Raw genomic sequence first — 133963 nt, forward strand, 5'->3', positions numbered from 1 at the left:
GGTTCCATAGCCACAGGCAGAACAGTTGAAACTGGAGCAGCAGCACGGCCAGGTGGACTGGGGACAGCAAGGAGTCATCAGGCCAGGTAGTCCTGAGACATGGTCCTAGGGCTCAGGTCCTCCGAGAGAGAGAGAGTGAGAAAGAAAGAGACAAAGAGAGAATTAGAAAGAGCATACTTAAAGACACTATGCCCCCATCCGACGAAACCCCCGGACAGGGCCAAACAGGCAGGATATAACCCCACCCACTTTGCCAAAGCACAGCCACCACACCACTAGAAGGATCACTTCAACCACCAACTTACCATCCTGAGACAGGGCCGAGTATAGCCCACAAAGATCTCCGCCACGGCACAACCCAAGGGGGGGGGGGGTGCCAACCCAGACAGGAAGATCATGTCAGTGACTCAACCCACTCAAGTGACGCACCCCTCCTAGGGACGGCATGGAAGAGCACCAGTAAGCCAGTGACTCAGCCTCTGTAATAGGGTTAGAGGCAGAAAATCCCAGTGGAGAGAGGGGAACCGGCCAGGCAGAGACAGCAAGGTGCCTTTCCGTTCACCTTCACACTCCTGGGCCAGACTACACTCAATTATAGGACCTACTGAAGAGATGAGTCTTCAATAAGGACTTAAAGGTTGAGACCGAGTCTGCGTCTCACACATGGGTAGGCAGACCATTCCATAAAAAATGGAGCTCTATAGGAGAAAGCCAATCCTCCAGCTGTTTGTTTAGAAATTCAATATAGTTGTAAGAATGTTTTGAAGGTACAGCGTTTGTTTACTCCAGCATTGGAGTAAAACAATCTTGTAATTTGGGTTCGGGTAGGGTGTGACGACAGTTGAACTAAGCTCATAAGGCATTTATAAGTTATATTCTTCAAGTATTAATGTGTATATAATTTGTTAGAATGTCCACACATGCATATAGCAATCACAGATTGCCCCTTTTAAAAGCTTAAAAGTGATTAGGTTGTATTTCAAGAGGTAGTGAGTGGTATTGTCTTTTTAATGATTCATCTGTAATTTGGTTAAATACAGGCAAAATAAAATAGCCGTAGTGTGATGAAGGCAAAAAAGAAGATAAAATAACATTTTCATCTCAATACGTTTTGAATGATACAATCTGGTGTTCCCACAGGCCTTTTAAACAAAGTAAAGGTGTGTAATGTGTATAATGTGTAGCCTGTACTCAGTGGTGATTTTAGCATGTAACTCTTGATGGGGCAAAAAACAATACAAGTAGGATATATGCTAGCAAATCCACAAGACTAAACAATACATGAATTGCACTATAACAGTAACAAACGGTGCCCACAAACGGCCTACATAAAGCTGTCCCAACAAGCGGTCCCAACATCTTACCACTGCTACACCTGGCTATCAGCGGAGCCTTGTCTGGCAGCAAAACAGTTCATTCAGCCTCATTTAGCTGATGTGGCTGACTTGCTTAAACAAATGTGGTTTCTAATGACAATTGAGATGTACAAACTATGGCATAAAGGGGAAGACAAGCAGATTTTTTAATATATTTTTTTAACCTTTTTTTAACTAGGCAAGTCAGTTAAGAACAAATTCTTATTTTCAATGACGGCCTAGGAACAGTGGGTTAACTGCCTTGTTCAGGGGCAGAACGGCAGATTTGTACCTTGTCAGCTCGGGATTTGAACTTGCAACCTTTTGGTTACTAGCCCAACGCCCTATAAGAGGCAATCCGTCATTTCAATAAGACATTAATGAGCGAGTTAGGACGGGCGTAGTCAATATAACTATTTGTTTAGCACTTTTGAAATGTACAGCGACAGAATTCAGAACATCTGCCGTTCTTACAGTGTTCTCCCTGTACACCAAGTCAGAACAGTTGGCGAAATTAAAAGGGGTAAATAGACCAAATTATTAGGGTGAGGCACATGGGCTACTAACACCTTACTACACAACATTCACTTAGTATTACTGTCTTAGCTACAGTATACATATCTCCCTGGTATTTTACATAATTTATGCAGCAGTGTAACGGATGTGAAACAGCTAGCTAGTTAGCGGTGATGCACGCTAAATAGCGTTTCAATCGGTGACGTCACTTGCTCTGAGACCTTGAAGTAGTGGTTCCCCTTGCTCTGCAAGGGCCGCGGCTTTTGTGGAGCGATGGGTAACGATGCTTCGTGGGTGACTGTTGTTCACGTGTGCAGAGGGTCCCTGGTTCGCGCCCGGGTATGGGCGAGGGGACGGTCTAAAGTTATACTGTTACATTGGTGCCGTGACCCGGATCACTGGTTGCTGCGGAAAAAGGAGGAGGTCAAAAGGGGGGTGAGTGTAACAGATGTGAAACGGCTAGCTAGTTAGCGGTGATGCACGCTAAATAGTGTTTCAATCGGTGACGTCACTTGCTCTGAGACCTTGAAGTAGTGGTTCCCCTTGCTCTGCAAGGGCCGCGGCTTTTGTGGAGCGATGTGTAACGATGCTTCGTGGGTGACTGTTGTTGATGTGTGCAGAGGGTCCCTGGTTCGCGCCGGGGTATGGGCGAGGGGACGGTCTAAAGTTATACTGTTACAGCAGCATTCAGCAGGACTCACCTTGTTGTGCTGTGCTCACTTGAACATGTTGCTGCGGTCCTTTGTGGGCAAATTTTGTCATCAAAGTCTGGCATTCTTTGGATTTATGGTGCTTTCAAAACAACTGGGAACTCTGAAAAAAACAAGGTTGAATCATGATTATGTCATTGATCTTTAGGTCGTAGCTCTAGAAAGAGGCTGGATTTACAGCGCAGCGCTCCATATTTTCTGCTGGCTTGCCCCACCACCACAGAAAGCACTGAATTAGGCTGAAACACCTGTATTTTGGAGCTGCATTACTCAAGAAAACAAAGAAGAGACCATGTTTGTATACGGCTTTATTAACTAAATTATATATATATATTTTACATTGTTTGCAAACTGATATGTGACACGTATTTATGCCAAAATAACATGCAAAACAGGCAATCCCCCCCCCTTTTTTTTGTTGCAAAAATGAGCTGCCCTGAATGACGACTGGTCGCCACTCCCTATACTTGATTTTACTAATAGGTGGGTCATGTCTGTACTGCCATCATGTTTTTATCATAACGAGACTATATATAGGGGGTACCGGTACCGAGTCAGTGTGGGGGGTTCAGGTTAGTTGAGGTAATTTTTTGTAGGTAGAGGTGAAGTGACTTTGCATAGCTAATAAACAGCGAGTAGCAGCAGTGTTCAAAACATATGGAGGGGGGTAAATGTAATACTCCGGTGGCCATTTGATTAATTGTTCAGCAATTTTATGGCTTGGGGGTAGAAGCTGTTAAGGAGTATTTTGGTCCCAGACTTAGTGCTCCTGTACCGCTTGTCGTGCGGTAGCAGAGAAAACAGTCTATGACTTGGGTGACTGGAGACTCTGACACTTTTATGGGCCTTCCTCTGTCTGACAACGCCTATTATATAGGTCCTGGATGGCAGGAAGCTTGGCCCCAGTCATGTGCTGGGCCGTAAGCACCACCCTCTGTAGCGCCTTACGGTCAGATAACATTATTAGAGACATTTTATTATTTTCTCTCTGTTTATTTGTTTCAATAATGTTTCTCTAAACCATACCAATAAATATGACTTTATGAAGTGAAAATAGTTCCCACCCCCCGTCAAATTATTGGAGATATATGGTAGGGGTCAGTTAAGGAAAGGTAGATACACAGTAGCAATTCTGCGCGTTGAAACAAACGGATGGGGAATTCTCTTACGAGAGTCTCTGGATCTCTACACCGGGAGTAATTGGATTTGAGAGCACTGATCCGCTGTCACCGTATGGGCTGGGGCGCTTTCGGTAAACCCATATTCCTGCACCCCGCGCTCTGGCACTTGGCATCGGGTCCATCGTTCGCGTGACAAACCGGTTACAGAGAACAGCCGTTTTCACTCAGACGTTCTGGTAAGGCTGTGGTGGGTAGTCGTTGTCTGGTGGTCTCCGTCGCCTATAGCTTATGTTTTAGTAATATGTCTGCGACTGTATCTGAACGTTATTATGGCATTTTATAATTACAGCTCTGTATTTCTGTTATGACGTATGCAGACCGTGATACGGGCACGTAAGCTCCAGACATGTGGCGCAGCGTAATTCGTAGCGCTGTCAAATCTCAAGTCAGCAGGGACGGATACGGTGAAAATTGTCTACACCCTGGACGCAGACTGAATAAAATAGTCAGTGCTGTTTATTAGCTAGACAAATAGTGAATTTTCGATGGGGTTGGGGCTATACGGTATGGGTTGGTGTAGCCTACCATATATTTTGATTTTGGGTTTAGGCTACCAGTTATGTTACAGTGCAGTGTTCATATTATCAGCTCTCCTCAACAGTTGTTAGAATTTGCATCCCATCAAACCCTTTTCCTCATTGTGTTACATTAGAACCTGTCTGTCTTCCACCTGTTGGCTACAATGGAATGCTGTGCACTGCACACCGTTGAAGACCATTGTTACAACTCAGGTGTTATACCAGTAGAAAAACCCACGCATTAATTACCCTTTAACTAATTACCCTTTTACTAAATCTATTTTACTTTGAAAAGCTAAATTAACATAGTTTACGACCTGTCTAATGGTTATTCTCATTAGACAGGTTCTAATTGGGCAGGTGGTTAGAGCGTTGAGCCAGCAACCGGAAAGGTTGCTGGATCGAATCCCTGAGCTGACGAGGTGAAAATCGGTCTTTCTGCCCATGAACAAGGCAGTTAACCCACTGTTCCCCGGTAGGCCGTCATTAAATAAGAATTTCTTCTTAACTGACTTGCCTAGTTAAATAAAGGTTAAATAAAAATAATAACAAATTCTCTCCTTCCACTGGAATAATACCTACTCTTTGTCCTCTCACATTACACTTCTGTATATAATTCTTTATTTCTGTTGTCAGCTGAATACCAAGTTTAAGTGCAGGAGGGATGTCACTGCCCTATTGGTGGGAGATGAATCCCAGGTTTGTTAGTAGCAAAACAATCTTCAATGTCAGAGACCCAAGCAGATACTGTATGTAAGACAGAGAGTATTGTGGCCACTGTTGTCGACTTCATCCCTCGACAGTTATTCCCATGACCCCTCCTGTTGCTGTCTGTCTCAATCCCAGTCCAGATAACTGGGAGAAGTGGTGAGGCTGGAAAAGCTGGCATGTTACTGTGCAGCTACGGTACGCTACTGCAGTAATCTCCTCCTCCTCTCAGGGCTTAGTGAGGAGGCTGACAGTAGCAGATGGGTCCAGGGCACCAGGCTAATAGACTCACTGACTCAGTGGGACGGCCGGTTTTGAAGGCCTGTATACTACTAGTTGTCTGACCCCTTACCATCAACTAGACCGACAGTACAGTAGGGCAGGTCTTTGCTCCAGCCCACCTTTGTTTCCGTCTAACCATGATATGCCCGTGTTGGAGTAATGGGGGATAAAGCCATGTCAGGGCCAGTGTCCTCACTGCCTGATGGTTTTGGCCACATTTGTTAGTTGACATATTTGTTGGATATCTCTGGCACAAATGTAAATCCATGAGGTCAACTGTGATGGCACTTGTTCTCCCCCAGACATTGACATGGCAGCACGTCCAGACTTCCAACGTGAGGGGAGGGGTGAGAAGAACCTGTCTCCCCTGTCTCGCCTCCCCCATGAGCGGGTGACCCTGATGGTGGACGGGACTCACTTTGTGGTGGACCCCGCCCTGTTCACCGCGCACCCTGACACCATGCTGGGGAGGTAAGGTCCAGACCCCTAAGCATCACAATCTGTGTGTCAGATTTAGACTCTTTTATTATAGTGTAACAGACTCTCACAAGATTGTGCTAGCCCACTGACCTAAATCAGCCAAAGCCTTAACGCAAGTCTTCAAGTCTCAGGCCAGGTTAGTCATCAGGCAAGCGTGGATCACCACCGTGTCCAATACAGTAGTACAGCCTATTATTAGACCAGGGAAAGATAAAGAAGAAACACTAACAAAACCCTAATCCCCCAGGAATCATTTCAGAGTGGTTTGTTTCTAGTCTCAGAGAGTGATGTTTACTCTGACCCATTGGCCATTTGGGTTAATCTGGCTAATAATCTGAGATTAGTCAAATATTACCCAGGAATATTCCTCTCATTAACACCTTCTCTCGCATACACAATGGCGGCATTGTTATGATTCTGACAAGTTACACTTGTGACCCAGGTGTGACCCAGATGCAGACAGTGTTGAAGAAACAAACATTTATTTATAGTATAGGGGCAGGCAAATGACAGGTCAAACATAGGCAGAGGTCAGTAATCCAGAGAGGCTGCAAAAGGTCCAGAACGCCAGGCAGTCTCAGGGTCAGCGCAGGCAGGGGTCAATAATCCAGTGAAATGGGGCAAGGTATCGAACGGCAGGCATGCTCAGGTTCAGGGAAGGCAGAACGGTCAAAACCGGGAAGGACTAGAAAACAGGAGCAAGAACAGACAGGAGCAGGGGAACAAACACTGGTAGGTTTCACGAAACAAAACGAACTGACAACAGACAAACAGAGAACACAGGTATAAATACACTGGGGATAATGGGGAAGATGGGCGAAACCTGGAGGGAGGGTGGAGACAAGCACAAAGACAGGTGAAACAGATCAGGGTGTGACAACACTGTACTAAGGAAAGGAAATAAGACTTGAATGGTAACTGGACATCTACACAGACAAGGCTTTCAACATGCACTAAACTCAGAAATGCATATTGTGAGGACATTTAGTATAATTAAATAAATAAATAACACATTTGAATTCTCAGGATGTTTGGTCCTGCCCGTCACTTCACCCGGCCAAACGCCAAGGGAGAGTATGAGATCGCTGAGGGAATCGGAGCCAGCATATTCAAAGTCGTCCTGGTGTGTTTCACTTAAAATAGTTCCCCTGAATTATGAAATTGCTTATGTCTTCCCTTCCCTTACCTAAACTAACCTACTGTGTTTCTCTCTCCCCCCTCTTCCTCTCTGTCCCGTGACTCTCTCTCTCTCTCTCATTCTCTCTCCCTCTCTCGCAGGACTTTTACAAAGGGGGTATCCTGCAGTGTCCAGAGGGGGTGTCAGTGTCTGAGCTCAGAGAAGCGTGTGACTACCTCTGTATTAACTTTGACTACAGTACCGTCAGGTGCCGAGACCTCAGTGAGTAGCACAGTCACACCGGGTCTGACCAGGGGCCTGTTCAAAACCGAAACGTTGACTAATGTTTTGCAATTGTTGCATGCACAGTTTTCAGAATGAAGTTAAACCACTTTTCAAAATCTGTTCCTAATTGCTGAGTCTTCTTCATCTTGAATTTTCACTATTGAAATATACATTTTGCCATGTACAAGAGACTATGATGTCAAATCAGAGGTCATAGTTCAAATGGTGTGACCATTCGTTCCTGTCCCAGGTGCATTGCTGCATGAGCTGTCCAACGACGGTGCAAAGCGTCAGTTTGATGTCTTCCTAGAGGAGCTAGTTGTCCCGGTGATGGTGTCCAGTGCTCAGGAGGGAGAGAGGGAGTGTCACATCGTAGTTCTCACAGATGATGATATAGTGGATTGGGACCATGACAACCCTCCACCCATGGGAGAGGAGTACTCACAGAGTAAGTGACCTAGTGACCTAGACCTAGTCCTTAATTATAATGAATCAGACATTATTAATAAAATAAATCATGGACATGTATCTTTCGGACAGTGCTGTTTGTTTCATTTTCTATACTTTAGATTTTTTTTAGAATCTAGTGCCCCAACCTTTTTTGGAAAATAACTATGAATCATTTGGAGTGAGCACTTTGTTCGATATTATTTCCTGTTCTCTCTCTCTTCAATGTGCCCAGTTCTGTACAGCACCAAGCTCTACCGCTTCTTCAAGTACATAGAGAACAGAGATGTGGCCAAAGCACTGTTAAAGGAGAGAGGACTGAAGAACATTCGCATCGGCATTGAGGGTGAGTTCGTTACCATGTCCCAAATCAACCCGCTAGCCCTCAGCCTCTTCTCCCAGCCTCTTCTGCTTAGGTGTCTGAATATCTGAAAGAAACAAATAGGTATAAGAAATCTAAGGCATAGATTCAATCCGTATCGCGGAAGATCCATGCTATATATGGGTTAGCAGATGAAAATGATGCACGTGTTTTAATGGGGACGGAGTCCATGTTTTGTTGGGATTCTGGGTGGCATGATAGCTAGTAACATTGAGGGGAATCTTAAGTGGCACGTTTCATCTTGTTATTGATATCATGTCTTGTTTTGCGGTGTTTTGTCTGATTTTATGTCAATGCTAATATGGCAAAACATTTGCTAGCTAGCTAACCAACGACTGTAACGATGTATTTGAGAAGCAACAAGTGCTCATTGTGAAAATGTATTTTCAATACACATTGGAGACCAAATATAGTTTGCATGTTGTCAACAATCTAAGCAACCAACCCGTCTATAGCTAGATTGAAATTTAAAGACTATGTATTACAAGCTGCATCCCACTGGGCAAAAACTGGTTGAATCAAAGCTGTTTCCACGTTATTTCAATAAAACAATATATGTTATGTGATGATGTTGAATCAGTGTGGAAAACTGATTGGGTTTGCAAAAAGTCATCAACGTCAGGACATTTCTACTTTTTTTTCACCCAGCTTTTAACCTAAATCCAATGACATGGTGAAATTGTTTGTTGATTTCGCGTTGAATTCACGTTAGTTGACAACTCGACCGTATTTAAATCAAAACTAGACGTTGAACTGACGTCTGTGCCCAGTGGGATATGTCGTCTCAATCGAAAATGACATTTACATTTAAATTGCGCTATAACACAAATCTTCCGGAATACTTATTGAATCTAGCCCCAAGTCTTCCAATGCCATAGGCTACATTTTGCTTCTCTCAAATCCGCAAACCCTACAGAGATACTGAACATGATGTGCGTCTGGTCCTCATGTATCCCAGGGTACCCTACCTGTAAGGAGAAGGTGAAGCGCCGTCCCGGTGGGAGGTCAGAGGTCATCTATAACTATGTGCAGCGGCCCTTCATCCAGCTGTCCTGGGAGAAGGAGGAAGGGAAGAGTCGACACGTGGACTTCCAGTGTGTCCGGAGCAAGAGTGTCCCCAACCTCATCACCTCTCTGGGGGAGCCAACACGACCCGCAGCCACACCCAACCCGCAGGTCGATGAGCTGGATAGGCTGATCAGCCCTGATCCCCGCCCCCAGTCTCAGGCCCCACCCCCACCCATCAATGACAGTTGAGGAGAGGGTAGAAGTTGACCTTGGGTATAGGTTTTTTCTTTGTTCCCCTATTGGTTAAGGTCAGGGTTTGGCAAGGTTAAGGTTGCGCTGATACTAAGGCCTAGATTCAATCAGATCAAGCATTAACCAGCGATAGACGACACCCGCGTAGCTGATGTTTTGGAGTGACGGAGATGTAACTGGGTTGGAGCTGTCAAATCAGTGAGCAGCTGCTCTGGTGATCTCATGAAGCCACAACGTCCCACTTGTGTTAGAAGTTCAGACCGAGAATGTGTAGGCTATATAGAAATAATGACGCTCAAATTCATTAAACAAAATAATTAGGATTTCTATCAGCCTAATCGAAGTGTAGATTACATCTCACATTCCAGTATTCTAACTTGTAAACAGCGCTGCATGAGATTTCTGTTAATGCGACTCCATGCAGCCAATGGCAATGTCCGCTTTAGGTATAACGCCGGGAGAGCCTGTTGATTTGACAGCTCTAATGCAGTTCCTCCTCTGACCTCAATGCTGGTATCAGCAAGCGCTGATCTGAAAGAATCTAGCCCTAGATCTGTGTTTTGGGGCAACTTCTACCCGAGGCCGTCATCAGTTACCACGTCAGCCTGTCTTCCACTCAGGATGTCTGAGTTTACAGACACACTCAAACAAACCTCCATGACCATACAGTCCAACCCATGTATGCATACAGAAACAGATGCGCATGAAACACAGACATGTACACACACACATACACACATGGATTTGGACAAGGAGGATGTTTACAGTAGATAACTAGACCCTACCAGAGTATATCTAGTGTTTCCTCATTTAGAATGTGTGTGTGTGTGTGCTCTTTTTTTTATTTTATGACGGATTACATTTTATATGCTTTGTACATTTATATAAAGGTTTCAGTTCATATTATTGTTTAAAGTATTTCCATCGTTTTTGTTCAAATAATTGGTTCAAGTAATTGTTGCAGCTGCACGGGAAACCAAAATAAAATGATTGATGGCATAGCTAGCTTCAGGATGTTGTGTTCTGATAAATCAAACCTCAGGTCGACATCTCATAGAAAAGATGGCCATGCTGACAAAGGCATAAAAAAGAAACGACAGTATGCCCCAGAATTGTACAAATGTTTTATTGAAAGATGAAATAATTCTCAGCATTTAAAGCTTTTTTTTTCTCACAGTGAACATGTGTTCTCCTTTGCTGAGAAATATAGTTGAGCTGAAAACATTCAAACCTCATACAGAAGGATTCAATAAGATACACACACATGGACACACACACACACACAGATCTATACATAGTATATGTGTCACCCAGCAGAGAAAAGACTGCGGTTTATACATGTACTCATTTGCATATCAATATTTTTCCTTGTTCAAAAGGAACAGCTTGGTGTGAGCATTGATACAAAATATAGGCTATATTAAAAAACATAAGCAGACATAATGGGAATTATTGTACCGCCTATTTGGCATGTGCACCTTTTCAAACAGCATTACACTAGTAAGAATCTATCATGCTAAGCAGCTGCTCAGAGTTTACTTCTCCAGCAGGTACAAAGACCTTAAAGCACTCGAGTGAAAATCAGAACGAGAGGAGAACTAACCGTCAACGTCATTCAGTCGTCTATCTGGGAAAAAAAATGTTGCATCACTTTACACAGGTATTACTACTGGGTTACTATGTGGGATTAATCTATGTAATTACATTTAAGTGCAAGTAGTTACATAGCACATACCATTTTAGTCTCTTGAAAAATAAAAGAGCGAGAACATATGGTTAGTGTTAGGCCTACTACTACCTGACTGCAGTAGTTCATCTAGTAAAAAGTATCCTGTAGTTACTCATGTAAGGTGTAAAGTGAGGCCAAGTTTGTTTTCCTTTTTTTACATAATACGCACATACACACACTAACAGTGCTGAAAGTGCTTAAACACAGATATATATGAAAGTTCAAGCTCTATATTACATATTTGCTGAAGTTTTAAATGTACGTGAAATCCATAAATCCCCAGCATTGTGCATAAAACAGTGGTTCCTTTGTGAGTTAAATTACTATATGGGGGAAAAAAACGTAACATGAGAAGCCTTTCATTAAATACCAGCTTTAGAAAGAGCAGCTGTAAAAAAATAAAAAAAATAAAAATCAAGCACTGTCGGGTGAGCAAAGTTCTAGATCTTTCCATCCTGCATACAAACAATTTAACATGAAACAAAAAAAGGGGGATTCCAATTTCAAACTAATGTACAGCTCTTGGAATTCTTTGGGTAAGGCATATAAAATGGACAATACGTCTCAAGGTAGTGTCATTCAGACAGTTCAACATACACTCACAACCAGCATTAGTTATATCCCTGAAGACTAGTACTACTTCAATCCCACACAGCATCTGAATGAACCTTTTTGAAAACGTCTGTATTATGAAAATGATACATTACAAAATGATAAAAGAAATAACAGGGCACATTATAAGTTGAGACAACCAACAAAGGCAGTGAAGGAGAAGTGCTTCCTCAATAAACCCCTTATTGAGGAGTAGCTAGACTACCATGGAATTTTCCGTCCTTTGTTGAACATTCTCACTCACTCTGACTGATGACATCACAGGAATCACAGAAATAGAATGCTAAAAATAGCATTGTTAGAACTCCTCTCTCCAAGGCAAGCAGTGATCTAATGACATCACAGGGGTAGTGAGACAGAATGTTGTGAACCTGCCAGCTTCCTAGAGAACAGTAGAGACGTTTGCCTATTAACCATATGACAGGTTGAGGAGAGGAGTGGAGAGAAGGTTCTGGAAGGACACAAGGGGACAGCTATAAGGCTGTACATCAGAGTTCAGTGCTGGTGGGAAAGTTAGAGCCAGGCTTCAGCTCTGAGACATTGGGCCCTATTCAATCAAAACTGCTATCCTGGTATCGAAGATAAAATGGACATTCTTCCTACACAGCGAGAAAGCATATTTGAGATGAGTAATTGTTACACGCTGTAAAAATTTTACTGAGATAATTCATCCAAACATGCATTGACAGTGAAAGAATAATGGTGGTTTTCACATCCTGGAAACCCGGTTACTGGGCCCCAAGTCACATAAGGCCAAACTGTGGTTACAACCATGTATCCACAGGGTATAATGAACTGGTTAGGGTTGGTTCAACCAGATTTCTCAGAATCCTGGTTCAGAAGGCCTGCAGGAAATAGAAAACTTAACAGTTGAATTTTGTAAAAAAAACATATTTGTATAATGAAACTGAACCGTTGTGTGAAGGTATCTGGGTGCTGCGGGGGATATGGGAATCAGTGGGTCACTGCAGCACAGGTTATAGGGTCAGAGTTCATCTCTTGCTTCCCTTCATATAGGAAGGGATGGCTCCCCTGGCTGTCAGGCCCTCGAATCGCTTGTAGGTGTAGTTGATGAAGACCCAGTCCTTATTTTTATAGTCAGCCTCCGCTGCTGCTGCTGCTGCTGGAGACTTGGTGGGTGCTGCTGCAGCTGGGGGGAGAGAGAGAAAGGGGGAGTGAAAGGAGAGTGACAAAAGAGGGAGAGGAATGTGGGAGCGGAAATAGACCAGGTGAAAGGGAGATATTTAGAGTTGATAGCCACAAGGTATACTGTACAACCACACACACACACACACACACACACACACACACACACACACACGAATAGTCAAGAATAACACACAAACTTTGAAAGACACAGGAAAATAGTTTCTGCCGAAACTCGTCTTTCTCTCACCTGTGGGTGAGAGGATGTCTGACTCGGGGAACTCGTCGAAGTTTGACGTATCGTCTATGCTTTTGATCTCCACGGGAATCGCTGCAGGTCTCTCCCTGGGTTGGGCGACAAACACAGTAAGACTGTAGTAAGACCTGGACTTCTTGGACCGCAGAGGTATTAAAAAAAAAAATAATAATAATAATTGTTTTGCCTATAAACTGTTCCTGGAAAGAACTCCCTGTGTACCTGATGTGGTCGTAATCGACTCCCTCAAAGAATGGGTTTCTCTTGATCTCCTCCACCCCTGTCGCCCCGATCCGATGATCTCCCTCACAGCAGAACCTAAGTAGGAATAAGCCAAAATGTTGATCCTGAGAACAACCACATAAAGGGACATAGAAGTGTACCTGCCAGAGATACAGTATTTTGCTCGAGATGACATTCATGTTTTACAATTGAACCATTTAGTTGACGTTCATTCTTATCAAGAATAACATACTGTACAATGGCCTCTATGGACTGTTTATCCATCTCTCTCTCTCTTTTTGACCATGTTATATGTAGCGCACTCTTAGAAAAAAAGGTGCTAAGTAGAACCATATAGGGTCTTTTGGTTTGTCCCCATAGGAGACAACAACCTGCTATAGAGCATGCTAGGAAATATGTTAACGATGGGTGTGGATTTGAATGTTTTACTCTACACAGAGTACAAAATGACACAATCACACATTCGCCTTTGGTTATTAACACCAACAATTGGGTCTGTTTAAACCCCTGAGTGTTAATTTGTCTCTTTATAGAGTGAATTTAAATCCTGAATCAACCTTAGAAATGTTACACTAAAAAATCAACACTAGGTAACACTGGCCAATTTGTTGTGTACAAATATTCCCATACACACTACTGTTCAAAAGTTTGGAGTCACTTAGAAATGTCCTTGTTTTTGAAAGAAAAGCTACTATTTTGTTCATTAAAATTACATCAAATTGATCAGAAATACAGTGTAGACATTGTTCATGTTGTAAATGACTATTGAAGCCGGAAACGGCAGATGTTTTATGGAATATCTACATAGGCGTACAGAGGCCCATTATCTGCAACCATCACTCTTGTGTTTCAATGGCATGTTGTGTTAGCTAATCCAAGTTTCTCATTTTAAAAGGCTAATAGATCATTAGAAAACCCTTTTGCAATTATGTTAGTACAGCTGAAAACAGTTGTTCTGATTAAAGAAGCAATAAAACTAGCCTTCTTTAGACTAGTTGAGTATCTGGAGCATCAACATTTGTTGGTTTGATTACAGGCTCAAAATGTCCAGAAACAAAGAACTTTCTTCTGAATCTCGTCAGTCTATTCTTGTTCTGAGAAATTAAGGCTATTCAATGCGAGAAATTGCCAAGAAACTGAAGATCTCATACAACGCTGTGTACTACTCCCTTCACAGAAAAGCGCAAACTGGCCCTAACCAGAATAGAAAGAGGAGTGGGAGGCCCCCGTGCACAACTGATTAAGAGGACAAGTACATTAGAGTGTCTAGTTTGAGAAACAGACACATCACAAGTCCTCAACTGGCAGCTTCATTAAATAGTACCCGCAAAACACCAGTCTCAACATCAACAGTGAGGATTTCCTATTCAGTTTCCTATTCATTTTGCAACTCATTTCATGTATGTTTTCATCGAAAACAAGGACATTTCTAAGTGGCCCCAAACTTTTGAACGATAGTGTAGGTACAGTTTAAAACATTCTTACACCTATCCTTTTAAGCTCAAGAGGGTTCAACTTTAAACACCGAGATAAACAGGAATGCTCAGGCACTATTTAAAATACAATACAATAAAAAGCTTATTTAGATTCACAAGGGTTCTATGTAGAACCCTTCTTGTCTTTCAAAGAATCCTTATTGCCATCCAAAGAACCCTTCCTTCCAAAAACGGTTCTTAGGATGAGAAAGATTCCAGTTTGAACCCTTTGCCTTACAAAGAACCCTCATCTTCCAAAAAAGGATTCTTCAAATGAAAATGGTTATTGGTAGAACTCCCTCCCTCTGCAAAGAACCATTTTGGAACCCTTTTTTCCCAAGAGTGTACTGGTGCTCACCTGAGGATGAGTTCCTTGGCCCTCTCTGAGATGGGTACTTCCGGAGGGAACACCAGAGTCTCCTTCCAGTTCATCACCTTCTTATATGTCTCCTGGGGCGTCTCCGAACAGAACGGGGGGTAGCCTGGAGAGACACAAAGAAACTTAGACAGCAATCCTAATTCAATCCTAACTTACTTCTTGCAAGTTAGTGCCTGTGTTCCAATCAATCAAACGATCACTCCTACCAATCAGCATCTCGTACATGATGACCCCCAGGCTCCACCAATCACAGAGCTTGTTGTATCCGGTCTGCATGAACACTTCCGGGGCGATGTAGTCTGGAGTTCCCACAGTGGAGAAAGCCTGAGAGAGGGAGATAGGAAAGGAGAGAGAGAGGAAAGGAGAGAGAGAGAGGAGAGTTGACAGGGTAAGAGGTACGCCCTGCTTTAGACACAGCCCAGTCAGTAAAACAACCTCTAGCCCCCGAAATGAATAACCATTTCAAGTAATGTTCTGAATTGACCTAATTAAAATACAGTCAACCCTAGCCTTTTTCTCTTACCATGCCACACAGTACATTCGCTGTTGAAACCAAGCTGACGTAACTGTAACCGTGCTGTAAATGTCAGCCCATAAAAAGGGCCTGAAATCCAAACCATCTGCACACCAGATGTGTACTGTATCTCTGCTACTACACTGGCCTTCTTCATTTCATCTAGAGAAATCTGGTCTATACAGAACGACCGGCTCTCTCGCACAAAGAGAAGATGTGGATTTGGAGATGCTCTACTCTTTACAGGAGAGGTCACTTTTTCCTAGGAGTGAATGAACACGGATAACCAACACATTTCAAAAGCAGAGGCCATTGGTAAACCGTCTTATACCCTAATTAACTACAGTCGTCTCTGCTGCGTTTATGAGGAAGTTTGGGCTTAAGACCGATCCTCCAGTGGAGTAGTGACTAAAGGTAGCCAGAGCGCCATGACACTCACCAGCTGTCGTCTGTTCCTCTTCCAGGTCTCTGCTTTCCTCTTGGAGTTCATGTACTGAGATGCTGTGGAGAAGAAATTATTGGTCTTAGGCACAACTCAGTTACAGCTACGCACCCAGGAGGAAGATCCATGACAAATATATAGTTGTATTAGCTTTCTAATTGTATCTACTTAAATTCATTGAGTATAGCTTTATTGTTGTACTCACTGAAGTCGTTGGAAACGCTGTGGTTGAGGTTCCTGTAGAACTCTGTCCGATGGGCCTTCTTCAACCCTGTACACAAGCCGAAGTCTGATAGCTTCACATGGCCCTGAACACACACACACACACACGGTTATTTGTGTTACACCACTTCCTGGGGATGTTTCAGTAATAACGCATGACAACATCAGAGTGTTCTGAAATCACACTTCCTGTGGTGACTTTGAAACTGTGTTGTGGATTTATAATTTCAGACTCGACACTCACCACATTCTAATGCTGATGTAATCCTCCTGTGTGTGTTGATGTAATTTCAAATAGATTTCAACCTGCTTGAAATCTGGTTGATTGCTTTTTTTTATAACCGAATCAAAAAATCTAAATGTAAATTGCATGTTATAGAAGTTTTTTTTTTTTGGATTTCACTTGTTTTTGAGAAACCTACCCTAACCAGCGATTCACTTCCTCATCCTCGTTGTGCAGTACAGGGGACTCTGAAAACACATGAACAAGTGCTCCAAAAACAACCAAATACATTGTTTTAGAAACGCAAAAATAGGGTGGCACAGTTTTTCTTAGATGTTGTACACATAAAATTGTCATTCTGAACTTTATCCGCAACGTTACATTGCATTTTGTGCGACTCAAGCTGTTTCCTTTATCCAGCTGTTCCATTCTCCTTGTAGCTTGCTGATAGAATGAACGGAGCGGTATCACTCGAGTTGCAACTAATTGAAATATAACGTTCCAGATAAGGTTCTGAATGACACCATTTTGTGTACAACATCTAAAGACCTACATCACTATACTGAGAGATTTTCAGTTTCTAAAAGAGCGTATTTGTATGTTTTTGGAGAATTTGTTCATATTTTTCGGAGCCTCCCGTACAGCACAACGAGGACGAGGAAGTGAATCACTAGTTGCGGTAAATTTCTCAAAAACAAGTGAAATCGCAAAAAAAGTGTCTGGACCCTACTAAAACATGACATTTAGAGATTTGGTCGTAAAAAAGGGAAAAAAAAGGAAAGACGTTATTTTAACCAGATTTCAACCTGTTTGTAATTACGTAATTTCAACCAGATTTCAACACGTTTTAATGACGTTATTACAACCAGATTTCAACCTGTTTGTATTCATGGGTTCATATGAGAGGTTCATGGCTCTGTTAAGGGCGGTCTTCAACCATCCACCGGAGGGCAGAGAAGGAGGTGAGCGACTATTCCAAATCCGGCAGGATGCCCAGACCATTGCGGAGTACGCCCTCACCTTCCCGGACCGTGGCAGCCTCCGGCGGATGCAATGAACCGGTGCTCTGCACCCTATTCCGTAGAGGTCTGCGCGAGGCGGTTCAGACGGCGCTGGCGTGCCCGGACGACAACCTTTCTTTGGACGCACTCATCGCGATGGCCATCTGTCTGGACAACTGTAGTATCTTGGGATGCTTCTTAGATTGATGACACCGGACACATAAGTACGTTTTATTATTTAATTGTTACTTAGAATAACATTACCGGAATGCACCTGGCGTAAGCTCCCTGAGGCGTTTCCGAGCACGGTTTTATGGCAGACTAAACGGTTACGGGATAACTAAAAGCAAATCACGTATTGAGTCAATACTGCCATCTATTGGTAAACATAATACTTAACATAAATATACCAGGTTACTACAGCGACCTTCTTTGGGAGTGCCAGAACCTTCCTCACCCCTCGCCCTCCTCCTTTGGCCTTTCTGAGGCAGTGCCTGAACCCATGGAGGTAGGGGCCAAACGTCTGTCCTTGGCAGAGGGACGTTGTGTTCCTATTGCGGCCAGGAGAGGTACCAGCTTCAGTGTTGTCCGGTGCGTCCCAACCCGGGGTCCACTAGGGCAGAGGGGCAGCTGTCCCTCAGGTGTTGTCTCTACAACTCTAGTGGACTCCGGTGCCGCTGGGAATTTCATCGACCAGGCCCTCGCCTCCTCCCTTAACATCACCTCATACCCGCTCTCCTCTCCTTTTCCTGTCCAAGCCGACCATTGGGATCCGGCACTATCACGCACATCACAGCACCACTCAACCTCACCGTGGGAGCCATGCACCAAGAAAGCCTTCCTCATCATCACTACACCAGTACACAAAGTCATCCTCTGCCTGCCGTGGCTCCAACGTCATAACCTCACCTTATCCTGGTCGAAGGATGAGAATCATAGCCTCGGCACCAGGATGCCGGAGGCCCTGCTTTCCCTTACCCTGTGGTTCCACGTCCACCAGGCTCTGGAGAGGAAACCTGCACCTGTTACCTGCCCCCCTGAGCGCATCTACGTTCCCACGGGTGTAAGAGATAGGCTGTTGACCCGGGAGCACACATCCCTCGCCGCTGGACACCCAGGTATCACCTGCACCATTCAATCCATCTCCGCTAAGTACTGGTGTTCCACCTTGGCGCAGGACGTTGCCCACTCTGTCAACTCCTGCTCCGTATGTGCCCAAACTAAATCTCCCTGGCATGCTCCAGCAGGGAAACTCCTTCCCCTTCCCGTGCCTCAGCAGCCTTAGACCCATCTGTCCATAGACATTGTCACTGATCTCCCCCCGTCTGATGGTTTCACCACTATTACGGTTCTTGTGGACAGATTCTCTAAATCCTGCCATTTTATCCCTCTCTTTGGTCTCCCTGCCGCTCTCCAGGTTTCTGAGGCACTGTTCCAGTAGATGTTCTGGCCCTAAGGCCTTCCGGGTGGACATTGTGTCTCCGACCGTGGCCCCAAATTCACATCGTGAGTATGGAGAGCCTTCACTGAGAAGCTGGGGGCCACGGCCAGCCTCACATCCACGTACTGGCCTCAGTCCAACGGGCAGGTGGAAAGGACTAACCAGAAGCTGGGGAGATTTCTTAGGACCGGCAGGGGGAGTAGGCCCGGTTCCTTCCCAGGGCGGAGTACGCACAGAACTCACTTCGTCACTCCTCCACCGAGCTGACTCCCTTCCAGTGTGTCCTGGGATATCAGCCAGCCCGGGCCCCGTGGACCCCAAGCCAGATCGAGTGTCACGCCTACTCCAGCTGCCGCTCTCCGGCGTTTGACGTCGCCGGTCTACTAACCACAGGTCCTGGCACCATCATTGTGCACACCTGGACCTCATCATCACCTTGAATAATCTCCCTTAATTTAGTCCTCAGTAGTCTCAGTCATTAGGCAGTATTGGTTTTGTTCTCGTTCAGTACGCTTCTCATGTTTTGTTTATCTGCCGTCTCTTACCATTAAACGTACCTTCTGCACCTGCTTCCTGACTCCAAGCGCGTACGTTAGTACGTTACAGAGTGTGTGTGTGTTTGCTTGCATGTATGTATTATATAGCATGTTCTGTGTATATGTACCTTGGAGTCCAGCAGTACATTGTCAGGTTTGATGTCTCTGTGTATGAAGCCCATCTGGTGTATCGAGTCTATGGCCAGGACCGTCTCAGCCACATAGAACTGAGTCTCCTCCTCTGACAGAGTATCCTTCTTCATCAGCAACGTCATCATGTCACCTGCAGGGAGTGCCACAAAGAGCATCAGCGTCGCACACACAATTGCAAACATGCATGTGCACACTTCACACACAAACACACACACACCTCCAGGTAGGAACTCCATGAGTAGGTAGAGGTTCATCTTGTCCTGGAAGCTGTAGAACATCTTGACCACCCACAGACTGTCTGCCTGCACCAGGATGTCCCTTTCAGCCCGGATATGGCCCACCTAACATAGAAAAACAACACATACTGTAGATCACATAAAATGAACACACAGACATTCTCTCTACACTAACGCCAACACACCCAACACCGAAACACAACACATAGAAGGAACACACACACCCAATCTCTCAACACTAATGCTAACCCACCTAACATAGAAATATAACACATAGATCACAAAGAACGAACACACACACACATTTTCTCTACACTAATGCTAACCCACTTAACATCGAAACACAACACATAGAATGTTTACATCAATAAGCCTACAGGTCCAGTCCCATCCTCTAGCACCAAGACCTTTGATATTCACAGATTTGGAGAGGGCAGTGGAGGAGAGGGAGGAGGGGGCACATTCAGAAATAGCCATTGCTGTTGCTACATAAACAAAGTTAAATATCCATAATACGTTGGGAAAATAAGGAATATGTTTCAACACGACACAAGGCTTAAGGAGGAGGAATGTGAAGTCATCCTGTGGCCTTAGATACAGTACATGTCCTTAGATACAGTACATGTCCTTAGATACAGTACATGTCCTTAGATACAGTACATGTCTGAGCTGAGCGAATAAAAGGGACACAGGGCTCTATTATCAGCAGGCGCTAAGGAGACTCAAGTGTCGAACACACAATAGTTTGCAATTTCATCATTGTAAAAACGGACTGGCATTACACCAGGTTCCGCAATTTACATCAGCTCGCTTGCGCTGAGGTGGGAGGAGTGGCAATATTTGAGGTATGTCCTTAAAAACAAGCGCATAGTGACAATTTCATGCAGTGCTAAAGGGAAGTTAAGACCCACTAAAAGCAGGTTTTAACGGTAACACAGTTGATAACGGCATGGAATCTGAGTGTGGAAGCGCAGCCTATGCAGCAATGGCCCACAGTGCCAACGGAAAGAGACATGTGTCTTTAGGGCCTTAGAATCATGTATTTAGAAACATAAAAAAAACTATTTGTTCCCCTCCCACTTCGTTTAATTTGATTAAAAACCAAGCATAGTGTTGTTTAGCAGCTTCGTATAGGTGCATATTTTTTATCCTGGCCATGCATTAGCTAAGTAGCCTATGAACGAAGGGGTTTTAAATGGTCTACTGAGAGTGACTTGAAACATTTTGGAGTCACACTCAGTAGGCAACGAAACAATTGACAGGACCCTAGTATTTTAAATAGACGTGCAAATGTCATGTTAAGACATTAACGTGAGATGTGATTTATGATATCCCGCGTCTGACCCCATCCTATTTAGAAATATTGTTGCTGTTTTTAAAAACAGATTGCTTGTTTTTCCATTTCATTTTTAAGAAAAACCAAGCATGCCCCCCCCACCCTCCACTCCCAATGCATTGGCCAAATAGCAGCCTATCAATAAAGGGTTTGGCTCGTGAGACTGCTTTGAAATAAATCTTAAATCGCCAAAGCTTTATTAAAAGATCAAGTTTGGGAGCAGAAAAACATACTGTTTTTTTGCCTGCTCACGTTCTTATTTTGGATGTGAGTAAAAGCAACAACTTGTTTTAAACAATGTCTACCTTAATATTATACACCCAAAGAGAGCAATTATGGTGCCTGTAACAGTATTTAGACAGCCTATTTAAAACAAGTTGTTTTTTCCTTTTGATAAGAATTTGATCAGAATGATTCACTTTCTTTCATAATTTAATCTTTCTTATTGACATCATTTGGCAGGTCCATGGCTCAGACAAGGCACACATAATGCAATTTACAGTAGGCGTAGCCCCTATATCAGTGTGAATGCTATGTATTTCCATATTGAAGCCATGCAATAAGGCTTCTTACAATGTGGACTGCAAACATGTTCAACGTATTTAGCAAAGATGGGATAGGCCTACATACTTTTTTTTCTTATGCTGTTGCTGGAGGCTTTTTAACAAACTGAGCTATAATGGACTCACATTTGAATTGGAGTTGATGACAACGCAATACATAAAAGACCGTACACAACATGAAGAAATCCATATTTAGCCATGGAGCACGTTCTGATTGAGCAATGAGGGGTCAAGCCTGGACACACCTTCAACTTGTTTAGTAATCAAAACCCAGTCTTTTCGTGCCACCGCCAGCTACTGCACCCATAATTCCAGTTGTCAAGTAATTAAAATATTTCTGACGCCCCGAACCTATTGCGCTTACCATTGTGTAAAATAGAGCCCAGAGAGAGAGAGAGAGACAGAGAAAAACACACACCTGTTCCTTCTCCAGCATGTCAGCCTTGCGCAGGATCTTCATTGCATAGACATGACCTGTGTCCTTCTTCTGGACCAGACGCACCTGTTGATCAGAGGGCAAAGGTGATCCAACATGAGCTCATGAGGTCATGGCAAATGGGAAGGGATTTACATCATCGCCATCAAATTATTTTCTGAAACCAGTGGATTAGGCAGTTCAGACTGAAAAACACAGGACTGTAGGTAAGAGTGGGTTAAATTGAGCCACCCTTGTTTGTGGGATAATTATAAACTATACAAAATGTATAATTTGACCAAATATTTAGAAAGAGGTCATCATTTTATAAGCTGCAATGGGAGGTCCTAAACCGATCATGAAAGTACATCCTTGTAGCTTTGTGGGCTAATATAGTCAAAATGTTAAGTTGAGCCAATGGCCATGGGGTAAAGTTAACCAATCGTTGAGCCAATGGCCAAGGGGTAAAGTGAACCAATCATTAAGCCAATGTCAAGTTGAGCAAATGTAAGTGTTTTCTTCCCAAGGCATTATCGCTGGGATATAAAAAAAAAAAAAGAGAAGTTTTTATTTAACTAGGCAAGTCAGTTAAGAACAAATTCTTATTTGCAATGACGGCCTACCCCGGCCAAACCCAGACCAATTGTGCGCCGCCCTATGGGACTCCCAATCACAGCCGGATGTGAAACATCCTGGAATCAAACCAGGGACTGTAGTGACATCTCTTGCACTGAGCTGCAGTGCCTTAGGCCGCTGTGCCACTCGGGAGCCCAAGGATATGAAGTAACAACAGGAGCTGGACTATGTTAAAAGTGTTCGTTAGGTGTTAAGCCTGTGTTAAAATATGCTTAAAATTATTAAAAGACAAAAAGTGATCGTGATTAACCCATACCTGGGTTAAATTGTGCCAAGAGACCACTTTTTTTGGACAACCTATGTTATCAAAACTGTAACATTTACATGAATTCTTATTATTTCCAGGGATCCACAACATCCTGAAATAAATGCAGATATCAGTGATGCTGAATGTAAAATATTACTCAATTTACCCCACTCTCCTCTATTGCTGCTGAGTGATAGATAACTTACAGCAGGGAGTAGAAAAAATGGGAGGATCCACCAGAGCGTGATAACAAACATAACTCAGCTACACTTTATTCACAAACCCACTTTTTAGCTATTATATTGTGAAATGATAACTAATTACATAGTAATAACCTAATTAGGACTGCAATAGCTCTATGTAGGCTTACCTCTCCAAAAGCTCCTCGACCAATCACCTTGAGGGACTCAAAGTCTTCCAATCCCAGCCGGGTTCTCTTCAGCCTCAGGAACTCTGTCTCCTTACGTGCATGCTGGGAGCGCCGCATACACTTCTGCAACACAGGGTGTGTGTAAGTTGTGTGTGTGCGTGTGTGTGTGCATGCGTGTGTTACTACACTCACCTCCTCATCAGGCAGTCCCTCCTCATCCATCACCCTCTCCAGCTTCTGTTGCCTAGCAACAAGATAGGGGTCGGGGGTCAAGAATCAAAGGTTAGGGTCAAATATGTTGATTCAGGAAGTCACCTCCCAGCCTGCAGCTCCATACTGAGCACTACACTACCGGTTCTTGAATTTATTTGGGGCAGTTATGGAGGAATGGTGACAGAAAAGGAATGACCCATTCATATGTTCTCAAAGAGAAATAAACCATAAATGTTTTTCTTGAAAAGATGAGGGAGCTTAGCCAAACCAGCCCCTATAATTCTTGTATATTCTCCTTTTTAAGCAGGTCTGTGAAACCATGAACAATATTCTTGTGTGGACTTCCTCTTTTGGCATGGCTCGTTGGTGGGTAGGATGAGCTGTGACTGGGTGCTTGCTTTGTGCATAACGGCTTCTGAAGTCATAAATATGAGATGCAACTGCAGCCCCTGGACAAACTGTATAAACCGTATGACTTTTCAAACACTCTCTCTCGCTCTCTCGACTAAACAGAGCTCAACATAATACACAGCACTGACAAAATACTTCTGGCCACATGTACAAAGCTAAACAGTGGGTGTTCAAAATGGTTAAAACTGATGGATTACTGGCACTTCAGCAGAGCAGAGTTCCTCATTAAATTGGACCCTTTTTCAAAATTGTAGCCTAAAATTACATACCAAAATTTAACACTCAACCGTCCCGCACAGATACTGTAGAGGTTTTAAAGGTATAAAACTATTTAATTTAACCTTATCCCTGGCATTTCTGGATTCAGGTTTTGATAGAATGGGATTGTATTTTAATTCAACAACTGAATATGGATTTCCCAGGACCCTGGTAGGACTGCTGATGGTCAACAGTGGGTAAATCAAGATATTATCAAACTAAAAGTACTTCCAGATGCATTGTGAAAAGCACTAGTCACACACTGAAACATCGTTCAGACTTATTTTACTACTGCATTTATTGTATTGCCTACACGCATTGGCAGGGTGTGGTTACACCCATTTCTCCCCCAGGCAGGGTGAGGCTCTAAGCAGAGAGAGAGGTCGAGTTGAGGTCAGTGATGTGTAACACCTCTACTCTCTCTTCCTCTTGTTGGTGGCACTGTGCTGCCTTCTCAGATTCGGACATGTTTTGAGGAACACCCTTTGCTTTTCAGAACCCTGTCAATGTCACTGATCTTCCTAGTTGCAGCATGTGAGAGCATGGTGTGTGTGTGTGTCAATGCCATAGCACGCACCTCATCTCTCTCTCCTCATGCTGGGATATCAGGTTACTGTAGAAGTTCTCCAGGGTCACCTTAGCCATGGTCACTCTCTCCTTGGTGTGGTTACTCATCGAGGAGCAAGAGGAATGACCCCTCGTCGCCATGGTTACCTACCCCCCCATAACACACACACACAAATTGGAGCACACAGTGTAAAGTATCCTATGCCCTACCATCTACAGATGTCCCCTATTCTATGGGCTCTGTTGAAGACAATGAATTGCCAGGCCGAGTTGGCTGCATGCTTGTGCAAGAGTGTGTGTGTGTGTGTGTGTGTGTATACAATTGCATCAGAACAGACACATTACGAGAGATGCCTGTTGTAAACATAGCCATTGACTCTCACTTCAAACACAGCTTTGAATCGGCATGAGTCACACATGCCCTCTCCACTCTGGTGTCTGTCTGCCACAAGTCCACACACAGCCCCTCAAGTTAACACCAAAGGCTCTGGACAGCCATGGCAGAGACAGTCTCTACTAGGGATTTATACTTTCCATCAGCTGACACTCAAAAAAGACATGAAAGCTTGAGTTGTGCGAGGAGAGAGACTATATGAAAGAGAATCCTCTGGCAATAGCTTTTCTTAGACTCGTGATTTGTGGTCTGTAATGCTAGGCCGAGGACATTAAATGATCCCTATTTAGACACAGCAGAAGAACAGTATCTCAGAGAATGTGGAGCAACCAAGGTAAAAATGTGTTTTATTTTGGATATTTGGTTTTTCTCTCATCAATAACTATGGAACCAAGCATGCCATGAGTATGACAACTGTATATTCTGAATCTGGGTGGATGGAGAACAATCAATTTTTTTTTGGTACAAAATAAAATGTAGGACTTAATCTTCATGTGCATGGTCATGACAAGCTTTGTTTATTCGTTTAAGAGCTATTGACGATTAAAATCCTAAATATGTTTTGTATTTTTACACAAAAAAAGGTGTGAATGTCATGCTTGGTTCAATAGCTATTGGAGAGAGAAAACCGAATATGCACCGAATATCAGATAGAATTTGTTATTTTTTTCCTCAGTTGTGGAGCAGACCGAATTCCGTGAAATGAGAAAGGAGGCAGCGACACAGACAGAGGCCATTCACACCTCCCAGGCTCCAAAAGCGATAAAGGAAAAAAGTATAAAAAGAAACAGTTGTTTAATTAACTGTGTTTACTCTTATCAGTGGTCTGCACTGACGGTCTGAACTGCTTATATTATTAACACATTGTGAACTAAACAGCAAGTTGTTTTCAGGTGTGACAGAAGACTAGCCTAGGTCAGCTTCAGACTCATAAAATTTGAATAGAAAGTATGATTTTTTTAAATGTTTTTGAACTACATTTAGTTTGGCCAAAGAATTGCCATCTTTCCCTTGAGAAAGGGTGGCCAAATAGCCGCCTTTATTATAAAAGTATATAAAGGCCAGGAAATAGTCTACAGCCGATGCAATGAGAATAAGGTGTTGGCATCTAGATACAATTAGAGGTAATTGTAGGCTACAATCGACCTTTAAATAAAAAACTAAACTACAGTACCTACCTATAGTACTACAATCAAATGCTGGTGTTACACTTTTAATAGCCTACAGATAGTCCTACAATAAAACGGAACACACTCAGGTATGCGAAATGTTTGACCGTCCTGCATTAATGGTATGGTTGGTTGGACTTTTTGTGTGTAAACTAGCCTACTCAAAATAGCTACCAAGGCTGGAGAGAGGAGCCTTTGTTTTACCCGTGCGGATTTACGTTCTCAACTTCCTAAAGTAAATCACCATATCTACCAAATGCTATTAGGTGGCCTATCTAAATCTGAACTCCTTAATAAAAGGTTACGATCTCATATTGTTATATTAAAGTAGCTGAGCGAGACACTAGTAGGCTCGTTTTGACTGGTTGCTTTGTTCAGAAAAGCGTCAACATCTGCCAAGCGAGAGATCGCTTTTTACCCCAACCCCCAAACAACTACTACCTTTAGAAGATTCATGAGATAAATTGTTATTCCACATCTACAACGTCTCCGTGGTCATTGTCAAATTAAATGTTACTCTCAGTCTCACCTCTGTTATGGCGTCAATCGGTTAAAATTCAAGTCGGATCTGCTCCCCTCGCTCGAGTCTGATGATGTTGACGGTCGGTATCCATTCGAATTACGGGAAGTGAAGTGCCCCTCCCCGCAGAGCTCCAAATTACCCCGGGCCTCTTACCGGGGCCATGGTCGTATGGGCTGCTAGGATCAGTTTCAGGCTTGATCGAGGTAATGATGGGGATGGTGATTATGTTGTTCATGATGATAATAATAATGATTGATGACAGGCTTAGTGATGATGATAGCCTGCCCTGACCCTTAGTATTATTCAAAGAGGCATGGCAGAATTATTTAGGTTACTTTCAACTATCACCTCCACCCCTCATACCCTTCTATGTTAAAAGCAACCCATAAAATCCCTCTAAATATAGTCTAATATTCATAGCTTTCGAAAAGTGGCCTATTTGTCACCCTTTGACATTCACCTACAGATCTGTTATCAACATATGATCATTTGTTTTATGAGTGTAGGTCACAGGTGAATTGTGTGCCACTGTTCCATCCATACTTAACCCTGCATTAAAGTAACTGTCCAGTGAAAATCACACTTTTAAAAGTGAATATTCTGTTAACTCATACCCAAATAATGTTGTTGACTCACCCTATACTCATATTTGTGGCCAAAGCATAATTTGGAGGGGGGGGGGAAAACACTTCAAAAGCCCCACCTCAAACTTGTATCTATTACCTCATTGAGGATGATGTGAGCTGGCCAATCAGCGGTCTACTCACATTATTATTTTTTTAACGATCGATTATTTTCAGACCTCAGCTGAATCTGGTAATGAATGGTGTGGCTGTTGAACAAGTTGATGAAACAATTCCTGTGTAGCCCAGTTAGGGTTGTGAGTTCAATTCACATGGGGAACCAGTATGAGAGAAAGAAAAGGTATGAAAATGTATGTACTCTTATCCAGAGCGATTTACAGCTCCGGATAAGAGCGTTTGCTAAACGTAAAAACGAGACCAAATTACTTGGTGTTACCTTTGATCGTAAACTATCATATGCTCTGCTTTTTTGACACCACACCCCACATAGCATGTTCTGCAAGCTCTAGTTGTGTCTTATCCTGATTATTGTTCAGTCATTTGGCCAAGTGCTGCAAAGAAAGACCCAGTTAAGCTGCAGTTGGCCCAGAACCGAGCCGCACGTCTTGCTCTTCATTGTAAGCAGAGGGCTAATATTAATACAATGCATGCCAGTCTCTCTTGGCTAAGAGTTGAAGAAAGACTGACTGCGTCACTTCATGTTTCTATAAGAAACTTTATTGTGTTGGAAATTCCAAATGGTTTGCTGAGACAACTTACATACAAGACTGACACACACACTTACCCCACCAGACATGCTACCAGGGGTCTTATCACAGCCCCCAGGTACAGAACCAATTCAAGGTAACTTACAGTATTATACAGAGCCATGAGTGCCTGGAACACCCTTCCATCTCATATAGCGCAAGTGAACAGCAAAACTGGTTAAAAAAAATAAAGCAACACCTCACGGCACAATGCCTCTCCCCCCATGTGACCTGCTTGTTGAGTGTATGTACTGACATGTATGTATAACTGATAGATGCACACACACTACATGTACATGTTTTTTAAATGTGGGTCAATTGTAAAGTGTTTTGTCTGTAATGTCTTTTTCGTTGTGTCGGACCGCAGTAAGTCTAGCTGTTTCCATTGGCGTTGGCTAAAGGGGATCAAAAAATAAAAATACACCCACACCAAATAAAAAATTGTAAGGAAAACCATTTATCTCATATTGCAATGAATTATAGACCGTACTTCATAAACATCTGGAAACACTGGATAGTTACTTTAACGTAGATGTACACTAGGTGGCAGTGATGTCCTATACTTCTGCGCTAAGCAACCTTGAAAGACAATTTTGTTTGGACGCAAATTAGTAGCTGTTAAATCAAGCACATATCTCAGCAGATATATGAGACACGCCACTATTCCATCTGACATTATTTGTAAATGCTGTCTTTTCACACAAATTCAAAAATACAGGTTTGAATTTATGCTCTTGAACGCACCTCGCGCTGAGGTCCTCGACTGCAACGGAAGTGACCGGTGTTTTTCTGACGGTTATTGCTATCAGAGATCATTTGGGACGTCCATAATCCTAAACCCTAACCTTAACCCATTTTAAATGTCAACGTAAATGGGGATCCCAAGGATCCCAGATTGCATTTTCTGACAGCAGCTAATTTTAGCATCAGCTAGCCAGTCCCGGCTAGTGCTATCTGGAATCCTTGGGACGTCCCTACGCTAACCCAACCCATTTTACATTTAAATTTCAATGGGGGACAGGGACGTCCCAAGTATTCCAGTTTGCTCCCAAATGACTTTGTTCAAAATGCTTAAAAGTCGATATTGAACCAAGGAAAAATTGCAAATCTCCAATGCAAAGCCACAAAGTAGGGTACCATATCTGCCAGATCGTGAAAAGAGCATATTATTACTTTTTTACCTGGACAAATTATTAGATCACCTGTAAAAAAGAAAAGGAAAAAAACAAGTTTCTTTTTAATGCACTGCAAAAATGAGTTTAGACCAGAATGAAGCACTCTCCTAACTATTTATTGTTTCTGCAGTGAATCCTGCAAGAGGACCAGAATGAAGCACTCTCCTAACTATTTATTGTTTCTGCAGTGAATCCTGCAAGAGGATTCACCCTCATTTGTATAATTATTTTGTAATATATCTGCAGGTAATCGTTGTTTTGAGCAAAAAAAAATAAATTAAATCAGTAGAAGCTGTATGTAAATCAGGGAGCCAAATAAACGTCGCTTTCTGGTTTTCACCGATGCGATTCGGGTTCCGACCAAAAAGATCCGTTCAAAAAGAACGACCCATCACTAGCTAATGTTAGGATCAGCTATCCAGTGGGACGGTCAGTGCTATCCGGAATCCTTGGGATATCCCCACCCTTAACCCTTACCCTCTTTCCATTTCAACTTCATGGGGTAGGGACTTCCCAAGGATCCCGGATAGCACGGACCCCATTCGGACATTGGAGTGGAACCCGACGTGTTGTGAATCCTGGCTGTCGTAACGTTCGCTGAGGACTTTCCCACTCTTTATACGCCGTAAACTGTAAGACTGCTGCTACGATCCTTACCAACGGGTAAGTCATTCAACGCACTGTGAAGTGCCTCGACACCCTGCTGTCCTGTTTACTCGCCAGGTCAGTGGCTCCTTGGCAAACTGCTAGCTACTGTCGTCAGCTAGCTGTCATTGTGATGGTGGGGGAAGGGTGCATTTTTTTTTGTACAGCAGTGGCAAATTCACGGATGGATTTCTAGAGATCGGCTGGGGAAACATTGACAGTTACATTGTAAATTAACCGAGGGAAATTATGTGAAATAGCTTTGTGTCATGTTGTCATTTGCTAGTGTTGTAGTTAGCTAGCTAGCCAGTTTTAGCCGGGATGCCACCGTTCCAGACTGCCTGCCAGTCATAAATATATATATATATATTTTTTTGTAAGTGCCTGTCATTTAGTGGGACAGCAGAGAAACCACTAGCAGCTCCTAGACTGGTTTAAGAGTTGTAACACAGTTGTATTGCATATGATTGCTCTTCATTCCCATCAATCTTCCCTTTTAAATGCATTGATGTGAGTATCAAACTCAGTTTCTTTGCATTACTTTTTGACTGATATACTGTACCAGTCAAAAGTTTGGACACCTACTCATTCAAGAGTTTCTCTATTTTTTACTATTTTCTACATTGTAGAATAATAGATAAGACATCTAAACTATTAAATAACACATGAAATCATATGTAGTCATCAAAAAAGTGTTAAACAAATCAAAATATATTTGATATTCTTCAAAGTAGTCACGCTTTGCACACTTGGCATTCTCTCAACCAGCTTCACCTGGAATGCTTTTCCAACAGTCTTGAAAGAGTACCCACATATGCTGAGCACTTGTTGGCTGCTTTTCCTTCACTCTGTGGTTCAACTCATCCCAAACCATCTCAATTGGGTTGAGGTCAGGTGATTGTGGAGTCCAGGTCATCTGATGCAGCACTCCATCACTCTCCTTCTTGGTCAAATAGCCCTTACACAGCCTGGAGGTGTGTTGGGTCATTGTCCTGTTGAAAACAAATGATAGTCCCAATAAGCGCAAACCAGATGGGATGGCGTATCGCTGCAGAATGCTGTGGTAGCCATGCTGGTTAAGTGTGATTTGAATTCTAAGTAAATCATGACAGCGTCACCAGCAAAGCACCATCACACCTCCTCCTCCATGCTTCACGGTGGGAATCACGCATGCAAAGATCATTCGTTCACTTACTTTGCGTCTCACAAAGACATTGGAACCAAAAATCTTAATTTTGGACTCATCAGACCAAAGGACAGATTTCCACCGGTCTAATGTCCATTGCTCGTTTCTTGTTCCAAGCAAGTCCCTTCTTATTATTGGTGTCCTTTAGTAGTGGTTTCTTTGCAGCAATTTGACCATAAAGTCCTGTTTCACCCATTCTCCTCTGAACAGTTGATGTTGAGATGTCTGTTACTTGAACTCTGTGAAGCATTTATTTGGGCTGCAATTTCTGAGGCTGGTAACTCTAATGAACATATCCTCATGAGTGCCAGTTTCATCATAGCGCTTGGTGGTTTTTGCGACTGCACTTAAAGAAACTTTCAAAGTTCTTGAAATTTTCCTGATTGACTGACCATGTCTTAAAGTAATGATGGACTGTTGTTTCTCTTTGCTTATTTGAGCTGGTCTTGCCATAATATGGACTTGGTCTTTTACCAAATAGGGCTATATTCTGTATACCACCTCTACCTTGTCACAACACAACTGATTGGCTCCAACACATTAAGAAGGAAAGAAATTCCACAAATTAACTTTTAACAAAGGCACACCTGTTAATTGAAGTGCTTTCCAGGTGACTACCACACATGAAGCTCGTTGAGAGAATGCCAAGAGTGTGCAAAGCTGTCATCAAGGCAAAGGGTGGCGATTTTGAAGATTCTCAAATATAAAATATATTTTGATTTGTTTAACACTTTTTTTTGGTTACTAGATTATTCCATGTGTTTTTTCATAGTTTTGATGTATTCTCTATCATTCTACAATGTAGAAAAATAAAGAAAAACCCTTGAATGAGTAGTTGTGTCCGAACTTTTGCCTGGTACTGTAGGTGCTAATGTTGCAAGTGGAAGCTAGCCTGTTGAGAATGACCTGGGGTCTGACTGACTGTTTCTGCATCAGATAACGTTACATTTGCTGCTTTGCTTTAAACAACAAGTTGTCTAATGGAGAAACTGACTGATGCATGCGTGGTCTGCAAAATTGCACATTGGCCCACGTTGTTTTAGAAATCTTTGGTCAGTGGGTCTGACCACTTTCCAAAACTTTAGGGTCCACTGTTGTAGAGGATTTCTGTGGTTACTTTGTGCAAGTTGTGACTCTCCAATGATATGGGCCGGCATTCTCAGTGGCTAAGACACAGAATAAGAATACTAGAATGGAAATGAACCTTCTTATGATGGGATAAAGGTCAGCCATTTTATTCAGGGAGTTAGTCAACCATAGTTTGCCAGTGCTGTGATAAGATATTGTGTCAAATAATATATTTTAAAGGGTGATTTATACTGAAAATGTGCATAAAACCTGTATAAACTGTATTTATAACTATATGACTATTTTAGCTTGACAATAATTATATTACGTAAGTTATGTTATAAACTGGGTGGTTTGAGCCCTGAATGCTGATTGCCTGACAGCCATGGTAAATCAGACCGTATTCCACGAGTACGACAAAACATTTATTTTAGCTGCTCTAATTACATTGGTAACCAGTTTATAATAGTAATAAGACACCTCGGGGAGTTTGTGATTTATAGCCAATATACCACGGCTAAGGGATGTGTCAAGGCACTCCGCGTTGCACCATATACCACGCCCCGTTGGGCTTTATTGCTTTACACCATGCCCAGAATGGATGTGCGCCATCGTGCAGAAATGTATTTTGTCCCCCCCCCCCACCAAACGCGATCACGACACGCAGGTTGAAATATCAAAACAAACTCTGAACCAATTATATAAATTTGGTGACAGGTCGAAAGCATTAAACATTTTATGGCAATTTAGCTTGCTAGATTGCAGTTGCTAGCTAATTTGCCCTGGGATATAAATGTTGAGTTGTTATTTTACCTGAAATGCACAAGGTCCTCTACTCTGACAATTATTCCACACATAAAATGGTCAAACAAATTGTTTCTAGTCATCTCTCCTCCTTCCAGGCTTTTTCTTCTTTGGACTTTATATGGCGATTGGCATCTAACTTTCATAGTATTTCCATGACCGACCTAAGTTCATCTTTCAATCACCCACATGGGTATAACCAATGAGGAGATGCCACGTGGGTGTCTGCCTCTATAAACCAATGAGGAGATGGGAGAGGCAGGACTTGCACCGTGTTCAGCATCACAAATAGAACTGACTTCTATTTTAGCACTTGGTAATGCAGACACTTGTTGGCGTGGCAAGCAGTGTGGGTGCAATGATTGAATAACGTATGTATACATTTATTTTGCAAAGCTCGCGCACACGACTCAAGCGGAGTGATCAGCATGTAAGTATAACATATGTCTTACTTTTATTTTCCTGCATAAGTAAAATCGGGATTATGTCTCTACTGCCATTCATTCCAATTAGACTGGTTTGTAATTCTCCCTGGCCAATATGGGTCCATTTTTACCTCCATTCTGGCCATTCTGGAACATTGACGGTTAATGACATAGCCCCTCTTGTAATTTAATAGGATCTCTATGGGCTAAGATTTGTTTGAGAAGCTTCATGTTTAGTGGAGTGTGACGGCAGGACCTGCCATATCCTGCCCCATCACGTCTTTAAGACTGTGGCTGCACAGTGTTTTGTAACTCAGAACTGGTGAAGAGGAACGTACTCGTGCACTTGTGTGCGTATGGCAATAGATAACACAGCGGGGTCCTAGGGTTCATTTCTTATTCTCACTTTCATTCTCAACCCTTTTTCTAGCTATTCCACCACATCCTTCCTTCCTTTCGCTCACTTTCACTCAAATGAGAACTTACGTGAAATGAAATTAGTTCAGTAAAACAGTTAAGAAGCAACTGGCAAGAGAGGACTACTAGAGCAAACTGAACTCCCAAGTCCCATTTCAGCACCTAGCCTACATGTAAAGCCAACCTCACATTTACCTGTTCTCTCCTCTTCCACCCTTCAGTGTGCGGCCCCATTGTGGATCCCCAGCCCCAGAGAGCGGCGGGGGGGAGGCAGAGGGCACAGCAATAGCAGGGCCATGAACGTCACCGGGTACCAGCAGCAGCAGGGGGGTTTTCGGACATGCCGAGGCACACTCAGGGAGAGGGATCCTAGGCAGGGTGTGGGCATGGAGACAGCCTGCTGCCTGGCCCCTGGAGCCCTGCGCAGACTGATTGAACTGCCGTCTCCCCCGCTCAACCGCCACCAGCTGAAGAGACTGGAGGAACACAGGTACTGTGATAGAAGAATCTAATATTTACCTTTGATCCGATGATCATATGTGTTTTATACATGTCATTACATCAAACTAGGGATGCACCGATATTACATTTTTGTCCGATACCGATATCCGATATTTTCCTTGCGATATTTTTACATTTTAGCAGCCTTTTAAGTACAGTTAAATAGTTGAAACACACACTGACCCAAAAGTTATTTCGTTGGCATTTACATATGTCCCCATTACCAGTAAAACATAATCAAAACCTATTTCTTTCACTTACTTGCTGTTTCGTTGTACATTTGTTCTGTTGTTTCATTCTCAACCAGGATTTCATCATACATGTCACGTTTCAGCTCTGTCTGTCCGTGGCCTCTCTTCCTCGGTGCGCACTGTCACTGTGTCCGTTATCATCTTGTCCAGCTGTGTATGTAACATTTCACGTAAACCCTGTTTCTTGTCTGCATCGGAGTAGCGGTCCTTGTACCTAGCATCGAGCATGGTGGCGACACAGTAAAGAGGCTCAGAGAGAATGCCACCGAATCGCTTGTTCACTGTCTCTAGTAGAGTACTCTTCCAACTTAACCCCACGGTCTGTCTGCAGTTTTGTTGAGCAGGCGTTTCAATGCCATGACAGAGGGTATCACGTCTGCTGCAGACACAGTTGATGAGATTATTTCTCCAGTCAGTTGTTTGAATGGAGCTAGAGGTGTGTTCATGTTGCCAAGTTTCAAACATGTTCGCAAATGCCATTGAAATGGCAGCAGCGGTATGAGAACCAGAACATTCTTGAGTATGTATTACGGCTTTCCTCAGTAGGAAATCCTCGTCGACCCACTGTGCTGTCAGACTCGGCATACTCATGGGGCTGACATCGCTGGTCCAAACGGTCGGGATGGCGGGAAGCTAATAGCAGTGATGCCCATAGCAAGTAGCTCATGGATGTGCGTTTTCAACAATACTGTGTAACTCCGGTAGGGCAACATCTGAAAAATAGTGCCTACTTGGTAGTGTGTACTGGGGGCTCGAGGTGCTCGACCAGTCGGCGAAAGCCAACATCATCCACGACAGAGAACGGTTGATTGGGCAATAAATTCCATTCCATTCCATTATCTTCCATTATCTTGGCGTTAATGGATTGTGCCTTTGAGTTGTCTCGCTGAAATCTTACTCTTTCAAGGACTGCTCCACTTGTTAACTGCTTGATCCACACAGCAGACATTGTGGGCTAGGTTAGGGATGCTGTGTTGCACGTGTATGGCCTGTCCCTTTGCGGAAAATCCAATTTACATCGGAGCCTGCATTGTTTGCCGAGCATTACAAAGGGAACAAATGATTGGATCTCGAATACATCCTTTAGATCATTCAGAAGATTTTATTTTGGAATGTTATTGTTTTTCCGCACAAACAATCATACACTGAGTGTACAAAACGTTAGGAACATCTTCCTAATATTGAGTTGCACCACCTTTTGCCCTCAGAACAGCCTCAATTTGTCGGTGTCAAGCATTCCACAGGGATGCTAGATATTGTTAGATATTACTGCACTATCGGAGCTAGAAACGCAAGCATTTCGCTACACCCACAATAACATCTGCTAAACACATGTCTGTGACCAATAAAATTTGATATGATGCTTCCCACAGTTGTCATGTTAGCTGGCTGTCCTTTGGGTGGTGGACCATTCTTGATAAACACGGGAAACTGTTGAGCGTGAAAACCCAGAAGCGTTGCAGTTCTTTACTCAAACCGGTGCTCCCTGGCACCTACTACCATACCTCGTTCAAAGGCACTTAAATATTTTGTCTTTCCCATTCACCCTCTGAATGGCGCACACACACACAATCCACGTTTCAATTGTCTCAAGGCTTAAAAATCATTTAACTGGTCTCCTCTCCTTCAGCTACACTGATTGAAGAGAATTTAACAAGTGACCTCAATAAGGGATCATAGCTTTCACCTGGATTAGGCTGATCCGTCTATGTCATGAAAAGAGCAGGTGTTCCTACTGTTTTGTCCACTCAGTGTGTAGCTGGCCAACATACTCAACCCACTGTAAGTTTCCTGTACAATGTGGGGAATTCTGAACAATTTGGCAAGGCAAATGTGTGTAGAGCCATAAGAAGATTCTGCTTCGCATTGAATATATATATATTTTTAAAGTCTTTGCTGCATTCCCTGGCCATCAAGCTGTCCATATAGTCAAGTACGACTTTTACAGGATTGCAGGAAGAGTAGGCTGCAGTCAGTTGACTGCCAGCGATACTTTGCTAATCTCAAATGAATCAGTCTAGGCAACATGATAAAAAGTAGAAAATTGACTAATTCATCTCGCAGATTTTCCAAACGTGATTGACGCTATAGATGGGACACATATCCCCCTTTCAAAGACCCTCTGGACCAAATGACGGAGACTACGTGAATATACAATCTTATTAAGTATAAACACACTGTCGCCTGCATTTTCACCAAACCAAATCATTTCCCGAAACAGTCATTCAATTCAATTGGGGGCACTAATTGCACTGTGTGTCTACATAACCTGGTTCAAGTATTCATGACATTACCCTGAGGAAGGCACAGTGATGCCGAAACGTTGGTAAATACCCATTAAATTGCTGGGAGATTATACACGGAGTGTGCGACTTTCTTTATTTTGATAGTTTATAGTTACAACTAAACAGAACACATTGTTGCCCGTGTTGTCATGAAAAGCACTCTGTAGTCAATCAATTATTATTCCTCCAACAGGATATGGAATGGGCCTACCACTGCCATTGTGACACAGGCATCTACAACTTACATGTTAGGTTATAGCCTTAACATGTAAGATCACCCGCGTTGCCATAAAAGTGCTCTGTAAAGTGAAAGCGTTATTACTAATCACCCGTGTGTATAAGTTCGGCCTATTACATATTGGAATTGTGCCATTTCACTTACGCATGGAATCGGTCTGCAATTTTCTGCCAGGCTCACTCTGGCTTTTGCGGCGGTCGGTGTATTACTTTTTGGGTAAATATGGGAACGTATTCGTTGTGTTACAGTTGTTTCTTGTTCGAGAACAATATTTCACAGTCTAGGTCTTTTGACTCAACCAATCTGCGCTTCGCTTCGCCTAGTAACTTAAACGAGAAGCAGCCGTTCCCGGAACCTGGTTAAAAGAAGCCGAATATGTTCAGGGAATCTTGAATTTGTTAAACCTTCTTTCTGGGATACTCCACTCGTTCCCCCTCTACAGGTACAGCAGTGCAGGTCGCTCCCTGCTGGAGCCCCTGATGCAGCGCTACTGGGAGTGGCTGGTGGGCCGTGTGCCAGCCTGGATCGCCCCCAACCTCATCACCATCGTGGGCCTGGCCACCAACGTATTCACCACCCTGGTGCTGGTCTACTACTGCCCCACCGCCACTGAGCAGGTAACAATGGCAACAATATGGCACCTGTCCAGGTAGTGTGTACGTACTACTGTACTGCCCCACAGCCACTGAACTGGTTGGTTATACACTGCCTGGCTTAGTCCCCTGGACAGGTACAGTTTGAGGGTTCAAGTAAAATGCTACCGTATGGTATTTACCTGCACAGACAGACAGACAGACAGTTGTTTCATCTCAATGTTTTTTTTCTTCTATTAGCAACAGTTTTCATGGTCTCTTTGTCTGTTTCCCCTCTCTGCTGTCGAGGAGAGTTTTGGTATAGCTCACTCTTTCTGTTCTGGATGAACACCTCGTGCCCATAGCTCATACAGCTAGTCTGCACCTGATTCCACGTCCCCCAGCCCCCTTCCCGGCCCACACGCCACACCAGCACCACAACAGAGATGAGTGCATGCTAAGGACAGGGAATGGAGAGGACACAGCAAAACATGCAAACTGTTAAGCTTAGTAGTTCCCCTCTAGAACCGAAAGCCTACAGTAACTTCCCACAAGGGAATATAATTGGTGACATCAGACTTCAAAGTACATGGAATTAGATTACATTCAAACGAATACTTTGTATACAAGAGCCATTACCAAACAGCCCAATGCAGTATAATGCATTTTGTTCGTCCATAGACCACCATGTGCTTTGTGGGTTTAGCTCTGGCTGTTTTCCTACAAGTTCAGTTCCACAACACTAGTGTGGACTGGACTTAGTCTCTACTTATTTTATCATAGAAAGACCAGTCTAACCATTGAAGAAAACATGTATTAAGCCTATAATATTGATAGGAATTCCAGCTTTCCCAGCTAGCAGCTGACTGTATATTTGACCGTTGAATTGAATCCACAAATAACTTCCAAAAGTAGGCCGAGCGTTATCTGCAAGGCACAACATGGCCTCATCTTAGGGGTCTCTTTAAATGCCGGTGTTATTCTTCCCTGGTCCTGGAAGCCCATAGGCCGTGCAGGTTTCTGTTCCTGCCCAGCCGTAACACACCTGATTCAAATGATCAAGGGTTTGATAATTTGTCGATTAGTTGAATCCAGTGCTTTGATGGAAAAAAAAGCCTGCACACCCTGTGAGTTTCCAGAAGGCAGGATTGAAGAGCTTTAGTGTCACCTGACTTCCCCTGTGCTGCTAAAGCAGACTACGGCCTTAACAGGCAGCAGCTAAAATGTGGGTTAGAGTAGTTAGTTAGGGGTGTAATTAGGAGGATCTGCAGGGCGTAACTTTGTTGTCCCTTTCTATAAATAGTGCTCTGTCTCTAGTTCTCCTCCTCTTCCTGTTTCTTTTTTTAGGACAAAGGTTGAGAAATGGCTCTGCGTGCATGTACTGTATGCTCACAATGTGGAGAAACTGGGGAGAGTGAGACAAAGAGAAGAGGGACTTCAGTTGAGTTTAGTACAGAGAAGACAGGCTTGGTAGGGTACTAGCTAGAGGGAGAGGTGACTATGTACAGACGTCCTAATTATATTGCCTTTACAATGTCCATGCTCAAATGTATTTTTAAATATTTTTTTTATGTCCATACTCATTGTTGTAAGCATGATTCGACACATGTCATCACAGGTCATAGTTATGTTAACAGGATGCTAAAACATTAGTGGCAGCACTGTTTCACAGCCCAGAGAAAATGGTATTTACTTAACATGCTGCAGTAGTCAGTGTCCTGTTTTCTGATGGCCCAGGTCAGGATCGTTAAGGACAGACTGCCCCGTGGCTGTGGGTGTATTAGTGCTCTAGAGGAGTCTATGTGGGTCCCGTGTGGCTCAGTTGGTAGAGCATGACGCTTGCAACGCCAGGGTTGTGGGTTCTATTCCCACCGGGGGACCAATATGAAAATCGATGCACTCATTGCTTTCTGTAAGTCGCTCTGGATAAGAGCGTTTTCTGAATGACTGAAAATGCCAGGCGTAATGAGTAAACAGTAAAGCTGATACACGGTGTCATGTTCTCTTTTGCTGAGTTTCTCACCATGTCGTGTTTGAACAGAAAGTATACTTGCTCTAGGGGCTCTTAGTTTCACAGCCCTTGTTAGATTTCTCATGCCATTTTTAATTCCTAATCACATGTTTCATGAGAACAATGAGGCAGTCGGGAGATCTTTCCACCCTGCTCTACTTTTCAACATCCCCCATGCACAAACTTTCCTTTCGCAAACCCCTTCCCACTCCCCATATCCCTGTTTTTGGTGAGAGGGCCTGAATTAATTTTTTTAAAGTGTAATTTATCGGGGTATGAGCCAGATTGTGATACTCTGCAATAACAGGGTTATTTATATGAATGCCAGATTGGCAAGCCTGTAAATTGTAGGCCGTGTCATATTCCAGTTGGTTTTAGTCCATGTATAAGCTGCTGTCAGCTCATCATAGACCCACTGAGTACAGAACAGGAAATGAAGGCAGACATTGATGATGCTGTCAAACTCTCTCCGTGCTGATTGGCTAATGAAGGACCAAGCTCTGCAGTGTTCCAAAGCTGTTGAGAGGGAAACAAACTATACAAGTTCACAAACATCTCTCCTTTGTGTAGCTGTAGCCTACATCTGCCAGAAGATCATATTTTATGTCAGATGATGCACTATTGACGATAATACCCACTGGTTCTCAAAGAGCACAACTTCTAAATGTCTTGTGGAAATTACCCTACCATAACCAAACATGTTATATTTTTCCATTGGGAGAAAGGAAGTCATAAGTATTCACCAAGTCCCCCATTTTTGTGACTTCCTTTTTCTTCAGGCACCTCTGTGGGCATACCTTCTGTGTGCTGTGGGCCTGTTTGTGTACCAGTCATTGGATGCCATTGACGGGAAGCAGGCCAGACGAACCAATAGTAGCTCTCCACTGGGCGAACTGTTTGACCACGGCTGTGACTCCCTCTCCACAGGTACAGCTGCCCCTCTGTGTGTCTGTGGGTTTGCCCTATTAGGATTTCATTGAATCTGTGCTTCTATTTCCTCTCTATCTCAGTGTTTGTGGTCCTGGGCACCAGTATAGCAGTGCAGCTGGGCACCAACCCTGACTGGATGTTCTTCTGCTGTTTCGCTGGCATGTTCATGTTCTACTGTGCCCACTGGCAGACCTACGTCTCTGGCACCCTGCGCTTTGGCATGTGAGTGTGTCTGCGCTCCGAGGAGAGGAAGTTGGGAGACAACTGGGTTAATAGTAATAATAGATTTATACTGAACAAAAAAATAAACGCAACATGCAACAATTTCAAAGATTTTACTGAGTTACAGTTCATATAAGGAAATCAGTCAATTGAAATAAATGAATTCCCTACTTTATGGATTTCACATGACGTGGTCACCGATGCCTTTAAAAAAAGGTATGTCGTGGATCAGAAAACCAGTCGGTATCTGGTGTGACCACCATTTGCTTCATGCAGCGCAACACATCGCCTTTGCATAGAGTTGATCAGGCTGTTGATTGTGGCCTTAGGAATGTTGTACCACTCCTCTTCAATGGCTGTGTGAAGTTGCTGGATATTGGCGGGAACTGGGACGCGCTGTCTATCCAGAGCATCCTAAACATGCTCTGTGGTGACATGTCTGGTGAGTATGCAGGCCATGGAAGAACTGTGACAATTGTGTACAGATCCTTGCGACATGGGACCATGCATTATCATGCTGAAACATGATGTGATGGAGGCGGATGAATGGCACGACAATGGGCCTCAGGATCTCGTCACGGTAACTCTGTGCATTCAAATTGCCCTCGATAAAATGCAATTGTGTTCGTTGTCCGTAGCTTAAACCTGCTCATACCATAACCCCACCTGTGGTTGTGAGGCTGGTTGGACTTAGTGCCAGGTTCTCTAAAACAACATTGGAGTTGGCTTATGGTAGAGAAATTAACATTAAATGATCTTGTAACAGCTCTGGTGGACATTCCTGCAGTCAGAATGCCAATTGCACGCTCCCTCAAAACTTGAGACATCTGTGGCATTGTGTTGTGTGACAAAACTGCACATTTTAGAGTGGCCTTTTATTGTCCCCAGCACAAGGTGCACCTGTGTAAGGAGCACAATGTTTAATCAGCTTCTTGATATGCCACACCTGTCAGGTGGATGGATTACCTTGGTAAAGGAGAAATGCTTATTAACAGGGATGTAAACAAATTTGTGCACCAAATTTGAGAGAAATCTTTTTGTGCGAATGGAACATTTCTGGGATGTTTTTTTTTTTTTCAGCTCATGAAACATGGAACCAACACTTTACATGTGTCGTTTTATATTTTGTTCAGTATAGTTTGTCTGGGTAGCTATTTGGTTAAATATTATCTGCAGTGACTCGGTACAGGTGTCCTTGTATATAGCCACCGTTACTCATTGTGTAGCTATTACTTTTATTATTACGGGTTTTACTTTTCTATTATTTCTCTATTTTCTTTCTGCATGGTTGGGAAGGGCCCGTAAGCAAGCATTTCACTGTTAGTCCACACCTGTTGTTTACGGAGCATGTGACGAGGAGTGCTACTGAAGGAATATTGAAACAGACACCACCGTTCAAAGGTAATGTCCTTGTTTTCCATGAAAACATACATGAAATGAAGAAGAAATATAGTCAAGATGTTGACGAGGTTATAAATAATGATTTTTTAAATTGAAATAATAATTGTGTCCTTCAAACTTTGCTTTCGTCAAAGAATCCTCCATTTGCAGCAATTACAGCCTTGCAGACCTTTGGCATTCTAGTTGTCAATTTGTTGAGGTAATCTGAAGAGATTTCACCCCAAGCTTCCTGAAGCACCTCCCACAAGTTGGATTGGCTTGATGGGCACTTTTATGTTTATATATATATATATATAATTTTTTTTTTTTTTAAATACATTTTACCCCCTTTTTCTCCCCAATTTCGTGGTATCCAATTGTTAGTAATTACTATCTTGTCTCATCGCTACAACTCCTGTACCGGCTCGGGAGAGACAAAGGTCGAAAGCCGAAATCCTCCGAAACACAACCCAACCAAGCCGCACTGCTTCTTAACACAGCGCGCATCCAACCCGGAAGCCAGCCACACCAATGTGTCGGAGGAAACACCGTGCACCTGGCGACCTTGGTAAGCGCGCACTGCGCCCGGCCCGCCACAGGAGTCGCTGGTGCGCAATGAGACAAGGATATCCCTACCGGCCAAACCCTCCCTAACCCAGACAACGCTAGGCCCCACGGACCTCCCGGTCGCGGCAGGCTGCGACAGAGCCTGGGCGCGAACCCAGAGTCTCTGGTGGCACAGCTAGCGCTGCGATGCAGTGCCCTGGACCACTGCGCCACCCGGGAGGCTGATGGGCACTTCTGATACGGTCAAGCTGCTCCCACAACAGATCAATAGGGTTGAGATCCGGTGACTGTGTTGGCCACTCCATTATAGACAGACTACCAGCTGACTGCTTCTTCCCTAAATAGTTCTTGCATAGTTTGGAGCTGTGCTTTGCGTCATTGTCCTGTTGTAGGAGGAAATTGACTCCAATTAAGCTCCATCCACAGGGTATGGCATGGCTTTGCAAAATAAAAGATCCCTTTTATCCTGTACAAATCTCCCACTTTACCACCACCAAAGCACACCCAGACCATCACATTGCCTCCACCATGCTTGACAGATGGCGTCAAGCACTCCTCCAGAATGTTCTTCTTTGTGATCCGAGCACCTCAAACTTAGATTCGTCTGTCGATAACACATTTTTCCAATCTTCCTCTGTCCAGTGTCTTTCTTTTTTCCATCTTAATCTTTTCTTTTTATTGACCAGTCTGAGATATGGCTTTTTCTTTGCAACTCTGCCTTGAATGCCAGCATCCCGGAGTCTCCTCTTCACTGTTGACGTTGAGACTGGTGTTTTTGCGGGTACTATTTAATGAAGCTGCCAGTTGAGGACTTGTGAGGCGTCTGTTTCTCAAACTAGACACTCTAATGTACTTGTCCTCTCGCTCAGTTGAGAGCTTCGGTTTCTTGGCAATTTCTCACATGGAATAGCCTTCATTTCTCAGAACAAGAATAGACTGACGAGTTTCAGAAGAAAGTTCTTTGTTTCTGGACATTTTGAGCCTGTAATCGAACCTACAAATGCTGATGCTCCAGATACTCAACTAGTCCAAAGAAGGCCAGTTTTATTGCTTCTTTAATCAGAACAACATTTTTCAGCTGTGCTAACATAATTGCAAAAGGGTTTTCTAATGATCAATTAGCCTTTCAAAATGATAAACTTGGATTAGCTAACACAACGTGCCATTGGAACACAGGAGTGATGGTTGCTGTTAATGGGCCTCTGTAGGCCTATGTAGATATTCCATAAAAACTCTGCCGTTTCCAGCTCCAATAGTCCTTTACAACATTAACAATGTCTACACTGTATTTCTGATCAATTTGATGTTATTTTAATGGACAAAAAATTAGCTTTTCTTTAAAAAGCAAGGACATTTCTAAGTCACCCCAAACTTTTGAACGGTAGGATACATGTTTGCTATTAGTGCATCATGATTGGTTGGGAGAGCTGTGGTCAGTTGGGACAGTGTTTGGGGTGAGGACGGTCCATAGGGCAGCTGTGTGGCGCTGTGCTTATGGACAGAGTTGATGACTTCTGACTAACCTCTGCTCTCTGCCTGCTCCTCTCAGCATTGATGTGACTGAGGTGCAAATCTTCATTATAATCATGTATTTGCTGGCCGCTGTGGGAGGATCCGCTTTCTGGCAGTCACTGGTAATTCTGATTGGCTCAAACTTCCACTGATTGTCTGTTGGTAATTGAAATGAATGGCATAACTGAATGTTGAAACTGAAACAGTAACTACTATTATAACGGTGGAGTTTCCTGCATTGGTTTGTTCTAATTCTTTGTGCAGTATGATTCCTTACCATAGTAAATGCAATTTCACTTTGAGTAATGAAACAGTTTTACTGACAAGTACCCATCTTACTAACAATGTTCAGAGCTGTTTTCATGTACTTAACACTCAAGTGGTGGTGACTGGTTGTTGTTTTGTAATGAATAATATCTTGCTCTGTCACCTCCACAGATCCCAGTCATAAACATCCAGATGAAAATAGTTCCAGCCATCTGCACTTTCCTAGGCGCCATCTTTTCCTGCACTAATTACTTCCGGGTTATATTTACCGGAGGTAAGGGCAAAAATGGATCCACAATAGCAGTAAGTCGACACTCGCGCTCAATTCCAAATCGACCTGTAGCCTAGTCCCTGACCTTCATGTAGATGGGCATATCAACTTAATGGTAGTCACTCCTTGCCCTGATAGACTCAGATTTTTTTCTCTCCATATTGCTCACATATTTCCAGTCCTTTAAGATCTACAGAAATGCCTATGGGGAAGGGGAAATTTGACAGTCCTTCTCCCAAATTCCTTCACCAACACTGACACAAGGTAGTTCTCAATCACTGTGTAGGCTTCACCATGTACCTTCTAGAGATGGTGAAGCTAGCTTGATGCCTAAGTGCTTGTGTGCTGGTTTCATCCATTTTACGGAGCTATCTATTAGCTTCATAGGAAATGAAGGATGTGTGTTAAAAATGTTGGACCTGATCTCAGTTCAGTTGGCGGAGCGATATCAGTGTTTGTCACAAGGAAGTAATTACTTTATATGTTTTCCTTCGGGAGGTACTGTATGTTATGACCCCTAGTTGTACACAAATTATATGAGGCCATCTGCGTTCTTTTAAGGTCCTTACTACTGAATAGTGTCTGTTCCAAGTGCGTAGAATTCTAAATAAGAATACTGGAAGAGATGGAGACCCGCACTGTCAAAAAAAAAGGAATAAATCCAAAAACTGAGGCTTGAACGCAAAATAAAGATGTTTGTTTCGGGAACCATGATGTTTTAATAATCATAGTGCATAAATGAAAGGTGAAAACAAAACACAAATGTTTCGGCCTAAGGTGATGGTGGATTATACACACCAGCATTCATTACTGTGTGTTTTCTTTCACCCTAACTGCACTCTCATGTCATTCACATACTGTACCATTGTGGCCTATTAATGTCGTTGATTATACAGTCTCTCTCTCTTTTCTCCCTCTCTTCTCCAGGGAACCAGTGTCCTATCTCCTGTGTTACATATAGGTTCAGTAATAATACTGGCCATGATGATCTATAAGAAGTCAGCTATCCAGTTGTTTGAGAAGCACCCCTGTGTTTATATCCTGGCCTTTGGCTTCGTGTCGGCCAAGATCACCAACAAATTAGTTGTAAGTGTGGCGCGCTGCTAATTGGTGTAATGCAATACCTGTGCATCCTGTGTACATGTGCTTGGATGTAAGAACGTTTATGACGTAAATGAATGTCATCAATGAAAATGTGCTTGCTGATTGGAGCATGACTGTTGCCTGTGTCTTGTTTGTTTTAGGTTGCACATATGACAAAGAGTGAGATGCATCTCCATGATATAGCATTCCTGGGGCCAGGGCTGCTGTTCCTGGACCAGTATTTCAACAGTTTTATTGATGAATACCTGGTGCTGTGGATTGCGCTGGTGAGTACACACACACTCGCACATTTCCATGACGTAGAGGTCTATAGTATCTGAGCAAGTCCAGGGTGAAGTTATGCAACAACAATGCATGAGGGCATGCAATCTGCAGCATGTGTTTTAATGACAACATGTATCTTTGAAATGAACCATTAGTCTGATCATATCCAACACTAATTGTATTTCACTCTGAAAGGTATAAAGACTTACTGTGCATTTTTCAGAGGCACGTGTTTTCAGTCTACTGCCACGTTTATTTGGAACTAGTCGCAAAACCCTTTTATACTTTTATCTTCTGCATCATCTAGCCATCTACACACTGGATCCATTGTGTACAGTTGTGTTGATCAAGTTATCTTGTTTCCTGACTCTTCATTTTCTCCTCTTCTGCTTTCCATCTGCAGATCCTGTCTTTCGTTGACTTGGTGCGTTACTGTGTCAGTGTTTGCAACCAGATTGCCTCCCATCTTCACATCTTTGTCTTCCGAATCAAGCCACTGACCCCCTCCACCCTTCAGTGAGGGCACGGGCGCCATTACTGTCTATCGCTCTTTCTTTCTTTCTCTCTCTCTTCATGTTAGTTAGTAAGTTGTTGCTCTTTCACCATTTTTTGTATTTGTTGAGGCAGGGTTGGGGTGGATGTGTGTGGAGCTATTACCAGTAGAGGTGGTGAATTTGGGCATAAATGAAATATAATGAGTTAATAATAATGATGATGATGATGATAATAATAATAAGTTATTGTCCATTGCTGCTTTCTGCAATTTGTGTTGATTTCATCTTGTTACAGTAATCAGATTCCTGGACAAAAATAATGCTTTCTCTTTTTCTGAAATGAATAGTCACATTGGACATGTACTGAATGCTCTTCTCTGTGTCAGAGAGGGTAAGTAAGTGCAAGAAGACTGCAAGGGGCTTGAAAAGGTGCTACCATATTCATTTAATAATGATCATTATTATTTTCTTATTGAACTTTAAAACAAACATTTCATGTGTTGACATTGTGTTTGTTGGTTAGTTGTTCTCTACAAGGAAATGTATAGCATCAAAAGAGATTTACACAGGTTGTCAGTCTGCTTTCAGTTTTGTTTCGTAAGTGTTGTGTCTATATTAAATGTATATATCATTTTGCAATATTTGCATAACCTCACTTTTCGGTTTCACAAATATCAAACTATTCGGGTGTTGGTGTTTGTAGTGTTCTTTTATTTAAAAAAAGTTTTTCCTGGCAATACAGTATCTTATCAAACCTACAAAAGTGGTACATTACCTTGCAATTACATTCCAATGATGGGATGATTTCTGTAATATATTACAGATATAAACTACTTGACTCAAAACAAATTCTTGTAAAGATACAAATTGTATTGCATATTTGAAAAGATAAGTGTCTCAAGCCTTGCTTCCCTGAAATGGCTCAAGCATACATTGTCTCCAATGCCACCACAATTACAGTGCTTATGGCACTACATGCAGGTTTGCTAGCGCTTGTCTGGAGATTCTGTATATCCAGTTTAATATTGCTTTTAAATAGTTGAATGTATAACATATCATTTAAATGTTTAGCAGCAAAGTTTCTTGCTCTTGAATTGTGTGCCTGTTTATTATTGTATTGTCCTGTTGCACCTCTGCCCCCAGATACTGTCGTGTTGCATTTGTCTCGGGAATGCTCAACGAAAACTAAATGCCAAGTGTTATTGAAGAAAAGTATTGTGATTTTTGTCCCCCCAAAAAGTAGTGTCATTCTCATTGGAAGCTAAAGATGTTGTCTGCGCTTGCTCATATCTAGAATCTAAGGACATATTTTAATTTTCATAAAATTATTTTGCAATTGATTTTTAAATGACCTTGCAACACCTCTACGAACAACTTTCTTTGTGTAGAGCATTCTGCCCTGTGCCAGGTCCACGTACAGCAATTGATAGTGTTTTGGGAGAATTGGGGAGTTTCATTGTGACAGAAAAATTATATTCTAACTGTGCCCTAATATTATTTGTCTGTACAACGTTTTTAACTCTATACCTGCAGTCTGCTTATAATTCACCATCAGAATCAATAGAAACTATGTCATTTCAATGAAAAACAGACTTTATTTCTGTGTATTGTTATTGAGCTCATTTGACAATGTGTACTAGTAATTTTCAGACAAGTAAAAGGTTGCCTTAAACACAATATAATTGTTTTCTTCTTTTGGAAGACAAAGGTCAAGCCTCTTAAACAAATTAGGGGCATGTTGTCTCTGTGTGTTTACTGGCAAAGGTTTGTGTTTTCTTCCTTGTTACTGTTTTCTTTTAGCCAGACCGTCAAGCTCAGGTATATTAGTGTGCAGAATAGTATGTTCATAGGCTATGAGAAAATAACTTCAAGATCACTTCGACAATCTCTCCCTCACCTACCAATGCAAATAAAATGTCATTCACACATGTAAGAAGCTACTTGTTGCCTGTGTTATTTGTAATAAAGGTTTCTACACCGAGTGTACAAAACATTAGGAACATCAGCTCTTTCCATGACATACTATAGGTTCAGTGCTCGACTTGGGCAGGAGCTCACCGAATCTGAGAACTGGCACCTCAAATGTTCTACTGATTGAACTTCTGTAACTCTTATATTAGCTCAAAAGTATTGTGGAGCTCCTACACCTAAATATAAACAGTACCGGCACCAAAAATGAGTACTGGCACCTATTTCAGTCTAAGTCAAGCACTGCATAGACTGACCAGGTGAAAGCCAAATCCACTTCAGTGAAGATGAAGGGGAGAAGACAGGTTAGAAGGATTTTTAAGCCTTGAGACAGATTGTGTATATCTGCCATTCAGAGGGTGAATGGGCATGATAAAATATTTAAGTGCCTTTAAATGGGGTATGGTAGTAGGTGCCAGGAACACTGGTTTGAGTGTGTCAAGAACTGCAACACTGCTGGGTTTTTCACGCTCAATAGTTTCCTGTGTGTATGAAAAATGGACAGCCAGCCAACTTGACAACTGTGGGAAGCATTGGAGTCAACATGGGCCAGCATCCCTGTGGAACACTTTCAACACCTTGTAGAGTCCATTCCCCGACAAATTGAGGCTGTTCTGAGGGCAAAAGGGAGTGCAACTCAATATTAGGAAGTTGTCCCTAATGTTTTGTACACTCAGTGTATATTTACAATAACAGATGGTCTTAATTCCTGACAACATTTTAGTAACGAGAAGTCTTATGTTCTCCATAACCCCCCTCTCAATCAGGGATCAATTAAGTAGATTAAACATATGAAACCAGAACTCCAAAATATGAAGACAGAAATAAGAATTTCTAAGTGAATGACATCCCTCTTTGACTTAAACACTTTCAGTCTGGAACCCTCGGGTGACACAATGTTGATCTTTTGAATGAAGCAGTTCACAACAGAAATGCAATGTTACATGTACACAACACACAAGATTTCAAAACAGTTATTTGCAGATTACTGGATCAGGTAGATGTGGTTCCTGAGATGTTTAACACTTATCTGGAAATTGTAAAGTTCTATCTGAACAGGCAACCCAGCTTAAAGATATGTACACACAATAAGCATTTCGATGGAGTTGATTCTTCTCAGCTCCCGACATTCTGAAGATCCTACATCAGCATTGTCTGCATCAGCATCTGTTGCTGTTATTAGAAAATGTATTGTTCGTTGAACTAAATGAAATGTTCTAAATAGAACAGTTAAATAAGTATTTTCTAAATAGCTCAGTTCATGCTCATAGTGCTCATGCCCATAGTACGCTAATATTTTAAAATGGCACATATCAATTTGTATTCTTAGCAACGCTTCAGCTAAGCAAAGGGGTCAACCATCGTAAGGCACGTGAACAATGAGTTAGTAAATTGATCTGTCCTTTTACTTACTGTGTCACTGAGAATCTTTTTCTGAAACAGTGCCATCTCCTGGCGCAGCTCGCCCTGTGCAGCACCCTGCTGGCTGACATGGGTCTTCTCCATCGTATCAAGGCTCTACCAGCCCAGCAAAACAAGGTGGCATGAGAAAACCAGCTGAGACATAGATTTAAAATCACCATGTTAAAGAATACTATGAGATAATATACTTGGATGTACTGCTCCAGCAGCTGCTTGAGAGTCTTCAGTCTCTGGCTCTGGGAGGCCCTCTTGTGCTGAAACATCTTCTGCTGGTGCTGGAACATACTCTATGGGAACACATACAGCACCTACAGTTAGTTCTAAAAGATGCCTTATTTACTCCAGTGTTACTCTGTAAGTAGCTATAGAATAGAAATAGGTACACTATTTTCTGTCCTGACAGAGCATTACCAGTAGTTTCTCCTCATTATCCTTGGACTTCTGCACATCTGTGTCCCACTGACTGAAGACTGCATTGAACTGGGTGCAGTAATCTTCTGTCACTTTACTCCTGCGGAATTGATATCATACAAATCAGGTTACACACACACACACACACACACACACACACACACACACACACACACACACACACACACACACACACACACACACACACACACACACTTGCACCCTATTTTCACTCTACACATCTCATTACCTGTCTCTTTGTTGGACCCTCCATAACTGCTCAATCTTCTGATGGCTAGTCTTCACAGAGGACTTAGTGAACGTTTCCAAACGTTTGCGTTTTGCCAGGAAGGCTTTGTTGATGTCCGCTGGCAGTAAAGAGAAAAAGAGGCTCACAGATGTAATGCATAGTTCATTGATGAGAAACAATCGCTGTACCAATCAGTGTGCAAGGCCCAGTGGTGGAAAAAGTAACAAATTGTCATATTTGATTAAAAGTAAAGATACCTTAATAAAAAATTACTCAAGTAAAAGTGAGTCAACCTGTAAAATACTACTTGAGTTTTAAATATACTTAAGTATCAAAAGTAAATGTAATTAATAAAATATCAATATCAATAAGTATCAAAAGTATAAATCATTTCAAATTCCTTACATCAAGCAAACCAGATGGCACCATGTTCTTGTTTTTAAAATGTACAGATAGCCATGGGCACATTCCAACACTCACACATCATTTACAAACTAAGCATTTGTTTTTAGTGAGTCCGCCAGATCAGAGGCATTAGGGATGACCAGGGATGTTCTCTTGATAAGTGTGTGAATTTGACAATTTTCCTGTCCTGCTAAGCATTCAAAATGTAACGAAGTACTTTTGGGTGTCAGGGAAAATGTATGGAGAAGAAAGTACATTATTTTCTTCAGGAATATAGTGTAAAAGTTGTCAAAAATATAAATAGTAAAGTAAAGTACAGACACCCACAAAAACTACTTAAGAAGTACTTTAAAGTATTTTTACTTAAGTACTTTACACCACTGGCAAGGCCAGAGTATGAAATATAAGGATAGAAAGAGAGAGATTAGAGACAAATCTAGTGGAACACACAATACCTCCAAATCTGTCCAACATGGTCATCATATCCCCTCTGTGGAAGAGGAAGACATTTTATAGTTATTGAATGACAGCAATATCAACCCATGAATTAAATCACACAGGATAATACTGTATGTTCACCTCTGATAAATAAATGTCACTTTGTGACAAATGCTTGGCCTACCCTTTGGTGATGTCAATATCATCATCTGGCTCTGACATATGTTTCCTTCCTCTCAAATCCTCTGCCTCAACTACTGTAAAGAAACAATAAAGAAAGTAGACTATTAGATATTATGTCATGTATAAAAGCATGCACATTATTTTAGGCTACCCGTTTCCAGGACTAACAAATGTTACCTGGCAGGTTTTCATTGTTGAAACTCTCATTGAAGTCCTCCATATAGGGTTTGCCTGAGTTGGTTATATTGCCTTTTGCTTTGCCTTTCTGAGCATGTCCCTTGTGCATTGCCATTTCTTGCTGGTTGTCAATAAAGAAAATAAATGTGCCAAAGAACTGGTTCAAATGACAACTTTAGCCTACTGTATATGCTTGCTACCGTTAGCTAGCTAACAGCTAACCACTGTTAACAATCTAGTGCCAGGTGTGAAATCAATTTTACTGACCTATTTTCAAACAGAATAGGCTATCCAAGTAAAAATCCTTCTTTTGCTTCAAAATTTTGGTTTCAAACGTTTTGAAATATGTGTAAATATAGTCATGAAAGCTAGTTTAGCTTCGTCTGAAATAGCTAAACTTGGAGTAAAGTCACCAGTTGAAAATCTGGCGCGGGAAAAACGTTGCACGCCGATTGAGCGCGGGGACAAATTACATCACTTTGTTGGTGGATACAATGTTTGATTGGTAGAAACATCGATACAATTGTGTTATGAGAACCCTCTCTGGTGTTACTTTGTGTCAGCGTTGATATTCCCACTGTTAATGGCTTTTCAGTTGATTCCTTGGCCCACACTAATTGAATTGCACAAGCTAATGCTATGACCGGTATTAATACAGGATTTTCGATTTATCATATAATTGATCATAAATATGCAATATGTATACCCTATATGAAAAACGGATTGGATTTAGGCTGATAGACCACTCCAAAGGCTGCAGAATGAGCAGTGACGCTCCTCTGGATGTAAACTCTGTGGATTTGGAAACTAGAAGTGCTCCTGGGTAGAATAGACCAACCTTTTACTGAGACACAATGTACAGAAAATGGTGTACGGTATATATCCAATATGAAAAACGTACTGAACGTAGTGCAAAAGGAATGGACTAATTAACAATGGGATTTAAAAGTATTTTCAAAATATTTTTAAGTAGATTATTACAATTATTATTATTATTACTATTATTAATAATAGTAGTATTATAAATACGGTTTAGTTATTTGTATTACTGTTGTTACCATGATAACTATCTAGTAATCATTACTTTTTGCTGTTAACAATAATGGCAGCGCTATAATATTATTTGTGCTATAAAGTCGATTAAATGTTTTTCATATTGTTAAACAACAAAAATATTTCAGCATAAAATGTTATGAATTTCGTCAAATAGTTTTTTCTACCATCGTCACGGGGAGACTTTTATTTTGAAGGGAAATCGCCGAGGGCACAGCCTTTTTCTTGATACGTCTTGAGTATTGTTGCTGATGGAACGGAGGTCTCTTTGTTGACGTTTGCTACAGATCTGGGTATTATAATGCCACGCCTCTTCTGGAACACTAACAGGAAGTAATGAGCTTGTGATTTTAGTTGAGAAAGCGTGACCTAATTCCTCATCTGGGTCATGTAGCCTTCATTTAATCAGAGCGATCTAAAGACTAGACTACATATATTAGCTTTTTCTGCTTTCCCGCTGTTCATTGTTGGTCTTTTGTGAGACCGAATTTCGTGTGATGAGGTGACAACAAAGGAACCACTTTTTTGAAGGTACAGTTTATTGCCGCGTTCAAAACAACTGGGAACTCGGAAAAATACTAGGTCAAATAATGACGTCAGCTTTTCAGGTCGGAAAGTCAGAGCTCTGGAAATAGGCCCGAGTGTCCGTGTTTAAATTTCGAGTGGACTGACCGTTCGAATCAAGTTTTCCATTCGCAGCTCGTTTTTCTGCGTTCCCAGTCGTTTTAAATGCAAGTAAGTCGGAGATTTCCGGGCTCTCAATTGTTTTGAACGCAGCATCAAGCCTTCAAACTCAACTCTGGACCTGGAAGCCAGTTAAACTGCATTTATTCATTGTTCCCCTCTAATCAGGGACTTGTTTAGATCTGGGACACCAGGCGTGTGCAATTAATTATCAGGTAGAACAGAACCTGCATCTTGTTCACTCTACTTATTTTATTAAACAGTAGCGTGTATTGTAGCATCATTTCAAATAAGAATTTGTTCTTAACTGACTTGCCTCGTTAAATAAAGGTTATTTAAAAAATAAATACATTGTAGCCTACCAAATGTAACTAGCTCGCTCTGTATCTCAAGTCACTTGACTACATCAAGCCACACAACTAGTAGAGGAACTGAGAAATGCGATCACGTGGCAGGAATACATTGTAGTCTCTTGATACTGAGCTTTTATCCAGAATGAGGAAACGAGTGTGCAGCAGCTTCAGCTATTTTTCTCTGTGTGTGTATGTGTGTGGTGCCTCACATAATCCAATATCTACAGGTGAAGGCAATATACCAGCATCTGTGGTCTAACTTGGATAGGCTACTGGTGGTTTGACACACACAGCAGAGGATATGTGGTGGTTCCAGCAGGGTCTTTGTATTCTACCGGTGGCTTTGGTATTATGGACTGCGGCCACGTTCATCTTTGCTTACATCACTGCTGTGCTGCTGAAACATGTGGACCCACTGGTGCCATACATCAGGTCAGACACAGGCTCAACACCATCCTCTGTGCCTTTTTACCATTATACTTGCAATCACTTCACTTTATAAGTAGTAGACACAATTTTACATGTATTACAATTGTACATTACATTGTGATAGTGGGAGATTACATTTTTGATGGTCATGTTTCTGTTCACAGCGACACGGGGACGGTTGCCCCAGAGAGATGTGTGTTTGGAATCATGCTGGACATCTCAGCATACTTAGGTAACACCACCATTACCTCTCGGATTCCTCTTTGGAATCTAGCAATACATTTGAAACCAGCTATAAACCTGACTGAATTTGTGACTATGTTTTGATTTGTGATCGTGTTTGTCGTGGCAGGCATAGCCACCATGTACGTACGCTACAAGCAGGTCCAAGCCTTGACAGTCGAAGAGGAATCAAAGCTGCATAAACTCAACCTCTTGGGTTTGGTGCTGGGATGGATCAGCTCCTTTGGCATGTGCATTGTTGCTAACTTTCAGGTACCCATTGACACGTGTGTGTGTGTGTGTGAGAGAGTCTTGTTCCTGTTTGTTTTGATGACAGTATATGTAAATGTGGTACTATAAAATCATTCTCTCTCTCAACAACAACCAGAAAACGACTCTGTTCTCCATGCACCTGGTGGGGGCAATATTGACGTTTGGCGTGGGGGCACTGTACATCCTGGTGCAGACCTTGGTGTCTCTGTGCATGCAGCCTCACGTCCACGGGAAGAGCATCTTCTGGGTTCGACTCAGCATCGGAGTCTGGACCTTCGCCAGCATCATCAGCAGTATCCTCCGCTATTTCTGCAACAAGAAAATATGAAATCATGATTCGCTGTTGCTGATAATAGAATGTTGTTGCTATAAGACAATGCCACTCAATTACAGTGAATGGAAGCTGTGAACTCGTGCAACAAATTGCAAGGACCTCTGACAGCTTGTTCAAGATCCAAACGTTCTGAAATATTGCAAGAGTTGCCCTCTGTAACACAGCTCTAGCCCCTGCCTGTTGTGCTCCTTAACCTTCTCACCTCTCAGTGTTTGTGTCATCTGTCATCATGTACAGCAGTCTACCTGGAGTGGACGTGGCCCATAAACTGCACTGGATACCTGGAGAGACGGTCAGTAGACTTTGTGATAGTTTGTGTTGTTGTGCGTGTGTGCGCTAACAGCTCTGTCTGTTGCAGGGCTACATCCCTCACATCATCAGCACCATCTCTGAGTGGTCTCTGGCTCTCTCCTTTGTCAGTTTCTTCCTCACCTACATCAGAGACTTCCAGGTACCTAAGCTCTCCTCCTCACTTCACTCACTCCATCACTTGGACCAGACAGAATATATGTTCAAATCAGACTATTTGTCACATGCGCCGAATACACACCTTACTGTGAAATGCTTACTTACAAGCCCTTAACTAACAGTTTAGTTCAAGAAAGAGTTAAGAAAATATTTACCAAATAAACGAAAGTAAAAAATAAAATAACACAATACAATAACGAGGCTATATACAGGGGGTACAGGTCAGTTGAGGTAATTTCTACATGTAGGTAGGGGTGAAGTGACTATGTATAGATAATAAACAGTGAGCAGCAGCAGTGTGCTAAACAAATGGGGAGGGGGGGAGGGGTCAATGTAATAGTCCGGTGGCCATTTGATTAATTGTTCAGCAGTCTTATGGCTTGGGGGTAGAAGCTGTTAAGGTCCTAGACTTAGTGCTCCGGTACCGCTTCTCGTGTGGTAGCATAGAAAACGGTCTATGTCTTGGGTGACTGGAGTCTCTGACAATTTTTGGGGGCTTTTCCTCTGACACCGCCTATTATATAGGCCCTGGATGGCAGGAAGCTTGATGTACTGGGCCGTGCGCACTACCCTCAGTAGCGCCTTACTATCAGATGCCGAGCAATTGCCATACCAGGCAGTGATGCAACCGGTCAGGATGCTCTCGATGGGAACTTGAAACTCAATGTTGTTAATGGGGGCCTGTTCGGCCCGCCTTTTCCTGTAGTCCACGATCAGCTCCTTTGTCTTGCTCACATTGAGGGAGAGGTTGTAGTCCTGGCACCACACTGCCAGTTCTCTGACCACCTCCCTATAGGCCCTCATCGTTGTCGATGATCTGTTCACCACCCAATGCTGTGTCGTCAGCAAACTTAATGATGGTGTTGGAGTCGTGTTTGGCCACGCAGTCATGGGTGAACAGGAAGTACAGGAGGGGACTAAGTACACACCCCTGCCCTGAGGGGCCCCAGTGTTGAGGATCAGCGTGGCAGAAGTGTTGTTGCCTACCCTTACCACCTGGGGGAGGCTCGTCAAGAAGTCCAGGATCCAGTTGCAGAGGGAGGTGTTTAGTCCTAGGGTCCTTAGCTTAGTGATGAGCTTTGTAGGCACTAAGGTGTTGAACGCTGAGCTGTATTCAATGAACAGCATTCTGACATAGGTGTTCCTTTTGTCCAGGTGGGCTGCAGCAAAATCCTGTACCCCATAGCTCTCCAGGGCAGAAGATGGAGACCATGATTCTAACAACTGTTCTCCGTTTCCCATCTGTAGAAAGTAACGTTGCGGGCAGAGGTGGACCTACAGAGCAATCACCTCTACGATTCTCCACACTACAGCATCACTGCACAGGTCAACCAATCTGAGACCTCCCCACTGATGGCGGGGGGCATCTGAACAGGACAACTCCTAGTGGTGCGGTTGAGTCGAGCTGTAATTATGAACATATTGAATGGAATCAATGAGATATAGAATGTTGAGGGTGTAATCAACGAGCACTATTATAAACAGGGTGGTTCGAGCCCTGAAATCTGATTGGCCGAAAGTAGTGGTATATTGGACCGTATACCACAGGTATGACAAAACATATGTTTTTACTGCTCAAATTACGTTGGTAAACAGTTTATAATAGCAATATGGCACTTCGGGGGTTTGTGGTATATTGACAATATACCACGACTAAGGGCTGTATCTAGGCACTCCGCATTTGCCGTGGTATATTGGCTATATACAGCGAACCCCTCGGGCCTTATTGCTTAAATATACCGCTGAAAGACCTAATTCTCAGATAGTGTAAATTCCACATGCCCTTTTAAACTGACATTTTGGTTCTTATTAGAAAGTCATTATATTTTTATTAAACCTAAAGGGGATTGATCCACTGACAAGACATGTATTTTTTTTCAGTAGTCAGAACACAACTAACCGGTATACTATTCTCTACCAGCCACTCGATGGTGCCAAAGAATCGTCAAGATGTTTGTTTTGGCTTTCTTAAATCTAACAATGAGCATTTGTTGCGCTATCTTACGTTTGTCTTTCATGAGAATTGATGTCATTAGGTGGTTTACAGCAAGGCACTTGAACTAATTAACTAGAATATGATTTATTTGCTCTACCTTGCTTTTGGGATGCTAAGTTTAATTGATTTGAATGTTGCTCTCACTCTGTTAAAGTAGGATAATATAAGAATTGGGTTTGGCTGTAGGTTTGGTCATTAGTGAATTATGGATTTTCTTGGGATGCTTTTCTATTAGTTTTTATGTTTCTATTTTCCCCAATGATCATCTCTATTACCCATAAAAAAGTAATATGAATTTCCCTTTCCTGTAGAATGGATACAATATTGGTGAGATGTAAGGAGGTGCTTAGTACAAGATTTTTGGTTATTTGAAGATGTTTGTTTCTACTAAAAGTTTATTTTGTTACAGTATATAAAACATTTCAGCTGGCCACTTTTTGCCACTAGTTTCTATAACCGCAGGGAGGTGTGTGGAGGAGGTATTGCCATCATTGCTGTAAACTGGCCTGAATAATTCCATCAATCGGTTTCATGTTAACCTAATCACCTATGCAGTAACTACATAGACGCTTTGTTTGTTTCATTCTCATAAGAATGGAAAGCATCAAATTCACTGTTGTATATGAAGGCTTTATAACAGAATAAAACCTTTTACTTCTGACGCCGTTATAGATTAAAGCAATAACAAACAAGATAGTTATGACATTTATTGGTATATTGAGTCATTTACATCGTACCATACTATTATACAGTATATATTTAGTCATATATTTCATGAGAATGATACACACATCTAATTGTACTTAAACTGAATTGAACAAAAACATTAACACAATGTGTTGTGTTGGTACCATGTTTCATGAGCTCAAATAAAAGATACCAGAAATTTTCCATATGCACAATTATTATATATTTTTTTACATCCCTGTTAGTGAGTTTTTTTTTTTTTAATCCTTTGTGAAGATCCAGTTATGACAGAATTCGTACTCAAGCAATGAAGAGCTCTGCAGCAGTGTCCTCAAATTCCTTGGCGTCCATGTTACCCATGGCTGGCTCCGCTCCAGCCATAGCCTGGGCCAGCTTAGCTGGTGATATGTTAGTGCTTGCCTCCAGCTAGCGGCTAATCTTTGCATTAACCTCCATATAGGGATTTTTGTTGGTGTAGTGCAGGGTTTTTTCAACTTTTTCAGCCTGGGACCCAAATGACAAATTCTGTATTTTCCTGGGACCCAAGCTTATGAAAACATGCAACTATACATACATATCAGTCAATTTCATTGCCCTTAAGCCAGCCTAAAACGGGTGCAATAAAGACAAATAACAATTAAATGAAATATAAATAGCTATTCGTGTTTATTTTCCCCCATTAAAAACACTAGGTTGGAACTATTTCTGTTAAACTATAATAAATAATTTTCATTCTGAACTGGAATAACCTGATTGATCACATCACACAGATGTAAACCAGAAAACAAATACGAAGCCCTAATGAGAGGTGTGTGGCTGGTTGAAGTTTTCAACAAGCAGGTCTATTCTGTGCTCAGTTTTTGACAATGCAACCCTAAGGTCATGCACAGCATGGAGTGTTTCTGTACTTGTTTTTTAAGTACGCCAGAGTTGAGAACCCTGACTCATAGATATGTGGTGACAAACTGGATCAGAAGATCTACCGCTTTCTCAGTCAGGCAGGATACCACTTCCTGCTGTAGATGAACAACCCAGAACTGTGTTTTCCTCAAAAAGTATCTTGCTTCACATCAGTTTATTCCCGTTCAGAATAAAAATCTATTTAAAAAACGTGTATTTTAACAGCAATCGTTCCAACCTAGACTTGTTTTCACTAATAAGTTCTACAGTAAGATGTTCAGTAGGCCTGATAATTTTTCATCTTCATATGTACTGTTGCTTAGGGTTGCACTAGTTAGCTAGCATGCTTTGGCTAACTTTAGCTAGCTAGCTATTAGCTGTGTACAAGGGGATTGTTTGAAAGAGAAACTCACATCTACTACTATGAGAGATAGTACTCCCTTATTTCTGCTGATCATCACCTGTTATAAAATGACGTCTTGCTAGCTGACTTACCTTTCCACTGTCAAAGCACTGTTTGCTGAAGCATTCTGCCATTTTCTGAAAGAACTCCCTCGGTTTAACTGTCATGCTCAGTGTTGCCAGGGCCACCTCAAATTTCTAGCCCTATGACCTCTGAAAACTCGCACACAAGGCCTGAAAACTAGCCAAAAATATGTTTTCGCAGCAAGAGAGGAGTTGCCACATTTATCCATGAAATCCTTTTTCTATAACGTTATCGAGCGTTAAGGAAAACGTCATTTTTTACGACGTAGGCTAAGAAGCAAAATTAGTTTTTCCATCAAAGTAATGATTCTTGTAAATTTAAGAATATGTCGCAAGTCATAAGACAAATTGCCCTTTATCTCTCAAGATAATTTTCTATCAATGGATGACGATTTAACTTGTTTTGACTGCTATAATTGAGTAATAATGCCCTAGGAGGTGTGGTATATGACCAATATACCACGGTTAATGGCTGTTCTTTGGACCTAGCCCTTAGCCCTGGTATATTGGCCATATACCACAAAACCCCGAGGAGCCTTATTGCTATTATAAACTGGTTAACAATGTAATTAGAAAAGTAAAACGTGATTTTTGTATTTCCCATGGTACACAGTCTGAGCCCTGAATGCTGATTGGTTGACAGCTGTGGTATATCAGACGTATACCACAGATATGACAAAACATTTATTTTTACTGCTCTTATTACTTTGGTAACCAGTTTATAATAGCAATAAGGCTATCAGGAATCAAGGTAAGACCCAAGTGCCGACTGTGTGAAGTAACAATGTTTATTGTAACCACAGGGGCAGGCAAATGACAGGTCAAGGCAGGCAGGGGTCAATAATCCAGAGCAGAGGCCAAGGTACAGGACGGCAGACAGGCTCAAGGTCAGGCAAAGGTCAAAAACCAGGAGGATGTGGAGAAGAGAGACTAGGGAACAACAGGAGCTGAGACAAAATGCGGGTAGGCTTGAACAAACAAGATGAACTGGCAACAGAGACAGAAAACGCAAGTATAAATACACAGGGGATAATGGGGAAGATGGGCGACACCTGGTGGGGGGTGGAGACGAGGACAAGGACAGGTGAAACAGATCAGGGCGTGACATAGGCACCTCAGGGGTTTGTGATATTTGGCCAATATACCACACCTCTGGCTTCATTGCTTAAATAAATGTACATAACTATAGATAAATCCAACAGGAGAATTTGAGTGATGAAAGTTGGACAGATGATCTCAATCTCTGTGCAAGAAACACTTGGATGAACTTCAAAATACAAATGTTAGGTTATTTTCTGGCAATTGTGCCTGATGTTAAGACTACAAACCCCCCCCCCCCCCCCCCCCCCCAGCTGCAGAGACGCTATAGGAATAGAGAATAGAGCAGAACAGGAATATTACTTAGATTTCCATCAACATAAATTGATATTTTACTCTGCTCCAAAACCCCTCAGACAAAACAACACACAAACACAGCACTTGAGAGGAGCAGGGTCAGCTTCAGTGCCTTGCTCAACAGCACAAAGGTAATGAATGGTTTCTGAAGTCAGGGATCTTAAAAACCAGCAGTGTATATTATACAGTATGATGAATCAATTGTATATGCTACCTAGAGGGTGTGTGTGTGAGTATAGAGGTGCCCCCCACCTCCACCTGGGCTGTTAGAGCTGCAGGGACCAGCATGGCCACTGGGTCCCCCCTCCTCCACCAGGGCTGTTAGAACTGCAGGAACCAGCATGGGCACTGAGCCTCCCACCTCCACCCGGGCTGTTAGAGCTGCAGGGACCAGCATGGGCACTGGGTCCCCCTTCCTCCACCTGGGCTGTTAGAGCTGCAGGGACCAGCATGGCCACTGGTTCCCCTTCCTCCACCTGGGCTGTTAGAGCTGCAGGGACCAGCATGGCCACTGGGTCCCCCTCCTCCACCTGGGCTGTTAGAGCTGCAGGGACCAGCATGGCCACTGGGTCCCCCCTCCTCCACCTGGGCTGTTAGAGCTGCAGGGACCAGCATGGCCACTGGGTCCCCCTTCCTCCATGCTGCTGGGGCCCTGTCTGGGTTAGGAGGTCATAGGCCACGAGCACGTTGCTGCTGAAGGCAGATCTGGATACAGACACACGTGTATGTAGACATGCACAGGGACACATGGAAGCACACAAACACAGGACAAGAGCATTGTGTGTTTTCATGGTGAGATAAAATGAGAACATAGAGCTGATGCATTATATGAGTTCCACATCCCTCATTGTCCTAGTTCCATAGCAACTGGCCTGCCTCATCAGGAACTGAAAGTACACTACTACCCTTTGCCTCATTCTTTTGAAATATTAATATTAAGCAATAATATGTTTGAATAGAAATAAAATAAAAATGTGTATTTGTTTAACCTTTATTTAACTAGGCAAGTCAGTTAAGAACACATTCTTATTTACAATGACGGCCTACCAAAAGGCAAAAGGCCTCCTGCGGGGATGGGGGCTGGGATTAAAAATAACATTAAAATATAGGACAGAACACACATCACAACAAGACAGATCACACTACATAAAGTGAGACCTAAGATCACAACATAGCATGGCGGCAACACATGACAACACAGCATGGTAGCAACACAAAATGACAACAACATGGTAGCAATACAACATGGCAGCAGCACAACATGGTAGCAGCACAAAACAGGGTACACACATTGTTGGGCACAGACAACAGCACAAAGGGCAAGAATATGAACTTGCTGCACTTCCCCTGGTCTCACTCAGTAACTTTCCATGTACAAAGTTCCTATTCACCCTTCATTGACCCCTAACATAAACTCAGCAAAAAAAGAAACGTCCTCTCACTGTCAACTGTGTTTATTTTCAGCAAGCTTAACATGTGTAAATATTTGTATGAACATAAGATTCAACAACTGAGACATAAACTGAACAAGTTCCACAGACATGTGACTAACATAAATTGAATAATGTGTCCCTGAACAAAGGGGGGGTCAAAATCAAAAGTAACAGTCAGTATCTGGTGTGGCCACTAGCTGCATTAAGTACTGCAGTGCATCAGATTTGCCAGTTCTTGCTGTGAGATGTTACCCCACTATTTCACCAAGGCACCTGCAAGTTCCCGGACATTTCTGGGGGGAATGGCCATAGCCCTCACCCTCCGATCCAACAGGTCCCAGACGTGCTCCATGGAATTGAGATCCGGGCTCTTAGCTGGCCATGGTAGAACACTGACATTCCTCACGAATTCGACCATCACCCCTGGTGAGACAAAACCGCGACTCGTCAGTGAAGAGCACTTTTTGCCAGTCCTGTCTGGTCCAGCAACGGTGGGTTTGTGCCCATAGGCGATGTTGTTGCCGGTGATGTCCGGTGAGGACCTGCCTTACAACAGGCCTACAAGCCCTCAGTCCAGCCTCTCTCAGCCTATTGTGGACAGTGAGCACTGATGGAGGAATTGTGCGTTCCTGGTGTAACTCGGGCAGTTGTTGTTGCCATCCTGTACCTGTCCCGCTGGTGTGATGTTCGGATGTACCGATCCTGTGCAGGTGTTGTTACACGTGGTCTGCCACTGCGAGGACAATCAGCTGTCCGTCCTGTCTCCTTGTAGTGCTGTCTTAGGCGTCTCACAGTACAGACATTGCAATTTATTGCCCTGGCCACATCTGCAGTCCTCATGCCTCCTTGCAGCATCCCTAAGGCACGTTCACGCAGATGAGCAGGGACCCTGGGTATGTTTCTTTTGGTGTTTTTCAGAGTCAGTAGAAAGGCCTCTTTAGTGTCCTAAGTTTTCATAACTGTGACCTTAATTGCCTACCGTCTGTAAGCTGTTAGTGTCTTAACGACCGTTCCACAGGTGCATGTTCATTAATTGTTTATGGTTCATTGAACAAGCATGGGAAACAGTGTTTAAACCCTTTACAATGAAGATCTGTGAAGTTATTTGGATTTTTACAAATTATCTTTGAAAGACAGGGTCCTGAAAAAGGGATGTTTCTTTTTTTGCTCAGTTTACATTTCTTATACATTTAAAGTAATCAATACGTTCTAATATGATGACAGGACTAAGTGTACTTCAAGCCAGAATCCAACAGGTAGAAAAGTGGATGTTTCCCATCTTCATAATTGCATTGACGTCAGTGGAGTCATGTTTGTAACTTACACTATGTTTGACAGCCACAACTCAGGATAGTCAGACAGGGCAGACTACCTCTATCATTCAACAGGTAAGGCCCAACAACAATATGACCTCAAACACCTTATTAATGAAGCAGTACAACTGATTTGTGAAAGAAAATGCATTAGTCGTACACATCAGACCATGTTTATGGTAGCAATGTAGCAATGACCTATGTCATTAATTGATCTAATGTAAAACAATTCATTAAACTGAGAAATGACATGACCATAATCAGCAGAGTACCTTGTGAGCCACAACTCTGCGTGCCTTGTATAATGTTATAACTGCATTACAACAAATGCTTTATAAATGAGTTGATTGCTTTGTACTCTCGTTGATTGAGCCTCTATAGTAGCTCTATAACTAATACATCTGAATCTACAGTCCGTCTAATCACCCCTTTTTATTCAGACGGCAACAAGAGGAGGTATCAGATTAAGAGAAAAATAGTTGAGGACAAAGCAGCCTTGACAGCTGCCATTGTTCAACTTCACGAGCAGCAGGCAGAGTTTAGGCTCCCCATAGTGGATGAGCTGCTCAACACTGACAACTTTGTGTGGCCATGGGAGAGACTTGGCACCAGTATATGATTGCAGAAGGTATCTATTGTGAATATTTACCTTCAGCGTAGGCTGCAATCATTGCTGTTGTTCTGTTATATACCTCTGTGAGTTTACATCTCAGAGGTACATCGACAGACTGATGATGGTGAACAGAATGCAGGAGGAAGAGAGGATCCTGGTGCAGGAGATGAAAAGTTACTGGGGTAGTCTACAAAGACCAACGGAACCCTAGAGGCACTCTCCCTACAGCTGCAAGATCAGAGTAAGTTGAGGTTTATACAATTTTTGGACTGAACTTTTGGTCTTGCTTTACAAATACCCTCCATACTCTTTTGTGTAGTGGAATTGTAAATAATTTACTGCTATACATATGACTTTTAGGCAATGCAGTGGAGTTGTCAGAGGGAGTGAGGAATGGCCTTCTCTGCCACCTGACGAGAAGATTGAGTGAACTGACACAATACCAAGACAACACCTACCACAAGCTGATTTTGATGACTGATGTAGATGAAAACTCAGATGAAGATAGAAGTCCTATTGCTGAGAGCTCAGATGACGACTGCTATGCTTTCTGAAATCATACACCCCCCCTGCCTCTTTCTCTCGGTCTCGCTCTCTCCCGCAGGAGAGGGAGAAAACCACCAACATCTCCCTCGGGAGCAGCCTGCCACCATCTCCCTCGGGAGCAGCCTGGTCTCCTGACGTTGACCCCTGGCCTTCTGAACCGATCCAGGGAAATGTAATTTGCCTGTTGATGCGCTAGTAGAGAAGGAATGTCTAATTTCAGCACATGCTATGTTTCCTCACCTCCTCCGTTTCTTCCGGTCTTAGAATATGGCGACATCATCAGCAACTCAGAATGTTGGTTGAGGACCTTTTTACTGAGGAATGTGGATGTTCTTCATGATAGTTTTTTTGTATTTTCTCTGAGTATTTTCTATGCTGCCATGATTGTGATTTTTGTGTAATTGTAAGTTGCAAAAGAGTCCTTGTTCTCAATGGAACTGCTAAAATTAATAAATATATGCATTAAGCACTAACAGCTCTGTGTGATATTCAATTCTGATCTTATCTCATCGCTGCAACTCCCCAACTGGCTTGGGAGAGGTGAAGGTCGAGTCATGTGTCCTCCAAAACATGACCCGCCAGACTGCGCTTCTTAACACCCGCTCGCTTAACCCGAAAGCCAGCCGCACCAATGTGTCGGAGGAAACACTGTTCAACTGACGACCGAAGTCAGCCTGCAGGCGCCCGGCCCACCACAAGGAGTCACTAGAGCGCGATGAGCCAAATAAAGCCCTTCCGGCCAAACCCTCCCCTAACCCGGACGTTGCTGGACGAATTGTGCGCCGCCCAATGGGACTCCCGGTCACGGCTGGTTATGACACAGCCCGCGATCGACCCCGGGTCAGTAAGGACGCCTCAAGCACTGCGATGCAGTGCCTTAGACCACTGCACCACTCGGGAGGGCACAACATCACCTTTCTAATATGTCACTTGCCAAATCTAACAGTAGCCTATCACTCGTTTTTATGTTTGACTTAAAAATCAGTTAACGGTGCATCAATGAAAAATGCACTGTTGCCCAACCCATACAATTCAGCAGTGCACTGTACACTACACCATAATTTCAAATGGTAGGACATTGAGGCTCTTTCCATGTGTCCTATTGAAGCTTACTGGCTGATGAAGGACAATAATGTATTATGCCTATTTACAGCAGCATATGAATTAACAGTTATTTTACCAGAGTTCATTGCTGTCCATTGATAGATTCATGGCATTAAAATAATATAGAATTTTACAGTATACAGTTCAAACGTTAGCCTACTATGATAGGCACCTGGCACAACGCTGATTGATGTCGGTTCAAATGTTATGAGCAGTGAGCCTATCTATTTGTTATGAGCAGTGGATTGGTCTGAACTGTTGCCTAGGTTTTAACTTAGACGATTTGTGTATATAATCCTTTATGACCATATGCACCTCTGATTAATTATGATTGACTATGCGCAAAAGTAAATGGAATTGTTTTCGCACCCACCATGCATCATGTGGATAATGTTCATGTGGGGTAAAATGTGTATATTTTGGGATGTGAGCACTCAGTCTGTTTGACCAGGCGAGTTTCAGATCAAAACGTTGTCAAAAAGCAGTGAAGTGGGAGCATAAACAGTGTGTGGGCCTTCCTGTTCTTTTCAAGTATTCTTTATTAGCCTAGCACCTACGTTTAAGGACCACAACATTTCCTATAGACGGTATATGCTCACGCCATTGTTGTTGGGGTACGCCCACACCATTACAAAACACAGAAACGCTGCTTTTTAACATGCTTCATTTTAAAAAATGGGAAGAAAATCTATTTCACTCATATTGTTATTAATTATAGAACATATTTCAAAGAATTCTGGGAACACTGGATAAGTTACTTTAAGTGTCGCTTTGTCTTTAGCACACATTCAACAAGTTGGCATTTGCACAATCAAAATAACTGTCACGACTTCTGCCGAAGTCGTTGCTTCTCCTTGTTCGGGCGGTGCTCGGCGTTCGACGTCACCGGTCTTCTAGCCATCATTAATCCATTTTTCATTTTCCATTGGTTTTGTCTTGTCTTCCCACACACACTGTTTTCACCATTCATTACCTGTTGTGTATTTAACCCTCTGTTTCCCCTCATGTCTTTGTCAGAGATGGTTTATTTGTCAGTGTAGTGTGTTTTTTTTTGTATAGGTGCGCGACGGGTCTTCGTACCCCATATTTGTTTATATTCATTTTTCTATTTAGTGTTATGGCGCATGTTACGTGGACATTTATTAAAAGACTCCATTTTACACTCCGTTTGACTCTCCTGCGCCTGACTTCCCTGCCACCTATACACATATATCTGACAGAATCTCTGACCAATATATATGAAGTCAGCAGGAGAGGACACTACGCTCATGGACCTCCGGGAACAAGCGGAGGAGATTGACTGTTTAAGCTCCTTCATGGATCGCATTGTCCAGAATATGGATCGCTGGGAGAGACAGGGAGTTTCTCCAGCGCCACCACCACAACCGGAATCTCCCTTGACCGCTTTTTCTCCTCCGGAACCGAAGATCCATTTATCCCTACCCACGGGATACAACGGAGATACTGCCGGCTGCCAGGGTTTCCTCCTTAAGCTGAACTTGTATCTGGCTACGGTCTCCCCAGTACCATCTGACCGTGAGAAGAGTTACGCCCTCGTCTCATGCCTCACCGGGAAAGCCCTGGAATGGGCCAGCGCTGTGTGTAGAAGCTGCGTTGGACCATTTTGCGGAGTTCACCCGCCAATTCCGGATAGTATTCGACCATCCACCCGAAGGCAAAGCAGCGGGTGAGCTCCTCTATCATCTGAGGCAGGAGACGAGGAGTGCACAGGAGTTTGCTTTGGAGTTTAGGACCTTGGCTGCCGGCGCTGGATGGAGCGACAGAGCCCTGATCGACCATTACCGTTGTAGTCTATGCGAGGACCTCCGTCGGGAGCTGGCCTGTAGAGACACCACCCTCACCTTCGACCAGCTTGTGGACATGTCCATCAGGCTGGACAACATGCTGGCTACTCGTGGACGTCTAGATCGGGGTCTGGTTGTTCCATCCTCCTGCACCCTCTCTCCCGAACCTATGGAATTGGGAGGGATGGTGCGCAGGGAGACCAGAGGGGGTTCCCGCTCGAGCACCATTCATGGTCGCAGAGGGCACACTGCTGGTCGGTGCCGGGTTGGTTTCTCTGGGAATAGAGAAGGCAGACAGGGCATTCTGGCATCACCCCAGGTGAGTAGGCACCATTCTCATCCAGAGCCCTCTGTTGCACTAATGTTTGTCTCGGTCTCTTTTCCTGATTTATTTATTTATTTTTTCCCCCTGCATTCCCAGTATAAGGCGCTAGTAGATTCAGGTGCGGCTGGGAATTTCATTAATAAAAGTTTAGCTCATAGTTTAGGGATCCCTATTGTTCCTGTGGATATGCCTTTCCCTATTCATGCCTTAGATAGTCGACCATTAGGGTCAGGGTTTATCAGGGAGGTAACCGCACCTTTGTGTATGATAACGCAGGAGGGTCACAAGGAGAAGATTAGTATTTTCCTTATTGATTCTCCTGCGTATTCTGTGGTGCTAGGCCTACCCTGGTTAGCTTGCCATAACCCCACTGTTTCTTGGCCACAGAGGGCTCTCACGGGGTGGTCGCGAGAGTGCTCAGGTAGGTGTTTAGGGGTGTCCGTTGGTGCTACTACGTGGAAAGTCCAGACCAGGTCTCCACCGTGCGCATTCCCCCCGAATATGCCGATTTGGCTCTCGCCTTCTGTAAAAAGAAGGCGACTCAATTACCACCCCATCGACGGGGGGGATTGTGCGATAGATCTCCTGGTAGACGCTGCATATCCCAAGAGTCACGTGTATCCCCTGTCGCAAGCGGAGACGGAGGCTATGGAGACATACGTCTCTGAATCCCTGCATCAGGGGTTCATTCAGCCATCCATTTCACCCGTCTCTTCGAGTTTCTTTTTTGTGAAAAAAAGGAGGGCGGTTTACGCCCGTGCATTGATTATCGAGGTCTTAATAAAATCACAGTGAAATATAGTTACCCGCTACCTCTGATCAATACGGTTATTGAGTTAATGCACGGGGCACGTTTTTTCACAAAATTGGATCTCAGGAGTGCGTACAATCTGGTGCGTATTAGGAAGGGTGATGAGTGGAAGACGGCATTTAGCACCACCTCAGGTCATTGAGTACCTTGTCATGCCATATGGGTTGATGAATGCTCCATCAGTTTTCCAATCTTTTGTAGATGAGATCTTCAGGGACCTGCACGGGCAGGGTGTAGTGGTGTATATCAATGATATTCTGATATACTCCGCTACATGCGCCGAGCATGTGTCCCTGGTGCGCAGGGTGCTTGGTCTCCTGTTGGAGCATGATCTATATGTCAAGGCTGAGAAATGCTTGTTCTTCCAACAATCCATCTCCTTCCTAGGGCATCGGATTTCCACTTCAGGAGTGGAGATGGAGAGCAACCGCGTTACAGCCGTGCGTAATTGGCCGACTCCAACCACGGTAAAGGAGGTGCAGCGTTTTTTGGGGTTTGCCCATTACTACCAGAGGTTTATCAGGGGTTTTGGTCAGGTGGCTGCTCCCATTACCTCACTGCTAAAGGGGGGCCCGGTGCGCTTGCAGTGGTCGGCTGAGGCGAACAGGGCTTTTGGGCACCTGAAGACTCTGTTTACCTCGGTGCCTGTGTTGGCTCATCCTGGTCCCTCTTTGCCATTCATAGTGGAGGTGGATGCATCCGAAGCTGGGATAGGAGCAGTGCTCTCTCAGCGTTCGGGTACGCCACTGAAGCTTCGCCCCTGTGCTTTCTTTTCGAAGAAGCTCAGCCCGGCGGAGCGAAACTATGATGTGGGGAACCGAGAGCTGTTAGCTGTCGTAGAAGCCTTGAAGGTGTGGAGGCATTGGCTTGAGGGGGCTAAACACCCTTTTCTCATCTGGACTGACCACCGCAATCTGGAGTACATCCGGCAGGCGAAGAGACTGAATCCTCGCCAGGCAAGGTGGGCCATGTTTTTCACTCGTTTTGTGTTTACTCTTTCTTACAGACCAGGCTCCCAGAACGTTAAGGCAGACGCATTGTCTCGGCTGTATGACACAGAGGAGCGATCCATGGATCCCACTCCCATACTCCCTGCTTCGTGTCTGGTGGCGCCTGTAGTGTGGGAGCTGGACGCGGACATTGAGCGGGCGTCACGTGCAGAGCCCTCTCCCCCGGAGTGTCCAGCTGGTCGTCTGTACGTTCCGTCTGCTGTCCGCGACCGATTGATCTATTGGGCTCACACGTCACCCTCTGGTCATCCTGGGATAGGTCGGACGATGCGCTGTCTTGATGGGAGGTACTGGTGGCCCACTTTAGCTAAGGATGTGAGGATTTATGTTTCTTCCTGCTCGGTGTGCGCCCAGTGCAAGGCTCCTAGACACCTGCCCAGAGGTAAGCTACAACCTCTACCCGTTCCTCAACGGCCGTGGTCGCACCTGTCGGTGGATTTTTTTTTTGACTGATCTTCCACCTTCACAGGGTTACACCACGATCCTGGTCGTTGTGGATCGGTTTTCGAAGTCCTGTCGTCTCCTCCATTTGCCCGGTCTCCCTACGGCCTTACTGCCCTACTGCAGAGGCCCTGTTTACACACGTTTTCCGGCACTATGGGGTGCCTGAGGATCTAGTGTCTGATCGGGGTCCCCAGTTCACATCAAGGGTCTGGAAGGCGTTCATGGAGCGTCTGGGGATCTCGGTTAGTCTTACCTCAGGTTTTCACCCTGAGAGTAATGGGCAGGTGGAGAGAGTTAACCAGGATGTGGGTAGGTTTCTGCGGTCTTATTGCCAGGATCGGCCGTGGGAGTGGGTGAAGTTCGTGCCCTTGGCAGAGATGGCTCAGAACTCGCTACGTCACTCCTCCACTAACCTTACTCCTTTTCAATGTATATTAGGGTATCAGCCGGTTCTGGCTCCTTGGCATCAGAGCCAGACCGAGGCTCCTGCGGTGGACAATTGGTTTCGGCACGCTGAGGACACCTGGGAGGCGGCCCACGTCCACCTTCAGCTTGCCATAAGGCGCCAGAAAATTGGCGCAGACCGTTGCCGCAGTGAGGCCCCAGTGTTCGCACCAGGGGACAGGGTCTGGCTCACGACCCGAAACCTGCCCCTCCGCCTGCTCTGCCGGAAGCTGGGTCCGCGGTTTGTGGGGCCGTTTAAAGTCCTGAGGAGAGTGAACGAGGTATGTTATGTCACTCATATTGTTATTAATTATAGAACATATTTCAAAGAATTCTGGGAACACTGGATAAGTTACTTTAAGTGTCGCTTTGTCTTTAGCACACATTCATTCAACAAGTTGGCATTTGCACAATCAAAATAACTGTCACGACTTCTGCCGAAGTCGTTGCCTCTCCTTGTTCGGGCGGTGCTCGGCGTTCGACGTCACCGGTCTTCTAGCCATCATTAATCCATTTTTCATTTTCCATTGGTTTTGTCTTGTCTTCCCACACACCTGTTTTCAATCCCATTCATTACCTGTTGTGTATTTAACCCTCTGTTTCCCCTCATGTCTTTGTCAGAGATTGTTTATTTGTCAGTGTAGTGTTTTTTGTATAGGTGCGCGACGGGTCTTCGTACCCATATTTGTTTATATTCATTTTTCTATTTAGTGTTATGGCACATGTTACTTGGATATTTATTAAAAACTCAATTTTACACTCCGTTTGACTCTCCTGCGCCTGACTTCCCTGCCACCTATACACATATATCTGACAATAACAGGAAGCATGGGTGACATAAGACATCTTCAGCAGTGCAATAATTATACGGACAGTCAAAGTAGGCCTACTAAACAACAAGTAGACAGACAAACAACCATACGGCCACTGTAAAGTCTACAAAAAATAACTATAGTAGATCGAACAAAAATGACCAGCTACAGATTCTGATTCATACATGTGGAGACTTGTGCCCTGAAATTAGTTTAACAGCCGCTCAGAGCGGCTTGTTCTAATCCAATCGTTGCAGCAGGCTCAACCGATACTCCGAAAGTTTCTTTGCAGACAGAACAGCTGAAAAGTACTTTTGCCGATCACGTATAATAAAAAAAAAATACTTGTGTCAATCGTATTGTCCCTAGTACTCGGCACACCCCTAATGTTGACTGAAGAAACTTTACAAAAATCATGTGATCAAAGGTCATGCCGTTTTTGATAAAGTCGCTGCGGTTGCTTCTCACAAACTGCACCATGCAGACATCACTTGCATTATGGGAGGCACAATTTGTCTACCAATCATTAGGATGTTTTTGATTGGCCACGTTCGCATGGATCTAACTTTTCTGTGATTTCTAAAGCTACAGGGGATACAAATGAAAGTGTTTGAGACCTCTCTCTAACCAATTAATTGTACACATGTTATGTTTTCAGTTTGTCAGTGTGTGACATGGGGGTATAGTTAATTTCAACATTTTTATAGAAAAACCTTTAAACAATAGCAGCTATGTTGATCTGAGCCGTGCGGTTGGAAAACCACTACAGTGTACAACATTTGGCTGTCAAATTGGCACCTCCCCCGACATCAAATTCAATTTGCAGAGTGGCATTGTTAGGTTTAACACTCGAACACACGAGTATCTCAAGTTGAAGGCCGATCTGGGTATTGCAGGCTGCTGGTAGAAACTAAATTATTTTTTATAATTCTGTGTGATTTTAAAATAAAATTGGTTCAAGGATATACGTCTGGTATAATAAAGCAATTATTGGTACCATGATTGAGGAGAATGGCGCCAGAGGGGATGGCTGCTGTTTCACGGGCTCCTAACCAATTGTGCTATTTTTAACAATGTTGATGCAACCGCCTTAGTACTGAAAATAGTTTCTGGATATCAGAACAGTGATTACACATGTCGAACTGGACGAACATTTTTAATTTAATTAGTCTGAGGCAAAGGATATAATGTTGCTCCCAGACAAGGCCCAAATCCCCCTTCTTTTCATGTAGAAAAGGGAATACAGGGGGCGCAGATCAGGTTGCCTTGTGTGTGAGAATTTATTGGCAAGTAGGTAACCCGCCTCTACCATCTGTTCTATTGGCCAACGTGCAATCACTGGAAAATAAACTGGATAAGCTCCGTTCAAGACTATCCTACCAACGGGATGTTAAGTGTAATATCTTATGTTTCACTGAGTCGTGGCTGAATGACGACATGGATACAGTTGGCAAGGTTTTCTGTGCATCGGCAGGACAGAGCAGCTACATCCGGTAAGACGAGGGGCGGGGTGTGTCTATTTGTCAATAACAGCTGATGGGCGATATTTAATATTACGGTAGTCTCGAGGTATTGCTCGCCTGAGGTAGAGTACGTCATGATAAGCTGTAGACCACACTATCTACCAAGAAAGTTTTTGTATATTTTTCGTAGCCGTCTATTTACCACCATAAACCGACACTGGCACCAAGACTGCACTCAACAAGCTGTATAAGGCCATAAGGTGCTCCAAGTGGCCGGGGACTTTAATGCAGGCAAACTTAAATCCGTTTTACCTCATTTCCACCAGCATTTCATTTGTGCAACCAGAGACAAAATAAAACTCTAGACCACCTTTACTCCACACACAGATATGCGTACAAAGCTCTCCCTCACCCTCCATTTGGCAAATCTGACTATAATTATATCCTCCTTATTCCTGCTTACAAGAGAACTAAAGCAGGAAGTATCAGTGACCTGCTCAATACAGAATTGGCCAGATGACACGAATGCTACACTACAGGACTGTTTTGCTAGCACAGACTGGAATATGTTCCGGGATTCATCCAATGGCATTGAGTATACCACCTCAGTCCCCGGCTAAAATCAATAAGTGCCTCAACCAGAAGCCATGGGTTACAGGCAACATCCGCACTGAGCTAAAGGGTAGAGCTGCTGCTTTCAAGGGACTCTACCCAGACATTTATAACAAAAATCCTGCTATACCCTCAGACGGACCATCAAACAGGCAAAGCATCAATATAGGACTACAATTGAATCCTACAACACCGGCTCTGACACTTGGATGTGGCAAGGCTTCCAAACTATTAAGGACTAACTGGCAAGTGACTTCACTGCCATTTTTAACCTCTCCCTGACCGAGTCTGTATTACCTATATGTTTCAAGCAGACCACCACAGTCTCTGAGCCCAAAAAAGTGAAGGTAACCAGCCTAAATGACTACTGCCCCAAAGCACTCACATCAGTAACCATGAAGTGTTTTGAAAGGCTGGTCATGGCTCACCGTCATCCCGGAAACCCTAGACCCACTCCAATTCGCATACCGCCGCAACAGAACCACAGATGACGCGCTCCACACTGCCCTTTCCCACCAGGACAAAAGGAAGAACTATGTGAGAATGCTATTCATTGACTACAGCTCAGTGTTAACATAATAGTGCCCACAAAGCTCATCATTAAGCTAAAGACCCTGGGACTAAACACCTCCCTCTGCAACTGGTCCTGAACTTCCTGATGGACCACCCCAGGTGGTAAGGGTATGAAACAACACATCTTCCACACTGATCCTCAACACGGGGGCCTCTCAGGGGTGCGGGCTTAGTCCCCACCTGTACTCCCTGTTCACCCACGATGTGGCCAAGCACAACTCCAACACCATCATTAAGTTTAATGATGACAATGGTGGTAGGCCTGATCACCGACAACAATGAGTCAGCCTATTTGGAGGAGGTCAGAGACCTGGCAGTGTGGTGCCAGGACAACAACCTCTCCCTCAAAATAAGCAAGACAAAAGGAGATGATAGTGGACTACAAGAAAAGGAGGGTCGAACACGCCCCCATTCACATCGATGTGGCTGTAGTGGAGCGGGTCGAGAGTTAAGTTCCTTGGTGTCCATATCACCAACAAACTACCATGGTCCAAACATACCAAGAAAGTATTGAAGATGGCATGACAAAGCCTATTCCCCCTCAGGAGACCAAAAAGATTTGACATGGGTTCCCAGAGCCTCAAAAAGTTCTACAGCTGCACCATCGAGAGCATCCGGACCAGTTGCAACACCGCCTGGTATGGCAACTGCTCGGGCATCTGACTGTAAGGCCTTACAGAGGGTAGTGCGTATGGCCCAGCACATCACTGGGGCTAAGCTTCCTGCCATCCAGGACCTATATACTTGGCAGTATCAGAGGAAGGCCCAAAAAATTGTCAAAGAGCCCAGTCAGTCAAGTCATAGACTGTTCTCTCTGCTACCGCAGGCAAGCAGTACCTTAGTGTCAAGTCTAGGTCCAATAGGCTCCTTAACAGCTTCTTACCCTAAGCCATAAGACTGCTGAACAATTAATCAAAATGGCCACACGGACTATTTACATTGACACACCCCCACTTTGTTTTTACACTGCTCATACTCACTGTTTATTATATATGCATAGTCACTTTACCCCTACCTACATGTACAAATTACCTTGACTAACTTGTACCCCTGCACATTGTACCTGTACCCCCTGTATATAGATAGCCTCATTGTTATTTTGTGTTATATTAAACTATTTTTTACTTTAGTTTATTTTGTACATATTTTCTTATAACTGCATTGTTGGTTAAGAGCTTATAAGTAAGCATTTCACGGTAAGGTCTACTACACCTGTTGTATTTGGTGCATGTGACAAATAAAATTTGCTTCGATTTGATTACCTTCATTTCTGGATACAACAGTCTGCAGTACCCTGGTCGGCCTTTAACTTCATGGCTCCAATGAAATGGGGGCAGTCGTTCTCCCCTGCCACAAAAGTATTAAACTGTCAAGAGGAGTAAAACAAGGTTGTCCACTATCGGCATATCTATTTATTATGGCCATTGAAATGTTAGCTATTAAAATCAGAGCCAACAATAATATCAAGGGGTTAGAAATCAAGGGCTTAAAATCAAAAGGTGTCATTGTATGCTGATGATTCATGCTTTCTTTTAGATCCCCAATTTGGATCCCTACACAGCCTGAGGATCTAGATACTTTTTCTAACCAAATTATGTTGCAGACAATTACATTGATGGAATATACAACCTGCACTATTAAAAGCTGATCTACTTGCAATTTTTTTTTTTTTTTTACAAAAACATGAATGAAAAACAAATTAACAAAAATAGTTAAGATTTTGTTACCATGGAAAGGAAAATAACTTTATTTGTGGGACAAATCACCCTGATGAAGTCTTTAGTCATATCCCAGTTTACCTATTTGCTTATGGTATTGCCTACACCTAGCAGCCTGTTTTTTAAATATTATTAGCAAAAAATATGACATTTTATATGGAACGGCAAGCCAGACAAAATAAAACGGGCCCATTTATATAATCAATTTGGAGGGAAGAAATTAAAATATTAAAGCATTAAACATCTCACTAAATGCAGTGATATAAAAGTTATTTTTAATTCCATACTGGTTCTGTAGCAGATTAGTAAGAATGCGTCACCCCATGTTCAAGAATGTCCTTTTCCCCTTTATTCAGATTACAACCTCACTTTTGTTTTTTCAAAAATGAAATCTCCAAAATATCTTTATTTTTAAAACAAGCCATAGAAAGTAGTTGAAATTTCAGTTTAATCCACCAGAAAAGACAGAACAAATATTGTGGTTAAAGTGAAATATACTAAATTGTTTAAAAAATATATAATCGTTGTAAATTATATAAATAGGACTGGTGTTGTCCAGGTAGACCCATTGTAGCAGCAATCAACTCTGACATCCAACATTTCTAAATTTGTGGATTACCACATTAAACCGATGGTTGAGAATCTCCCATTTAATGTCAAATACACTAGTCACATGAGCTCATTGATAGAGGGCTTAGGAAAGTTACCAGAGGGCACCCTGCTGGCCACTTTTGATGTGGAGAGCTTGTACACTAACATCCGGAGGAGGCTTGCAGGCACTGCAACACTTCCGTCAGCAGAGACTCTACCCTTGCTCCATCCAATGATTGCATCTTACAACTTACTGAACTGGTATTATCCCATAACTACTTTTGTCTTTGAGTCAGACTTTTTCCTTCAAATTCGGGTTGTAGCCATGGGCTCCCCTTTTACCCCAACTATGCAAACCTGTATGTGGGACAATTTGAAGAAGCATTCCTTTATAAAACAGAGACACACCCCTTACTTTATAAAATACTTCTATGGAAGAGATACATAGATGATGTCTTTGTGCTCTGGGAAGGAAGTCAGTAGGAACTAAATTAATTCCAAACTCTACTAAACGAGAGCTTTGAATATCTCATTCACCATGCAGACTGATAAGAGAAAAATAAACTACCTGGATTTCTGGATTATCAAAGAGAATGATGCATTACACACAGACTTGCACACAAAGCCCACAGATCGCAATACCTTGCTATGTGCGCATAGTATGCATCCCCTTCCCCTCAAGAATGGTCTACTATATTGCCAGTTATGCAGAGTTAAACGAATCTGTGGCCACCAGTCAGATTTTGAAAGCAATGCTAAAAGAATGACAGATCAATTCAAAATGAGAGGCTACAAGGACAAAACTCTTGATGCTGCAATGATGAAAATATCTCAAAAACCAAGAGGAATTACAAAAAACTCAACCAAAGAAGAAAAACAACGCATCCATCTTTTGCACTAAGTACACCAAGGGTTCGGAGAAAATGAAAGGAATCCTGAAAAAGCACAGGATATTCTGCAATCTGACAAAAAACTGCACACCTCTTCAAGAAACCCCCACTGGTGGTCTATAAGCGTGGTCACAATATTGGAGCTAGTTTGGTGCGATCTGACATGCCCTCTGAGCCCACCAAATGGGAACTACAAATGTGGCTCATGCGCACACAGTGCAATAGCACTATAAAAACATATTTCTTCAGACACCCACATACAGGTCGAAAGATCCCTGTTAGGGGTATCATCTCATGCAAGACCAAGAGAATAATCTCTCTCATCACCTGTTCATGTGGAAAAGCCTACGTAGGACAAACAAAAAGACAATTAAAACAACACATAGCTGAACACCGCAGCTCAATCAGGTGTAAGAACATTGACTATCCAGTAGCAGCTCATTCTGTTGAAGCTAACCATCCCATCTCCTCCCTCAAATACACAGGCATTGAGCATGTTGCTCTACCAAGGAGGGAGGTAACATCGAGATCCTACTACTACAAAGGGAGGCTTACTAGATATCCTATCTAAAAACATTGACCCCTAGTGGTCTGAATATTGACTTTTATCTCAGGCCCTTATGGACAAATTTTCCTTCATGAGCAAGTCTTATAAATTGAACAACTATTTTTTCAGCTTATTATCGTACACCTAATATGTTCCCCCTGTTGATGCCCATTATATATTAAGGTTGAACCAAAAGATTACATGTAACAAAAATGAAATTGAATTAAATAAAAATGCATGTTGATGCTAATATGATGTACAGTGCCTTGCGAAAGTATTCGGCCCCCATGAACTTTGCGACCTTTTGCCACATTTCAGGCTTCAAACATAAAGATATAAAACTGTATTTTTTTGTGAAGAATCAACAACAAGTGGGACACAATCATGAAGTGGAACGACATTTATTGGATATTTCAAACTTTTTTAACAAATCAAAAACTGAAAAATTGGGCGTGCGAAATTATTCAGCCCCCTTAAGTTAATACTTTGTAGCGCCACCTTTTGCTGCGATTACAGCTGTAAGTCGCTTGGGGTATGTCTCTATCAGTTTTGCACATCGAGAGACTGAAACGTTTTCCCATTCCTCCTTGCAAAACAGCTCGAGCTCAGTGAGGTTGGATGGAGAGCATTTGTGAACAGCAGTTTTCAGTTCTTTCCACAGATTCTCGATTGGATTCAGGTCTGGACTTTGACTTGGCCATTCTAACACCTGGATATGTTTATTTTTGAACCATTCCATTGTAGATTTTGCTTTATGTTTTGGATCATTGTCTTGTTGGAAGACAAATCTCCGTCCCAGTCTCAGGTCTTTTGCATACTCCATCAGGTTTTCTTCCAAAATGGTCCTGTATTTGGCTCCATCCATCTTCCCATCAATTTTAACCATCTTCCCTGTCCCTGCTGAAGAAAAGCAGGCCCAAACCATGATGCTGCCACCACCATGTTTGACAGTGGGGATGGTGTGTTCAGCTGTGTTGCTTTTACGCCAAACATAACGTTTTGCATTGTTGCCAAAAAGTTCAATTTTGGTTTCATCTGACCAGAGCACCTTCTTCCACATGTTTGGTGTGTCTCCCAGGTGGCTTGTGGCAAACTTTAAACAACACTTTTTATGGATATCTTTAAGAAATGGCTTTCTTCTTGCCACTCTTCCATAAAGGCCAGATTTGTGCAATATACGACTGATTGTTGTCCTATGGACAGAGTCTCCCACCTCAGCTGTAGATCTCTGCAGTTCATCCAGAGTGATCATGGGCCTCTTGGCTGCATCTCTGATCAGTCTTCTCCAGTTTTATATCTTTATGTTTGAAGCCTGAAATGTGGCAAAAGGTCGCAAAGTTCAAGCGGGCCGAATACTTTCGCAAGGCACTGTACAATATTCTATTGTTTCTATATGATAATAGCGTAATATTTAATATGCCATATAGTATTTTGTAACCATTTCACTAGTTCATTTGAATTGACTTAATCATTATGACACCTCTCACTATTGTCATTGGTTACACTAATTGCACTGTTTGTCTACATAACCTGGTTCAAGTATTCATGAAATTACCCTGAGGAAGGCACAGTGATGCCGAAACGTTGATAAATACCCATTAAATTGCTGGGAGTTTATACATGAGTGTGAGACTTACTTTATTTTTTACACATTTTTACCCCCCCAAAAAAACATGGAAATGTCCACTCTACCCAAAAATACAACCAACTAAATCCAGCATTACCACAAAAATGGAAGAGGCAAGTGGAAGTGGGAAAAAGTAAGGAACTTGGCTGTTTACCCTGCATTAAAGACCAACATTGGTTAAAGACAATTCTGATTTTCAAAAAAGTATATCACTTGTATTTAAGAACCAAAACAAGGGACAACTGTGCCATATACAGTAACAGTCAAAAGTTGACATATCTACTCATTCCAGGATTTCTTTATTTTTACTATTTTTTTTTACTATTTTCTACATTGTAGAATAGTGAAGACATCAAAACTATGAAATAATCATGTAGTAACAAAAAAAGTTAAACAAATCAAAATATATATTTGAGATTCTTCAAAGTAGCCACCCTTTGCCTTGATGACAGCTTTGCAAACTCTTGGCATTCTCTCAACCAGCTTCACCTGGAATGCTTTTCGAACAGTCTTGAAGGAGTTCCCACATATGCAGAGCACTTGTTGGCGGCTCTTGCTTTACTCTGAGGGCCAACTATTCCCAAACCATTTCTATTGGGTTGAGGTCAGGTGATTGTGGAGGCCAAGTCATCTGATGCAGCAGTCCATCACTCTCCTTGGTCAAATAGTCCTTACACAGCCTGGTGATGTGTTTTTGGTAATTGTCCTGTTGAAAAACAAAATGATATTCACATTAAGTGCAAACCAGATGGGATGGCATATCGCTGTAGAATGCTGTGGTACCCATGCTGGCTAAGTGTGCCTTGAAATCTAAATAAATCACTGATAGTGTCACCAGCAAAGGACCCCCACACCATCACACCTCCTCCTCCATGCTTCACGCTCTATCGGCAGGACAGAACAGCAGCCTCTGGTAAGACACGGGGTAAGGGCCCTATGCATATCTGTAAACAATAGCTGGTGCATGATATCTAAGGAAGTCTCAAGGTTTTGCTCACCTGAGGTAAAGTATCTCATGATAAGCTGTTGACCACACCATCTACCTAGAGTTTATCTGTATTTTTCGTAGCTGTCTACAAACCACCACAGACCGAGGCTGGAACTAAAACCTCACTCAATGAGCTGTATTCCCCTATAAGCAAACAGGAAAACGCTACCAGAGGTGGCGCTCCTAGTGGCGGCGCTCCTAGCGACACCAGGATGCTGCCTTCTAGGCAGAGTCCCTCTGTCCAGTGTGTGTTCTTTTGCTCATCTTAATCTTTTCTTTTTATTGGCCAGTCTGAGATATGGCTTTTTCTTTGCAACTCTGCCTAGAAGGCTAGCATCCCAGAGTCGCCTCTTCACTGTTGACGTTGAGACTGGTGTTTTGCGGGTACTATTTAATGAAGCTGCCAGTTGAGGACTTGTGAGGCGTCTGTTTCTCAAACTAGAAACTCTAATGTACTTGTCCTCTTGCTCATTTGTGCACCAGAGCCTCCCACTCCTCTTTCTATTGTGGTTAGCGCCAGTTTGCGCTGTTCTGTGAAGGGAGTAGTACACAGCGTTGTACGAGATCTTCAGTTTCTTGGCAATTTCTCGCATGGAATAGCCTTCATTTCTCAGAACAAGAATAGATTGATGAGTTTCAGAAGAAAGTTATTTTTTTCTGGCCATTTTGAGCCTGTAATCGAACCCACAAATGCGGATGCTCCAGATACTCAACTAGTCTAAAGGCTGATTTATTGCTTCTTTAATGAGGACAACAGTTTTCAGCTGTGCTAACATAATTGCAAAAGGGTTTTCTAATGATCAATTTGCCTTTTAAAACGGTACACTTAGATTAGCTAACACAACGTGCCATTGAAACACAGGAGTGATTGTTGCTGATAATGGGCCTCTGTACGCCTATGTATTCCATTTAAAAAAATCTGCCATTTCCAGCTACAATAGTCATTTACAACATTAACAATGTCAACACTGTTTCTGATCAATTTGATGTTATTTTAGATGGACAAATTGTTTTTGCTTTTCTTTCAAAAACAAGGACATTTCTAAGTGACCAAACTTTTGAATGGTAGTGTAGGTCCCAGAGGCTTCTAAACAGCTTCTATCCCCAAGCCATAAGACTCCTGAATAGCTGTCACGCCCTGGCCTTAGTTATCCTAATTTTCTTTATTATTTTGGTTAGGTCAGGGTGTGACATGGGGGATTTATGTGTTTTTGTCTGGTCTAGAGGTTTTGTACGTTTATGGGGCTGTTTCCTTTCTAGGTAGTTTTGTATGTCTATGGTTGCCTAGATTGGTCTGTCGTTGTCTCTGATTGGGAACCATATTTAGGCAGCCATGTTCTTTGGGTATTTTGTGGGTGATTGTCTTCTGTCTTTGTGTTTAAGCACCAGATAGGACTGTTTCGGTTTTCACATTTGTTGTTTTGTATTTTGTAGTGTTCTCGTTTATCGTCTATATTAAAGATGTTGAACACTAACCACGCTGCATTTTGGTCCTCCTCTCCTTCAGCGGAAGAAAACCATTACAATAGCTAATCAAATGGCTACCCAGACTATTTGTATTGCCTCCCCCCCCATGCTGCTGCTACTCTCAGTTATTATCTATGCATAGACACTTTAACTACCTACATGTACATAATTACCTCGACACCGGTACCCCCTGTATACAGTGACGCTATTTGCAACGGCCGTTGTTGGTGGAAGAAGAGGAGGACCAATGCGCAGCAAGTGTCCATATTGATAATGTATTATCATGAACACAAGAGAACGAAACAGTCCTGAACGGTGAATACAATAATACACTGAACAGAAAATAATCACCCACAATTCAAAGGTGAAACCAGGCTACTTAAGTATGGTTCTCAATCAGGGTAAACGATTGACAGCTGCCTCTGATTGAGAACCATACCAGGCCAAACACAGAAATCCCAAATTATAGAAAAAAGAACAGACTGCCCACCCCAACTCACGCCCTGACCATACTAAAACAAAGACAAAACAAAGGAACTAAGGTCAGAACGTGACACTATTGTTATTTACATCTTTAATTATTTGTTATATCTTACTTTTTTTTGGGGGGGGGGGATTTTCTTAAAACTGCATTGTTGTTTAAGGGCTTCTAAGTAAAAATTTCACTATAAGGTATTCGTTGTTGTATTCGGCGCATGTGACAAATACAATTTGAAATATATTTTATATTTGAGATTCTTCAAAGTAGCCACCCTTTGCCTTGATGACAGCTCTGCACACTCTTGGCATTCTCTCAACCAGCTTCACCTGGAATGCTTTTCCAACTCATCCCAAACCCTCTCAATTGGGTCCTGTTGAAAAACAAAATGATAGTCCCACTAAGCGCAAACCTGGATGGGATGGCGTATCGCTGCAGAATGCGGTCGTAGCCATGCTGGTTAAGTGTGCCTTGAATTCTAAATAAATCACAGATAGTGTCACCAGCAAAGCAACTCAACACCATCACACCTCCTCATCCATGCTTCACAGTGGGAACCACACATGCAGAGATCATCCGTTCACCTACAATGCGTCTCACAAAGACACGGCGGTTGGAACCAAAAATCTCAAATTTGGACTCCTCAGACCAAAAAGGACAGATTTTCACCGGTCTAATGTCCATTGCTCGTGCTTCTTGGCCCAAGCAAGTCTCTTCTTATTGGTGTCCTGTAGTAGTGGTTACTTTGCAGCAATTCGACCATGATGGCCTGATTCACTCCGTCTTCTCTGAACAGTTGATGTTGATATGGGTCAGTTAATAATTTATTTGGGCTGCAATTTCTGAGGCTGATAACACTAATGAACTTATCCTCTGCAGCAGAGGCAACTCTGGGTCTTCCTTTCCAGTGGCAGTCCACATGAGAGCCAGTTTCATCACAGCGCTTGATGGTTTTTGCAAATGCACTTGAAGAAACTTTCAAAGTTCTTGAAATTTTCCAAATTGACTGACCTTCATGTCTTAATGTAATGATGGAATGTTGTTTCTTATTTGAGCTGTTCTTGCCATAATATGGACTTATTTTACCAAATAGTGCTATCTTCTGTGTACCATCTCTACCTTGTTACAACACAACTGATTGGCTCAAACGCATTAAGAAGGAAAGAAATTCCACAAATTAAGACACACCTGTTAATTGAAATGCATTCCAGGTGACTACCTCATGAAGCTGGTTGAGTGAATGCCAAGAGTGTGCAAAGCTGTCACCAAGGCAAAGGGTGGCTACTTTGAAGAATCTCAAATATATATTTTGATTTGTTTAACACTTGTTTGGGTTACTAGATTATTCCATGTGTGTTATTTCATAGTTTTGATGTATTCACTATTATTAGAAAGTATAAAAAAAATCATGAAATTAATAGGTGTGTTCAAACTTTTGACTGGTACTATGCATGCATGTATGTATGCATGCATGCATGCATGTATGTATGTATGCATGCAAATATATATTGGGGATTGGAAATGATGCAGACAATTACATTGATGGAATCTACTTTCTAGCCGCACTATTAAATCTGATCTAGCCCCCAACAAATGTTATAAAAATCCTATACTGTCACCCTCAGCCAGCATCACAACTGTATACAACTATTTGACATTGTACACAGTGTTATATAACTGTAAAAAAAAAGTATTTATTCCTCGTGTCACTATTTCTATTTTAAATATATTTTTTATTTCATATTTTTATTTCACCTTTATTTAACCAGGTAGGCTAGTTGAGAACAAGTTCTCATTTGCAACTGCGACCTGGCCAAGATAAAGCATAGCAGTGTGAACAGACAACAACACAGAGTTACACATGGAGTAAACAATAAACAATAAAGTCAATAACATAGTAGGGAAAAAAAGGAAAAAATCTATATACATTGTGTGCAAAAGGCATGAGGAGGTAGGCAATAAATAGGCCATAGGAGTGAATAATCACAATTTAGCAGATTAACACTGGAGTGATAAATGATCAGATGAACATGTGCAGGTAGAGATACGGGTGTGCAAAAGAGCAGAAAAGTAAGTAAAATAAAAACAGTATGGGGATGAGGTAGGTAAATTGAGTGGGCTATATACCGATGGACTATGTACAGCTGCAGCGATCGGTTAGCTGCTCAGATAGCAGATGTTTAAAGTTGGTGAGGGAGATAAAAGTCTCCAACTTCAGAGATTTTTGCAATTCGTTCCAGTCGCAGGCAGCAGAGAACTGGAAGGAAAGGCGGCCAAATGAGGTTTTGGCTTTAGGGATGTTTAGTGAGATACACCTGCTGGAGTGCGTGCTACGGGTGGGTGTTGCCATCGTGCCCAGTGAACTGATTTAACTCTGTATCGTTGAAAAAGGACACGTAAGCATTTCACTGTTGGTCTATACCTGTTCTTTTAAGAAGCATGTGACAAATAAGTTGTTTATTTTGTCTGAAGATGCCTATATTTACACCACAAGCCCTCTCACCTCTCTTTGCTTTCTCTTTCTTCTTACTCTCTTGGTACTCCGCAATTTTTTTGTGGAAGAATCCTAAAAAAAAAACAAGACAGGTGAAAAACACATTTTTGCTAGGTGGGTAAGTGAATATGCATCTATGAAAAATGTTTTTAAAGTTACCCACACATCTATCTTTGGAAGTACAAAGATATATTGTATTCTACTACATTCTATTCTGTCAGGTAGTGATGCGGTCAGACCTTCCTGTGTGGGCCGTCTCTCCACTTCCTGTATGAAGATGTCAAACATCTGTGTCTGGATAAAACGCTTGACAAAATGTTGGCTGGCCTTGTGCTCGGAGGCCTTGCAGAAGCTCTTCTTCTGGAACACCCCGGGCTGCCTACCGCTGCTGCCTTTGACATGGGAGGAGAAGTGACCCACCGTCTTCACAAAGAAGGAGAGGAAGGCCTCCGAGACCACCTTGTTTAACTCCTCTGAGGCTAGACACAAAACACAGAGTGAAGAGAATACAGACGTTTCAGTCAGGATGCTGAGGAGGTGTCTATAAAAACACATGTTGGAAGTCCTCCGACAACACGCCTCTACTATGTTCTGAGGCTGGACAAAACACGGCGTGAACAGAAGATTCAGTCAGTTTTAAAGTATTGTCTGCTATAAGACATCCTATGATGCTGACACAATCATAGGTTGGAAAGCAGAAGACAACTGTATGGCAACCACAAAACATGGTGAAAGTGTATGTGGGGCTTGGGTCTGTTTGTATGAGAGCGTAGGGGTTGAGGAGTAGCATCTGTGTCTGGATACAACCTGGTATCAGAGCATTTCGTATTATTCTGTTCGTAAATACGGTATACTCCAATTGGGGGGGCGGCAGGGTAGCCTAGTGGTTAGAGCGTTGGACTATTAACCGGAAGGTTGCGAGTTCAAACCCCCGAGCTGACAAGGTACAAATCTGTCGTTCTGCCCCTGAACAGGCAGTTAACCCACTGTTCCCAGGCCGTCATTGAAAATAAGAATTTGTTCTTAACTGACTTGCCTGGCTAAATAAAGGTAAAATAAAAAAAATAAATAAAAATAAAAAATACTCCATTTAGAATGATATGTTACGTTTCGTATGGTATGTATTAATTTGAGGATGTCCATCACCCATTTCGTATGATGTTACCCATTACAATTTGTATTATATGTTACGAATTTGTCATATGTACAATATGTTACGAATTTGTAAAACGTATTATATGTTACCAATTCTTGCTAGGTGGCTAACGTTAGCTAGGTGGCTAACGTTAGCTGGGTGGCTAACGTTAGCTGGGTGGCTAACGTTAGCTGGGTGGCTAACGTTTGCTAGGTGGCTAACGTTAGCTAGGTGGCTAACTTTAGCTAGGCTAGGGGTTAGGGTTAAGTTTAGGAGTTAGGTTAAAGGGTTAGCTAACATGCTAAGTAGTTCCAAAGTAGCTAAAAAGTTATTAAAAAATTACTAATTGGCTAAAGTTGTCCATGATGAGATTGAACTCGCAACTTTTGGGTTACTAGAAGTTCGTCCGACCAACCACCCTCCTTTCATTTTTGCCTTAAGTAACCATCCGTCCTCTGAAACCATACCAAATGTAACATTTCAAACTAAAGAGTGTCACGGATTTACATACAGAATAACACAAAATGCTCTGAGACCAGGTTGCTGGATCAACTTAGGCATTGCAGTACTAGAGGTTGACCGATTAATTGGAATGGCCGATTAATTAGGGCCGATTTCAAGTTTTCATAACAATCGTAAATCTGTATTTTTGGACACCGATTTGGCCGATTTTTTTTAAATTATTTTTTTTACACCTTTATTTAACTAGGCAAGTCAGTTAAGAACACATTCTTATTTTCAATGACGGCCTAGGAACGGTGGGTTAACTGCCTTGTTCAGGGGCAGAACGACAGATGTTTACCTTGTCAGCTCGGGAATTCAATCTTGCAACCTTGCGGTTAACTAGTCCAACGCTCTAACCACCTGCCTCACATTGCACTCCACGAGGAGCCTGCCTGTTACGCGAATGCAGTAAGAAGCCAAGGTAAGTTGCTAGCTAGCATTAAACTTATCTTATAAAAAACAAATCAATCATAATCACTAGTTATAACTACACATGGTTGATGATATTACTAGTTTATCTAGCGTGTCCTGCGTTGCATATAATCGATGCGTTGCGCATTCGCGAAACAGGACTATCGTTGTTCCAAAGAGTACCTAACCATAAACATCAATGCCTTTCTTAAAATCAATACACAAGTATATATTTTTAAACCTGCATATTTAGTTCATATTGCCTGCTAACATGAATTTATTTTAACTAGGAAAATTGTGTCACTTCTCTTGCAACAGAGTCAGGGTATATGCAGCAGTTTGGGCCGCCTGGCTCGTTGCGAACTGTGTGAAGAATATTTCTTCCTAACAAAGACAGCCAACTTCGCCAAACGGGGGATGATTTAACAAAAGCGCATTTGCAAAAAAAGCACAATCGTTGCACGAATGTACCTAACCATAAACATCAATGCCTTTCTTAAAATCAACACACAGAAGTATATATTTTTAAACCTGCATATTTAGCTAAAAGAAATCCAGGTTAGCAGGAAATATTAACTAGGTGAAATTGTGTCACTTCTCTTGCCTTCATTGCACGCAGTCAGGGTATATGCAACAGTTTTGGCCGCCTGGCTCGTTGCGAACTCATTTGCCAGAATTTAACGTAATTATGACATAACATTGAAGGTTGTGCAATGTAACAGGAATATTTAGACTTATGGATGCCACCCGTTAGATAAAATACGGACCAGTTCCATATTTCACTGAAAGAATAAACGTTTTGTTTTCGAGATGATGGTTTCCGGATTCGACCATATTAATGACCTAAGGCTCGTATTTCTGTGTGTTATTATGTTATAATTAAGTCTATGATTTGATAAAGCAGTCTGACTGAGCGATGGGAGGCACCAGCAGGCTCGTAAGCATTCATTCAAACAGCACTTTCGTGCGTTTTGCCAGCAGCTCTTCGCAATGCTTCAAGCATTGCGCTGTTTATGACTTCAAGCCTATCAACTCCTGAGATTAGGCTGGTGTAACCGATGTGAAATGGCTAGCTATTTTTTTTTTCTTTTTTTCCCTTTATTTAACTAGGCAAGTCAGTTAAGAACAAATTCTTATTTTCAATGACGGCCTAGGAACAGTGAGTTAACTACCTGTTCAGGGGCAGAACGACAGATTTGTACCTTGTCAGCTCGAGGATTTGAACTTGCAACCTTCCGGTTACTAGTCCAACGCTCTAACCACTAGGCTACCCTGCTGCGGGGTGCGCGCTAATAGCGTTTCAAACGCCACTTGCTCTGAGACTTGGAGTAGTTGTTCCCCTTGCTTTGCATGGGTAATGCTGCTTCGAGGGTGGCTGTTGTCGATGTGTTCCTGGTTCGAGCCCAGGTAGGAGCGAGGAGAGGCACGGAAGCTATACTGTTACACTGGCAATACTAAAGTGACTATAAGAACATCCAATAGTCAAAGGTATATGAAATACAAATGGTATAGAGAGAAATAGTCCTATAATAAATAACTACAACCTAAAACTTCTTACCTGGGAATATTGAAGACTCATGTTAAAAGGAACCACCAGCTTTCATATGTTCTCATGTTCTGAGCAAGGAACTTAAACGTTAGCTTTTTTACATGGCACATATTGCACTTTTACTTTCTTCTCCAACACTTTGTTTTTGCATTATTTAAACCAAATTGAACATGTTTCATTATTTATTTGAGGCTACATGTATTTTATTGATGTATTAAGTTAAAATAAGTGTTCATTCAGTATTGTTGTAATTGTCATAATTACACAAAAAAATCGTAATAATCGGCCGAACTCTTTGCAGTACCTAGAGTGGAATTTCCAGGGTTGTGCCATGGTCAAGCCCTGGGTATTCATGTTTGTACAGTATGTTTCCACAACAACACAATGTACCACACTGTGGTATGCGAGAGCAGGGTTGGGAAGGTTACTTTTTAAATGTAATCCGTTAGTTACTAGTTACCTGTCCAAAATTGTAATCAGTAACATATTTTTTGGATTACCCAAAATCAGTAACGTTATCTGATTGCATTAATTTACTTTTAGATTACTTTCCCCTTAAGAGGTATTAGAAGACGACAAAAATGGATGTTACCAATTGAATGACATCTATTGCAGGATAAATCAAGGTAAAAGTTTACATAGCTGGCCATATATAGATGTTATGTTTTACTTTATGGGTTGGTTGTGTAGGCTTCATCTAACCCATCACTTTCTACTACATATAATAATATCTTTACATTAATATGATTTATAAGTCCAAAAATGGATATAGCAAATACAGATTGCCCCTTTTAAGTCTATCAAAAGTGTGCAAGTCTGAGCATGTGTCCATTAGGCCTACGAATTTATTTGTTTTTCATCATCATGAATTAGATTGAGCAATAAAAGCCCCACTTTTATTCCATAGGCTGGGATCCGCCCTATGCAGCTGTTGAGCGCACTGGCTGTCCACTGGTTTCAAAAACAATGATTGATAAACAGCTTAAACTTCTTGAATTCAACCATTATTGGGTTCAAATACACATTTAGAGTTCTGAACAGCCATCCACAACAACCATAATCCGTAAGGCGCAAATAGCTAAATCAGAGAATAGCAGTGTGATTCACAACAATGCGCTATGTAGATATCAATAATAAGTGATATCCGTATCGCCATAGACGACACCACTGCTCTCATCCTTACCTCCAAGCGTTTTCTCAGGTTGGAAAATCTTTGGATGACATCAGTCGCACCATTGGAAGACATAGCTTGGACTGTAGCCCACAAAAGCCTATTCCTGCTCTTTTCCTGCGATCCATCATACACATTTGGTGTGTCATCATAGTGGTCTCTGACTTGTGATCAGACATGCTCAGGTGGAACAAAAAACTTTTTTCAGTGCTGATTTGAATGTCATTGAGAAAACAGAAGTGTCAAAGATTTATATCAATAACAATATTATTTCTGGTACCGTAACTGATTAGTTACCTTCTTTCTGTAATCCCTTACAAATCCATTACTCCAACCCTGTGCGAGATATGTATATTTCTATTACAGCAATCATGAAACCCATTTCGTTGCACATCCATATTCTTTTTCACTCATTCTTCACAGAGGATTTCAGTTCTATTATTGGGTTTGTATGGACCGTGACGCGAACTTATATGGTTCAATTTGTCAGTCTTAGCTGAAATCGAATTAAAGTCTGAGTCACTCTTTATTTAAGGGCTCGAACACACCAATAGTGTTTGCCAGCTGAGAGTACTTGTGAACCAAGCGCAAACCGATTTTACCTGTAGCACGGAAATGTCGGCAGTCAGAGGTCAACAGCGCGCTGAACGATCGGTAGATGAACGGGAGATCCTTATTTGGTGTGACCTGTGAGACCCTTAACTGTTTACTGGAACCTCTTAAAAAGCCATTTCAGCCCAATAAACAAGAGTGATGTGTTGATAGTACAAATTCCCTCAGATTGTGTTTGGCCCTAGTCATCAGGTATCTACGTCGTCATAACAAAATGGAGGACGGGTCCACTCACTGGAGTTGTCTCTTCTGCAACACAAGGCCTGGAGAAGCTCCTCCTGTAGTTTCTCTGGTAGGATGGTGCTCTCGTCTCCTATCTGTGCCAGAGAGAGAGGATACACACACAGACAGGAACCTGAGAGGTTGTTGTCAGACCAGCGGTAATGTTTAGGCATTTCTGAGAACACACACACATTTGGCCAGAGAGAGAGAAAAACATTGAATAGAACTGGTCTGAACTGCGCACACACACACACACACACACACACACACACACACAGAATACAAAATGAGAATCATGTGAGGAGGAGTGATACTAGTTTACTGATATGATTGTGTTATGATTATTTCTGTATGTTTGTTTCTGAACCCAAGGGGGGAAATACGGCACATGCAATACTTACACAGGTTATGAAGGTTTTCTCTGCTCCTTCTGTCAGATCCACAATGAGCATCTGTTTGTAAGACAGAATAACACACATTAAGACAGATCTGCATGTGTGGGGAGAGAGAGAGGACACACACACACAAATAAATAGACAAACATAAATCTTCAGGTTGGAGATAACCAGCGAGTGTGTGTGTTTTCCATAGACTGTAATCGTGTTAGTAGTTGCTTAACGAGTGTCACTGGATAGCTTCCATCTGCAGCCTGTAACACAGTGTAGAAGCCAGAATGCCTTAACCCAAACACACCAGTAAACAGACAGTAAAACAACTGATTGTTCACGGCACTCAACAACTGCCCTTAAAAGGCATACTTCAGCATCTACTTCCCCAGAGTCAGATGAACCCACGGATAACATTTTTATATCTCTGCGTGTAGTTTGAAGGAAGTAGCTAGCGTTAGCACAATGATTGGAAGGTTATGGTAACTGCTAGCATGCTAGTAGATACCATAGATTTCCAGTCACTGTGCTAACTTTGGTTAGCATTGGCTCACGAAACAACCTCTAACTTTGTTCATATTGGATGCAGAGACATAAAAATGGTATTAATGAGTTCCTCTGACTCTGGGGAGGTAGATAAAGGGTTTCATTGCCAAAATCCCAAAGCATCCCTTGAAACCTATTGGGAAAAATAAAAATGGCAATTCTGGCTTTTTTCCCCAACAAACAACTCATCATCACAGTGTTTTTTTTAAGCTGACATATACACAAACACATTATTCTGCTCTGCCAGACACAGAACACACACTCACATCGCTCTGGTCGGTGACGTCATCCAGTTTGCTCCTTTGGACACCAAGTAGGTAGGGAGTGGGTGCCATGACGACATCAATCAGCACTGAGGGAACGATGGAGATGAAGGTGTGTTGCCATGTGAACGGGTAGAGCAGCGCCGCAACTGCATGCAGCACCTGAGACAGGGTACTGTAGGAGGGGAAGCAGGTACAAACTTCACACCCATTCAACATGCAGACAACAGGCCTGCCCATGTCCCAGACAACCCAGGCTGGGATGTCCTTTTTGGGGTTAGGATTAGGGTAGGGGTTAGGGTTGTACCTGAGTTCTTCAGCCATGAAGATGATTCGTCGTTCAAGCACGGTGGACGCAAACACCTTCAGCACCTCCTCATTTGTGAGACAGTGGAACAGTGTCCGGAAATCCACATGCTCCAACCATGAGTCCAACGGCCTCGTCAAACTGATGATCTGGAGACGCACAGGGCAGGGGCAGAGCGACAGCAGGTCTTCAGTGTGTGTATACGTTTGTGTGTCTGTATCTTAGTGCCGTAATCTAGGATGAAGGTCCTAACGCTTTACCTGAAGCTCTCCCGCACTCTGTTTGTGCCATTCTGTTTGTGCTTTTCTAATAACCAATTTCTGTGTTCATGCAAGTGACTGACTATCAGTATCTGCAATTTAATGAAAAAATCTCATTTTCAAGGTCTCAGCTTGGAGAGAAGAAGCCTTGTGAGGTACTGGTCTGTCACATGCATGAACCTAACTTTAATGATGAATGATGACTAAGCTAAATCATGCCTTTGTAACATGCCTGTAAGCAGTATATAAGAGATCTAACGAGACTGCCCCAATAGAGCTCCTGACAGACGTGTACTATGGTGCATCAAGTTTGTTGGAACCTCTCCAGTTAAATTAACAGTTAAGATCTACTTCCAAGTGTCCCTGTGTATACATTTTTTTCTAATGGGGTTTTCAACCTTCTGAATCTGGCAGGTCACATTGAGAATGATATTAGATCATTTAAAAAAAAAATGGTAGCCGTTTGCCATGAGCAGATATTGGGTGTGTTAGGGTGGTAAGGTTAAAGCAGCAGACTGTATGCAAAAGTCAAGGAGTGAAATTGGAGGAGGTGCATCGGCGATCGCCGAAAGTCGGACACTAATGTGGTTTTCCAACAGCCAGGCTCAGATCAACATGGCAGTGTTGCCATCGTCTTTAGAAATGTTGAAATAAACATGTATCTAACCCCTATATCACACACGCTGTACTGACATGATATAATGTGCATTGTAAAATAAATGAATGAGAGCCTTAAATATCAAATTTATTTGTATGTATCCATAAATTGCGGCAAATTGGCTCCTGTTTCAATCATGTCTTTGTTCGCGTGGGTCAAACAAAAACATCCTAATGACTGGTTGATAATACAGCCTCCCACAATGCTGGCGATGGCTTCAGGATGACATTAGTGAAGAGCAACTGCAGAAACCTATAGTTGACCGCAGTCAAACCTTCCAACCTACTGTTAACTTTGTGCATCTACATCATCTCACTGAGTCTACCTTTAAACCTAACCTATGACCTGACCCGTCACTATGTATTACTGCTACCAAGTGGCAAGAAGTGACATTAAAAAACACAAACTATACAACACATAAATGTCTCCCAGCCTCCCAGGCACAGGAGGTTGGTGGCACCTTAAATTGGGGAGGACGGGCTCATGGGAATGGCTGGAGCAAAACCAGTGGAATGGCATCACATGGTTTGATGCCATTCCATTTGCTCCCTTCCAGCCATTATTATGAGCCGTCCTCCCCTCAGCAACCTCCACTGCTCCCAGGCATTTGCTACTTTCTGTCACTAAAACTAAACAATTGAAATGTTTTTATAAAACTTTAAATAAATTAAATGTAGTAAAGGGGATCTGAAAACTATCTTAAAACTAATAGAAATAAAAACAAATATAAAAAACATTTTAACAACCTTGGTGTGTGTGTGTGTGTGTGTATGTGTGTGAACCATAGCCTGGTTCCTCTCTAGGTTTCTTCCTAGGTTTTGGCGTTTCTAGGGAGTTTTTCCTAGCCACCGTGCTTCTACACCTGCATTGCTTGCTGTTTGTGGTTTTAGGCTGGGTTTCTGTACAGCACTTTGAGACATCAGCTGATGTACGAAGGGCTATATAAATAAATTTGATTTGAATTTGATTTGTGTGTGTATCGATACTCCATACCTCTGTTCCAGACTCTGGAATGAAGCTCTTGATCTTGACAGTGTTTCCAGGAGCAGGGAACGGCGCCTCCCTCAGGCTTTGCATGAATGGATAGATCATCGCCATAGAGATCTGCCGGCGCTTCTCCACCTCATCAAAGATCTGAAGCACACATAGATATAGAATTATAAATCACCATTAAAACCATAGTAGCGCTCTTTTGCGGGAAGACAGGCCTCAATATTAAGCATACCATTTAGAATGTACCATCAGGTTTAAGTGTATTGCAAATCAGACTTATGATCGATGCTTTATATTACTCATCTAGCTGATAAGGTTGTCATCTAAGTTTTGTGTGTGTGTGTGTGTGTGTGTGTGTGTGTGTGTGTGTGTGTGTGTGTGTGTGTGTGTGTGTGTGTAGGTAGATGAGTGTCTCTCAGGTTGTAAATAGTTATAAGTAGTTTATCATAAACAGACTATCAGGTACCTTTGGAGCCTAATAAAGTAGGGAAATCATATCTCCCTGTGTCTGAGCAAAAGATTATGAGGGCAAAACTAAAAACAGACGGCTTATCTTCCTCTCACGCACAACACACACACACTTCTGTGCAGTGCACCCAAGTAGACGCACTCAGACGCCCACATAAATACACAGACAAACTGCTGACAACAAATAGACTCCTTACCTGCCTCAGCAAAGATAATCTACTGTAAGGATTAGAAGACATCCTTGCGGAATGAGACCATCAGTTCAACACTCTCAGTGTCTGTGTAGGTGTGCGAGTGTGTGTGCATGCGTCTGCAAATGCATGTGTGTGTGTTACATTGGCCACCACGCTCACCTTAGAAAAGAGTCCAAAGCAGGCCACCCGGCTGATGATGCAATAGGCCTCCGGAGCCCGCGCCCCTTTGCCATGGGGCTGTAAGAAAACAGTCAACGACATCATGTTCGTGAGAAACAAGAAAACACAATACCAGAGATTATTCTCATGTCCTATCATGAGAATCACACCATGGATGATCTATTTACCAGTAACCTCCTGCAGTAGCCATTCCTCCTACTGCCGTCGACCTCCGTCAGAACAAAGGAGAAGGTCTCACTGCAGAAAGAGAGAGCATAGAGAGAGACGGAGGGAGAAACAGATTAGCAAAGTGAACCTGCATCTACTCTATCAACATGTGTTATATCCATCTTCAACCAAAACTGTTTTCCAAAAGAGAACGTAGGATAAAGAAAACGAGACCACACAGAACAAAGGTCTCCCCCCCCCCCATCTTATAGTGGACGGTTCCTGCTTCCCTATAGAACATCCTGCTAGTCAGTGGAGCCAGACAGGAAAGCAAGGAAATGGAGAGAGAAGAGCGGTAACAACAGATTGTAGAGTTAATGACAGTAGGTAACCTGGAGACTGATTTGCATTGGCGTCCAGGTGGAGGAACAGAATCATAGAGGAAGCACTGACTGGCTTAAAGAAGGGATCCATTGTAATGAAAATAATACAGCCATTTCTTCTGGCTGTACAAATTAGTCTCTCCTCTCTATTCAAACCTGTTCTCTGGCAGATGAATAGAACAGACAGAGAGATGCCTCTGCTTTCTGGGTCAAAGTGAAGTTGTTTGCTAGATATGATGCTTTGCAGTTTGCAAACTTTGCACACGAACAACACATACACACACAGATATATTTTCAGCCAAGTGTGACTCTGAACGTGAGAGAAAACAATCAGTACGGTGGGGGGGCAGAAACAAAGAGACGAGCACAGAGAAAGAGAGATGAGGACAGTGACAGGTGGAGAGAATATGAGAGGTGGCACGTACCTGGGGTATTCAGTGAGGGGGGCCCAGTTGACCCCCTCTGGGAAACAGAAAAGGAGGATGGCTTTCAGGGACTTCTCTTCTTCCTCTCTCTGTGAGAGCTCCATATTAGCAAGCTACAACACACACACATTTTAGAGTGGTGCTCACTATGTGTGTGTGTGTGTGTGTGTGTGTGTGTGTGTGTTAAGTCAGTGTCGGTCTGACCTTGGGAAACTGATATGTGATCTGGGGTTCATACGTCCCTTGCCCCCTCTTCTTCCCTAAGCTGACCACCACCAGGTACTCAAAGAAAGAGGTCACCGCGAGGGCTGGGGCAGTAGGCTGAGGCAGGGTCAAATCCCTATCACTCCCTAAAACACAGACAGAGAGGGACAGTCAACTGTGGCTTGGAATGGTGGTTCTCATAAATGGTCTAGGAGGACCATGAAATAGTTTTCGTTCCAAACTCCACATGGCTTGGAACAGAATCATTTTATTTTGGTATTCTGCTAGTCCAGTAGGCCAAAGTAATTTGCTATATATCATGCATTGATGACCATGGAAGATGTGAGTGAATATTTAAGTTAGGATTCAGCGCTATACTAGTTTAGGCGGATGCCTATACAATGATTTATAGATTAAAACAAAATACTTAAGGCCTCCCGAGTGGCTCAGCAGCCTAACCAGAGCACAGCAGCCGGCGTCACCCAGGTTCTGTCATTACCGGCCGTGACCGGGAGTCCCATAGGGCGGCGCACAATTGGCCCAGCAACGTCCGGGTTAGGAGAGGGTTTGGCCGGAGGGACTTTACTTGGCTCATCGCACTCTAGCAACTCCTTGTGGTGGGCCGGCCACCTGCAGGCTGACTTCGGTCGTCAATTGAACGGTGTTTCCTTCGACACATTGGTGCAGCTGGCTTACGGGACTAAACGAGCAGATGTTAAGAAGCGCAGTCTGACGGGTCATGTTTCAGATGACGCTTGACTCGATCTTCACCTCTCCCGAGACCGTTGGGGAGTTGCAGCGATGAAACAAGATCGTATTCACAAAATTGGGAGAAAAAAGTGGGAAAACATGTTTTTATTTTATTTGATAAAAATAACACTCCAAAGGAAGCTAAAGAGCTAAGAGGAACTGTGTGTAAACCAACAGAAACCACAAGAGGAGAAACAAACACAGAGAAATGATAGCAGGAAGTGCCACTGACAACGGCATCAGTCTTACATAAAGGTGGTTTTGGCCTGTGGGGTAGAAGATGCCAGTGAAAGCCTGAGAATGAGGATTTGTTCAAATGACAATGTGACAATTCCCCTTGTTACTTGTTACCCACCAGTGACAGTTGTGTGACAGTTCAGGTGTGACTGTGCTGCTTTCTGCAAAACAAGCAAATACTTCTGCTAGTCTACCATGTGATCACCATGGTAACACCAGTTAAGCCCCAATACAACCAGTAAGCTAGATGGTCACTGACATAATGGTGTCCCTGATGACTTGCCACAGCAGATGATATGCACTGTCAAATACCAGGAGCTGTGTCTTTTTTTAATACTAAACCATGTCTAAAAGTACATGATAGAAAATATCCAGCAGGGTCCAGCTTTATCCTGGCTACCTCTCTTAAAAGACCATCTGAATTCCTCCCATATCTCCAGGATTAGTCTAAGTGAATTTCTGGAGGGAGAAAAAATTTGTGTTTATAAGGAGGTGTCGTTTTGTGTTTTAGGAATCCAATGTGTTAGGCCCGGAGTGAGAGCGAACAAAGCAGTCGAGGCTAAATCGTTGTGTCTGCTTGACAGGCGTGTTTAGCTCATGATCACGATGATTCATGCTTGCCTCTTACTGTATGTTCGTGTAGAGATTTGTGATGAACCTTTTCCAATGACGTCTAATGTATGTCCTATACACCCTTTGGCTCAGTTCCATTTCACCAAAAGGCCCAAAATGGAACGGGCCCACTTCGAAAGAAAAACACTCACGGTCTCTGTGGAACTTATCCTGGAAGGTTGAAAACATGGTACTGAGCCGTTTCATTGGCCCATAGTCCCCCGCATCAACCTCATTGGACATCTTGGCACCTGTTGAGGAAGGAAGAGAGGCGAGTAATAAAGTGAGATGAGAGGATATAAAGTACCACGTTAGCATTGTGGAAACCCCCAGGATTTCCCACACAGCTTCTTACACTTATTCAGATGTTTACGATTAGAAATTGCCTTAATAAAGAAAGTAAGGAAATAAGGTCTTGTCGTGAGTAATAGTAGGAAAAATGACCCTCACTTTCAGTTTTACTTCCCCTCGTTTGTGCTCAGACAATAGTTGTAGGTTTGGAGGTTGACATGAGGAAAAGTGACCAATCAGTCATTTAGAATGTGTCATCTCCTGTTGATGCCCTCTACAGACTGGAGGTTTCACTCCTTGTGAAGAGGTTTTAAAGGAGAAAATAGTCAGACATTTTTTATTTAGAAATACAAGAGGTGAATGAGACAAAGGGAGAGAAAGACTGAAGTACTGTACAGTACTGTACAAAAAAATACGTTGAGAGAGAGAGCAAGAGGGAAAAAAAGGAACTTGAAAACGAGGTAAGAAAGACTGGTTGAACTACTGCTTAGACGAGTGTTGAATGATGGCGCACAGCACAACACACTTGCCACTTGTTCAGGCTCTAAATGACCTCTGAACCACAAGCCCTCTAATCAATTAAGCCAGCACAAAAATGTTTTTCAGAGACTTAAAGGCCCAGGGCAGACAAACTTGATTTTCCTGTGATACACACTACCAGTCAAAGGTTTGGACAAACCTACGCATTTAAGTTTTTAAAATATATTTTTTAAGCTATTTCTAATAGTGAAGACATCAAGACTATGAAATAACACATATGGAATCATGTAGTAACCAAAGGTGTAAAATCAAAATATATTTTATATTTGAGATTCTGTCATCTTGCCTTGATGGCAGCTTTGCACACTCTTGGCATCCTCTCAACCAGATTCATGAGGTAGTCACCTGGAATGCATTTCAATTAACAGGTGTGCCTTGTTAAAAGTTAATTTGTGGAATACAGAAGAAAGCACTATTTGTCCCCAATCCACCTGGCCGTGCTGCTGCTCCAGTTTCAACTGTTCTGCCTGCGGCTATGGAATCCTGACCTGTTCACCGGACGTGCTACCTGTCCCAGACCTTCTGTTTTCAACTCTCTAGAGACAGCAGGAGTGGTAGAGATACTTTTAATGACCGGCTATGAAAAGCCAACTGACATTTACTCCTGAGATGCTGACTTGCTGCACCCGACACCTACTGTGATTATTATTATTTGACCATGCTGGTCATTTATGAACATTTGAACATCTTGGCCATGTTCTGTTATAATCTCCACCCGGCACAGCCAGAAGAAGACTGGCCACCCCTCATAGCCTGGTTCCTCTCTAGGTTTCTTCCTAGGTTTTGGCCTTTCTAGGGAGTTTTTCCTAGCCCCAGTGCTTCTACACCTGCATTGCTTGCTGTTTGGGGTTTTAGGCAAAGTTTCTGTACAGCACTTTGAGATATCAGTTGATGTACGAAGGGCTATATAAATACATTTGATTTGATTTAAAATACCAAGTCCATATTATGGCAAGAACAGCTCAAATAAGCAAAGAGAAACAACAGTCCGTCATTACTTTAAGACATGGTCAGTCAATGCGAAACATTTCAAGAACTTTGAAGGGTTTCTTTAAGTGGAGTCGCAAAACCCATCAAGTGCTATGATGAAACTAGCTCCAAAGAGGACGGCCACAGGAAAGGAAGACCCAGAGTTACCTCTGCTGCAGAGGATAAATTCACTAGAGTTCACTGCACCTCAGATTGCAGCCCAAATAAATGCAGAGTTCAAGTCACAGACAGATCTCAACATCAACTGTTCAGAGAAGACTGACAGGCCTTCATGGTCGAAGTGCTGTAAAGAAACCACTACTAAAAGGACACCAATAAGGAGAGACTTGCTTGGGCCACGAAACACGAGCAATGGAAATCTGTCCTTTGGTCTGATGAGTTCAAATTTGAGATTTTTGGTTCCAACCGCAGTGTCTTTGTGAGACGTAAAATAGGTGAACAGATGATCTCTGCATGTGTGGTTCCCACCGTAAAGCATGGAGGAAGAGGTGTGATGGTGTGATGGTGCTTTGCTGGTGACACTGTCAGTGATTTATTCAGAATTTAAGGCACACTTAACCAGCATGGCTACGACCACCTTCTGCAGCGATACGCCATCCCATCCAGGTTTGCGCATAGCAGGACTATCATTTTGTTTTTCAACAGGACCCACTTGAGAGGGTTTGGGAATAGTTGGACCGCAGAGTGAATGAAAAGTAGCCAACAAGTGCTCAGCATATGTGGGAACTCCTTCAAGACTGTTGGAAAAGCATTCCTCAGGAAGCTGGTTGAGAGATTGCACACTCTAGGCAAAGCTGATTTCAAGGCAAAGGGATCTAAAAGGGATCTAAAACGTATTTTGATTTGTTTAACACTTTTTTGGTTACTACATGCTTCCATGTGTTATGTCATAGTTTTGACTGCAAATAGTAAAAAAATAAAATAAAAAATAAAAGTTTGGCTGGTCATGTTTTGGAGGACGCATAACACGACCTTCACCTCTCCCGAGCCCGTTGGGGAGATGCAGCGATGAAACAAGATCGTAATCACAAAATTGGGAGAAAAAGCTGTGAATCCTACTGTTATTCTTAGACATTGTTTTATTGACGTGATCAAATAACACAAGCATAGACAGGCCAAAAGACCAAGAGTGTGCAAAGCCGTCATCAAGGCAAAGGGTGGCTACTTTGAAGAATCTCAAATATAAAATATATTTTGATTTGTTTAACACTTTTTTGGTTACTACATGTGTTATTTCATAGTTTTGATGTCTTCACTATTATTCTACAATGTAGAAAATAGTCTAAATAAAAACCCTTGAATGAGTGTGTCCAAACGTTTCAAATCAAATCAAAGTTTGTCACGTGTCACGTGCGCCAAATACAACTGTAGACCTTACAGTGAAATGCTTACTTACAGGCTCTAACCAATAGCGCAAAAAAGGTATTAGGTGAACAATAGGTAAGTAAAGAAATAAAAACAACAGTAAAAAGAGAGTGAAAAATAACAGTAGCGAGGCTATATACAGACACCGGTTGGTCAGCCCAATTGAGGTAGTATGTACATGAATGTATAGTTAAAGTGACTATGCATATATGATAAACAGAGTAGCAGCAGCGTAAAAGAGGGGTTGGGGGGGGCACACAGTGAAAATCGTCCAGGTAGCCATTTGATTACCTGTTCAGGAGTCTTATGGCTTGGGGGTAAAAACTGTTGAGAAGCCTTTTTGTCCTAGACTTGGCACTCTGGTACCGCTTGCCATGCGGTAGTAGAGAGAACAGTCTATGACTGGGGTGGCTGGGGTCTTTGATAATTTTTAGGGCCTTCCTCTGACACTGCCTGGTGTAAAGGTCCTGGAAGGCAGGCAACTTAGCCCCAGTGATGTACTGGGCCGTACGCACTACCCTCTATAGTGCCTTACGGTCGGAGACCGAGCAATTGCTGTACCAGGCAGTGATGCAACCAGTCAGGATGCTCTCGATGTTGCAGGTGTAGAACCTTTTGAGGATAACAACAAGTGCCAAATCTTTTTAGTTTCCAGGGGGGGAATAGGCTTAGTCGTGCCCTCTTCATGACTGTCTTCGTGTGTTTGGACTAGAGGTCGACCGATTATGATTTTTCAACGCCGATACCGATAATTGGAGGACCAAAAAAGCCGATACCGATTAATCGGCCGATTAAAAGATGTAAAATAAAATAAAAAATGTATTTGTAATAATGACAATTACAGCAATACTGAATTAACACTTATTTTAACTTAATATAATACATCAATAAAATAAATTTAGCCTCAAGTAGATATTGAAACATGTTCGATTTGGTTTAAATAATGCAAAAACAAAGTGTTGGAGAAGAATGTAAAAGTCCAATATGTGCTATGTAAGAAAGCTAACGTTTCAGTTCCTTGCTCAGAACATGAGAACATATGAAAGCTGGTGGTTCCTTTTAACATGAGTCTTCAATATTCCCAGGTAAGAAGTTTTAGGTTGTAGTTACTATAGGACTATTTCCCTCTATACCATTTGTATTTCATTAACCTTTGACTATTGGATGTTCTTATAGGCACTTTAGTATTGCCAGTGTAACAGTATAGCTTCCGTCACTCTCCTCGCTCCTCCCTGGGCTTGAACCAGCAACACAACGACAACAGCCACCACATCGAAGCAGCGTTACCCATGCAGAGCAAGGGAAACAACCACCCCAAGGCTCAGAGCGAGTGAAATTTGAAACGCTATTAGCGCGCGCTAACTAGCCAGCCATTTCACTTCGGTCACACCAGCCTCATCTCGGGAGTTGATAGGTTTGAAGTCATAAACAGCGCAATGCTTGATGCACAACGAAGAGCTGCTGGCAAAATGCACAAAAGTGCTGTTTGAATGAATGTTTACGCGCCTGCTTCTGCCTACCACCGCTCAGTCAGATACTTAGATACTTGTATGCTTGTATGCTCAGTCAGCTTATATGCAACACAGGACACGCTAGATAATATCTAGTAATATCATCAACCATGTGTAGTTAACTAGTGATTATGATTGATTGTTTTATATAAAATAAGTTTAATGCTAGCTAGCAACTTACCTTGGCTTACTGCATTTGCGTAACAGGCAGTCTCCTTGTGGAGTGCAACGAGAGAGATGCAGGTCGTTATTGTGTTGGACTAGTTGACTGTAAGGTTGCAAGATTGGATCCCCCGAGCTGATAAGGTGAAAATCTGTCTTTCTGCCCCTGAACGAGGCAGTTAACCCACGTTCCTAGGCCGTAATTGAAAATAAGAATGTGTTCTTAACTGACTTGCCTAGTTAAATAAAGATGAAATAAAGGTGTAAACATTTTTTTTTTTAAACGGCACCCAAAAATACTGATTTCCGATTATTATGAAAACTTGAAATCGGCCCTAATTAATCGTCAATTCCGATTAACCGGTCAACCTCTAATTTGGACCATTCTAGTTTGTTGGTGATGTGGACACCAAGGTACTTCTCAACCTGCTCCACTACAGCCCCGTCGAAGAGAATGGGGGCGTACTCGGTCCACATTTTCCTGTAGTCCACAATCATCTCCTTAGTCTTGGTTATGTTGAGGAATAGGTTGTTATTTTGGCACCACCCGGCCAGGTCTCTGACCTCCTCCCTATAGGCTGTCTCGTCATTGTCGGTGATCAGGCTACTGTTGTACGACTGTGTCGTCTGCAAACTTAATGATGGTGTTGGAGTCGTGTTTGGCCATGCAGTCGTGGGTGAACAGACAGTACAGGAGGGGAATGAGCATGCACCCCTGGGGGGCTCCAGTGTTGAGGATCAGCGTGGCAGATGTGTTGCTACCTACCACCTGGGGGCAGCCCGTCAGGAAGTCCAGGATCCAGTTGCAGAGGGAGGTGTTTAGTCCCAGTTTAGTCCCATCACTAGCTTATTGATGAGCTTTGAGGGTACTATGGTGTTGAACGCTGAACTGTAGTCAATGAATAGCATTCTCACATAGGTGTTCCTTTTGTCCAGGTGGGAAAGGGCAGTGTGGAGTGCAATAGAGACTGCATCATCTGTGTATCTGTTTGGGCGGTATGCAAATTGGAGTGAGTCTAGGATTTATGGGATAATGGTGTTGATGTGAGCCATTACCAGCCTTTCAAAGCACTTCATGGCTACGGATGTGAGTGCTACGGGTCTGTAGTCATTTAGGCAGGTTGCCTTTGTATTCTTTTAGTCTGATAGGCTCGTGTCAGTCGACAGCTTGCGGCTGTGCTTCCCTTTGTAGTCTGTAATAGTTTGCAAGCCCTGCCACAAGACGAGCGTCGGAGCCGGTGTAGTATGATTCAATCTTAGCCCTGTATTGATGCTTTGCTTGTTTGATGGTTGGTCGCAGGGCATAGCAGGATTTCTTATAAGCTTCCGGGTTCGAGTCCCGCACCTTGAAAGCGGCAGTTCTACCCTTTAGCTCAGTGCGAATGTTGCCTGTAATCCATGACTTCTGGTTGGGGTATGTACGTACAGTCAATGTGGGGACGTCGTCCTCGATGCACTTATTGATAAAACCAGTGACTGATGTGGTGTACTCCTCAATGCCATCGGAAGAATCCCGGAACATGTTCCAGTCTGTGATAGCAAAACAGTCCTGTAGTTTGGCATCTGCTTCATCTGACCACTTTTTTATAGACTGAGTCACTGGTGCTTCCTGCTTTAATTTTGGCTTGTAAGCAGGAATCAGGAGGATAGAGTTGCAGTCGGATTCACCAAATGGAGGGCGAGGGAGAGCTTTGTACGCGGCTCTGTGTGGAGTACAGGTGATCTAGAATATTTTCCCCTCTGGTTGCACATTTAACATGTTGATAGAAATTAGGTAGAACTGATTTAAGTTTCCCTGCATTAAAGTCTCCGGCCACTAGAGACTAGAAAACTCTCTAGGCAAGTAGTGTGGTCTGCAGTTTATCACAGTATACTCTACTTCAGGCGAGCAAAATCTAGAGACTTCCTTAGATTTTCATGCACCAGCTGTTGTTTACAATTATGCACCCCCCCACCCCTCGTCTTGGAGTGTGCTGTTCTATCTTGCCGGTGCAGCGTATATCCCGCTAGCTGAATATCCATGTCGTCATTCAGCCACGATTCAGTGAAACATATGATATTACAGTTTTTGATGTCCCGTTGGTAGGATATTCGTGATCGTAATTTATTGTCAAATGATTGCACGTTAGCGAGTAATATTGACGGTAACGGCAGCTTTCCCACTCGCCGTCGGCGGATCCTAACGAGGCATCCCGCTCAGTGTCCTCTGTGCCAGCGTCTCTTCCTCCTGCAAATAACTGGGATGTTGGCCTTGTCGGGTGTTTGGAGAATGTCCTGTGCGTCCTGCTTATTGAAGTAAAAATCGTTGTCTAATCCGAGGTGAGTGATTGCTGTCCTGACATCCAGAAGCTCTTTTCTGCAGTAAGATACGGTTGCAGAAACATTATGTACAAAATAAGTTACAAATAACGCAAAAAAAACACATAATAGCACAATTGGTTGGGCGCCCGTAAAACTGCTTCAATAACACAAACTCCAAAGCAAATCAGGGGGAGGAAAAAAAGGTTTATTCAAAGAAGACAAATCATACGGGGAGGTAGATGGTCATTCTCCCCTGTCCTCCGTGATGCTCTCCAGCGGATCTCTCCAGTGATTCTCTCCCCCGAACAAAGGGACAGCATGTAGTTTTATAACCCAGCCCTAGCCTGTGGTTAACCAATTAGAATTCCTTGCAATAAAACTAGCCAATGGCCAAATAACAAGTATCCTATTTCAGAAGACCTATTCCTTCCATTTCTCTGAACCATTGATCAATAATTCCCTATTACAGAAAAAACACTTTCCCTTAATCATTATTACACTATTGACTTCTCATCCTTTTGACCTTTTGACCTCTCATCCTCTGTCTCTGCGTTGTGTATTTATCTTCGCCATATTCTTACACTAACAATCAAAACACCAACAATTCACACAATGAAGTCATGAAACAATGAAAGTCAACAAATTGTCGGGAAAAGCGTATTCTGGAAAGAGAAGTGCATTGTGCATCTGGACGCTTGGTCAATCCTACATCTGCATTGGCCATGCAGCATTTACGGTGATATGGCCTTAGCAGTAGTCAGGGCATTCATACTTATTGTGCTTCACGGAGCAGTGCAGAGCTGTTGTCAAGGAAGTGAGTGTGTGTTTTCTACAGGATGTACCGCCTCCACCTACCGTCAACCAATCATGTCAATGAGGAGCTATGTAGAGCCCTCCGCATTGTTACAATATTTGGGAAGCGTATGGCGATGCTGTACAGAGCTCGATTTGGACTGCATGCCTCTGGAGCCCCGCAATTGCGTCACACCCTCCATATGGAGCCTCCAACCACATTTTCAAATCAAGCATAAATTGACTTTTAGTCTAGGCCTCAGCATTGGATTAGTTCACTGAGATGGGCGCAAATATATAGATTAAATTGATTGAACATGATTTGGGAAGGCACACACCTGTCTATATACGGTCCCACAGTTGACAGTGCATGTCAGAGCAAAAACCAAACCATGAGGTCGAAGGAATTGTCCGTAGAGCTCCGAGACAAGATTGTGTTGAGGCACATATCTGGGGAAGGGTACCAAAACATTTCTGCAGCATTGAAGGTCCTCAAGAACACAGTGGTCTCCATCATTCTTAAATGGAAGAAGTTTGGAACCACCGAGACTCTTCCTAGAGCTGGCCGCCCGACCAAACTGAGCAATCGGGTGAGAAGGGCCTTGGTCAGGGACTAAGAACCCAATGGTCACTCTGACAGAGCTCCAGAGTTCATCTGTGGAGATAGGAGAACCTTCCAGAAGGACAACAGTCTCTGCAGCACCCCACCAATCACAAGAATGGGACAAACTCCCCAAATACAGGTGTACCAAGCTTGTAGCGTCATACCAAAGACTCAAGGCTGTGATCGCTGCCAAAGTGCTTCAACAAAGTACTGAATAAAGGGTCTGAATACTTACGTAAAATGGGATCAGTATTTTTTTTAATAAAATCTGCAAAAATGTCTAAAAACCTGTTTAAGCTTTGTCATTATTGGCTATTGTGTGTAGATTGATGAGGGAAAAAAACAGTTAGAATAAGGATGTAACGTAACAAAAATGTGGAAAAAGTCAAGCGGTCTGAGTACTTTCCAAAGACACTGTATGTTTCCCTTTCTGTCGTCTGGTGGTCAAAGGAAGTGTGAAAACAGTCTGGACAACCACTCCCTTTCCAGGTAATGTCACCTCTCCCAGCTCTTACTGACACCTACCATTGGGCCCTCCATTTACTGTAACCAGCATCCTTACCCAGTGAGAAACCAACCGACACCGGACGTCCATGGACGTTGAAAAGTAGTTCAAATTAGGTCAGTCCGCCCTGGCCTGGATTTCAACGTCCACAGACGTTTTTTTGGAACAGTCCGGACAAGCTTTAATTTAAACGTCCTGATCTAATCTAATCCAATCAGACTCCTATTTTTCACAAGTTTGGAGAGTACAGTACAATACAGTAAATTTGTTTAAAAGCTCAGTACAGTCCTGTACAGTAAAATAGAGTTCATTACAGTACATAGTAGAGCACACTGAGTTGAGCACACTATAATGTACTGTACTCTACTGAACTACTTTACTGTAATGTCCAAACTTGTGAAACATAAAACATTTATGATTGTTTCAGAGTTGGTCCGGTCCAAAGAAATTTGGTCTTGTTTGGAGGCAGAGCTCATTAAAATCATAGCCAGTGTGTAGAATAATACCCACATATGCAAAGGAGGATATTGCATATTTCTACAGTTGTGTACCTATTTAGGATACATCCCCATGAAGAGAATGACATTCATATACATAATTATGCATTTCTATGTAGCACAGTTCAGGGATCCATGATGAAATTCCATTACCGCAATTCTGTTACAGGGTGTAAATCTACTTCACTCTAGTTCAATAACAAAAAGGAGATGTTTTCAAACTCAAGATGTCATGTCATAGCTGACACCCCATTCTTTCGGCAGACATCTTTGAATCTTAATTCAGAGCAGATATTTAACAGACTTCTTGGGAAAGCATTGCTTCAAAAACGGAGGGAGATTTTACCGAAATTCTGTTACCAAACATGCATCTGCACAGTTCTTCCAGTAAATGTGTTTTTTGTAAATGTCTGTGTCAATTGTTAAAAGTAGTCCTTCTGCATGGAGTTGTGTGTTAAACTTTGAAATCAATGTTTTCTTTGGCACACTTTTTTTCAGTGAAAAAATCTGAGTTTCGGCCCATTTTCGTTACCATGGAATAGCCCAGATGTTCCCCTGCTGCCGCCAGATGGCGTAAATGACAGACGACGTAAAGATGACGGCGCCAGTATGTATGCTAGCTAGTTGGCAAAACACCATTAAAATGTTTGTCCATACTTTCTTCCATTTTGAAAACTAGCTAGCATACAGAACAACTTCCTACAAAATGTGTCCTACCTGGTCCGAATACAGTGACTAACAGAACACATACCATCCCCTGCAACAGGCGTGTGGGGGGAAAGTTTTTGAAATGTACCATCCAATCAAATCTTGCAGCTGGTAGACAGAGGACCATTTAAACGTTTTTTGCAATACAACATTATCCAGACCTCCAGGCATAACAACGAAGTGATTTTGGCAGTATTGCAACAAGACTAGCCCATACGCCAACAGTTGGAGTATTGCTGAATACAGAAAATATAGGCCTATGGAGTACCACAGTATGAGTCCTAATACCCATAAAAACTACATTTTCGAATTGAAGCATGAATAGAGGTGAATAAATTGATGTCACCTTTACAGGAGAGAGTTAAATGGTTATCAAAACGTCACGCCAGGTTAAGCCTACACAAAACAAATTCCCTATGGGAAAATGGATGTTGGAAAAACGATTGGAACTATTCCCCGTTTTATGGGTATTGTGACACATCAACTGTGGGGCTTTATAGACCATTATAACTAATAATTTGTACTGAAATGGATAATCCATATAAACTGATGTGAAAAAGTGTAGCCTATCTGTGTTTAAGAATGCTCTTAGCCTTCTGGAATTCATCGGGAAATAAAAAAAAGAAGAAACCTTAAGTATACAACAATTACAGCAAGAAAAACGGAAACAAGAGTATATCAATAGCAAATACTCACTATTCGCAGAATCTTTCAATAAGTAACCTAAACTCCCCTAAACATTTTAGTTGCTCTTCAATGTAGGTCTTCTTCCAAACCAAACTCACAAGCAACCTCGCAGCCCGTCGTTCAGTTGCCAACTGGAAAAGAGCGGGTGGCACAAGTAATCGATTTCCTGGAACCGTTTCCATTCCACCTCAGTGGAAGATGTGCCGCATTCTGCGGGTGAACCGGAGGGACACTGGTGGAAGAAACTAGATTAGTTACTTTGGTTGCCGGAGTCGCGTGAGTTGCCTGTTAGGTATATTTATTGAAAAAACAGAACCAAGTACAGGTTATCTAGGCGACAATAAAAATACATTTTACAGACACCATCACTTACGTCAGGTGCGTGGCCAAAGGGGAGGGGACTGACACGCTCTTTTCCTTTGCTCCTGGAAGCCTATTGTCTTATACTTGCCATCCCCTCTTGCAGTCTTTGAATATGATGAGAAGGTATGGACCTAATATTGATCTTGGTGCCATGACTGATTTCTCATGTATGTTCTCATATTACCTGACATGCATACAACAGTCAACAAGTAGCCTAGGCTATGTTTCTCATGTTCCTGGCTGACTTTTTTGTGTGTTCAGGTCTCCCTCCAATCATAATTTTCTAGTCATGCTAATGGGTCAAAGACTGTAAATTAATATCATAGCAGCAAGGGCGAATAGGGTCATCTTGAGACTTTTTAGAGCAATTGTTCCCCCTGGTGGAAAATATGAGGATATATGATAGGAATGCGGGTTACTGTGAGCCTGTCCAATTACACAAATCAGTGGTGTAAAGTACTTTACTTTACCATTTATATTTTTTACAACTTTTACTTGTACTTCACTACATTCTAAATAAAATACTGTACTTTTTACTCCATACATTTTCCCTGACAACCAAAGGTACTTGTTACTCTTGAATACATCTTCCACTGCCATCTGTACTATTGGCCAATGTGCAATCACTGGAAAATAAAATGGAGGATCTACGATTATGAATATCCTACCAACAGGACATTAAAAACTGTAATATCTTATGTTTCACTGAGTTGTGGCTGAACGATGCCACGGATACTATAGAGCTGGCTGAGTATTCCATGCATCGGCAGGACAGAGAAGCTATGTCTGGTAAGTCGGTGGGCGGGGGTGTGTGTCTATTTGTAAATAATAGCTGGTGTGTGATTTCTAATATTAAACAATGGTATTGCTCGCCTGAGGTAGAGTGCCTCATGATAAGCTGTAGACGACACTATCGACCAAGAGAGTTCTCGTTTAAATTATTTGTAGCCATCTATTTACTACCACAAACCGATGCTGGCACTAAGACCGCACTCAACAAGTTGTATAAGGCCATAAGCAAACAAGAAAATGCTCATCCAGAAGCGGCGCTCCTAGTGGCCGGAGACTTTAATGCAGGCAAACTTAAATCCTTTTTACCTAATTTCTACCAGAGGGGTAAAAACTCTCGACCACCTTTACTCCACAAACAAAGATGCATACAAAGCTCTCCCTCACCCTCAATTTGGCAAATCTGACCATAATTATATCCTCCTGATTCCTGCTTACAAGCAAATACTAAAGCAGGGAGTACCAGTGACACACTCAATACGGAGGTAGTCAGATGACGCAGATGCTACGCTACAGGACTGTTTTGATAGCACAGACGGGAATATGTTCCAGGATTCATCCAATGGCATTGAGGAGTATACCACCTCAGTTACCGGCTTCATCAATAAGTGCATCGACGACGTCATCCCCACAGTGACCGTACGTACATATCCCAACCAGAAGCCATGTATTACAGGGAACATCTGCACCGAGCTAAAGGCTAGAGCTGCCGCTTTCAAGGAGCGGGACACTAATCTGGACGCATATAAGAAATCCCGCTACGCCCTCAAACAAACCATCAAACAGGCAAGCGTCAATACAGGACTAAGATTGAATCCTACGACACCGGCTCTGACGCTCGTCGGGTGTGGCAGGGCTCGAAACTATTACAGACTACAAAGGGAAACCCAGGCTCAAGCTGCCCAGTGACGCTTGCCTACCAGACGAGCTAAATGCCTTTTATGCTCGCTTCGAGGCAAGCAACACTGAAGCATGCATGAGAGCACCAGCCATTCCAGAGGACTGTGTGATCACGCTTTCGGTAGCCGATGTGAGCAAGACCTTTTAACAGGTCAACATTCACAAAGACGCAGGGCCAGATAGATTACCAGGACGTGTACTCAAAGTATGCGCGGACCAACTGGAAAGTGTCTTCACTGACATTTTCAACCGCTGGCTGAGTCTGTAATACCTACATGTTTCAAGCAGACCATCGTAGCACATCTGCCACACTGATCCTCAACACCCTGTTCACCCACGACTGCGTGGCCAAACATGACTGCAACATCATCATTAAGTTTGCTGACGACACGACAGTGTCATCGACAACGATGAAACAGCCTATAAGGAAGAGGTCAGAGATCTGGCAGTGTGGTGCCAGGACAACAACCTCTCCCTCAATGTGAGCAAGACAAAGGAGCTGATCATGGACTACAGGAAAAGGTGGGCCGAACAGGTCCCCATTAATTAACATCAACAGGGCTGTAGTGGAGCGGGTCAAGAATTTCAAGTTCCTTGGTGTCCACATCACCAATAAGCTATTATGGTCCAAACACACAATTTATTTTATTTATTATTTATTTAACTAGGCAAGTCAGTTAAGTACAAATTCTTATTTTCAATGACAGCCTAGAAACAGTGGGTTTAGCTGCCTGTTCAGGGGCAGAATGACAGATTTGTACTTTGTCAGCTCGGGGGTTTAAACTTGCAACCTTCCGCTTACTAGTCCAACGCTCTAACCACTAGGCTACCCTGCCGCCCCATTAAGAGGGCACGACGACACCTTTTCCCCCTCAGGAGACTGAAAAGATTTGGGATGGGTCCCCAGAGCCTCAAAAAGTTCTACAACAGCACTATCGAGAGCATCCTGACCGGTTGCATCACCACCTGGTATGGCAAGTGCTCGGCATCTGACCATAAGGTCGTACGGCCCAGTACGTCACTGGGGCCACGCTTCCTATCATCCAGGACCTGTATACTAGGCGGTGTCAGACGAAGGCCCAAAAAATAGTCAAAGAATCCAGTCAGTCAAGTCATAGATTGTTCTCTCTGCTACCACACTGCAAATGATACCGGAGCGCCAAGTCTAGGACCAAAATGCTCCTTAACAGCTTCTACCCCCAAGCCATAAGACAGCTGAACAATTAATCAAATGGCCACCCGGACTATTTACATTGACACGCTACCCCTCCCTTTGTTTTTACGCTGCTGCTACTCTCTGTTTATTATCTATGCATAGTCACTTTACCCCTACCTACATGTACAAAATAACTTGACTAACCTGTACCCCCGCACATTGACTCGGTACTGGTGCCCCCTGTATATATCCTCGTTATTGTTATTTTTATTGTGTTAATTTTTATTTGACTATTTTTACTTTAGTTTATTTAGTAAATATTTTCTTAACTCTTTCTTGAACTGCATTGTTGGTTAAGGGATTCCATGTAAGCATTTCACGGTAAAGTCAACACCTGTTGTATTCAGAGCATGTGACAAATCAAATTGATTTGATTTGATATGTGCACCACCATGTCAGAACAGTAACCTAAGTATCAGGGGAAAAGGGACCAAATAATTAGGGTGAGGCTCATGGGCTACTAACCGCTTTCTACACAACATGCACTTAGTATTACTTTCTTAGCCACAGTATACATAACTCCCTGGCATATTACATATTTAATGCAGCAGCATACAATACATTTTTTGGACTGACCGTTGTGCTGTGCTCACTTGAACAGGAAGGTGGCGCGGCGGTCTTTATTGTGGTCAAATTTTGTCGTGAAACTTTGTCATCAAAGTCTGGCATTCTCTGGATTTATTGTGCTTTTAAGACAACTGGGAACTCGGAAATAAACATGGTCAAATCAGTGATCTTCAGGTCGGAGATCTAGAAAGAGGCCCAAGTTCCCGCCTTTGATTTCCAAGTTGGATGTTTGTTCAAAACTTATATCCCCAGTGAGTTCCCAGCTACAGTGCCTTGCGAAAGTATTCGGCCCCCTTGAACTTTACGACCTTTTGCCACATTTCAGGCTTCAAACATAAAGATATAAAACTGTATTTTTTTGTGAAGAATCAACAACAAGTGGGACACAATCATGAAGTGGAACGACATTTATTGGATATTTCAAACTTTTTTAACAAATCAAAAACTGAAAAATTGGGCGTGCAAAATTATTCAGCCCCTTTACTTTCAGTGCAGCAAACTCTCTCCAGAAGTTCAGTGAGGATCTCTGAATGATCCAATGTTGACCTAAATGACTAATGATGATAAATACAATCCACCTGTGTGTAATCAAGTCTCCGTATAAATGCACCTGCACTGTGATAGTCTCAGAGGTCCGTTAAAAGCGCAGAGAGCATCATGAAGAACAAGGAAGACACCAGGCAGGTCCGAGATACTGTTGTGAAGAAGTTTAAAGCCGGATTTGGATACAAAAATATTTCCCAAGCTTTAAACATCCCAAGGAGCACTGTGCAAGCAATAATATTGAAATGGAAGGAGTATCAGACCACTGCAAATCTACCAAGACCTGGCCGTCCCTCTAAACTTTCAGCTCATACAAGGAGAAGACTGATCAGAGATGCAGCCAAGAGGCCCATGATCACTCTGGATGAACTGCAGAGATCTACAGCTGAGGTGGGAGACTCTGTCCATAGGACAACAATCAGTCGTATATTGCACAAATCTGGCCTTTATGGAAGAGTGGCAAGAAGAAAGCCATTTCTTAAAGATATCCATAAAAAGTGTTGTTTAAAGTTTGCCACAAGCCACCTGGGAGACACACCAAACATGTGGAAGAAGGTGCTCTGGTCAGATGAAACCAAAATTGAACTTTTTGGCAACAATGCAAAACGTTATGTTTGGCGTAAAAGCAACACAGCTGAACACACCATCCCCACTGTCAAACATGGTGGTGGCAGCATCATGGTTTGGGCCTGCTTTTCTTCAGCCGGGACAGGGAAGATGGTTAAAATTGATGGGAAGATGGATGGAGCCAAATACAGGACCATTCTGGAAGAAAACCTGATGGAGTCTGCAAAAGACCTGAGACTGGGATGGAGATTTGTCTTCCAACAAGACAATGATCCAAAACATAAAGCAAAATCTACAATGGAATGGTTCAAAAATAAACATATCCAGGTGTTAGAATGGCCAAGTCAAAGTCCAGACCTGAATCCAATCGAGAATCTGTGGAAAGAACTGAAAACTGCTGTTCACAAATGCTCTCCATCCAACCTCACTGAGCTCGAGCTGTTTTGCAAGGAGGAATGGGAAAAAATGTCAGTCTCTCGATGTGCAAAACTGATAGAGACATACCCCAAGCGACTTACAGCTGTAATCGCAGCAAAAGGTGGCGCTACAAAGTATTAACTTAAGGGGGCTGAATAATTTTGCACGCCCAATTTTTCAGTTTTTGATTTGTTAAAAAAGTTTGAAATATCCAATAAATGTCGTTCCACTTCATGATTGTGTCCCACTTGTTGTTGATTCTTCACAAAAAAAATACAGTTTTATATCTTTATGTTTGAAGCCTGAAATGTGGCAAAAGGTCGCAAAGTTCAAGGGGGCCGAATACTTTCGCAAGGCACTGTATATTGAACTCACTGAAGTATGACATTTCCCAGTGCTGAGTTTCCAGTTGTATTGAACACGACCAATGTATTCAACCTTTTCTGGCCCATGGTTATGAATGTGAATGTTTATCCTTTTATGCTTGGAAAAAATACTCTTAAACCCAGACCTGGACCACACACCCTCTCCACCGAATAGCAGGTAGGGGAAGCAAAATAGTGATTGATTTGCAGCGCTCCCAAACCACTTTTTGAATTTGCGATTTCCAACTTGTGTAATGTTTATGTCCAATGTTTATGAACACCGAAACGTTTTATCTATTATTTCTCTTTATTTGACAAGGATTGAAAAGGATTTTCCAGTAGATTGTCGACGTGACTCATGATGATGACTGCTTGTCTAGCTTGCTAGCTAAGATTTTGAAGGTATGATGTTGACATGATCAGTCCAATCAAAGCTACTGTAGATATAACGTGATTTGACTTGATTTGATCTGTGGCCAATGACCTTGAGCCTTCTTGGATGGGCACTTCTAATGTAAATCTATGGCAGCACCCGAAGGGGTTCCAAAGTTCTAGCTCACCATGTAGAATTTACATTGACGTTGTGTCCCTGTGAGTAACAGAGCACTGAGCCAATCACGGTGCAACTATAGAAGATTGCCAACACCTACGCTCTGTATTTTCCGCGGGCTGCCCCTCCACCACAGAAAGCACTGAGCTAGGCTGAAACACTTGCATTTTGGAGCTGCCTTACTCAAGAAAGAGCAAAAGAGACCCGTTGTTTGCATACTGATGTGACACATATTAATCCAAAATAACATGCAAAACAGGCACACACAACAAAAAAAAATGGGTAAACAATGCATTCCGAAAGTTTTCAGACCCGCTGACTTTTTCTACATTTTGGCAGCTTTATTAAATAGTACCCGCAAAACATCAGTCTCAACGTCAACAGTGAAGAGGTGACTCCGGGATGCCGGCCTTCTAGGCAGAGTTCCTCTGTCCAGTGTCTGTGTTCTTTGGCCCATCTTAATCTTTTCTTTTTATTGGCCAGTCTGAGATATGGCTTTTTCTTTGCATCCCGTAGTCGCTTCTTTACTGTTGATGTTGAGACTGGTATTTTGCGGGTACTTGTAAGGGATTTCCTCCTCTTCGTCTGAGGAGGAGTAACGATCGGACCAGAGCGCAGCGTCGTAAGCGTTCATGATGATGTTTAATTAAAACTCAGAACACTAAACAATAAATGACAACGTGAATATACAAAACCGAAACAGTACCGTGTGGCCCAAACACTCACGAACCAAAAGTGAAACCCAGGCTACCTACGTAAGTATGATTCTTAATCAGGGACAACAATTGACAGCTGCCTCTGATTGAGAACCATACTAGTACGAACTCAAAAACCAACATAGAAAAACAAACATAGACTGCCCACTCCAACTCACGCCCTGACCATACTAAAACAAAGACAAAAACAAAGGAACTAAGGTCAGAACGTGACAGTACTATTTAATGAAGCTGCCAGTTGAGAACTTGTGAGGCGTTTGTTTCTCAAGCTAGACACTCTAATGTACTTGTCCTCTTGCTCAGTTGTGCACCGGGGCCTCCCACTCCTCTTTCTATTCTGGTTAGAGCCAGTTTGCATTGTTCTGTGAAGGAAGTAGTACATGAGATCTTCAGTTTCTTGGCAATTTCTTGCATGGAATAGCCTTAATTTCTCAAAACAAGAATAGACTGACGAGGTTGAGAAGAAAGATCTTTGATTCTGGCCATTTTGAACCTGTAATCGAACCCACAAATGCTGATGCATTTAAAGTTTAAAGAAGGCCAGTTTTATAGCTTCTTTTAATCAGCACAAAAGTTTTCAGCTGTGCTAACATAATTGAAAAATAGTTTTCTAAATATTAATTAGCCTTTTAAAATGATAAACCTGAATTAGTTAACACAACGTGCCATTGGAACACAGGAGTGATGGTTGCTGATAATGGGCCCATGTACGCCTATGTAGATATTCCATAAAGAATCAGCCGTTTCCAGCTCCAATAGTCATTTACAACATTAATAATGTCTACACTGTATTAATTATCAATTTGATGTTATTTTAATGGACAAAAACGGACATTTCTAAGTGACCCCAAACTTTTGAACTGTAGTGTATATATCATTTGTATCTTTTTTTTAAACTAATGTTATCATTTTTCATCCACTTTGACATTACAGAGTATTTTGTGCAGATGGTTGACAAAAAACACAATGAAATACATTTCAATCCAACTTCGTAACACAACAAAATGTGGAAAAGGTAAAGGGGTGTGAATACGTTCTGAAGGCAGCATAGATTAAGAAATTATACACTTTCTGGAGCACTAGTCATTGTCATGTCCCATCTCTTTGATCTGCCAAAAATGTTCCCTTTATTCTTTTATGATACAGCATCTTTTCTTTGCCACTCTAACCTCTAAAGTCCTGTTGGTCTCCTACCTTTTTGGGGGCACTTCCTTATCTATTCTGATGCACATGGCTTTTTATTCGGATAACTTGGAAATAAAGTGCTAGTATTGAACTCTTTTCCTACAGATACAGATATCCTACAAATATTAATCAAGAGCTTGATTGTCGCTGAGCCTACACACACTGTTGTGTGTTTGCATAAGAAGCCAATCAGATCCAACCATAACACCATCAGCCAACACTGAATCATCCACCTGTTCCAGAAGGGCCTGCGTCTCCATGACAACCTGTCCCGGTTGGGGGCCCTGGAGTCATCAGTGTGTGTGTGTACCCCGTGTTCTTCTTGGACATGCGCACTGGGGCCGTGCGCTGGAGATTCCTCCTGCAGATCAGTGGGCTAACTTGGGTATCCTGATACAGGGCTTATAGTAGCACATACAGTTACCTAGCCTGGGTACCAGTCTGTTTTGCTAACATTCCACTCCTTGCACTCTGTGTCATACGCCAAAGATGTTTAGCATGACAGGAACTGCAAGGAGTGGAAAGATGGCAAAACAGACTGGTACCCAGGCTAAACATTATCAGGTATTTTAGAAATGATATGGTTACATGGTAATTACACTGTAATAACCTATGAATTGATTGTTTGGAATTGTCCTTTGCCCATACTTTTCTTTTTCTGTAAGAAACTCAATATGTTATGAAAGGGACTAGCTGGTCTCTAGAAACGTTAATAGCAACAAGATGTACCAACAGAACTGGAAAATGAGTGGTCGGTACTCACAGATTGGTTTGAAATCATATTGATGTGTTCTTCTACCTGGCCCTGCAGTGTCTGGAAGACCTCCACCATAGCCTCCAGGCCATGGGCACCAGGCTGTATGTGCTCCAGGGGCCCTACCAGGGGACAGTGATGCATCCGGTGGCCCAGTGGAGCACCACCCAGCTCAGCATGGACACTGAGATAGAGCCCCACAACACCCAGCTGGACCAGCAGCACCGCATCATGGCCAGGGAGCAGGGACTCAAAATACATGCCACCGTGGCACACACACTCTATTATGTCAAGAGGTGGGTCACAGTGGTGAGTGTTTGAAAGCAAAGTACTTCAATGCCTGCTTTTCTTCTTGGCTGTGTATGTGTGCGTGTTTGTGTGTCATCTGTGTGTGTTTGTGTGTGTGTGTGTCTTTGTATCTCCAACTGTAAACCCTCCTTGCTTGTCTTCTGACCTCTCTCTCTCCCCCCTCTCCATACCTCCCCCTCTCTATCCCTCTCTCCCCTCTCACTCTCCCCTCTCTCTCCCCACTGTAGGATATTGAAGGCCAACGGAAGGGGAACCACCTCTGACATACAAGAAGTTTCTACACGTCCTGTCCAATCTGGGGGAGCCAGACAAACCTGCCAGGGAGATCACAGCTCAGGACTTCCAGTGAGTACAGTTTATTACTTCTGCTCAAATTGAGGCCTCTATTTTAGGCCGCCATTAAGGCGGTGCTGATGTCAAACTCGCGCTCTTTGGCAATTTCGACTTGTAAAAGCGAGCTATTTTTCAACCCTGGTGCCAGGGTTCGGAATTTACCTGTCTTATCAGCTCGCTTCCGCTGAGGTGAGAGGGGTGGAAATATTTGAGATGTGTCCTTAAAAATGTGAGCCAATCTTGGCAGTCTTGACAGTAACGCAATTGGTTATGGCTTCCATTTTGCCAGCAGAGGCACACAGTAGTCTAATCAGTAGCCTATAACCAATGTTTTATTAAAATATCACGAGCAGCAAAACAGTCAACAAACGACATGTAGGGTGACAAACCGCCCTTGTTGTCTCTGCCTGGCCAGTTCCCCGCTCTCCACTGGGATTCTCGGCCTCTAACCCTACTACGGGGGCTGAGTCAGTGGCTTACTGGTGCCCTTCCATGCAGTCCCTAGGAGGGGTGCGTCACTTGAGTGGGTTGAGTTACTGACGTGATCTTCCTGTCCGGGTTGGCGCCCCCCTCGGGTTCATGCCGTGGGGCAGATCTTCATGGGCTATACTTGGCCTTGTCTCAGGGTAGTAAGTTGGTGGTTGAAGATATCCCTATAGTGGTGTGGTGGCTGTGCTTTGACAAAGTGGGTTGGGTTATATCCTGCCTGGTTGGCCCTGTCCGGGGGTATAGTCGAGACGGGGCCAAAGTGTCTCCCGACCCCTCCTGTCTCAGCCTCCAGTAATTATGCTGGGATCAGGGGGCTAGGGTCAGTCTGTTATATCTGGAGTATTTGTCATGTCTTATTCGGTGTCCTGTGTGAATTTAAGTATGCTCCCTCTAATTCTCTATCTCTTTCTCTCTTTATCTCTCTTTCTCTCTCTCAGAGGACCATGCCTCAGGACTACCTGGCCTGATGACTCCTTGCTGTCCCCAGTCCACCTGGTCGTGCTGCTGCTCCAGTTTCAACTGTTCTGCCTGCGGCTATGGAACCCTGACCTGTTCACCGGACGTGATACCTTTGTCCCGGACCTGCTGTTTTCGACTCTCTCTCTCTAACGCACCTGCTGTCTCTGAATGATCGGCTATGAAAAGCCAACTGACATTTACTCCTGTGGTGCTGACCTGTTGCACCCTCTACAACCACTGTGATTATTATTATTATTTGACCCTGCTGGTCATTTCTGAACGTCTTGAACATCTTGGCCATGTACTGTAATAATTTCTTCCCTGCACAGCCAGAAGAGGACTGGTCACCCCTCATAGTCTGGTTATTCTCTACGTTCCTGTCTTTCTAAGGAGTTATTCCTACATCTGCATTGCTTGCTGTTTGGAGTTTTAGGCTGGTGTCACGTTCTGACCTTAGTTCCTTAGTTATGTCTTTGTTTTAGTATGGTCAGGGTGTGAGTTGGGTGTGTTGTCTATGTTTGTTTTTCTATAATTTGGTATTTCTGTGTTTGGCCTAGTATGGTTCTCAATCAGAGGCAGCTGTCAATCGTTGTCCCTGATTGAGAATCATACTTAGGTAGCATGGTTTCACTTTTGAGTTGTGGGTGTTTGTCTTCCGTGTCAGTGCTTGTTGCCACACGGGACTGTTTCGTTTATTCACGTTTATTGTTTTGTTCCAGTGTTCTGTTGTGTTTTGATTAAACATTATGGACACTTACCATGCTGCGCATTGGTCCTCCGATCCTTCTCGCTACTCCTCCTCAGAAGAGGAGGACGAGATCCATTACAGCTGGGTTTCTCTATAGCACTTCGTGACATATCGGGTGATGTTAAAAGGGCTTTATAAATACATATTCCAGTTTTTAATATTGGAGATTATTTTAGAAAAAACTATGTGTCCATGCAGCTTGAAAAGTTGGGCTTCATTCGGCCTTTAAGTGGAATAGTCATTGAATGAAAGGTGTCAGTGACTGTAGGAAGTCTGTTTAGGAGCATCAAGTTATTACAATAGACTGATTATTGTTTTTCCTTTATCATTTTGTTAAAAAATTTGCATCTTCCACTTTCACCTATTGGATCTGTCAAGTCGGGGGAATACCGATGGCTGTCCGTGGTGCTGAATCTGCTTGTAGCCTAGACTATTGTCCTGTTTCTTTGTTTACCTTTCACGTGACAAAGTCACTAACAGGCCTTATCTATGGCGATGGTAGGCTATTCTTATTATAATGTTTGGCAAATGTTCAATTGTTCATGGCTCGAACACGTGTGTTGACAAATGTTTCCATGTTAAATCCAATTTTTAAAAAAAATCTGATTGGCTACATGTTTGTCATAACTAGGCCTATTTGGCCGATATACCACAGCTAAGGGCTTTTCTTATGCACGATGCAACAGCGAGTGCTTCGGTACAGCCCTTAGCCATGGTTTATTGGCAATATACCACAAACCCCGAGGTGCCTTATTGCTATTCTAAACTGGTTACCGACATAATTAGATCTGTAAAAATGAATGTTTTGTCATACCCATGGTATACGATCTGATATTTCACGGCTTTCAGCCAATCAACATTTAGGGCCCGAACCACACAGTTTATAATATTTAATAAACTATATTCAATGATAGGACAAACATACATGCTTCCTGCCGAAGAGCCCTTAGGCCTACAGATGTCAGATCTTAATTTGACCTCTTTCATTGCAATAGGAAAATAATCCTGCAGCAGGAGGATTTTAATATCTGAAGAAATATTTAGAATCGCCGCCAGGTGGCAGGTGGAAGCGATGATTGTATTCATTACAGTACTGTAGCTACATTGTACCTTATGTAGGCTACATGCGTATCTCGTGTGAATTATTATTTAGATTATAATACATTGACATATTTGCAGGGGGTAGATGTATTTTTCGTGAGGGAAAATCTGTTTAATTTTTTTATCAATTGTTTTATTATGTGTTGAAGGCAAGCAATACGTTACATTACTTTGGTTGCCTTAGTGCCTGTGTGACCTTGCGGTTACAGCCACTGAACCCAGCACACATATGCCAGAGTCGGCATGGGTTCAGATCCGTCCTACTGGCCTTTGACTCATGAAAGAACGTCTATTTTTGATGCATTAATTCCGCGTGGTTACAGGGTAAAAACAGAAACCACTCGAAGGTTAACAGTTGAGGCATTCAGGACTTAAGGTCAGGGCTATGGTTTGGGTCATCAGTATTCATAGTATTCTTAGTCCTTGCTTGAGCATTGTGAACCGCCGTGACCCGGTGGTATAAACAGCGCGCCCCCTGGCTCTGAGTCTCGTGAGTGCTGGGCCATTTAGTGACCAGCCTAAAGCCACATTAGGCCCACAAGTTCATTGAGTTTATTTAAATTTTCCAAGAAGTGAAACGAATGGTCTAATAATTTGGACATCAAAGAAAAGTGTCACAGATCAACAAAATCATCTTTGGATGGGCTCAAGTGCATGAACATCTTGACAACTTTACAAATATAAATATTACTTTATAAATATTAACGCCACACAATACAGGCTTTCAATCCACACCAAAGCCCATAATTATATTGACAAATTATACATAGTCTAACTATAAAACGTGGGCGAGCATCCACACTGGAGGAAAGTTCATCGTACTACATTAGGCCTACATCTGTCAATCAACTGATAGCCCATATCAGCTCATCAACTCAGCCAGGGAAACACAAACAGTAGGCTAGTCTATTATCGTATTTCACACCTTTCGTTATGTAACAATGGATAGGCTAACGATGGCCTACAGAATGTAGCCTACTGGAATATAATCAAATAGCAAGGCGCCTATTGAAACCATCAATGGCACAAGATTATCTACATCTGATCGTTAAACTGTGCGTGCTAAATTCACTCGCACAGCTGATCTCAATTGCAGCCATTATTGTTCACCTCATTACCGCTTCCTAAAAGATGTCAGTGTTACCTTAACGTTAGTCCTGCTTGCAACCAAAGTCTTTCAAGATATGTTCATCCTCTGGTTAGTATTGTAATCGGAACAACTTAGTCCCTTTGGAACAGAATAAGGGTGATTTATCTATATGGCAAGCATTCTGTACAATACAAATAAAGTGTTTCCTGGTTTCCCACGTCAAATCTACTGTGGCAATTTATCCCACACTTTTTATGAATATAAGCTGTTGGCGTAGCTTACTGTTATTCATTTATTTGTTTCCTATTTAGACAAAAGTGTCTGGTATGGTCATTTCTTATCAAGACCGGGGGTTAAATCCATAGACTGTCCATATTTTAAATGTGTAAAGGAATCAAGTCAATCGGGGGGGACTGAGTTAATTGTGCCAGAAGGGTGTGGGCCGGAATCAAACCCACGCTGACTCTAACCACTAGACCAACCTAGGCCACAATTGAATTTTGATACACTTGACACTTGTATGTCGTAGACTAGACCAATATCTAACTTGTATTTTTAAAACGACGGTTGTTAATGTGTATGGCTGCATTTCAGATCCATTTTTGCACATTTTAGTGTAGCAGTAATAGGACCTAGACCTAGCGTTTGAGCGAGCGAGCGAGAGATACAATTATTTTGATAGCAAGTCCTGATCCCAATGACTCCATGGAGAGAAAGAGAATTGCTCTTTCAGGGACTCAAGACTTGAGGCTCATTTGAATTTCCTGAAGCAACAGAAAAATTATCCGCGACGAAGAGCAATCAAGTTATGATTAAGTTCTGACTTGATTCTATTGAGAAATATTGTTGTTAGTTTAAAAAACAGACATAATTTTTTTTAGGCCTTAGCAATAGTCTATTGAATTGAATCTTGTTTATTGAGTAAGTTTTGCATATCCATGTCCAGACTGCTATTTACAGAAGGCCTAGCCCCTATTTCAAGGTGAATACTCTAGCCTATGTTTAACAATGTATTTCCATATTGAAGCCATGCATTTAGAACAATGTGGACTGCAAACATGTTCAAAAATATTTAGCGAATATGGGTCAGGCTTGTTAACGAACTAGGCTATAACGGACTAACATTCGAATTGGAGTTGATGACAACGCAATACATAAAAGACAGTCAATACACAACTTGAAGCAACCACATATTTAGCCATGGAGCACGTTTTTAAGGATCGTTGTCCCACTAGCGGGACAACTTCCGGTGAAACTGGAGGGAGCGCAATTCAAATAAATAATCATAAATGTTATGGATTTTAAACATTTATGTACATATAAGTGTCTTACATTGGCTGGAAGTTTAAATTCTTGTTAATCTAACTGCGCTGTCCGATTTACAGTAGCTATTACAGTGAAAGCATGCCATGTGATTGTTTAAGGACGTTGCCCCACATCAAAATATTTTTCCACCGGCACAGGTTTTATACATTCACAAATAACGATTAAATATTCACTTACTTTTTGAAAATCTTCCTCTGATTTGTCATCCAAAGGGTCCCAGCTATAACATGTAGTGTTGTTTTGTTACATAAAATCCTTCTTTATATCCCAAAAAGTCAGTTTAGTTGGCGCTATCGATTTGAGTAATCTACTCATTCAACATGCAGAGAAAGGAATCAAAAAATCTACCCCTAAAGTCAGAATACGTTTCTATTTAATCCTCAGATACCCTAAAATGTAATCAAACTATATTATTTATTTTTCAGAAAGAAGTATGTTCAATAGGAAACCGATTTTAGCAGGTGCGTAATGTCTTCATGGCGCACGCAAACACGAATTTACAAGAATGTGTCCCACTACTAAAACTGATATTTTTTAATAGTTTTTTAATTTACAAGCCTGAAACCTTGGACATAGACTGCTGAAACCCTGTGGAAGCCATAGGAATTTCCTCCAGGGAGCAATGACCTTACTCTTGCATTTCTAAGAGGATGGTCTTTCAACAAAAAAAATAATTCCGGTTGGTTTTTCTTTGGATTTTCTCCTACCATATCTATTATGTTATATTCTCCTACATTATTTTAACATTTCTACAAACTGCAAAGTGTTTTCTTTCCAATGGTACCAATTATATGCATATCCTGGCGTCAGGGCCTGATCTACAGGCAGTTTACTTTGGGCACGTCATTCAGACAGGAAGTGGAGAAAAAAGGGGCCTATCCCTAAGAAGATTTATTAATGAAGGGGATAAGCCTCGGCATACCCACAACTTGTTTATTCATCAAAACCCAGCCCTTTCGTGCCACCACCAGCTACTGCACCCATAATTCCTGTTGTGAAAATGGCTCAAATATTTTTGACACCCCCCAAACCTATAACTCTACCGCCAGTGCTAAGATTTACCATTGTGTTGGGTTTGTTAAAGTAGAGCACTTAGTGTCAAAAATTACACGCTTATGGAGTGTATACCTAGATCAAGCCAGATATGTGGGCTCTACAGGTTGCCATACATCTCGGGTAGTCAACATGGAAGCACTTGAGATTTTCTGAGCAGGTACTAAGAAGTCACACAGTAAGTGCAGTTTTCAGTTGCCACCATAAAACCTTCCATGTTCCCCACTCAGCACCAACAGGAATGGGATAAAGAAGGATAGGGTACACAGACAGTTTAATGTTATTTTCTATGGGTCATATGCTGCAGGGATTCCTTCTGTTCTGATTGTGGTATGAGACCTTCTGGTCCCTTTGGGAGCTTCAGTCAGCAGCACACAGAGAGCCTAATTTCTCTCCACTGTCCTCTCCTGCGAACAGAATGCGTGCCAGTTAATTAGACACCCTCTACTATAATCAACCAATATTTTGATCCAAGCAGGACAATTTAATCAAAAAGACTATTTGCCATAATAGAGAATTAAAACCTCTCTTCCTGTGCTAATTGTATGCTAATTATGGCATTAATAGATAGTGTTGATTGGGCACAGCTTCTGTTGTTATTTCCGTGTGTGCGTCATTGAGTCACTGAGGGAACAGATGCCTCTCTCTGCTACCAGATTGCTTGTGTTGGGTGAACTCGCCCGCCAAGGAAGGAATGGGTGTGTCCATATGTTCTAAAGAGATAGTTGACTGAGAAATAACCTGAGATTGACCCTGCCGGTGCCTTTTGTGTGTGTGCTTCAGTGGGAGCACTCTGTTTGTTCTGTTGGTGCTCTAATCTACAATAAATGCCAGCTGTTCAAGCTTCAAAGCAGTGATCTCTGTGTTTTGTTTTATGTGTGCATGTGTGCTATACATTTGAGGCCCTGTGACCCAGTCAAACTCAGATTAACTATCTGAGCCAGTCAGGCCATCAAAAGCACAGCAAAACCCTACTCCCTGCTGTTTTGCTGCTGTTTGATGTGATCTGGGAGCAGTGTTCTGGGGAGACATACAGGCTTTTCTCCTGTGATGTGAACAGGTGCTACTGTTCTCTGTACAGTATGAAAGTGAATAGGGATAAGAGCCTTGAAGACTGACTCGAAGCCCAGTTTAGACCTACTGGCTGTTGTTAGTGGCTGGAAATGAAGCTTTGGAACACGGAGAGGGCTTGAACATGAATATGAAAGGGTTTGTCGTCCAGGGAGAGGGGGAATAAACTAGACATTCGTGATAGGCTGGAGGAAAACAAAAATAAATATTGTGACACTGCAGTCGTGTCCTCCAGGCTGTGCTAAAGACAGATGTTTGAAAAAAGGAAAAGGGAGCAGAATAGAAACAGATCCAATAACACTCACGGCTGCCCAACATTATTTCTATTTGTACTGGGGTAACATTGTATGGATGTTTCCCTTGTATTGTAGGAAGTGTCCTTCCCTATTGTATTGTGGTAACGTTATAATTATGTTTCCCTTGCAGGACGTGCCCTTCCCCGGCAGCTGAGGAGTACAGTGAAGGTTAGTACAGGGTTCCCTCTGTCTGTTGAGGATCTGGGCAGTGAAGGGCAGCCAGATGTGTTGTGGCCTGGAGGAGAGAGCCATGCCTTTATGAGGCTACAGAGCACAGGAGGTTGGTGGCACCTTAACTGGGGAGAACGGGCTCATGGTAATGGCTAGAGTGGATTTGTTGGAATGGTATCAAATACATCAAACACATGGTTAGATGCCATTCTATCCTCTCCGTTCCAGTCATTATTATGAGCTGTCCTCCCCTCAGCAGCCTCTACTGCTACAGAGACACATTGAGAGCCAGGTACTTTATTACAGCTACCAATTCATATTTAAAGGGACAGTGAAACAGTTTGGCAATTTTTCCATGCATGCTAGCTGTTCCTATAGACTTCCAGTCATTGTGCTAACGCTAGTTAGCAATGGCGCCAGAAACTACCTTCAACTTTCTTCAAACTACACACGGAGACATACAAATGGTATCAATGAGTTCATTTGACTCTGGGTAGTAAATATTGCACTATCCCTTTAATCGTGTGAATCCACTCTGAAGTAGATCGACCCCAGTGGCTGCATTATCAATAGATTCATTCGTTTTAGATGTTGATTTTGAAGACCTGAATTTATTTCAATTGCACTAATTCAGATAAATGAACATTCAGACAACATGTGTGATTGTCAATGACGCCCCTGTCCTTTTCCCCGTCTCCCTCCCTCAGGAACAGACAGGCTTAACCTGGATCAACGCCATCATGACTCAGCTGAGGCAGGAGGGCTGGATCCACCACTTGGCCTGTGGCCTGCTTTCTGACCAGAGGAGACCTGTGGATCAGCTGGGAGGAGGGCATGAAGGTAGGGAGGGAGGTATGAAGCTAGGGATGGAGGTGTGGGAGACATGTGGATCAGCTGGGAGGAGGACATCAAGGTATAGGTGGAGGGAGGGAAGGATGGGTAGGGAGGAGTGGGGAGACCTGTGGATCAACAGGGAGGAGGGCATCAAGGTACCAAAAATGAGGAAAAGTGGGGCAGCGTGGCTGCTGGCTCTAAAATCAGTCACTTTGCAAGGTGTCTACAGTTGTTGGTGTGCTCCTCCAACAGCTGACTGTGCTTCTCTCTGCATCTCCCTGTGCCCTCTGTGTGTCAGGTGTTTGAGGGGCACCTGTTGGATGCAGACTACAGTTTAAATGCAGGGAACTGGATGTGGCTGTCTGCCAGTGCCTTCTTCCACTAGTCCACACGTATCTTCTGCCCTGTACTCTTTGGGTGACGCACAGACGGAGAATACCTCAGGTAGGGCTCCTGAACACAAACACAAACACACACACTTTCTCAAACCCCAGATTGATATTTCAGCCTTGTGATTCATGTCTCTCTCTTTGTGTGTCTTCAGGAAGTATTTCCCCTCTAAGTCTATGAGCCCTAGATGGCCATAGAGGAAGTGTTGTTGCAGGCTTGCTGCATCATTGGTACGATGCTGTTTCTGTAAAAAAAAAAAAATACCATAACTACTGTTAAAGCTACTAGTCCCCTTTTCAGACTGCTGCTTGTACTGGGCATTTCCATCTTAAAGGACCCGTGAGCACCAAGGTGAAATTCATAGGAACATGTCAAATTGGGTTTCAAATTAAAGCAACGAGTCAAGATTTTTGAGAAATTAACGAATACATATATTTTTCAAACATTTTCTGTCTTAAAAATGTATTCGTACTGTGATGTCCAAACTTGTGAAATACAAACTTCTATGATTGGTTCAGATTTTGTCTGGTCTGGACCAACAAAACGTGCTCTTGTTTGGGGACGGAGCTCATTAAAATAAGGATATTGCATATTTCTACCTTTGTATACCTGTTTGTGATACATTACAATAATGATATTTTGGTATTTGGTATTTTATTAGGGTCCCCATTAGCTGTAGCAAAAGCAGCAGCTACTCTTCCTGGGGTCCACACAGAACATGAAACATAATACAGAATGACATAATACAGAACATCAATAGACAAGAAGAGTTCAAGGACAGAATTACATTTTTTTTAAATTAAAGGCGCACGTAGCCTACATATCAATGCATACACACAATATGAGACTGAAGGAAGTTCCATGCAGTAAGGGCTCTATATAATACTGTACACTTTCTTGAATTTGTTCTGGATTTGGGGACTGTGAAAATACCCCTGGTGGCATGTCTGGTGGGATAAGTGTGTGTGTCAGAGCTGTGTGTAGGTTGACTATGTAAACTATTTGGGATTTTCAACACATTAATGTTTCTTAAAAAGAAGAAGTGATGCAGTCAGTCTCTCCTCAACACTTAGCCAAGAGAGACAATTAAGAGTAAATTAAGAGCAAAAAGTACAGCGGTGTTCTGGGCCAGTTGCAGCTTAACTAGGTCTTTCCTTGCAGCACTGGACCACATGACTGGACAATAATCAAGATTAGACAAAACTAGAGTGGTGTCAAAAAAGCAGAGCATCTCTTTATTATGGCTAGACCTCTCCCCATCTTTACAACCATTGAATCAATGTGTTTTGACCATGACAGTTTACAATCTAAGGTAATGACAAGTAATTTAGTCTCCTCAACTTGTTCAACAGCCACACCATTCATTACCGGATTCAGCTGAGGTCTAGAACTTAAGGAATAATTTGTACCAAATACAATGCTCTTAGTTTCAGAGATGTTCAGGACCAGTTTATTACTGGCCACCCATTTGAAACCAGACTGCAACTATTTGTTAAGAGTTTCAGTGACTTCCTTAGCTGTGGTTGCTGTTGTGTATATGGTTGAATCATCAGCATACATGGACACACACGCTTTGTTTAATGCCAGTGGCAGCTCATTGGTAAAAATAGAAAAAAGTAGAGGGCCTAGTGAGCTGCCCTGCGGTACACCACACTTGACATGTTTGACATTAGAGAAGCTTCCATTAAAGAAAACCCTCAGAGTTATATTTGATTGTCACGCCTTGACCGTAGAGAGCCTTTCATTTCTCTATTTGGTTAGGTCAGGGTGTGACTAGGGTGGGCATTCTAGTTTTTCGTTTCTAGGTTGGCCTAGTATGGTTACCAATCAGAGGCAGCTGTCTATCGTTGTCTCTGATTGGGGATCATATTTAGGCAGCCTTTTTCCACCTGTTGTGTGTGGGATCTTGTTTTTGTATTGTAGCCTTTTTGCACTACAAAGCTGCACGTTAGTTTTGTTACTCTTTATTGTTTTGTTGCTGGTTCACATTAATAAACATGATGAATGCCTTCCACGCTGCACCTTGGTCGCTGCACCTTTCAACAACGATCGTTACATAGATAGATAGCTCTGAATCCAGGATATGTCAGAGGTTGAAAAGCCATAGCACATACGTTTTTTCAACAACAGGTTATGGTCAATAATATCAAACGCTGCACTGAAATCTAACAGTACACCTCCCACAATCTTCTTATTATCAATTTCTTTCAACCAATCATCAGTCATTTGTGTCAGTGCATGTTGAGTGCCCTTCTCTATAAGCATGCTGTAAGTCTGTTAATTTGTTTACGGAGAAATATCATTGTATTTGGTCAAACACAATTTTTTCCAACAGTTTGCTAAGAGCTGGCAGCAAATTTATAGGTCTGCTGTTAGAACCATTAAAGGCTGCTATACCAGTCTTGGGTAATGTAATTCCTTTGGCTTCCCTCCAGCCCTGAGGACAAAGACTTTCCTCTAGGCTCAGATTAAAAATATGACAGATAGGAGTGGATATACAGTCAGCTACCATCCTCAGTAGCTTTCCATCTAAGTTAAATTATTGATAGATTACACTTATTTTACCACCTCTTCCACACTAACTTTACAAAATACAAACTTGCACTGCTTTTCTTTCATTATTAGTTTTTTTATGCATGTTTACAATTGTTCACTGTTCGTTGTTGGCATTTCCTGCCTAAGTTTGCCCACTTTACCAGTAAAATAATAATTAAAACAATTATCAACATCAAATGGTTTTGTGATGAATAAAGTATCTGATTTAGTGAAAGATGGAGCTGGATTTGTCATTCTGCCCATAATTTAATTTAAGGTACTCCAAAGTTTTTTTCCCATCATTCTTTATGTCATTGATCTTTCATAATAAAGTTTCTTCTTCTATTTGTTGAGTTTAGTCACATCATTTCTCAATTTGCAGTAAGTAAGCCAGTCAGATATGCAGCCAGACTTCTTAGTCACTCCTTTTGCCCCATCTCTTTCAGCCATACAGTTTTTCAATTCCTCATCAATCCATGGAACCTTAACAGTTCTAACAGTCAGTTTCTTAACAGGTACATGTTGATCAATAATTGGAAGAAGCAATTTCATAAATTCATCAAGTGCAGTGTCTGGATGCTCCTCAATCACATCAGACCAACAAATATTTTTAACATCATCCACATAAGAGTCAGAGCAAAATCTTTTGTATGATCTCCTATACACAATTTTAGGCCCAGCTGTTGTAACTTTGGCTTTCCTGGATATAGCCACTATATTGTGATCACTGCATCCAATGGGTACGGATACAGCTTTAGAACAAAGTTCTACAGTATTAGTAAAAATGTGATCGATACATGTGGATGATCTTGTTCCTGTAGTGTTTGTAAAATATACAGCAACATGTCCCCCCATAAGCATTTATGTCTCTTTTATAGATGTTATACCCTTGTATTCCTACTGATGTATCATCAAAAGTGAGTCTCCGAAATGTAAATATATGAATGTTATCTGATGTTAGCAAGTTATTGATTTCATTAACCTTATTTCTGAGGCTTCATATATTAATATGGGCTATTTTCAGCCCTTTCCTGGGTAGCTTATCGGATAAAGACATAATACTGAAAAGAGCAGACAAAGCAAGAGAAAAATATATACATTCTGAAGTCCGTTAATCAATTGGTGTGTGTGTGTGTGAGCTGCAGGGTTGAGGCTACGAACCCATAGGCTTGGCTCTCTCATCCCTTCCAGGCTTCTGGGAGGGAGGGTGGACAATGAGCCTATCATAGCGGATGCATGCAATGTCCCCACGCGCTCTGGCAGCTTTCATGGCTGGGATCAGTTCTTTCCTCTTCTGGCGCACAGCTTCAGGATAGTCCTCGTTCTAGAAGATATACGTTCCTCTCAAGTTCTTGGCTCTTTCCAGAACAGCTACCTTGTCCTTGAACCTCCGGAACTTGACCACTATCAGCCTGGGCCTATCACCTGGGCCGGTGGTGGGTTTTCCAGTCTTGTGGGCGTGCTCTACTTCAATCTTCCTGTGGTTCATCTTCAATTTCTCAGAGATCATTTCCCTCACTTTGGCCTCAGACTCCGTCCAGGTCTCATGTGGAGATTCTGCAATTCCGTCCACAACCATGTTGTTCCGCCTTAATTGTCCCTCAAGATCTGATTTATCTTTAGTCTGACCCTGGGAGAACTGCAAACTGTTCTTTAGGTCCTGGACCTCTCAAACAAACAAAACCGAGCTCTTTCTCATTCCGTGTTCAACAGGAAGTGGGAGAAAGACAGACAGAGCAGCGAGGCACAGTTAAAAACTTCTGAGGGCTAGTCCCCTTTTTTTCTCAATTTCTGCCTGAATGACATGCCCAAAGTGTTCAGGCCCTGAAGCCAGGATATGCATATAATTGGTACCATTGGAAAGAAAATACTTTGAAGTTTGTAGAAATGTTAAAATAATGTAGGAGAATATAACACAATAGATATGGTAGGAGAACATCCAAAGAAAGACCAACCAGAATTATTTTGTTTTTTTAGGCCATGCTCTTACAGAGAGTTTAGGGGCATACTGAATTCTAGCTCCCATGATGCAATTTCTATGGCTTCTACATGGTGTCAGTAGTCTATGTTCAAGGTTTCAGGCTTGTAACTTCCAAAGCAAACAAGAAAAATCAGTTTTAGTACAGGGACACAGTCTTGGAAATGTGTGTATGTGCGCGCCATGAAGACATTATGCTCCTGGTAAAATCTGTTTCCTATTAAACATACTTCTTTCCGTAAGAAATATTATAGCTTTATTACATTTTATGGTATCTGAGGTGTAAATAGAAATGTATTTTGACTTGTTGAAACAAAGTTTAGGGGTAGATATTCGGATTCCTTTCTCTGCATGTTGAACTAGTGGATTACTCAAATTCATGGCGCCAACTAAACTGACTTTTTGGGATATAAAGAATTTGCAAATAAATTCATTAAAAATCCTACAATGTGATTTTCTGGATTTTTTTTCTCATTTTGTCTGTCATAGTTGAAGTGTACCTATGATGAAAATTACAGTCCTCTCTCATCTTTTTAAGTGGGAGAACTTGCACAATTGGTAGCTGACTAAATACTTTTTTTGCCCCACTGTATAAGACACTTGTATTTACCTAAATGTTTAATATCCATAATTTTTATGATTATTTATTTGAATTGCGTGCCCTCCAGTTTCCCCGGAAGTTGTCCCGCTAGCGGGATGCCTAGCCCTAGGTCCCAGGGCCTTGTCCGTCCGTCCGCCCGTCCGTCCGTCCGTCCGTCTGTCTGTCTGTTTGTATATCATATCCATAATGATGGATGTCATTCTGTTACCCTAATTCCGTTACCAGTTGTAAATCCTTAGCCCTGACACCAATGCAATAGGACCGACACGCCCCCCCCCCCTAAAAACAAAGGCAATAGCAGTAAAAACACGGACCAAGTCGGTAACAAACGAGACCCTTACCCCCAACAATCTGGATCAGGCCTCTGTCATAGTCTCCCGCCCCCTCTTGAATAATTTATCAATGGCCTCCTCTTCCACCTTCAACATCTGATCTGATCTGAAAGCAGTGGCCAGCTTTTCCATGCAGAGTAGTCTTTTTCCCCCATCAGTGTTTTTGAATCATTGATGAAGGATTTTGAGGCTGATTCCCTGACCTGTCAATGTTTTTAATTTACTGTTTTAAGATTTTGTTATACTCTTGTGAATTCTTTTTTTTTTTTTACTAGATTGCCTGTAGTTTTTCATGCTGTCTGTCTGTAATTGGGTAATGATTTGGTGCCGCCTATCTTGGCCAGAACGCTCTTGAAAAAGAGATTTCAAATCTCAATGAGCCTTTCCTGGTTAAATAAAGGTAAAATAAAAAATTAAAAATGTCTTCAGGACAATCTCTGGTAGGAAGCATCAACGAAGCATCAACTGTGACTGCTTTCTTCCAAGACCTGTTCTACTGTCGCTGTAAGCCTGACAAAGAGAGGCAAGATGCAGAGGAACCATGTTGGGTACAGAGGCTGGGAACCGACGACATGTGTTCAGGGGAGATAAGAAGAGTCTCCTGTTGGAGTGGCTGTATGTATTCCCAAGCCTTTGCACGGAGACTCCGTCCTTACAATCACAGAGTTGTCAGACAGTCCATTTCACTGTCAGTGTCCACGCACACAATGGTTCTTACACTCAAGACCAGGTGTGAAATATTAGCCACATCATGGAAGAAGCTAGCAAAAGAGCAATTATCATGATGGTGCATACACTGCCATTTCTTTGCACTTCATTGGTAGCCTTGTAGT

General features: G+C 42.5%; 6 protein-coding genes, 1 non-coding gene and 1 pseudogene across 11 annotated transcripts; 5 read left to right on the top strand and 3 right to left on the bottom strand.

The window, feature by feature from the left end:
- The first annotated feature begins 597 nt into the window (after positions 1-597).
- LOC139369740 (potassium channel tetramerization domain containing 20) lies at positions 598-10244 on the top strand. 2 transcript variants are annotated; one of them, XM_071108999.1, is made up of 7 exons: positions 598-667; positions 5573-5741; positions 6777-6873; positions 7029-7149; positions 7403-7600; positions 7835-7945; positions 8940-10244. In XM_071108999.1, exons 1-7 carry the CDS (start codon positions 664-666, stop codon positions 9236-9238), a joined length of 999 nt encoding a protein of 332 aa, XP_070965100.1. In that variant the 5' UTR covers positions 598-663; the 3' UTR covers positions 9239-10244. The 2 variants fall into 2 exon arrangements, with proteins under 2 accessions (XP_070965100.1, XP_070965101.1); XM_071109000.1 differs by lacking the exon at positions 598-667 and adding an exon at positions 3486-3938.
- Positions 10245-10350: 106 nt separating this feature from the next.
- On the bottom strand, positions 10351-27058 carry LOC139370798 (serine/threonine-protein kinase 38-like). The gene is made up of 14 exons (XM_071110570.1): positions 26958-27058; positions 24876-25012; positions 23609-23660; positions 23417-23539; positions 22167-22250; positions 19831-19954; positions 19589-19743; positions 16243-16345; positions 16035-16096; positions 15288-15405; positions 15061-15184; positions 13207-13302; positions 12979-13073; positions 10351-12732 (listed from the first exon to the last, which is right to left on the bottom strand). The coding sequence occupies exons 2-14, from the start codon at positions 25004-25006 to the stop codon at positions 12575-12577; spliced, it is 1425 nt and encodes a 474-aa protein (XP_070966671.1). The 5' UTR covers positions 25007-25012; positions 26958-27058; the 3' UTR covers positions 10351-12574.
- A 2798-nt stretch (positions 27059-29856) lies between these two features.
- Positions 29857-48806, top strand: LOC139370799 (choline/ethanolaminephosphotransferase 1-like). Of its 4 annotated transcripts, XM_071110574.1 has the most exons (11): positions 29966-30119; positions 33556-33589; positions 34223-34491; positions 37719-37893; positions 40639-40786; positions 40870-41011; positions 44508-44592; positions 44909-45040; positions 45936-46094; positions 46253-46378; positions 46780-48806. In XM_071110574.1, exons 3-11 carry the CDS (start codon positions 34298-34300, stop codon positions 46894-46896), a joined length of 1278 nt encoding a protein of 425 aa, XP_070966675.1. In that variant the 5' UTR covers positions 29966-30119; positions 33556-33589; positions 34223-34297; the 3' UTR covers positions 46897-48806. The 4 variants fall into 4 exon arrangements, with proteins under 4 accessions (XP_070966673.1, XP_070966675.1, XP_070966674.1 ...); XM_071110572.1 differs by lacking the exon at positions 33556-33589 and having other exon boundaries at positions 29857-30119; XM_071110573.1 differs by lacking the exon at positions 33556-33589 and having other exon boundaries at positions 29966-30179.
- trnaa-ugc (transfer RNA alanine (anticodon UGC)) lies at positions 39656-39728 on the top strand. The gene has a single exon. It is a non-coding gene; the product is annotated as a tRNA-Ala (tRNA).
- Positions 48807-49823: 1017 nt separating the features above from the next.
- LOC139369431 (synaptonemal complex protein 3-like) lies at positions 49824-52263 on the bottom strand. The gene is made up of 8 exons (XM_071108699.1): positions 52125-52263; positions 51949-52021; positions 51782-51816; positions 50922-51039; positions 50672-50771; positions 50449-50547; positions 50252-50356; positions 49824-49889 (listed from the first exon to the last, which is right to left on the bottom strand). Exons 1-8 carry the CDS (start codon positions 52237-52239, stop codon positions 49824-49826), a joined length of 711 nt encoding a protein of 236 aa, XP_070964800.1. The 5' UTR covers positions 52240-52263.
- A 1118-nt stretch (positions 52264-53381) lies between these two features.
- On the top strand, positions 53382-58827 carry LOC139370801 (DNA damage-regulated autophagy modulator protein 2-like). The gene is made up of 8 exons (XM_071110575.1): positions 53382-53708; positions 54442-54646; positions 54808-54875; positions 54996-55138; positions 55254-55431; positions 55682-55764; positions 55831-55923; positions 57189-58827. The coding sequence occupies exons 2-8, from the start codon at positions 54516-54518 to the stop codon at positions 57309-57311; spliced, it is 819 nt and encodes a 272-aa protein (XP_070966676.1). The 5' UTR covers positions 53382-53708; positions 54442-54515; the 3' UTR covers positions 57312-58827.
- A 21252-nt stretch (positions 58828-80079) lies between these two features.
- On the bottom strand, positions 80080-109256 carry LOC139369741 (DENN domain-containing protein 2D-like). The gene is made up of 14 exons (XM_071109001.1): positions 109092-109256; positions 98282-98380; positions 96531-96676; positions 96327-96439; positions 95539-95608; positions 95351-95428; positions 94530-94670; positions 92619-92767; positions 92315-92486; positions 91518-91568; positions 91130-91211; positions 85752-85991; positions 85522-85584; positions 80080-80791 (listed from the first exon to the last, which is right to left on the bottom strand). Exons 2-14 carry the CDS (start codon positions 98370-98372, stop codon positions 80757-80759), a joined length of 1431 nt encoding a protein of 476 aa, XP_070965102.1. The 5' UTR covers positions 98373-98380; positions 109092-109256; the 3' UTR covers positions 80080-80756.
- Positions 109257-112029: 2773 nt separating this feature from the next.
- On the top strand, positions 112030-127881 carry LOC139369432 (cryptochrome-2-like; annotated as a pseudogene).
- The last annotated feature ends 6082 nt before the right edge of the window (positions 127882-133963 follow it).

Source organism: Oncorhynchus clarkii, chromosome 17 (genome assembly GCF_045791955.1).
Source record: "Oncorhynchus clarkii lewisi isolate Uvic-CL-2024 chromosome 17, UVic_Ocla_1.0, whole genome shotgun sequence".
Lineage (NCBI taxonomy): Eukaryota > Metazoa > Chordata > Actinopteri > Salmoniformes > Salmonidae > Oncorhynchus > Oncorhynchus clarkii.

Excerpts from the sequence above, each read along its gene's own strand:
- LOC139369740 (XM_071108999.1), top strand. Across the intron at positions 5,742-6,776 it reads CCTGACACCATGCTGGGGAG|GATGTTTGGTCCTGCCCGTC; the intron begins GTAAGGTCCAGA and ends TTGAATTCTCAG. Across the intron at positions 7,946-8,939 it reads CATTCGCATCGGCATTGAGG|GGTACCCTACCTGTAAGGAG; the intron begins GTGAGTTCGTTA and ends CATGTATCCCAG.
- LOC139370798 (XM_071110570.1), bottom strand. The coding sequence starts at position 25,006 with ATGGCGACGAGGGGTCATTCCTCTTGCTCCTCGATGAGTAACCACACC. Across the intron at positions 23,540-23,608 it reads AGGGACTGCCTGATGAGGAG|AAGTGTATGCGGCGCTCCCA; the intron begins GTGAGTGTAGTA and ends CCTGTGTTGCAG. Across the intron at positions 19,744-19,830 it reads CATGGAGTTCCTACCTGGAG|GTGACATGATGACGTTGCTG; the intron begins GTGTGTGTGTGT and ends CACTCCCTGCAG.
- LOC139370799 (XM_071110571.1), top strand. The coding sequence starts at position 33,533 with ATGTATACATTTATTTTGCAAAGCTCGCGCACACGACTCAAGCGGAGT. Across the intron at positions 40,787-40,869 it reads CTGTGACTCCCTCTCCACAG|TGTTTGTGGTCCTGGGCACC; the intron begins GTACAGCTGCCC and ends TCTCTATCTCAG. Across the intron at positions 45,041-45,935 it reads AAAATGGATCCACAATAGCA|GGAACCAGTGTCCTATCTCC; the intron begins GTAAGTCGACAC and ends TCTCTTCTCCAG.
- LOC139369431 (XM_071108699.1), bottom strand. The coding sequence starts at position 52,239 with ATGGCAATGCACAAGGGACATGCTCAGAAAGGCAAAGCAAAAGGCAAT. Across the intron at positions 50,357-50,448 it reads TGCTGGAGCAGTACATCCAA|AGCCTTGATACGATGGAGAA; the intron begins GTATATTATCTC and ends CTGGGCTGGTAG. Across the intron at positions 49,890-50,251 it reads AAAAGATTCTCAGTGACACA|ATAGAACTTTACAATTTCCA; the intron begins GTAAGTAAAAGG and ends TTGCCTGTTCAG.
- LOC139369741 (XM_071109001.1), bottom strand. The coding sequence starts at position 98,372 with ATGTCCAATGAGGTTGATGCGGGGGACTATGGGCCAATGAAACGGCTC. Across the intron at positions 91,569-92,314 it reads ACGTCACCGACCAGAGCGAT|ATGCTCATTGTGGATCTGAC; the intron begins GTGAGTGTGTGT and ends TCTTACAAACAG. Across the intron at positions 80,792-85,521 it reads GAAAGAGAAAGCAAAGAGAG|GACAATTACCAAAAACACAT; the intron begins GTGAGAGGGCTT and ends GTTTTTCAACAG.
- LOC139370801 (XM_071110575.1), top strand. The coding sequence starts at position 54,516 with ATGTGGTGGTTCCAGCAGGGTCTTTGTATTCTACCGGTGGCTTTGGTA. Across the intron at positions 54,876-54,995 it reads GGACATCTCAGCATACTTAG|GCATAGCCACCATGTACGTA; the intron begins GTAACACCACCA and ends TTGTCGTGGCAG. Across the intron at positions 55,432-55,681 it reads CTTCGCCAGCATCATCAGCA|TGTTTGTGTCATCTGTCATC; the intron begins GTATCCTCCGCT and ends CTCACCTCTCAG.